This window comes from Hemitrygon akajei, chromosome 14 (assembly GCF_048418815.1).
Source record: "Hemitrygon akajei chromosome 14, sHemAka1.3, whole genome shotgun sequence".
Taxonomy (NCBI): domain Eukaryota; kingdom Metazoa; phylum Chordata; class Chondrichthyes; order Myliobatiformes; family Dasyatidae; genus Hemitrygon; species Hemitrygon akajei.
This window is the reverse complement of record NC_133137.1, coordinates 89,266,477-89,394,489: the sequence shown is the minus strand read 5'-3', so window position 1 is coordinate 89,394,489 and position 128,013 is coordinate 89,266,477. Positions and strand designations below refer to the sequence as shown.

Below are 128,013 nucleotides of genomic sequence, written 5' to 3'. Positions count from 1 at the left end.
GATGTCCCTTTATTCTGAGGCTGTGCCCTCTTGTCATAGACTCACCCGCTGTAGGAAACATCCACTCTATCTATTCAGTCAGTTCCAATGATTCAAATTCCCACCCCTTTCCCCAACTCTTCTAAACTGCAGTGAATACAGGCCCAGAGCCAGCAAATGCTCCTCAAATATTAACTCTTCCATTCCCAGAAACATCCTCGTCAATCTCCTCTGCACGTTCTCCAATACCAGCACTTCTTTTCTTGGATAAGGGGCCCAAAACTACTCACAATACTCCAAGTACAGTCTAACCATACGCCTTATAAACCCTCATATCTCATGCAACCTCCAGAACACATCCTCCACGGTCTGGAAAGTTCACCAACGTCAGAGACAGGAGAACAAGGTGAGACCTTACAGTGGCTTATAAAGCATGAAGGGCAGCAGTGAGTAGAATAGTCACAGTCATTTTTCCAAGTTACGAGAGTCTAAAACTATAAAGCAAGGGTTTAGGGTGAGAGGGGAAACTTTAAAAAGGGACTGAAGGGGCAAGTGAACTACACAGAAGGTGGTGGGTATATGGAATGAGCTGCCAGAGGAATCAGTACTGGCGGATGCAGTAACAACAGTTGAAAGACATTTATGCAGGTACCTAGATAGGAAAGGCTTAGAAGGATTTGGGATAAATGCAGGGGAACAGGACTGGCTCACACAGGTAAATTCCAGCTGCTATCTGTAAGGATTGTTTTATGTTCTCCCTGTGGCCACTTGAGTTTCCTCCGAGTGCTCTGGTTTCCTCCCACATTCCAAAAACGTACAGATTAGTAAGTTAATTGGTCATATGAATGTAATTGGGCAGTGAAAGCTCGTTGGGCCGTAAGGGCCTGTTACTGTGCTGTATCTCTAAATAAAAATAAACAGATAAATTTAGTCGGCATGAATGAATTGGGCTAAGGGACTGTATTCTTCGTTGGATCATTCTATAACACTTTGACCCTAACCATGTGAGTCACCATTTATACTACTGTTTTTGTCTTTTACTCATGTATTGTCTGACAGTGCCGGGCAATTTCATTCTGTTGTGACTGATTAACCTCTGGCATGCGTGTTTAGTCTTTCCTTTCGAATTGATAGAGGAGGGAGCAAAAGGTCAGATTCCACATGGGCCACATGGAACATATTGATGCAATCACAAGGAAGGCACACCAGTGCCTCTACTTTGTGAGGAGTTTGAGGCAATTAGGCATGTAAAATTTCTATAGACATACAGTAGAGAGCTAACTGACTGGTTGCATCACAGCCTGGTATAGAGGCTCCTATATGAAGAATCGCAAGAGACCGCAGAACGTTGTAGACTCAGCCTGCTCCGTCATGGGCACAACCCACCCCTCCATCGAGGACATCTTTGAGAGGCGGCATCCATCATAAAGGACCCTCACGATCCGGGACACCATTCTGCTTACTACCATTGAGGAGGACCCGTATTCAACAATTCGGAAACAGCTTCTTCCTCTCTGCATCAGATTTATGAACAGTCCATGAACATTAACACAACCTCATTATTTCTATTTATTTTGTAATTTATAGAAAATCCTTGTGCTGTACCGCTGCTGCAAAACAACAAATTTTGTGTTGTATGTCAGTGATCATAAATCTGATTCCAATAAGGTGTTATAAAATGAATTTATTTATTTACCCTGGGTAATTTCTAAGGACATGTTTGGCACAGCTTTGTGGGCCGAAAGGCCTGTGTTGTGCTGTAGGTTTTCTATATTCCTATGTTTTTCAGATATGACATTCCCACATTCTATAGAAAAACTGGCATTTTTGAAATTGGTTATTGTGTATATTGAAATGGTATTTTGGGAAATAGATTGTAACAATTGGGGAATAAATGGGTCAAAATGAAATTGGTCGATTGGTTTATTAAATAATGCTAATCTTATCTAATTTTATCCTGTTATTGCTATGGTACATGTACAAAGGTAGAGATAAAAACTTTTTTGCATGTGTCCATACAGATCATTCCATCCCATCAATACATTGAGGTACAGTAGTAAAAGGGAAAATAGTAACAGAATGCAGAATGAAGTGTTACAATTACAGAGAAAGTGCAGTGCAGGCAGACAGCAAGGTGAAAGGTCATAATGAAGTAGGTTCTGGAATCAAGAGTCCACCTTATCTGACTGGTATCTGAGAAAAGCAAAGTAATGTGCCCTGATGATTACCACCAGTGGCTCTGTCGTCTACCATCATGGATTTCTTCCAGAAGCTGATGACGGCACGTATTTACTCCAGCCTTCCAGAAAACCTCAACCCACTACAATCCACCTGCTGCCGATAGAGCCATGGTGGGTGCCACTCCCCTGGCCCTACACTTAACTCTGGTGTACCTGGATAGTGAAGACACTTACATCAGACTATTGTCTGCAGCTCTGCCTTCAATACAATTATTCCAAGCAAACTTTCACTCTGCAATTGAGTTTTTGATTTCCTATCCAATAAACCCCATTCAGCAAGGACAGGCAGTAACACATCCACCACAATTATTCTCGACACTGGTGCTCCACAAGAATGCAGCTTCAGCCTCCTACTTCACACTCTGCCTATGTGACTGGCTGTCAAGAAAAGTAGAGGAGACTTGACCCACAAGCAGAGCAGCGGAGATGATTCAGCAGTGAATGATAACTTTAATAATGGACTGTAGAATAACCAGCCACAAGGGGCCACAAAACTAAAGAGAACAGAAACTAAACAAAACAGGCAAGAAGATAAACTTTCGGCAGGGAGAAACTGGTTGAGACCAGCTGCCAATGATGAGTCTAGAACAGGAGGCAGGTGAATCTTGTTAGCTGGGTGGTGACTAGGGCGTGCATGCTGGGAGATGTCAGTGGGAGCAGGTCTGACAGTGGCCAGATTCTGCTGTAGCTCCAATTACAGACTTGCAGATAATACCAACTGTAGTGGGCTGTATCTCAAATAATGATGAGTCAGAGTACAGGAAGGGAAAATAGAGAACTTAATAACATTGTGTCATAACAATAAACTGTCACTCAATGTCAAAATTAGACATTGCAAATCAAACCAGCTAGTCATTGTCTTCATAAAGAGCAGGCACAGGCTCCTGTCTACATCAATGTTGCTGAGGTTGAAAATGCTAAGATCTTCAAGTTCCTAGGATTGAACATGACCAATAGCTTGACATGGTCCAACCACATGGTCACAATGGACAATACGGCTCACCAGTGCCTCTGCTTCCTCAGGAGGTGAAAGAAATTTGGTACATCCCTGTTGCCCCTATCAATCTGTATCGATGGCTTGGTCTGGCAAATGCTCTGTGTGTAACCACAAGAAACTGGAGAGAGTTGTGGACGCAGCTCAGCATATCATGGATACTAGACACTCCTTCATGGACTCTGTCAGTCTCCCACTGCCTCAGAATCAGAATCAGGTTTATAATCGCTGGCATATGTCGTGAAATTTATTAACTTAGCAGCAGCAGTTTAATGCAATACATTATATAGAAAAAAACAAAACAATAATAATAATAAATGAATACATAACAGTATATGTATATTAATTAAATAGATCAAAAATCATGCAAAAACAGAAATAATATATATTAAAAAGTTAGGTAGTGTCCAAGGGTTCAATGTCCATTTAGGAATCAGATGGCAGAGGGGAAGAAGCTGTTCCTGAATCGTTGAGTGTGTGCCTTCAGGCTTCTGTACCTCCTTCCTGATGGTAACAGTGAGAAAAGAGCATGCCCTGGGTGCTGGACACTACCTTTCTGAGACAACGCTCCCTAAAGATGTTCTGGGTACTTTGTAAGATAGTACTCAAGATGGAGCCGACTAAATTTACAACCTTCTGCAGCTTCTTTCGGTCCTGTGCAGTAGCCTCCCCCACCATACCAGACAGTGATGCAGCCTGTCAGAATGCTGTCCAAGGTACATCTATAGAAGCTTTTGAGTGTATTTGTTGACATACCAAATCTCTTCAAACTCCTAATAAAAGTATAGTTGCTGGCTTGCCTTCTTTATAACTGCATCGATATGTTGGGACCAGGTTAGGTCCTCAGAGATCTTCACACCCAGGAACTTGAAACTGCTCACTCTCTCCACTCCGATCCCTCTAAGAGGATCGGTACGTGTTCCTTCATCTTATCCTTCCGGAAGACCACAATCAGCTCTTTTGTATTACTGACGTTGAGTGCCAGATTGTTGTTGCAACACCGCTCCACTAGTTGGCATATCTCACTCCTGTACGCCTTCTCATCACCACCTGAGATTCTACCAACAATGGTTGTATCGGCAGAAAATTTATAGATGGTAATTGAGCTATGCCTAGCCACACAGTCATTAGTATAAAGAGAGTAGAGCAGTGGGCTAAGCACACACCCGAGGTGCACCAGTGTTGATCGTCAGCGAGGAGGATATGTTATTACCAATCCGCACAGATTGTGGTCTTCTAGTTAGGAAGTCGAGGATCCAGTTGCAGAGGGAGGTACAGAGGCCCAGCTTCTGCAACATTTCAATCAGGATTGTGGCAATGATGGTTTTAAATGCTGAACTATAGTCGATGAACAGCATCTTGATGTAGGTGTTTGTGTTGTCCAGATGATCTAAAGCCGTGTGGAGAGCCATTGAGATTGCGTCTGCCGTTGACCTATTGTGGTGATAGGCAAATTGCAATGGGTCCAGGTCCTTGCTGAGTTAGGAGTTCAGTCTAGTCATGACCAACCTCTGAAAGCATTTCTTCACTGTAGATGTGAGTGCTACCGGGCAATACTCATTAAGGCAGCTCACATTATTCTTCTTACACACTGGTATAATTGTTGCCTTTTTGAAGCAAGTGGGAATTTCTGTTCGTAGCAGTGAGAGGTTGAAGATGTCCTTGAATACTCCAGGCAGTTGGTTGGCACAGGTTTTCAGAGCCTTTCTAGGTACTCCAAGGTAGGTGGAGTCTTTAATTATGCTGGATGCTCGGTAAAGCATCCAGTATAATTAAAGACCCCACCTACCTTGGACATTCTGCCGTCTCTTCTCTGGCATCGGGAAGATACAAAAGCCAGAAAGCACTTCCACTGGGCTCAAGGACAGCTTCAACCCTGCTGTTAGAAGACAATTGAATGGTCTCCTAATACAACTACGCTCACAATCTACCTTGTTATGTTCTCTGATCTTCTTGTCTACAGCACTGCACTTTCTCTGTAGCTATTACACATTATTTTGTTCTCTGTTATTGTTTTACCTTGTACTTTTGAGTGTGTCAGGGGGTAGAAGTGAGTGTAGATGCTCAGGAGAAAGTGTTTACGAACCCAAGCCTAATCACCGGACAATTTGCAATGACCAATTGACCCACCAACTGATAACTTAATTGGTCATTTTAAATTGTTCTGTGATTAGGCTAATTTATTTGCCATTCACTTCCAACATAAGCATATTGCTTGTTTTTAGTTTTCACATTGTAACTCAAGGCTACTCGGTCCTGTGTCACTCTCATCGTTATCAGATTTTTTATCAACAGCATGGAGATTAGTACTCTTCTTGAAACTGCAACTTTACTTTTTTATCTTTTCCTCTTCCCTGTGCAGTCCACTTATTTTTGACTGTCCAAAATGCTCTTTGCATGTGTCCTATTTAGTTGCATTTTCTGCAAGTTCTGCCTTTAAACTTGCATTAGTCGGGTGTATGTAAGCACCTGCCACAACATTAACACAATTCGTTCAGCCAGGCAGGTCACTGTCTAGAAGCTGCAATTTTGCTCACTCTCACTTTCATTCCTGACTGCAACTCAATTGCATCTCTGTCTGCAGTTTCCATTGATACAGCAATTCCAATTTCTCTCTTAAATGGGATTTGTTCATGAGTTAGCGCAGTTGCAGTCAAGTAGCATCCATCATCAAGGACTCCCACATCCAGGCCATGCTCTCTTCTCAATGCTACCATCAAGGAGGAGGTACAGGAACCTCAGGACCCACTTGTAAGGTTCAGGAACAGTTGTTAGCAACAGGCTTGTGATCCAGAGAGGATTACTTCAGTCACCCCAACACTAAATTGATTCCACAACCTGTGGACTCTACATCTCATGTTCTCAATATTTATTGCTTATTTATTTGTTAATATTATAATTTATTTATTCTTTCTTTTTACATTTGCAGTCTATTGTCTTTTGCACATTGGTTGTTCTTCCATCCTGTCGGGTACGGTCTTTCATCAATTCTATTGAATTTTCTTATGATTACTATGAATGCCAGTCAAAAAAATGAATCTCAGGGTTGTATATGACGATATATATGAACTTTAATTATAAATTTGAACTTTGGATGTTTCCTTTCGTGGTTGAGTCTGGCATCAGAGGGCATAGCCTCAGAATAGAAGAATATCCCTTTAGAACAGAGATGAGGAGGTATTTCTTTAGCCCAAGGGTGGTGAATCTGTGGAATTCATTGTCATAGATGAGTGTTGAGGAAAAGTCATTGAGTATAGTTAAAGCGGAGGTTGATAGATTCTTAATTAGTCAGGGCATCAAAGGTTACGGGGAGAAGGCAAAAGAATGGAGTTGAGAGGGCTAACCTAGAGAGGGTTAAGATGGCACCGACTGGCTGCCTCTTTGAGTTCATCTGCAGAAACAGTGGAGTGGCACTGAAACTGTGGTTTCTTTTTTACGGTGGATGAGTTCCCATTTCTGGAGCTCACCAGCCGAACGTTTTTCAATATTCTCCAGGCGCGGCTTGGGAAGATGGCGCCTCCAGAGTACAGCTCCGTAGACGACCGATTTCAGGCCGGTGTTGCCATCCGAAGCATCGCGGGAGATGGAACATTTGAATTTTGCTGTGGCAGATATAGGAAATTGGCTGGCTGGTGGCGTAGTGGCATCAGCGCCGGACTTTGGAGCGAAGGCTCCATGGATGGAGTTCTGTAGTCAAGCGGTTGCCCTCTCTCTGTCTCCACGGTGGGAGAGTGGGGGAGTTGGCTGCTGATTCTCGAGTCGAAGAATCTAGGAATACGAAGTGAAGCGGCAGACTGCAACATTGTCACAGTGACTGTCAGTCTCCCCTTTCGCTGTGAAAACGTTGTGTTTGTGTTCCTTGTTAGTGAGAGAGAGCCTGTGTGTGGCATGTCAAACTGTCGGGTAAACAACTGTTTTTGACTGGAGATGATAGTCTCCCTTTGGGTGTTTTGCTTTTGCTTGGGGGTGGTGGGCACTGAGGATTTTTGCTGAAACAGGTAGGGAGGAAGGGGGTGAGAGAGTCGGCTGTGGGGTCCGAACCTGTTTCTGTCATTCATTCATTTGAGGTTCTTCTGTTTTTCATGGATGTCTGTAAAGCCAAGTATTTCAAGTTGTACATTCTGTGATAATAAATGGAACTAATTGAAAGTCATCCTGATGGAATAGCCTCATTCCATGTCTTAAAGTCCTCTGGTCTTACCTTAACGCACTGTGTAATGATTTGATCTGTTTGCAAGACAAGGTAACGATTATAATTGAAGTAGTGCGCAGTGAGTAATAGGTCGTCATGCTCGAACGCTATCTTCATAGAAGGTGTCCTCAGAACACATAAACATCGAACAATACAGCACATGAACAGGCCTTTCGGCAGGCCAGGTCTGTTTCACCATGATGCAGGTTTAAACTAATGCCATCTACCCGTAGCCTGACACCTCTGGCGCCACGCCAACCCCTGGCAACCCAGCTCTGACCCCAGACTGTCCTCCGGCAAAGTTTCCTCAGCCCCTGGCCAAAATACTCCATCTCCTTGACAACGCTAGGTCTGCGCGGGGACTTCGGGTCGGAGAGCCGTCCCGCTGAAGCCCCACCTTTCGCATATTGATTGGTTTCCGTCGCTGTCAATTCCATCTATGACAATACGGGTTGGCCAGACCAGACCCGCCCCTTAACCACACAACGGTGGCCACGCCCTTCCGCCCCTCCCCTGGCAACAAGGACTTGCGGCGTCATTTCAATGGCGGAAGTTGCCCTTGTCTCTTCCGGTTGCGGCTCGGCGGTACATACCACTATCGTTGCTGGTCTGCCCGTCGCGGTGCCGGTAGGATCAGTCAGGGAAGTCGTTGCTCTCCTATCCTTCCAGTTCTCCAACTCTGGCGTTAAAACGGGTGCGAGCATTCGCTCTATTGAAGGGGTTAATTTACGGAAGCATTGGTGGAGGGCTGTGTTTGACAGGCGTGGCGGGGCAAGCCGGGCGGAGGGGCCTTGGCGGTTGGCGCTGCGGTGTTTACCGGGAGCGGAGCTGGTCGTCGGTCAGCGGTCGGTACCGGGGCGACGAGTGACCGGAGTGCGGGGAGGGGTTCGAGGATCAGTTGCTGCCTGTCGGTCGTTACCTGGAGGAGGATCGGTAGTCGGAGTCGGGGATAATGAGGGAGGGAGTCGGTACCTTGGAGGGGGTGGGGGGGGGGTGGTAGTGGGAGGCCGGGTATCGGAGACCAGTTCGTCGGTCGGCGGTCAGTACCCGTTGGGGAAGGTAATGGGAGGAAGGGTGTTAATATTATGGGGATAGTGAGTGGAGGGGGGAGTGGTTCGGCGCTGGGTGATCAGTAATGGGAGAGGAGTACTTGGGATCGGTACCGAACAGAGTGACCGGTAATGGGGGTGGGGGGAGAAGAGGGTTCGATACTGCCATCGGGAATAGAATAGGGGTTCTGTACTGGGGTGTGGGGAGCATGAATATTGGTCAGCAGTTCTGTCCTGAGGGAGGGAATGAAGAATGGCGAAGGTCCGGTGGTTATTGGGGTAGGCGACGTTGGGGAGGGGGAGGGAGAGAATCCAGTAATCGCGGAGGGGTCGGTAAAGATGGAGAGAGCAGACAGTTCGGCAGGAGGCTGGAATAGGGAGAGGTAACGTTCTGTTACATGGGGAGGGTAGACCTGGGGCCCAGTGAGGAGATCGAGGGGAGAGGCAGGTGACGTTGGGGGGAGCGGGTAATGGAAGGGGTGGAGGGTGGAAGAGAGCCTTATAACGGGGATGGTCCGGTGACTGATTGGGACAATCCTGATACAGGGTGGTGGGTTTTTCAACCGAGATATAGCTGCAATAATGGCCTGAAGGTGTTTTAATGTTGTCATCTGTACTTCCTGCAGACACATTTCTCCCCTCGTCCTGTTACACTGACATTATCACTGTCTTCCATCTATTCGTCCACCCTACTGCAGACCTTTCTCTTCCTCTGCTCCTTTGTATCTCGGTGTTTCTAAGTTAATCTGTGTTACTGTAAAACGGCCTGTCCTTGGTTGTCGTTTATTGTTAACTCCTGGTTTTCAAGGGAAACCCCGCAGTAGTCCATTTGTCAGATCAGCAGAAGCACCCATTACATAGACTGCAGGGGTGTGGGGGGAGAGTATTGCTTGCTGATGCTGGAATGATGGTTGACAGTTGATTGTACTGTAAGTGGCCATTCAGCCCACTGTGTCCTCTCCTTCATGCACTTTGAATGTGGCCTTAGAGTCATAGCACAGAAACAGGCCTTTTCGCCCATCTTGTCTGTATCCAACTATTATTCTGCCTAGCCTCATTGACCAACACGTGGACCACAGCCCTCCATACCCCTCCCACCTTTGTATTTATTTAAATGTTAAAATCAAACCTGCATCCATCACTTCCACTGGCAGCTCGTTCTACACTAACATCACCCTCTGTGATTCAAGTGCTTGTCCAGAGACCATTTAGGTCTTGAGTGACTCTACTCCAAGTACTCTTGGTGGGGGAGAGGAAGGATCCCCTACCCCCTCACCCCTTTAACTTAAATCTGTAACCTCCCTGATTGAGGGAAAAGTTTCTTAGTATCTGCCCGATCTATATTCATAATTTAATATACCTCAGTTATGTTGTTTCACTGTCTCTGCTCCAGGGAAAACAAGCTCAGTCTATCCTCATAACTGAACAGCCCCATCCCAGGCAACATTCTGGTGAATCCCCTTTATACTCTCTCCACTGCTGGCTCATCTAATGGTAGTTAAGATGTGCTAGTTCAGATCTAATATTAGTCTAGGCATTCTAATTTTTTATTACTGATTACATTGTTTGTCATATGTACATCAAAACATACAGTGAAATGCATCATTTGCATCAACGACCAACGAAGTTGAAGTTTTATGCTCGGGGCAGCCCACAAGTGTTGCTACTCTTCTAACAGGAACATAGTGCGCTCACAACTCACTAATCTTAACTGGTACGTCTTAGGAAGGTGGGAGGAAACCCGAGCACCCAGAGGAAACCCTCATGGTTATGGTGAGAGTGTACAGTGGTGGGATTGAATCCTTAAGGGTGGTCACTGGCACTGTAAAGCATTGTGCTAATCAGTACGCTACTGTGGATAGCAGGAAATTGGAGAAGAACCCCCTCCTACTGTCTTAATGCCCCAACTAATGAAGGTCAGCTCATATATGCCCTCATAACCACATTGTTGACCTTCACTACCATTTTAAAAATTGAAGGCTTGTTTGATCGCTGAGCTTGGCAAAATGTTTGCAGACTCTTTGCCTCCAATCAGGAAACCGTCATCAGTGTGCAGCTGAAGGTCTTTGGACTTGTTAATCAAAGTTTCACTATTTGCCACTACTGTCCAGGACCCTTCCATTCAGGTGCATGCTGTATCTCCAAAGTGCATCATCTCCCATTTATCAGGATTAACATCCATTTCCAGCCATTTCTCAGCCCTCAATATCTCTCTCCACAAGGTGCCAGGCAGCTCACCAAATGAAGTGAGAGTGCGTGCAATGGGAATTGACACACTGGCACGGACGCAGGATTGATTAGTGGACAGAATAGGAATAAACAGGTAATGTGCAGGCGAGGGGCATGAGGAACTTGTGGTCGAAAGTCTGTAGCTCGCTGAAAGAGGCCATGTAGGTAGCTAGGACAGGAAAGAGAGCATATGGCATATTTGCATTCATTGGTCGGGTCTGTTAAATATAAAAGTCAGAAGTTATGTTGCAGCCATATAAAGCTTCAGTGAGACTGCTCTTTGAATATTGGGAGCAACTTTGGTTGTCTCATCACAGGAGGAATATGGAGCCTTGTGTGCAAGAGGTTTAGCAGGATGCTGCCTGGATTAGAGGGTATTTATTTATTTAGATATGCAACATGAAACAGCCCCTTCCTACCTAACAAGCAACTCACCTACTTAACACTAGCCAATCTAATAACCAAATGACCAAATAACCTCCTAGCTGGTACGTCTTGGGACTGAGAGGAAACGAGCACATAGAGGAAACTCATGCAGTTCTCAGGGAGAGCGTACAAACTCCTTACAGATGATGCCAGAGTTGAACTCTGGAACACCCTAAGATGTTATAGTGTCATGCAAACTGCTACACTACCATACTGGAAACGTGCTTTAAGAGGAGGTTGAGCAAGCGCGGGTTGTTTTCTCTGGAATGTTGGAGACCTGATAGAAGTTTACAAAATTTGAGAGGCATAGGCAGTCAGGAACTTTTTTTTAAACTAGGGCAGAAATGTGTGGAGCCAGCTTTTGTTTTACACAGTGTGATAGGTTCATGGGGAATATGGTACCTGAAATGGTGGTGGAAGCGGATAGGTTCGTAGTGTTTAAGAGGCTGTTTAGATTAGAGAAAGAAATATTCATAGAACAGAGGCATACTGTTCTATGTTTTAACTAATCATTTTCAGGAGGTTCTGATTATTGGGTACCGATATGGTCATTCTAACTGTTTCTGTTAGCGATATCTGTTGTTTCAATAATTAGATTAAGTGTAACCAAGTTTGAAATTGCAAGAAAGCTTTGAAACACGGGAGCTCCAGGAGGATAAAGACTGGGCAAGGACATGGCAAATAGAATATTTTGTGGAAAACTGAGTTTGCACAAAAATGAAAATCTGAATATTTTTGAAATGGTGTGATTTAGAAATGGTCATGGACTTCGGTAGAATTTTTCGAAACGAGGAAATGAATTTAGAAATCGGAGGTGCAAGGGGACTACAAAGAGTCCTAGAATGGGATTTCCTAAAGGTGAACTTGCAGTTTGAGATGGTATTAAGGAATGCAATTGCAAGATTAGCATTTGTTTCCATATGACTGGAATATAAAAACAAGGATGCAATGAAGAGTCTTTGTAAGGCATTGGTCAGACCACATTTGGAGTATTGTGAGCAGTTTTGGGCCCCTTGTCTAAGAAAGAAGGTGCTGGCATTGAAGAGGCTCCAGAGAAGGTTTACGAGAATGATCACAGGAGTGGAAGTAATAGCATTTGATAGCTCTGATATCAAATACAGGCTTTGATAGCCTGTATTCGCTGGAGTTTAGAAGAATGAAGGAGGGTGGTTTTGGTGGGGGAGATCTCATTGAATCTCACCAAATATTGAAGGGGCTAGGTAGAGTGGATATGGAATAGATGTTTCCAATAGCGGGAGAGTCTAGGACCAGAGGGCCCAGACTCAGAATGGAATAATGTCCCTTTAGAACGGAGATGAGGATCCAACTTTCCCCTCAGCTGGTCTCTCCTATCACCTGCCATTTTGTACTACTAACCCCCCCCCCCCCAACCACCTTGTTTTGGCTTCTACCACTTCCTTTCTAGTCCTCATGAAGGGTCATCAGCTTGAACTGTCAACTGTTAATTCATTTTCATAGATGCTGCCTACTTTGCTGAGTTCTTCCAGCATTGTGTGTGCGTTGCTCTGGGTTCCCACCCAGCATCTGCAAAATCTCTTGTGGTTTTTCTACTATCGTCTTCTCCAGCTTCAGAAGCCTCACCCTAACCTGGACCTGAGAGAGAAAGAAAAATCTTTTCACAATATTTAAACTTTGGAAGTAATAAAAACAAGTTTTGCTCCTTGGGTGACTTGGAAACAGGCCATTGCCATGAAGTGTTAATGTTGTCCTTGTGTTCTAAAGGCATCTTGAGTGGAAAGTCATTACTTATAGTAAATTGTATTTCTATCCAGTGATATAACTGATAGGTAATAACTTAAATATTTCTAACTTCTCAGAATAAATTTATTTTTTGGCGCACAAGTCACTGTAAATTAAATATATTTAATATTCCCTTTAATTCTGCTCTTACAGAATCTGTCTCAGTTATTCCTGAGGTTAATTTAGTGTCTTCCAGTTCGCACTTTATAAGGTAAGAGCTTGATGCTATGTTGGATGGATTGGGAAAATTGTAATTACTCCTTGACTTCAAATTGCATTAGTCTGACATGTGAATCTCTTCAGCTTTCCAGTTCAGTGGGAAAAAGACTTGAATTCTTTTAAGTTTGGAATCTTGGAGGCCATTTGCCTTTGTCTATGCTGGCTCTCACCATGAGCTGTCACCTGTTCTATTTCATCCCCAATCACTACTTCATCAAGACTCCTAATATTCCATTTCTGAAGTAAAATTTGAACTTATTGCCATATGCACAACTATATGTGTACGCAAGCGGAATGAAAAACTTACTTCCAGCAAGTTCACAGATACGTAGCATCATATAGTCAGCACTTAGAAAAAATGCACTTTTTTTAACAAGAAAAAACACAATTAGAACAAAAATGAAATTTGTTTTAGAACAAAGTGCTTGTAGTGCTGCTGTACTAAGGTAGTGATTAGGGTTGTTCTGGTTGGTTTGAGAACTGAATGGTTGATGGGAAGTAGCTGTTATTGAACCTGATGGTGTGGGACATTAGACTACTGTCCTTCCTGTCCAATTGTAACTGCAAGAGGGTGGCATAAGATCATGAGACGTAGCAGAATTAGGCCACTTGGCCCATCAAGAGTGCTCTGCCATGTGATACTGGCTGATTTATTATTCCTCTCAACACTGTTCTTCTTCCTTCTCCCTGTAACCCTTGATGCAATTGCTAATCAAGAACCTGCCAACTTCCGCTTTAAATTTACCCAATGACTTGGTCTCCACAGCTGTCCGTGACAATTAATTCCACAGAGTCACCATCCTCTGGCTGAAGAAATTCCTCCTCATCTCTGTTTTAAATGAACATCTCTCTACTCTGGGCTGTACCCTCGGATCCTATTTCTTTACACTCCGAATTGATAATCTTTAGTTGAACCAATTCTTGATTCTTAAACACTTATCAATTGATTAATTAGCATTTGTGCAAAACAAAGAAATAAAAAACAGTCAGCTTCTTTATCCAATACTTGAATGAAACTTACAGTCCTTGATTATTTCTTTCATGCAGCCCTAAGAATGTTTGCACTGTACCTAGAAATGATTTCTATTTAAATTAGTCCTCAAGAGCATTTTAACAATTTCATAATGTGTCTCTGTGATATTATTCATGTCCATGTACAATAATGATGATCTGTAGTAAATTTGAACATGGTCCCTAGTCAGAACTATCCAACTGTTGTTTATGAAGTGTAATTGTGGTCCCATGACTTTTTACAACAGGTAATGCAGCTGATGTGAGGCAACTTCACTGGAATGTAACACTGAGCATGTGAAGCTCTCTGCCTTTTGGTGAGTCATCCTCCAGATTTAAACAGTACGGTAATTAGACTGGGTAAATAGCCAGCAACAGTGGCATTGACCTGCACAAAACATTTAATTTTTAACCAGTTTCCTTTCATGGAACCATTTAAGTCTTGCACTATTGAAGCTGGTGCTTTTAACCATAAGACTGTATGACATAAAGAGCAGAATTAAGCCATTAGGCCTTTCGAGTCTGCTCCACCATTCTGTCATGGCTTTGGGTTTTTATTATGATCAGAGGACATGAAAAGACAGGCTATGCCAAGAAAATAGGTTACTTGGTAACTATTAAATTTGTCCATGGAACTGCAGTTAAGTGTTGCAGTCACTGAACTTAACATCATTCTGTCCTTTATAAATTTTCAGCTACCTGAATTCTAAGTCCCTCTTTATTCTTAAATCAAACTAAAGCCGTTCTCCCATACAATCTCCATTAGATTGGTTTGTATCCTGCTTTTCACCAGCGGCAGTTACCTGCTCAGTAAATATAATGATTCACCCCATTTGCCACTGACTTTGCAAGGTCACAGCTGCACCTTCTGTCACACCACATTAATATTTGTGGTTGAATTACACTCATATGGCCAATTACCTTACTAGCCCTTGCATCTTTGAAATTTGGGAGGAAACTGGAGCACCAGGAGGAAACCCATGCGTTCACGGGGAGAATGTACAACCTTTTTGCAGATAATTGGAATTGAATCCCTATCATTGGCAGTGTAATAAGGTTATTCCAACCATGGTTTGTTAGTCTTCTTCACGCATTGTGGTGCATTGGGCAGCAACCTTGCCACTTCTTTAGCATTTTGTCTGCTCGACACTCAACTGAGCATGGATGCAAAGCATGTAAGGAGCTGGCCGGATTTGAACCTGGGACCACTCGCCTCAAGGTCCGATCCTGATGCCACTACTCTACTGGCTAGCTACTGTGCTATGATGCCGTCCCATTTTTTTGCAGGCATTTATGTGGAAATAAGGAAATACAATGGAATTTAAAAATACATAATCAAAGACTGACAAACAATATGCAAAAGAAGACAAATTAGTTTGCAAATAAAAAAATATTGAGAACATGAGTTGTAGAGTCTTTGAATGTGAGTCTGAGTTACAGAAACAGCTCAGAGTTGAGGTGAGTGAAGACTGGAGAAGGAGCCTGATGGTTGTAGGGTAATAACTGTTTCTCAATCTGGTGGTGTTAGATCTAAGGCTTCATCTTTGTTCTAAAGGGACGTGCATTACTGTGCAAAAGTTTTATATATATATATATATATAGAGACCGATATCAGATTCAGGTTTATCATCACTCATGTGTGTTATGAAATTTGTTAATTGTTATGGCAGCTATACAGTGCAAAACAAAATTACGGAGCTTGATCTTGGATTAGGCGGTTAACGATTATTGTTATATCTGATAAACCCAGACAGTCCCTCCTTTATACTTAATGCAGTGAGAGGAATCCAATCTGTGCAACTGCACAAGGGGAAATCAATGTTTACTCTCCAACTGATGTGCTAATGTGGATCTCCGTCTTGTCAGCATCCAGCCTAGGAGTTCAACTGGGACTATAATCTACAGCTTCTTCCATGAATGAGAGCTTCCTTGCCTTGCAAATTTCTCTGGTCTTAAAAAGATTCACCACTTTGCCTTATTTTAATTTGTATTGTCTTGTGTTTATTCCTATCACACTGACACTCTTTCTATGCTTTTCGACATAAAATACATTGTTTATTCATCTTAATGTCACATGTGCGAGGGTACATCATTTAGCAGATGTGCAGTAGAGAGTATCCTAACAAGCTGCATCACTACACGGTACAGAAACTGGATGGTGGCGGACATGAAGGCTCTACAACAGGTAGTCAAAACTGCTGGCACCACTATCAAGGGCATATATGCAGAAAGGTGCTGGAAAAGGGTTAGTAACATCGTGAAGGATCCCATCCATTTCTGTTCATAGACTGTTTGTCCTACTCCCATTGGGGAGGAGGTTAAATGGCATTCACATTAGGACCATCAGACTCAAAAACAGTTGCATTCCCCAAGAAGTGAGGCTGATCAATACCTCCATACACTAATCCACCCCTCCACAACCCAAACACCACTATTTTATCATCTCCTGTCAGTTACCTTATGCACAGACACTCCTGTACCTAGCATTCCTTTATGGACATAGAATCAATCTATCTATATAAGCTATCTTGTGTATTTTATTTACATATTTATATATTTTTATTTTGTTGTTTTCATTATTTTACTGTGTTTATCTGTGCTGCTTCAGATACAGTAAGAATTACTTGGTTCTCTTTCTATACTAAAGCTTTGTTTTGCATGCTGTCTATATAGGTGTGTTGATGAGGAAAAGCAACACCAGAATTAAGAATAAAGTGAAAGTTACTCTGTAGTTTTACTCAGTGTGCTGATTGTTTGAACACTTTTTGTTCATATTACACAATTTCATTTTATTTTGGGGAATTTTTTTCCAGGACGTCAGGAGAGCACAAGAAGCCTGTGAACATGGATGAGAAAGACACGTTAATTTTTAGCACTGAAGGCAGAGGTGGTAAAGAAAAGGAAGGTAGTGAGAGGAGACCGATCTCGAGTCGGGAAAAACTGCGAGATGATTTGAAAACCAGCAGGAGGGAAGGAATGAAAACCACAGAGGAGAAAAAGAAGAGGCAAGAAGATGAGAAGCGCAAAAAGGAAGATGAAAAACGCAAGAAGAAAGAAGAAGAAAAGTTAAAAGCGGAGGAAGAACAGAAGAAGAAGGAAGAGGAAGAAAAGAAGAAAGTTGAAGAAGAGGAAAGGAAGAAGCAGGAGGAGGAGGAGAAGAGGCAGCGAGAAGAAGAAGCAACGAAACAGAGGTAGGATTGCTTACCTGACAGTTCAAAGATAGCTACCAATATACTTCATCTTAATTAACTAATTATTTTACTTTATGCTTTTTAGCATTTTTGTTGTGTCTGTGAAGTTTCCTGATAAGACCATAAGATAAACGAGCAGAATTCGGCAATTTGCACTGCTCCGCCATCAGATTATGGCTAATTTACTATCCTTCTCAACTCCATTCTCCTGCCTTCTTCCTGTAACCTTTGATGCCCTTATTAATCAAGAATGTGTCGACTTCCACTTTAAATAAGCTCATTTAATGCATCCTGCTCTGGGTTGCAAGTAATTTGAATTAACATGAGCTCACACACGGTGTGGACACACAAGCACGCACATGCACACACAGTCACACAAAACCCCATAACAATAATTTTAGAAAAATACTTCATTGTTGTGCATTCTCTTGCTTGTCAGTAGTCACATATAGTAATATAGGCAGTATGCCAACCAGTTTATGCATCAAGCTATCACTGTAATGGCCATATAACTGCTTTTGTGATATTAGTTGAAGGTGCAGGAGGGAATTCCCATCTGTTTGAATGGTACCATATGATCGCTCAAGAGTAGATACGGCATTGCTTTAACATCTCAACCAGGCAGGATCACAACAGTGTACCATTCTCGCAGTACTGCACTAGAACATCAATCCATGCTTTCCCATTGCTTATCTCCATTGCAACTTGAATCTGAAGTGTGCTGGCTCAGAGGCAAATTGCAACCAGAGAATCACAGCTGCTGTGATACTTTTTACAAAGCCTGTCTTTTGCAAGATCGACTGACTAATTCCTACATTCTCTTTGTTTCATTCCTACAGTTCCAGTATTGCTTTCCCTCTCTTCGCCACCCTTTGATTTACACTTCCTTCAGACAGATGAGCTGTGATTAGGAAGCCTTCATTTTCTCTGTTCTTCAGTCTCTTTTTCCACATATCATGATAAACTCTTTGCTCTCATCAATCTGTCTCCTTCTCTGAAACTTGTTTGATTTCTTGGCTTTTCCTCGTTTTAGTAAACATTCATCACCATGAAGCTTCAACTTTAAAGATTAAAGATTAGCTTTGTCACAGGTACATTTAAGGATATAGTGAAATGTGTCGGTTGTGTTAATGACCATCACCATCTGAGGGTATGCTGGGGACAAGCCCACAAGTGTCATCAAGCTTCCAGTGTCAACATAGCATGCCCATAACCTGCACGTCTTCAGAATGTGAGGAAACCAAAGCACCCGGAGGAAACTCACATGGTCACGTGACGAACGTACAAACTCTTACAGACAGTGGTGAATCTGCCACTCACCAAACTTGTTCAAATCACATTTGAGCTTCTCTGCATCCTCCTCAGATGTAACCCGCCCCTCTCCCCACCCTGTCCCATCCCCAAGCTTTGTGTCCCCTTCAAACCTGAATATATTGCCTTTAATTCCCGTATAGGGTCCTAGTACTAAACCTTGCAGTGCTCCACTGGTAGCTTTCTATGTCTAGGAAATCCTGCTCTGTTTCCTGACTGTCAGTCAGTTCTATATTCGTACCTTGCACCTAACCAACAGCTTTAATTCTAATCTGTAAAATGGCTCCTTACCTGAGAGTTCAAATACCTCTGATCCACAGGTTTTACTTAATTGAGTTGGCTAGTTGCAGCTTCAAAACAAAATTCTTGTAAAGCCATTGCAGTCGGCCCTCCTTATACGCTGATTCAACCAACCGCGGATCAGGAAAACCCAGAAGTTGTCTCTAGCACTTGTTGTTTGAGCATGTACAGGCTATTTTTTCTTGTCATTATTCTCTAAACAATACAGTATAGCAACTATTTACATAGCATTTACATTGTATTAGGTATTATAAGTAATCTAGAAATGACTTAAAAGTACAGGCAGTCCCCAGGTTATGAATGAGTTCCGTTCCTGAGTCCGTCTTTAAGTCAGATTTGAAGTAGGAACAGGTACATCCGGTATTATTTAGCATTAGTCAAATGTTTTTCTTGGTATATAGTACATATTTTACCTTTCTATGCATATAAAACACTTAAGAAACATACGTATTTCAATATTTAAACCACTGTGTTGCTTAGTAATAATTGTAGCTTTCATCGGGGCAGGGCCTTTCACATGCTCCATTAAAATTGTTCTGATCGTTGACTGACTGTAGCCTAACTCTTTTCCAATGACCAATGGCGTTTCACCTCTTTCCGATCACTTTATTACTTCCACCTTATTTTTAATCGTGATTATTTTTGTGAACAGAAACACTGCAGATTCAGAGGTGCACCACCGGGTCCTAATGTCCACTCACTGAGACATGTTGAGTAAAGTCCGGGGTTATGCTGCGTCGTAAAGACCACCGAACTCAGACAGGTTAAATAAAGGACCTGAGCATCCGCGTTTTTTGGTATCCGCGGGGGGGTCTCGGAACCAATCCCTGGCGGATAAGGAGGGCTGACTGTATTCCATTTTATAAAAAAACATGCTGACGTTTTTATAATCATTCAAGGGATGTGGGATTTACAGGCCGGGTCAGTATTTGATTTCTTCCCCATCCCCAGTTGCCCTTGAGAAAAGTGGTGGTGAGCTGCTTTCTGGAGCCACAGCAGTTGAGGTGTTGCTGTACACCCACGGTGTTGTTAGGGAGAGTGTTCCAGCGACAGTGAAGGAAAGGTGACATATTTACAAGTCAGTGTTCCACTGCTTTTGCTGCCCTTGTTCTTCTACCTTATGAGGTCATGAGTAGGTCTTGTCTCATGAGCCTTGGTGAATTAGATTTTGTCTGATTCTGTCATTGTTTTCTACTGCTCTACTGTTACATTTCCGATAATGGACTTTTGTATTTTACCACTACAGATGTCTGGATAACTGATCTAGAATTCCCTGCTCTCTTTTTCATTCTCATTTAAACAATGGCTGCATAGTTTTTTAATCCATGGAATTGTTCAAAGTTCACAGAGTATTTAAAAAAAAAACACCCTGACTATGCATCTGTTATTATTAGGATCATTTCCTTAATTTGGAATATAGATTAATACACCCAAAAAAGATTTATTTGCTTTCAATTCTTGCATTTCTTTAACTTTATTTCCTGTCTAATAACCAATAAATTCCCCTGACTCTGACTGCAGGGAAATTAAGTTTTTAATATGTTTTCTCTTCAAGTGCCTTTAAAAAAAATTTAAGCCATGTTTTATGTTCTCCAAGTTTACTTTTGTACTGTTTTCTACTTAATCACTTGGTCCTATCTACCAACCTACTAACAGTGTAGAATAGACCCTCTGGCCCTTTGAGCCATGTCATACAGCCTAAACCTAGCCTAGTCATGGGACAATTTACAATGACCAATTAACCTACTAACTGGCACATCTTTAGACTGTGAGAGGAAATCGGAGCACGTGGAGGAAACTCTCATAGTCACGGGGAGAACATACAAGCTCCTTACAGGCAACGGCGGGAAGCGAACACGGGTTGCTAGTACTGTGAAGTGTTGTGCTAACCACTGTCTTACCACAACACCTTCTAGATTCTATACTGCTTCCATTCCTTGGGTTTGCTGGCATCACAAGGCTAATTTACAGATTAAAGATTAGTTGTATTGGAAACATACAACGTAATATGCTATTTGCTTCAATGACACCACAGTCCAAGAATGTGCTGGGGACAGTCTGCAAATGTCGCCTTGCTTCCAGCATCATCGTAGCGTGCCTGTAGCTTACTAACCCTAACCTCTGCATCTTTGGAATGTGGGAGAAAACTAGAGCACCTGGAGGAAACCCATATGATCACAGGGAGAACATACAAACTTACAGACAGGGGTAGGAATTGAACCCAAATCAAAGTAAATTTCAAAATATGTTTATGTTACCATATACTACCTTGAGATGCATTTTCTTGCAGGCGTTTACAGGAAAATACAATAAAACTATACTTAGAAAAGTGTGACAAACAATAAATGTGCAAAATGATAAATAAAAAATGTAATAAATAATACTGAGAGCATGAGCTGTAGAGTTCTTGAAAGTGAGTCCATAAGCTGTGAAGTTATCCACGCTGGTTCTGGAGCCTGATGGTTGTAGGGTGATAACTGTTCCTGAAACTGGTAGAGTGGGACCTCAGGCTCCTGTACCTCCTACCCGATGGTAGTAGTAAGAAGTAAGCATGGTCTGGTTGATGGGGGTCCCTGATGAATAATGCTGCTTTCTTGTGGCTGTGCTCCTTGCAGATGTGCTCACTGATGGGGTGGCTTTGCCCGTGATGGATTGGGTTGTGACGTGTTGCTGTAACTGCTAAGTTACTGTGCTGCCCAGTTGTTTTTCCACCTAGAATTTAGGCGCTTTAGAATAAATGATCTATTTTTGAAATTCTGCATTCTGTTATACTCTAAACCTTTTGTATTTCCGCAGAGAAAAAGAAGAAGCTTATCAGTTGCACCAAGAGGCCTGGGAGCGTCATCAAACCCGACTAGAGCTCCGCAGTAAGAACCAGAATGCACCTGAGAGCCGGCCGGAGGAGAGTTTCTTCACTCGCTTGGATTCCAGCCTGAAGAAGAACACTGCCTTTGTCAAGAAGCTCCGAACTATCACGGAGCAGCAGAGGGACTCCCTCTCCAGTGATTTCAACGTCCTCAACCTGAGCAAGTACATAGCTGAAGCTGTCACCTCCGTTGTGGAAGCCAAGCTGAAACTTTCCGATGTGAACTGTGCCGTTCACCTGTGCTGCCTGTTCCACCAGCGATACGCTGACTTCTCCCCGTTGCTTCTGCAAGGCTGGCGGAAGCACTTTGAGGCGCGGAAGGAGGAGAAGACTCCAAACATCAGCAAGTTGAGAACGGATATGCGCTTCATTGCGGAACTGACCATTTGTGGGATTTTCACTGACAAAGAAGGCCTGTCGCTCATTTACGAGCAGCTAAAGAATATAATTTATTCAGATCGTGACACCCACTCGCACGTGTCTGTGATCATCAGCTTCTGCCGGCACTGTGGAGACGACGTTGCCAACCTGGTGACCAGAAAGATGAAGCTTGCCTCGGAGAAGTACAACCTTAGCTTCCCTCCCAGTGAGATCATTAGCGCTGAGAAGCAGCAGCCCTTCATGAACCTGCTGAGGGAGTATTTCACCTCGCTTACCAAACACCTAAAGAAGGACCACCGGGAATTGCAGAACCTGGAGAGGCAGAACAGGTGATTTTGTGTCATTGCTTTCAGAAGCTTGTGTTACTGGAGTTTAGAAAAATGATAAGTTAAGTTTATGTATTGTCACGTGAACAAATGTGTAATACCTGACACTAGGGATTCTGCAGGTGCTGGAAATCTTGAGCAACTCAAAAATTGCTGGAAAAACTCAGCAGGTCAGGCAGAATCTATGGAGGGAAATAAGCAGTCAACATTTCAGGCTGAGATCACGATGAAGGGATTTGGCCCAAAATGTTGACTGTTTATTCTCTTCTGTAGATGCTGCCCGACTTGCTGATTTTTTTGTGTGTGTGTATAATGAAAAACCTAACTTGAAACAGCATCATAGGCATATAGCATCGGATAAGCAGCATTCACAAAAAAAACATAAATTTATACAATTATACACAAGTTTTACAAGAAAGAACACAAGTAGAACAGAAGCAACATGAGTGAATCTGCAGATGCTGGAAATAAATAAAAGCACAAAATGCTAGCAGAACTCAGCAGGCCAGACAGCATCTATGGGAGGAGGTAGTGACGATGTTTCGGGCCGAAACCCTTCATCAGGAGTGAAGTAACATGGGATGGTCGAGGAGGGATAAGAAGTGGGGGGAGGGATGAAGTAGAGAGCTGGGAAGTGATAGGCTGAAGGGAAATGGGCTAGGGGGGAAGGTGGAGAATTATGGGAAATAAAAGAGAAAGAAAGGTAGGGCTGGGGGAGATTATAGTGAGGGGGGAGAAAGAGAGAGAAAGAACCAGACTAAAATTATAGATGGGGGGGTAAGGGGGGGGCAGGGGTATCAACGGAGGTCAGTGAGTTGTACATAGAACAGAAGTCTGTTTTAGTGAAAAATGGTCATCGTGTTGCTCTACTGAGGTATCAGTTAGGGTTATGCAAGTTTGTTCAAGAACCAAACTGGTGAAGGGTAGTACTTGATCTTAAACATAGTGATGTTGGACTTGAGGCTTCTGTACCTCCTGCCCTTTAGTATCTGTGAGAAGGTAGCATGGCCACCAGATGGTGGGGATCTTCGATGATAGAGGTAATGTATGCTTCTGGGGGCTCTGGAGATTGTAGTTGCTGATTTAATTGTTCTTGTTGTGTGGGGGATATCTTGATCAAGGCCATAGTGTCAGAAAAACAGTTCACCCATGAAAGAGAAATCTGTTCGAACGAAGAGCAGTACAGTGCAGCCTTTGTGTCAGTGCTGACTGTGATGCTGAATGAAACGGATCCCTCCTGCCTGTGTCATTGCTGATTAACTGGACTCTGACAACTTGCACTCGTTTCTCAATCCCACTTTATTTGCTTGTGCACAAGAACAGCCTGGCCTCTGTCACCACGTTGTTCTGAAGTACGATCAAAGAAATTACATTTTAATACAGAAATTGATGAGTTGTGTACAAGTATTGATCCAGTAGAAACTATGTGCACTATTATTTGCATATTTAAGTACTAATCATTATATATTACAGGTGTTAATAACCAGTTAAATCCACATATTAAAGTGAATTAGTAAAACAGCTGTACAATAGTAAGAGTTGCCCTAGAATCCTATGTTTGCATCTTTGTCTGCGAAAAGAAAGGCTGTACAAAGAGTTTGGGTTTCAAGCATGGCTGTGTTCTGCCTGGGTGTCTGCACACTGTCAGCTTATCATCTTGACCTGTCTTTATTTCCACACCTGTACATCATCCAAATGCCTCTATTCATTGTCTAACTGCTTCTTTAAATATCACTATCATGTCTGCTTCCACTGCCACCCCTGGCAGCTCTTTCCAGGCTCCTTGCAGAGTTTCTAAACATAAAACTTGACCTGCACAGCTCCCATAAACTTTTCCCTTCTCAACCTAAAGCTCGACCCTCTGATATTTGAAATTTCTCCAACAGGAAAGAGAATCTGATTTTCTGATTATATCTATGCCTCTCATACTTTTATAAAGCTATTAGGTCTTCCCTCAGCCTCCAACACTCCAGAGAAAAGAATCTATATTTGTCCAACCTCTGATGGCCTATAGCTGATGCCCTTTAATCCAGGCAACATCCTTGTGAATATCTCCAAAAGTCTTCACGTCTTTCCTGCATGGCACGGACATAATTGCACACAGTATTCCAAATGTGGCCCAACCAAAGCTTCATATAACTGCATAAGTGAATTCTGGAACTGTTGTAGAATTTACGAAAACAAGCAGCATATTATCACCTCCATAGCCACCTCTTTGGAATTTTGGATATAATTATATCGTGGTGATTTATCCAGTTTCAATTGCATTAATTTCTTTTTATTTTACCATTAATTTCTTTGAGGGCATTTATTCTGAATCTGTAATTCAGGTTTCCGTGTCTTCTGTGGTAGAACATGCTCACCACAGAACCCACTCTGCCAAGCTGTTTTGTTTCTGTATTCTTAGCCATGCTCCCCAATTTTGTAAAGTCAACACAATCTGGTATTCTTTGTGAATCCACATCATCTGTGCACCTTAAGATCAAGAGCCTCTCTCTGTCAGCAATTTCATTTGGTCTCTGTTCTAAAATCATTTCCGCAATGTCTTCAGTCTCCCAGGCTCCTTGGTCTTTCCACTGAAATCTTGTCATGTGATCACTCGATCAATATGGTGTTCTTCAAAGGGATTGCCTATTGGTGCATTGAGTTTTGAAAGCATCTGATAATTTACTTTGTACATTATCAAGTATGACTTGTCCAGAACAAATCATTGTTCCTGAACCTTTTCTTTCAGTTTTTCTAATAACATTATATTTATTTACTTATTTCTTTCCCTGCATAATGTAGAGTTGACTGGCTTTTCCACCTTTAGCTGTCATTGCTTTGTCATTACTCTTGACTCAAGAGAACTTGGATCATTAGTGTCAATATCTTTACCTTTAATTCATGATGTTTTTCACTGTTCTGGAATATTCATTATGTCCCTCTAGCCCTTCTTGCTGCAGATTTTAAAAATATTTACCAACTCTGCTTCCTTGGCTTAATTGCTCCAACATCCCTGCATTTAACTTCATTAATAAATGTGCCATGATATTGGGCCAACAATATTTGCTGTACAAAACAGGCACTGTAGTTAGACTTAAAATTTGATCCTGAGTCCGACTGAAATTTATCTCCAAAGATTATCAGGCTGTTTTGCACCCTTTTTACTCTGCCCAGAATTCCGTTTTTATTCAGAAAACTCAGTGGCAGTGTTGCTTCGCAGTCAATCTAACCCAGTCATCTCCTGGTGACTCCTAGCTGCTGTGAGGAATGGGACCAGTGAATGCAGGATCTTGCATTGAGGTGCTTAATACAGAATTGCTATGATTTTTATTAATGGATAAGACTGGAGCTCATGCAGTATGTGACGCAAGTCCCAGCCTCAGTTTGCATGCTGATGCTGAGATGCAATGAGTGTCATTCAAAATCAAAGTAATCTTCACAAGTCCATGTGTACACAGGTGCAATGAAAAACGTACTTGTAGCATCACAGGCACATTGCATCAGATAAGCAGCATTCATAAGAAAAGTATAAATTAAGCATAAATTGGATGCACTTTTTCCACAAGAGAATGCAATGCAAAAAGACAACAAAGTCCATTGCAGTGCACAGTAGCATAATGTTGTTAAGGTGTACTGATTAGAATTTTGCTGGTTGATTCAAGAGCGGATTGATTATGAGCACCTATGGTAATTGGCCATGTCTTTTCAATCGGACTTCTGTTGGAACTGCATAAACGACCAACAGGTGCGTTGATGACATTTCACCATGTACAGAATTTATGCAGTAAGGTTAAATTTCTTTCTTTTTCAATATTTTTATTAATTTCTTACATAAAAGAATCCAGGGTACAGTAAGATATGTAATATATATTGATTACAATATATTGAAATCACAGATGAAGTGTAATTACCCCATATCCATATAGATTAAATTTAAACATAAAATTGAAAAGAAATATTTCTATTATACAAAAAATCTGAACCCACTACCAGAAAAAAACCCAGCTGTTTCGTTAAAAAAATAGAAAAGGGAAAAAACCATAACATATAGTAAAACATATTATTAGCCAACATCTGTGCTTAATATCAAATCAAAGATTTTGAAAGTAGTTCAAAAAAAGGTCCTCACAATGTTAAAAATCTTGTCTAGGTCCAGAAATTGAACAGCGAATCTTCTCTAAATTTAATCAAGACATAACATGTAACCAGTGAGTATGAGTAGGCAGTGTGGCATCCTTCCACTTGAGCAATAATGCTCTCCTGGCTATAAGAAGTAAGGTTAAATTTCAAGTTCAAGTTTATTGTGATTCAACTGTACACATATATACAGTTAAATTAAACTATGTTCCACAGGGACCACGGTGCAAAAGAGTACATATATCACATACAGCACATAAAATAATATTGACAGATTAAAACGATCTGTAGAATTTCCTTTTCTCACCCTTAGTAGAACTTTCCTTTCTAACACTTCGTTTTTGCAATTCCTCTGGCAGTCAGCATTTATTTTCACATCATCATCCTTCTAGTTCTCTTTCCAATTTTTGCACACTCTCATTTTGTTTATATTAATATCCTTAATATTGAATGCCTCCTTGGAACAGACTCTAAGCTATTGTGTTCATCCAAGAATTGGGTTGTTGCTTAACAAAGACAAAGTATGTCATAATAAATTCCCAGACAAAACAGATAAACAAAAAGTGTTAGTGATGAGCCAAAAGTATCAGATTGCAGAAAGAGAAATTTCAGATTGATAGGTAAAATTAATAATATATGACTGTTTTATAAAGGGTTTTGCTTCTTGTCTGAGTTTCGCTATTCCACCGGCTTACTTCCTCTCTTTTTTTCCCTGTAAATTTACAGTACCGTGCAGAAGTCTTGGGCACATATTTATAGCTAGGGTACCTAAGACTTTTGCGCAGTACTGTATTTGTCAACATGGAGCAGAGAGCAAGTTTGTAAATCTAGCAAGAGCAAAGGATGTTGGGAATGGTGAGTATGGCGTGCTGAGGGAGGGGTGTGGTTCAGGTGACAGGAGATCCGGCGGTTGGGGGGGGAGTGGTGTGGTGCAGATGCAGACGCACCAGCCCTGAGATACCAGTTAATAATATAAATACTTTATTGATCCTGAGTGGGAATTCTTATGTTACTGCAGCAACATTTAAAAGTTAGGTGTGCAAACCTAACTAGCAATAAAGTACAAAGTAATAATATACACAATAATAATTTACCATGTACAAAATAATAAAACAAATTATTGTACTATGATATGTGTTCTCCTGTTGCACAGAGATGAACTGTTGTATACACTTAATGCATTTGGTAGGAAAGATTTTCTGTAATGATCCTTGTGACAGCACAGCTGAATGAGTCTGTTCGAAAGGGTGCTCTGCTGCTTATTCAGTAGGTCCTGGAGATGATGTGCCATTCTTCCTGCTCTCAGTCCACAGTAGGGAACCATATCAGAATCTGGCTAATCATCACTCATATATGTCATAAATTTAGTTTTTTATGACAACAGTACAGTGCATTGCATAAAGTTACTACAGTACTATGCTAGCTCTATATGCAAGTGTGTAAGACCTTAGTACTGAACTGTATAATAGCATATTCTTTATACTGTTAACTTAAGGTTATTACCTTGCCCAGATTAATTACCTGGATGTCTAGTACCGATTTCTTCAGTTTAGGAATTCTATCACCTTTAAAATGGTGTTTCCCCATATTTTGAAATCCTGGTGCTTCCTATCAGGGTGTTGATGTTGTGGATTGGTGCATCATTAAGGCAGTTTGTACTGTTAGTGGGGCTCAATGTAAATTTCAGCCTCCGAATACAAGAGTGTCCCTTTAGAATAGATGATGTGGAATTTCTTTAGCCAGAGAGTGGTGAATCTGTGGAATTCATTGTCACAGAAACCTGTGGAGACCAAGTCATTGGGTATATTAACAGTAGTGGTAGATAGGTTCTGGCTTAGGATGTCAAAGGTTAAGGGGAGTAGGCAGGAGAATGAGGTTGAGTGATAATAAATCAGCCATGAGTGTACTTGATGGCCGAGTGACCTAATTCTGCTACTATGTCAAAAAAAATCACTGGTAATGGATTTGTACTTGCTTTGGGTTCTTTCCAAGCATATCCTATGGTGGGGGTGAGGGAGAGCAGACCAGTAAGCGTAGGATCTTTGAATCAATGGGTTAATTCAGGGGAATACCTGCAGAGCAGTGAACATCTCTGAAGAATAATATGTTATTGCATTTGTTTTGTGAGGAATAACTTAAATCAATATCCCTTAAGTAGATTGGAAAACCCAAAGAAACGATCAGATCTGAACTGGCTCTATGCTGCCACATTGTGCCCAAAGTTTGCATCACATGCCAGTGAGAAATAATATCGCAATTGTTACTTCAGTTTTCATTACAATAATGTTAAGTAATTTACTGAATTGCTGTTCAAACACAATGTTGTGGTTATGTCATTGTTTTAATAACCGTTTTCAATTTGTCCTGAAGTTTGATTGGGAGTTTGTTCAGACTCTTTATTCGGGGAAGACTAGCAAGCCTATTCTGTGACTGCATTTATTGTAGTAATTGGATTTCACATTTTGCATGAACTCTTCTATCCCTGTGAAGGATAAATTGAGCTTGTATATCTGCAGTGAATCCCAAAAAATCTATACAGCATTAGGACAAAGGCAGCAAGTGAAATTTATTTAAATAGAGATAGAGCACAGTAACAGGCCCTTCTGGCCCAGTGAGTCCAATTACAGTCATGTGACCAATAAACCTGATGTCTTTGGACTGTGGGAGGGAAACAGAGTACCTGGAGGAAATCCACATGGTCATGGTAAAATTTATTGCAGACAGATGGAAATTAAACCTCGATCATCGGTGCTGAAATAGTGTTACATTAAACCACTACAGTACTGTGCCACCCATAAATCTGGCTTGGGCATCAGCAAAATCTTAGTGTTGTGTGAGTATTTGTAATGTTCCCATCTCCTTTTGTTTGCTGGCAATTTAGTAATCACTAGTAACCCATTGATGTTCTAGTAACATAAAGGCGAGGGTTTCTGTAGATGCTGGAAAATTGAGCAACACACAAAACGCTAGGCAGGAGCTATGGAGGGAAATGAACAGTTTGTGTTTCAGGTCAAGGCCTTTCATCTTCTTGCCTTAATAAAATTTGCATTTGAAGTCTAAAAGGATAGTAAAAACTGTTGAGAGAATCTCCAGGGTCCCCCCAGCCACCGCCTTATTTGTGACATTTATCAGGCATGTTGAATACAAAGAGCTTGAAGCATTGTTGAGGATCCCTACCACCCATCCTGCTTCTCTTTGACCCACTACCATCAGGTATAGTAGCATCGGGACTAGAACTGTCAGACTGGGTAGCAGCTTCTTCCCTTAGGCTCTGAGAATACCCTGCCACCACTGAGGTCACTGCACTAGCACAGCAATCTGTTTACTGTTTACCTGCACTGCACACTACATGCGTTTTGAATTATATTTTATTACCTTACTTATGGTAAGATCTTGGTTTTTATGTTGTGTGCGATATGTTTTGTGTGCGCAGCATGGTCAGGTGGAAAGTTTGACTAATGACAATTGGGGTAAGAGCTGTTCTTGAGTCTGCTTGTTTGGGTTTTCAGGATCCTCTATCTTCAAGGTTTAAGCCAAAGGGCGGATGGCCAAAGTCACAGGCATCCATGACAATATGATTAGCCTTCCGGGGGTGGGGGGGTGGGGGAGATATTGTCTAATTTATTTAATTGTGTGTAACAATTTCTTTGTTTTTAATACTAGGCGCATCTTGCATTCAAAAGGAGAGCTGAGTGAAGATCGTCACAAGCAGTACGAGGAATTTGCCACGTCCTACCAGAAGCTGTTAGCAAACACCCAGAGTCTGGCTGATTTACTGGATGAGAACATGCCTGAGCTTCCCCAAGATAAATCTGCACAGGAAGGTAAGAATGGTGCTCTCGTGCTTGTTCAGAAAGTTCAATGTAAATTTATTATCAAAATACATATATGTCACCATATACTACCCTGAGATCAAATTTTCTTGTGGGCTTTCACAGTAAATACCAAGAAACGCAATAGAATCAATGAAAAACTGCACACAGGCATATACTGACAAACAGCCAATGTTCAAAAGACAGCAAACCATCTAAATACAAAAAGAAAAACAAAATAATAACAGATCAATAAGTAATAAATAATATTGAGAACTTGAGTTGCAGAGTTGTTGAAAGTGAATCTCTGGGTTGTGCGTTCAGCTCAGCAGTATATAGAGGATGAAATGTAAGCTGTCATGACACTGCTACATTTCACATCACAACCTTGGTGAAAGTTTCTCATTTGTGCCATAAATCTGTGTCATCAAAAACATGCCCCCTGCAGCAATGTGGGTTTTGAATAGCCAGCCTAAAAAGATTCTGAATGCATTTGATAGAATTTTACAAACTTCCACAAGATGTCACTGAAAGATTGGATTGAGCTTTTAAATATCTATTCAAATGATAATCAAAGCAGTCACTTAAATCATTGACTTTAATTTTCTTGGAGAGTTCATCACAGCTACAGTGTATGCTGTTAAAATGTTATAATTTTATTTGGCATTTGCATAAACATGTCCAATTTGAGAATAATATTGTTTTGTGCCTTAGCATTCAATTATTGCTGTTTATGCTATTACTTTGCAGAACACGGCACTGGCATTGACATCTTCACACCTGGGAAGCCTGGAGAGTATGACCTTGACGGAGGGATTTGGGAGGACGAAGATGCACGCAATTTTTATGAAAACCTAATTGACCTGAAAGCATTTGTGCCTGCCATATTATTCAAAGATAATGACAAGAATTCGCAGAATAAAGATGGCAACAAAGAAGATTCAAGAGGTAAACACATATTTTGGTGCTATTGGTATTTGCTTATGATTGTTACATGTACCAAGATACAGTGGAAAAACTTGTCTTGCAAACTGCTCATACAGATCAAATCATTACACAGTGCGGTGAACTAGAATAAGTTAAAACAACAACAATGCAGAATATAATAGCTCCTGAAAAAGTGCAATACAGGTAAACGGTAGAGTGCAAGATCATAACAAGGTAGATTGTGAGGGCAAAATGTCTACTTGTATATCTGCTCTGCAAAGTCTGTAGGTAATATCATTGTCTTTAACTTCTTGCAGTTCATTTTTAGAATTCATTTTTAGAGTTCAAGAATCAAGGTTGTTCCAGTACATAAGTGTAAAGGAGAATGAAATCATTGTTAATCTGGATCCAAAACAGCCCAAAAAACACAACGGGCATAAACAAGCAAAAAGAAAACACTAAATATGAGAGCAGTCCTGTAAAACAGACCTGCCTGAGTGTGGCTGTATGGACATAAGATTAACTTAAAACATAGGTTGATTGTATGTACATAAACTCCTGCTAAGTGCAGGAGTACCTATACATAAGTTTAGCCACCCACTTGAGAAGGATGGGTGAAGTTGCAAAGCTGTTGATATCCGATATAACTAGTTTATACTGCCACATTTTACCCAAAGGGATAAATAATTGCTGCTATGTAAAATGTTGTCTGTTGTCAGGGAGGGGAGAGGAGAATAGGTTAACTATTAAATAGCAACAGCTTCTCATAAAGTCTGTGCTTGACTATTTGACCCACACTGTTAAGAAGCAGCTTCTTCCCCTCTACCATAAGATGATACACAAGATGTCTGAACTGTCTGTCTGTTCTGACTGCATGTACTGCTGTACCAAAGCAACAGATTTCATAAGACAAAGAAAACCTACAGCACAATACAGGCCCTTCGGCCCACAAAGCTGTGCTGAACATTTCACAGCATACTGTTTGTCAATGGCAATAAACCTAATTCTGATGCAACAGATAGTTTCAAAATAGAATGGCTATTTTGGATGACCTGTTTGGGGGGTAACACTGCAAATGTTTTATCTAAGTTCACCAAATTTCCCCCCGGATATTTATATACAAACTTTTTGTCAGATTCCAAAGATGGGAAAGATTCCAAAGACGGAAAAGATGCCAAAGAGTTGATTGGTACGGAAGAGCTGGAGCTGGAACTGGAGAATTTGGATATTAATGATGATGTCATAGGGGAAGAAGAAGTAACTGATGAAACAGAAGACCTCAGCCAAAAGCTTCTTGAGGAACACGGTAACATTCTACTTAACATATCCAGCTTGTTCTTCTACCACCGCGTGTTTGTATTTGATTTTTTTAAAAATATATCATTGTAGAATTAAAGAATCTTTCTAAACTAGGTATTGCCATTGGGTCCCACAAGCTTAGCACTTTTGAACTGCCTGCCTTGGTCACAGAAAGTGCCAGTTGTTGGCCTTTCACTGATAATACCCTACAAATCCCATCCACGTTAATACAACTTTTCGCTGGGTGTTTTCTTTCAGAGCACCAGATTCCTCTGACTTCTGTGAAGTAAGGACGATCTAAATGCAGGCATCAGGGGTTGAACCTATGCTGCTGGAGCTGATTGCTCTGTCAGCTGTGGCACTGTGCTCCACTATTGTGATAATTGGTTCTCCATAGTATCTGATGGTGACAGATTTATGCAGTTCTTCTGTTGTGCTGTTGGGTTAAGAAGACATGAAATGTACAAAGGAACCTGTGCAGAAGAGATCTTACAGCTAGCTAACCATGACACTTAGCATGCCGCCCCAATCTTCCTTAGCCTAATTCCTCTCTATCTCAGTATGAATACTTGCCCATGATTAATGGTTCATTAAGGAACTCTGCTAACCAAGTTGTGGTAAACAATGCACATCAATGTCTGACTAGCCTTGACTGGATTTAATTGGATTAGCTGGACTTGTCTATCTGGTTTTAAAGAATGCAGGAATACCTGCGGCCTCTCCTTTAGATGACAGCTATAACTTGTAGCCATGTAGCAGTTCAAGGCAGTTAAATGACTCAAGGCATTTTAATAGGAATGTTATGAAACAAAATTTACCACCAGTCTATGTAAGGGAACATTGGGGTAGATTATAAAAATTTAAAAAGAAGGGGTCATAGTAAGAAACCTCAAAAGCCGAAAGAGGAAGATTGGGAAAGAATCTCAAATGTATGGTCTTGGTAACTTAGACGGCCATAGAGTACTACATCACAGAAACCAACCCACTTGGTCACAAGGAGAACGTGCAAACTCCTTACAGGCAGCAGCAGGAATTGAAATTGGGTTGTTTGCACTGTAATGGAGTTATGCTAACTGCTGTGCCACCATGCCACCCATAAATTCTTTTTGATTCCTTTGCAGAACAAGACGAAGAGGAAGCCAGCACAGGGTCGCATCTGAAATTGATTGTGGATGCTTTCCTGCAACAGCTCCCCAACTGTGTCAACCGTGACCTGATTGACAAGGCAAGTACAGAGCCCATTGCGTTTGAGAAGTGTATGAATGTTATACGCCTAAACAAGATGCCTGATGCTATTTGAGATCACTGGACTGGAGCACAGTTTGCTCAAATGGTCACTGATTGAAGCACACAACATGAAAGGTTTCAGCTCGGACTGTTGACTGTTTATTCTCTTCCATAGATGCTGCCTGACATGTTGAGTTCTTCCAGCATCTTGTGTGTGTTGCTCTGGATATCCAGCATCTGCAGAATCTCTTATGTTTACAATATGCTTCTGTTAGCTTAACGTTGTTGCTAGATCAATATGGCATGTGATAAATGTACACCAGACGTTGCCTAGCAATGATACTTTATTAATCATAATGAATTCAAACACCTCAAGGATTCACCATGTGGTTTCAAAACAATCATTTAGCTCTCCAGTTACACAGCCTAATAAATTACTAGCACAGCCCTTTACTTTCACAACTTCCAAAACTCACTGGTATTCCCACCCTTGATGAACCTGCGTGGGGTTTGATCTTGGTGAATTCTTCTGAGTCCCTAACTCAGGGTCATCTTTATTGCTGGCGGTCATGTCCATAAGATCATAGGATACAGGATGAGAATTATGCTATTCAGCCCATTGACTCTGCCCTGCCATTTGATCATGGCTGATTTATTTTCCCACTCAACTCCATTCTCCTGCTTTCACCCCGTAACCTTTGTCCATACCAATCAAGAACCTTTCAACTCTGCTTTAAATATGCCAATGACTTGGCCTCTACAACCAAGTGTAGCAATGAATTCCACAGATTCATAACCCTATGGCTGAAGAAATTCCACTTCATCTCTGTTCTAAATGGATGATCCTATTACAGTATACTTCATTCTACTGTGAGTGGCTGCAAGAAAATGAATTTCTGTATCATATTTGGTGACATATTTGTACTTTGATAATAAAATTAATGTTGAACTTTGAACATCTTTGTACTCTGAGGCTGTGCCCTCTGGTCCTACACTCTCCCAGTACTGGAAACATCCTTTCCACATCCACTCTTATCTACACCTTTCAATATGTGATAGGTTTCAATGAGATCCCGCCTCACTCTTCTAAACTCCAGCGAGTACAGACCCAGAGACATCGAAGGCTCCTCATGTGTTAATTCTTTCATTCCCAGAATTATTCCTGTGAACCTCCTCTGGACCCTCTTCAATGCCAGCACATCTCTTCTTACATAAGGGGCCCAAAACTGGTCACAATTGGTGTGCTCTGACTAATGCCTTATAAGATTTCAGCATTACATCCTTTTATATTCTAGCCTTCATGAAATGAATGCTAACATTGTATTTGTGTCCCTTACTATCAACTCATCCTGCAAGTTATTCTTTGGGGAATCCTGCACTTGAACTTCCAAGTCCCTCTGTAAAACAACTCTTTATACATTCCCTCACGGACTTCCCAAACATTGTTTAGTTCTTTATTGCCTCTATTCATAAGAGTCTGTGTTATTTTAACTACTACAAATTGCTGTTGGCACTAAACTGTAATTACTGTAATCATTTGGTTCTTAAACTAGCAGGGTGTTTAATTGAGATTTGTTTTCTATTAGCGCTTTCCCGCACTCAATTCACAAAAATGAATGTAATATTAAAAAATATATAATCAATATAAATTATTATGGGCAATGCTCAAGTCTTTATATCATTTCACCTTTTTTTACTACACTATCACTTGATTCCTTAATATCTAAAATTCTGTGAATTTCTGTTAATGTTTATACTCTTAACACACAATTGTTTCTACATATTTGTACAACTTAACTTGATTTTTGACATTGGTGCTGAAGAACAGCTGTCTTGAAAATGATCATACAGACTCTAGGGTTAATGTTTCTCTTTCACTATCAGTGCCATCAGCAGATCACATTCAGAAGTCCAAGGCACGTTCTTTACAACTTTTTGTTCATCAAAATGGACTGAAAGTTATGATAACTGTGTCCAAGACTTCACAATAAGGAGATTGAGATGAGGGTTTGAAACTGAGAGAATGTTTCCCCAAGAGTGAGGATTTTGGAATCCCATGTAATTTTGGAATACTTGGGGGTGGCACAGTAATATAATGGTTAGCAAATCACTTTACAATGCCAACAATCACTAACCAGGGTTTAATTTCTGTCGTCGCCTGTAAAGAGTTTTTACTTTCTCTCCATAACCATGTGATTTCTTCTGGGTGCTTCCATTTCTTCTCACATTCCAGAGATGTACGGGTTAAGGCTAGTAAGTTGTGGGCATGCTATGTTGGTGCCAGAAATGTGGTGATACTTGCAGGCTCCCCCAGCACATCCTCATTCTGTATTGGTTGTTGAGAATGTAATTGTCACATGTACATCGAAATATGTAGCATTTCACTGTATAATTTGATGTACGTGCCAAATAAAACAAATCTTAATCTTTCTTGTTCAGTCCAAGTAGAAGTCAAATTTAGCCACATTTGCAGCTGAATTCAAAGCTCTAGAGTAGAATAACCAATAGCTTCTAATTCTTTCCCGTAGGCCGCAATGGATTTCTGCATGAACATGAACACAAAAGCGAATCGGAGGAAATTGGTCCGAGCACTGTTCACTGTACCCAGACAGAGGTTAGTACATTAATGTTGAAGCATTATTTCTGATCCTGGGATGCTGGCAGTAATCACAAGGAAATCTGCAGATGCTCGAAATTCAAACAACACACACAAAATGCTGGTGGAACACAGCAGGCCAGTCAGCATCTATAAGGCAAAGCACTGTCGACGTTTTGATGAAACGTCGACAGTGCTTCTCCTTATGGATGCTGCCTGACCTGCTGTGTTCCACCAGCATTTTGTGTGGGTTGCTGGCAGTAATGATAAGAACATATCTTGAGCTTAGCTGCCTTGAAAAGTGGGGCTTGGCTGCTCTTTTTCTCCTCTGATATAGTTCACTGGTGCACCTGTAAAGTCAGGAATTGCACCTGAATCACAGAACACCATGGCACAGAAACAGGCCCTTCAGCCCATCTAATCTGTGCTGACCTGGCTTTCTGCCCATCTACCTTCTCCTGGACCATTGGCCTAATTACTCCTGTCTATGTACCTATTCAAGCTTCTCTTAACTGGCATCCACATAAGCGAATAAATCAACAGCCTAGTAGTTGAGTTGTTTTAGTTGATATATAGATAATTAATAAGTTATAAAGGGTTATTACATTAGGAGATCCATTGATTGTGGATGTCAAAGGAAACTTGTGCACGGATCATCCAATGAGTAAAAAATAATGGATGGTCTAGAGTGTGGTTCGCACCCTTGTTCACACCTCATAAGTAGGTGACCCCTCGCATTCAACAAAAAATGTCCCAATGATGTAATGGACCACTTTGTTCCTTTAGAAACAGAGATAAGGAGGAATTTCTTTAGCCAGAGGGTGGTGAATCTGTGGAATTCATTGCCACAGATTGTTGTGGAGCCACAAAGCCATCAATTCCTTCAACCAAACCACTGACATTTAATATAAAAAGTTGCAGTGCCAACTCAGACCCCTGTGGAACACTACTAGTCACCAGCAGCCAACCAGAAAAGGCTCCTTTTATACCCACTATTTGCCTCCTGCAAATCAGTCAATACTCTATCCCTGCTAGTATCTTTCCTGTTATACCATGGGCTGTTTACTTGTAAAGCAGCCTCACGTGTTAAAGGCCTTCTGAAAATCTTAAGTACACAACATCTACTGATTCCCTTTTGTCTATCCTGCTTGCGATTTCTTCAAAGAATTCCAACAGATTTGTCAGGCAAGATTTCCCTCGAGGAAGCCATGCTGACTTTGCCGTACTTTATCATGTGCCTCCAAGTACCCTGAAACCACGTCCTTAAAATTCAACCCAACATCTTCCCAACCACTGAGGTCAGACTAACTGACCAATAACGACCTGTCTTTTGCTTCTCCCCCTTCTTAAAAGAACGGAATGAGATTTAAAAAGTATTTGGTTAGCCACTGTAGATACAACGGTAGGGGTTGGAGCGCTGTGCTTTGAATGCAGGAAATTGGAACTAGCTGTATGGACAGTGTTGTTGGCATGAACTGGTTGGGCCAAAAGGCCTGTACCTGTAATGTAACACTGCAGTGTGAAACTGCCAAACTCTGTTCATAATCATCAAACTCTGCTCATTAACATGAATAACATTTTACCAGCACAGAGGGGAAACCATTTTTTTTTAATTCACAAAACCCTCTGTAGGCTGTGTTTGAAAACACAATGATGCCTATTATTGTAAGTAATTTATTCCAGTAAGCTGCCTACATTGAATAACTTGTGATACTCACAATTAGCCGTATTAAGTAGACTCTCCTGTGCAGTTCAGAAGCTGTTTGGGGCCATTTGTGTGTCTCCTCCATTCACACTGTGGTGCTGGCAAACGTACATGAATCATCAAAAAAAACTGTGCCATTGACTGGGGAATTATAAAATTGGCCCATGGAGGTCGACATCGGTGGTTTTGAAAGACACGCTGACTGATTGGAATGGATCGGATGGGAAATAAAAGCAAAATCTTATCTAAAATTGTGCATATAGATTTTTGTTTCACAAGCACTTGGCAGCAGCTGTAATGTTTCTGAAAGGTGTTCTGCTCAGTGCTTACCAATGCCTCGTGTAATCTTTGCCACATGCTACCATAATGTTTGTGAAATGTTACGACAACCTTTATGCAGAGAGAGCAAATTATGTCTATAGAAAAGATAATTAAGTGCTGTAAATCTATTTAAATTATCTCTGGACATGGCACACATCAATAATGATAATCAAAAATAGCTCTGGCGTGGTCTTGCAATGCTGTTTACTGTAATGTTTATTATCAGTGACATGCATGCTGGCCACTTTATTATGTACACCTGTATACCAATGCAAATATCTAATCAGCCAATCACATGGCAGAAGCATAATGCATGAAAGCATGCAGACATGGTCAAGTTTAGTTGTTGGTCAGACCAAACATCACTTTCTGTGAAATGATTCTTGGTGCCAGATATATCTCAGAAACTGCTGATTTCCTGGGGTTTTCATGCACAACTGTCTACAGTTCACAGAAAATGGTGTGAAGAACAAAAAACATCCAGTGAGCAGCAGATCTGAGAGTTAAAATGCCTTGTTAATGAGAGGTCAGAAGAAAATGGCCAGACTGGTTCAAGCTGATAGGAAGGTGACAATAACTCGCACATTACAGTAGTGGTGTGCTGAAGAGTATCTCTGCATGCACAACATGTCAACCCTTGAAGTGGATTGGCTGCAGCAGCAGAAGACCATACTGGGTTCATTGGATGCAACTATTAAAGTGGCCACTGAGTGTATGTTGTGAAATTTGCAGCAAAACACCAAATTTCATAACATATGTCAGTGATAAGTCAGCTTTTGATTTTTTCCCCCAATGTTTTGAATGCTTTATTGCATCACTGTCAATATTCTAAAACAGCACAACTCCCAGAAAGGGCACAGACAATTAAGGCTATGAGAGGAAAGAACTAGATGGAATCTAAGGGGACTTAATTGGAAAAGGTTTTTGTTTAAATCTATTTTGGTCCCATTTATGGATGAGTCACTCCTTAAATTCCCCAGAATGAAAAGTTTATTAGTTTTATTTAAAGGCCAAGCTGGGCTAGCTTTGTTTGCGATGGGTGTTGCCTTGTTGGTTAACTCAGTAATTGTTATTTCAATACGTACAAATAACATTCTTTGTATGCAGTTGTGGTGTTAATGGAGTGATTAGGTTGTGTGGTTTAAATCTGCATGCAAGTTCTTATTCATATCATCACATTTCAATTCATGTTATCAAAATTACCTTTTTCTAGAAATGTGTTTAGAATGCCGTAAAGATAAGTCTCCAGGTAATGTTCTAAGTGCTTTGTGTGAGTTGATTCTTGAACACATTTTCTGCCTTCAGATTGGATCTGCTTCCATTTTACGCCCGTCTGGTTGGTACTCTGCATCCGTGCATGGGAGATGTGGCAGAGGATCTCTGTGCCATGTTAAAAGGGGATTTCCGATTCCATGTATGTGCACTTTTTTTATAGCAACACTGATGTCATTTGTTTTAAAATAAATTGTCTAAGAAACTACTTGTAAATCACTTTCTAATGTCAGTATGAATTAATTTTCTTTAATTGGATCTGATTTTTTAAAAATATAACTTTGAATAGGAGTCAATGCAAGTTTGAATCTGGCAGAGTAACCATTTAATTAACTTAGATGATAGTATCCATATATATTTCAATCTTCTGTTTTGCTTTTATGTTCAGGTCCGGAAGAAGGATCAGATCAATATTGAAACTAAGAACAAGACAGTGCGGTTCATTGGGGAACTAACAAAGTTTAAAATGTTCTCTAAGAATGATACCCTTCATTGTTTAAAGGTCAGTCAGCAACATCTTTTATCCATGCATGTGATAAATGGCCTGAGACCTGCAAGTATTCTTCAATTCGGCAGAAATGTAGCAGGATTATATAATAGCTTTTGAATATATCTACATAATTTATGTCTGCATGTCTCCTAAAATGTGTAATAAAGTTACACTGTCCTTGGAGAAATTCAAATAATATAAAGTGCTATCTTTGTAGTCAAAACTTGTAAAGAGCAAAAAAAAGGGCTTCTGTTACACATTTTCAAAAGCATATAGAATTTCTTGTGTCATTTCATAACCACAGTGTACATAGAACATAAAAAATCAGCATCAGGTTTAATATCTCTGACAATATGTCATGAAATTTGTTGTTTTGCAGCAGCAGTACAGTGCAATACATAGAAAAACCTACAAGTTACAACATGAAGTATATTAAATAAATAGTGTAAAAAAAGCAAAGATAGTAAGGCAGAATTCATCAGAATATGATGGCAGAGGGGAAGAAGCTGTTTCTAAAACTTTGTCTTCAAGCTCCTATACCACCTCTCTGATGCAAGAAATGAGCCCTGGGGGCCCTTAATGATGAATGCCATTCTTTTGAGGCATTGTCTTTTAAAGGTATCCTTGATGTTGGGGAGGCTAGTGCCCATGATGTAGCTGGCTGAGTTTGCAACGCTGTGCAGCTTTCCCAGTGCTGTGCAGTGGCCCCTCCGTACCAAACAGCAATGCAACCACTGAGAATGCTCTCCATGGTACATCTGTATCAATTTGCTAGAGTCTTTGGTGGCATAGCAAATTTCCTCAAACATATAACAATATAGGCCCTTTGGCCAATGATGTTAGTTTGCAGGGATAAGAAGCATTGATTTATGAACCTTGCGCTGCATTCGACTAATTAAGCTTTTTTTAAGAACATTAGAACATTACAGCACAATACAGGCCAACTTTTTAACCTATTTCAATGTCAATCTAACCCTTCACTCCAACATTGCTCTCTATTTCTCTTTTTCTTTTCTAATTTAGTTATGAGTAACAGCGCAATTATTGGGAAAACAGACTCTAGAAAGACAACTTATTTTCCTATCAGATGTACTACTTAAAAACCTTTTCGTAATCCTGTCATATACTTTACATCAATAAAAATGCTTTATTAGGTAATGAGAAACTTCTTTCTTTTTTTTATGTTCAGATGCTTTTGGCTGACTTCTCTCACCACCATATTGAAATGGCCTGCACGCTTCTGGAAACCGCCGGTCGCTTTCTGTTCCGATCACCTGAATCCCATTTGCGGACTAGTGTTCTTTTGGTAAGAGATGTAAAGATTTTTTTTTGCGTGTACTTAGTCCTTCAGTTTCAGATCTAACCGTGAGCTATTTTGCAACTGTATGTGGTTGAGTCACCCTTGGCCATCTTGAGCCAAATGCTTGATAACTGACTCTTCTGGAAGAGCAACAAACAGTAGTCTCTTTCCATTTTCTTTGTTTGTCATAAGTTATTTATGCTTCATGCTGGAACCCCAGGCAAGATTTATGCAAATTGGAAATTTGATAATGAGAGAAATATTATTTGAGTGTACTCTCATGTTAATAGTCGTAATTAAAATTATATTATTCTAAAATTATGAGAGCTTTCCATTGTGATTCCTGAGGTCTGATAGTCAATATGGAGGGTTCAAGGTATAGTTTAGATCCGGACCTTGGTTAAGGGGACCTGGGAATGCAAATACATGGTTCTCTGACAGTGTCATTAAAGGTAGACAGGTGGTGAAGGAGGCTGCCATGGAAGGTCATCATGTCTTATGAGGATAGTTTAAGTGAGCTAGGGCTCTTCTTTGAAGTGAAGGAGATTGAGAGGCAATATGATAGAGGTATGCATGATTTTTAGAGGCACAGGTCGAATGGATAGCTAGAGACTTTTTCCTAGCACAGAAATGGCTAAAATAAGAGGATATAATTTTAAGGAAAAATATTGCCGGGGTGGGGGGGGGGGGGGATGTCAGAGGTAAGTTTTTATATTAAAGAATGGTGGGTGCATGGAACATGCTGCAAGGAGTTGGGGAAGATACATTAGTGACATTTAAAAGTCTCTTTGATAAGCATATGGATGATAGAAGCGTGTAGTGCTGTGTGGGAAGGAAGGGCTAGATTGGGCTCTTTTTTAATTTTGAATTTTTTCTTTGCCTTGCTCAACCCAGCTTCAACCATTCACTACTTATTAATTTTGGGCAGTCAATTGAATTATTGATTAGGAAGTTAGATTGTTTCAAACATGAGCTGTTGCTCAGAATAAAATGTGACTTCATGATGTTGGTTGGTGGTCTCAATGACAAGAATCTAATCATTGAAATGAAGAATGATCTGATTCGTCTTTCATCTGTTAGGATGTGAACACAAGTATTATCTCAGGTATTGGTGCGGCTGAAACCAACAATTTTATTGAATAGAGCTTTCAAAAAATGATCTAGAATTCTGAAGAGTAAATATTCAAAGCCAGAACCTATTCCTGTGTTTTAGGTGTGGTAATTGTGAGTATAATGGAGTACTGTGATTTCTGGCATGCCTTGTGATGTGCTGCCTTTTCTGGCAATGGTAGCAACTTGCATAGTAATATTCTGATTTTTGTGGCATTTAGGGTGACTATCTTGAATGTCAGCTGTGTGCTCAAGGAAAAAAATGGTTTCCGTGTCTTTAAATGTCATTGCTGCATTTATTATACTCAGCATCCAGTATCCAGTATCCCGTTTGTACGTAGTAAGTGATCTTGCACTGCTTTGAATGTGGCAGTGGAGAGTCAGTATCAAAGTCAAGGTCAACTTTATTGTCATAAACACAAGTGCAATAAGATAATCAGGAAATCATTTTAAGGAATCATGCATCATCTGATCTTCGAAAGGACAGTAGCCATACTATCTTTTGAACCACACATTCCATTTCTGTGCTAAGTCAGTGTGATGATGCTCCTCAAGCTAGCATATACAAATGGATGGGAGCATTTGGGAGATCTGCTCACACCTTGTTAAAAAGGTATCTCTGTACATTAAAAGATGTAAATCAGGTTTATTGTCACTGATATTTGTCATGAAATTTGTTGTCGAAGTAGTGTAGTGTGATACGTAAATTAATGTAAGTTACAGTAAATGGTGCAAAAGAGAAATAGTGAGGTAGCATTTATAGGTTCATCAGTTCAGTCAGAAAAATGGTGGCAGGGAGGAAGAAGCTGTTCTTTAAATATTGAATGTGGGTCTTCAGCTGTATGAATTCAGTTTTGATCAGTAATATTACTTTGAATAAAACAATCACTAAGCTGTATCACTGTAAGGCATTGGTTAATTGTCACATGCATTGAGGTAGTGTTTATTTCAGAAAGATCAATCCATACATAACTAGGGCATGGTAGTAAAAAGAATGTGAATTCAAATAATGTACATTCGTAAACAAACATCTGGCCAATAGTAATTTCTCTCCATTGTATGCCAATAAAACTCAGAACATCCTCCTAAATCGTTGGCAGTGTATTTCTGTACTGTAACTAGTGTGGCACTAGGTAGAGTTAACGGATACCAGTCCTGATGAAGGGTCTTGGCCTGAAATGTCAACTGTTTATCCCTATCCATAGATGCTGACTGACCTGTTAAGTTCCTCCAGGTGTTTTGTGTTACTCTAAGATTTCCAGCATCTGCAGAATCTCTTGTGTTTATGTAGTATGACACTAACCTGTTTGCATCTCTGGTGTGACATGTAGCAGACCCACGCCTACAGAGGAAGGCTCTGATGAAGTATTTTGGATTTACACTTGAGCTTGAGTCATTTTCTGTTTTTATTTCAGATTACCAGCTTCTGCCCTATTTTGGTTTTCAATCCTTCTGAGCACTTTTCTGCTTTGTTTACTAGTAATTTCAATCATGCTACTTTAGCATTATCTAATAGGGTGTTTTTGTATCCTGCCGCTTTGAGATGCTTGATGTACATGTAGCAGCCACTTTATTAGGTACACCTGTACACCTCGTTAATGCAAATATCTAATCAGCCAATCATGTAGCAGCAACTCAGTGCATAAAAGCATGCAGTCTTGGTCAAGAGGTTATTTATTGTTCAGACCAAGCATCAGAATGGGGAAGAAATGCGATCTAAGCAACTTTGACCGTGGAATGAATGTTGGTGCCAGACGTGGTAATCTGAATATCTCAGAAGTTGCTGATCTCCTGGGATTTTTATGCACAACAGCCTAGAGTTTAGAGAGAATGCTTCAAGAAACAAAAAATAAATCGAGTGAGTGACAGTTCTGTGGTCAAAATTCCTTGTTAATGAGGAAGTTCAGAGGAGAATTGCCAGACTGGTTCAAGCTGACAGGAAGGCAGCAGTAACTCAGATAACTATGCTGTACAACAATGGTGTGCTGAAGAGCACAACACTTCGAACCTTGAAGTGGATGGGCTATAGCGGCAGAAGACCATGAGCGTACACTCAGTGGCCACTTTATTGGATACAGGAGATATCAAGCAAAGTGGCCCTGAGTATACATCAGCAATGTGTTATTTAAAAATGTGCAGTTAATTCATGTCAGGAATTGTACAGCATGATAATTATTATTATAATCAATCTATAGTACTAAATGAGACTCAATAAGCAAATTGAATACATGGGGCATGATCTTTATCATGTATACTTTACTCATTCTGACTTGCAGAATTTTGTTAAATGTTTTAGGTGTTCAAGTTTGCAATAGCTACTTTGTGCAAGAAGGTACTGGCTGACTATAAATGCAGTGCATTCTTCATGAGAGTTTAAGATACAGGAGTAGAATTAGGCCATTTGGCCCACAGAGTCTGCTACGCCATTTTATCATGACTGATATACCCTCCTCAACCCCATTCTCCCACTTTCTTCCCCTAACTTTTGACCTCACTAATCAAAACTTACAAAACGGTATAACTGACCTTTGATAAACTTCGATTGGGTTCAGTCTTGGTGATTTCCTTACTCAGGGTCATCTTCATGCTGACGATCATCTTCATAACACCAAGGAGCAGACTTGGGTCATTTGGCCCATCGAGTATATTGTTTGATTGTGTCTGATTTACTTTTCCCTCTCAAATCCATTGCCTTATCTTTTCCATGTAGCATTTAATGCATTTACAAATCAAAAGCTTACAACCTCTGCTTTAAATATACCCAATGACTTGGCCTCTGCAGCAGTCTGCGGCAATAAATTCCAGAGATTCACCACACTCTGGCTAAAGAAATTCCTCCTCAACTCTGTTCTGAAGGGATGTCCTTCTACTCTGAGGCTGAGCCCTTTGGTCCTAGACTCTCCCACTTTTAAAAATATCATCTCCACATCCACTTTATCTAGACCTTTCAACTTTCAGTGGGTTTCAGTGTTCTTTTATATGCTTGTCTAATTATTTGTGTTGCTTTGGTAATGGTTATAGTAATTATTTGCTCTTCAAACTGTTTTCTGATCTTTCTTTAATCCCCTAATACTGAATAGTTCAATGTCATCTCTATAGGAGCAAATGATGCGTAAGAAACAGGCAATGCACTTGGATGCTCGTTATGTTACAATGGTGGAAAATGCATATTACTACTGTAATCCTCCACCGGTTGAGAAAATGGTGCGAAAGAAGCGCCCTCCCCTTCAGGAATATATCCGTAAACTTCTCTACAAAGACTTGTCCAAGGTCACCACAGAGAAGGTAATTACTAGTTAATAAATGAATTATTCACTGTTCTTTTCCAGAAAGTGATTTCTAAAAAAATAAGATTAACATTTTGGTGTCTTTTATCTCGACCTTTTCAGTTCAAATAAAAGCAGTTAATCTTTACCAACAGAGCTCCTGCTGAAAGCTGAATTTACAGGTTTTAGTTTTGAGTCAGTTGATAGCATTTCCACTTTGAATTAGAAGATTGTGTGCCTCAGTCAAGAAATTCAAGTACTGTGTTTCAAGGAAATACTCTGTTTTAACCCTTTTAATAAGATATTAAATCAAGAGCAGCCTATCAGATCACTTTTTAAAAAAGTGGTACTATTTTGAAGGGGAGAGATCTTTTCCAGAAAACCATTCATCCCTTTATCAGCCTTATTACATCCACCAATAGTTGCTTTAACCTTGTGAAAATCCTGCTTTGAAATAGCTAGTGAGCTGTGTGGTGGAGGAATCAAGTCACTATTGAATCTGCTCATTAAAAGCAGCATAGTTTATCCTTAGGATTTTTTGTGCACTATATTGTTTCAGCTGATGTGGTCATGAATATGTTAATTAAGGTACCATAGTTTATCCTTGGCATTTTTGCACACTACATTATTTAAGCTGGTGTGCTTCTGGAACCACAAATAAAAACTCTGTGAATAAAAACACTTTATTCATTCTTATCATAATAGTTATCACCTCATGAGCTGCACACCTTTAAGACACCTTCACCTTTGCAGAAACATTTTACAACTTACTGTATGCCATTGATATTAAACCTGATTATAATTCTGACCCTCCAAAGTTTTCCACTGTATATGTGAAAATAAACTAATTGCCATTTGCGTGGGATGTGTTACCCTTATATTACATCTAATTGCTACAGGTAAAATCTAATAAAAAGCAAAATAAAAAAAATAACAAAAAATGCTCTTCACAACAATTTAACTGGGCGGGAGGGGGTACATAAAATCCGCAAGAAGACAATCATTCTTGATATATGTTGCCAGTAACTGATACAAATGAAGTGTGGACTGGGATATCTATATTAAATATGGGCCAAACAGAATTTTTATATCATAGGTGTTGAGACAGATGAGAAAATTGGCATGGCATGATCTGGAGGTGAAGGAATATGTTATTAACTGCATGATCAACATCTGGAATGTGAAATATAACAGCATTCACTGTGTCGCAAATCTGTTGGCGGGATTGGTGCCATACCAGGAAGATGTTGGAATACATGTTGTTGATGGAGTACTGGAAGATATTCGTCTTGGAATGGAGGTATGAAATTTTGTATAAATATTAAGCAATATCCTTCTTTGCTACTCTAGGCTTTTCATAGGGGCATCACAGTAAAGTAGCTGTTGCTGTAAAGCTTTGGAGCACTAGCAGTCCAGGTTCAATTCCCGCCATTGTCTGAAAGGAGTTTGTACATTTTCCCCGTGACCGCCTGGATTTCCTCTAGGTGCTCCGGTTTCCTCCCACATTCCAGAGATGTATGGGTTATTGTTAGTAAGTTGTGGGCAAGTTGTGTTGGCGACAGAAGTTTAGCCTCATGGAGGTTGCCTCAGACATGGATGCAAATGACACACTTCACTGTATGTTTTGATGTACATGTGATAAATAAAGCTGATCTTTAATCTTTAGAAACTGATGTTGATCTGCATGTTGTAAGAAGTAATAGCATTTTATGGCAATGAAATGAGATCATTTGTGTTTTTGAGGAATGCATCTGGTATCTTCTCTTTTCTCCCTGAAGGATGCCAATTAATACTGAGGCTTGATTCTAGCAATACCACTATTCCTCACACAATCCTGCAAGTTGTGTTTCTGTCTGTTGACTGCATTGATTGTTGAGGATGTTTGAACATTGTAAACATTGGCCATTTTTCCCAATGCCCTCCCCAGCCATTTATTCATAGAACACTACAGCATGGAATCAGGTCCTTCAGCCCATCTTCTCCATGCTGAGCTATTATTTTGCCTAGTCCTATCTACGTGCACCTGGACCATAGCCCTCTATATCCCTCCCAGCTATGTACTTATCCAAACTTCTCTTAAATGTTACAATCAAACCTGCATCTACCACTTCCACTGGCAGCTCTTGCCACTCTCAATCTGAGTGCAGAAGATCCCCCTCATGTTCTGCTTAAACAGTTCAATTTCACCCTTAACCCATGACCTCCAGTTTTAGTCTCACCCAGCCTCGATGGAAAAAGCCTGAACGCATTTACCCTATCTATATCACTCATAATTTTATATACACCTATCAAATCTCCCCTCATTTTCCTATGCTTCATGGAGTAAATTCCTAACATATTCAATCTTGCCCTATAACTCAGGTCTTCATTCAGGTCCTCATTATTCAACACGTTGGCAACCGTTTGTTGACTTCAAGGGTGGGAGATCTGTTTTTATGAGTAGTGGGATAGAAGTTCCCAGATTTTAATATAGGCTTCCACATTTTATGAGGGGAAATTTCAATTAGATGTAAAAGAGAAGCTTTGCAAATTTGTTACAGGGTGAACTGTAAGAGGGGCCACTAATAAATGCATCACATCCAGCCCTTTGGCAGAACATCTAGGTGTGAGAGAGTGGAGCCTCGGAATTTATAAGTGGAAACAACTGCTGATGAGGTACTTAAGGAAAATAAACAAGCACGATGAAGCGCATCTCATCAGTTCTTCTTTTCACTTTGTTTGTGGCATTTGGTTTGCGTCGTGATGCAAGTGTTCCGCTCGGTAAAGTTTCTGACGAAGTGTGTAATTGTTTCAGCAGAGGGTGGGGCTGACAGTGACTTGACACCACAATGGGAGAGAAATACCATCATCGCCCTCTTGTTCTTTTGGCTGCTGCCCAAATCACTGTCAGTTTTCCTATATTGGAAAAATGGCTGATGTGATATTTAAGAGTCAGGGGTTATGGTATAGCCTTATAAACACAAAAGCAACTTCAGTTTCTGCTTTCTTCCCAAAAGCTTTAATCAAATCCTTGCTCCATCCTGCTCCAATCCAGCACAATTCTTCCCACTCCTCCTTGTCTTTTTTCCATTCCCCCATCTAGTTCCCCTCTTAATGCTCTCTCCTCACCTGCCCATCACCTCTTTCTGGTGCCCCTACTTCCCTTTCTCCAATTGTCCACTGTCCTCTCCTCTTACAGCCCTACACCTCTTCCACCTGTCCTTTCCCAGCAACCTACTTCAACCGCCCCATTCACTGACCTCTCCCTCTCTTGGTCCCACTCCTCCACCTAATTCTGGCATATGTCCCCTTCCTTTCAGTCCTGATCTGAGCTTGAAGTGTCAACAATATATTCTTCTCCATAGATTCAGATTTATTTATCACATATACCTCCAGCACATAGTGCAATGTGTCATTTGTGTGAACAATTAACATATCCAAGGCTGTGCTGGGGTCATCCCGCAATTCCAGTGTCAGCCTAGCATGCCCACAATGCCCAGAAGAATGGTGAAACAAGCCCCATGCTTTTCTCTGTCCCACCCACGCACAAAGAGTACCTTAACCCCGGATAGGCAGTCTCCTTCAGCCTCCAGTCTCCAGTAGACTCATGGCCTCCTAGACACTGGGTCCTGACTGTTCCAGCATATTTGGCCTGCCTTTGGGTTTTGACCCAGTCCTCCAATGACTTAAATCCAATGCTGCCTGACCTGCTGAGTTCCTCCAGTACTTTGTGTGTGTTCTTCTGGCACCATAGAACAGTGGAAACAGTGAGTTTGAAAATGTTTCCATGTGAATTTTGCATGCATTGGCTCAAAATGGGGTATTCTTTCTGTTTAAGGTCAACCAGCCCAAGTTCAACCAAAGGCGAATCAGCAGTGTTAAGTTCCTTGGAGAGTTGTACAATTATAGAATGGTGGAGTCTGCAGTCATTTTCCGAATTCTGTATTCCTTCATTACGTTTGGTATAAGTACAGATGGCAGTGCCACCCCACTGGACCCCCCAGAGCATTTATTCCGAATTCGACTGGTCTGCACTTTGCTGGACACCTGCGGGCAATACTTCGACAGGGGCTCGAGCAAGCGAAAGCTGGACTGTTTCCTTGTATATTTTCAGGTGACTGTCAATTATATGATTCTTGTTCTTCCTTAAATTTTATTTACTCTGACTGTAAAATATCAAAATTCAAAGTAGTTAAAACACTACCTTTCTTCTTTCATTGTTGGAAGAAACTAAAGTTAATGTCCCAATCTGATAGAATAAATATCTAATTCATGCATGATGAATACCAAGACTTGGTAACTTCTTTCCAAAACACTGAAAATTATGTTCAAAATTAAGTAAATTTATTATCGAAGTACATGTATATCTCCATATACTACTGTCAGATTCATTTTCTTGCGGACATTCACAGTAGATATGAAGAAACACAGCAGAATCAATAAAAAAGTACACACAAACAAAGATGGACAAACAACCAATGTGCAAAAGAAAACAAACCCTGTGCAAATACAAAAAAGTAATAATAATAAATAAGCAATAAATAATATTGAGACAATAAGCTGTAAAGTCTTTAAGTTGTGGAATCGGTTCATTATGGAGGTGAATGAAGTTATCTGCGATGGTGCAGGAACCTGATGGTTGAAGGATAATAACTGTTCCTCAGCCCGGTGGTGTGGGATCTGAGGCTTCTGTACCTCTTTCCTGGTGGCAGCAGTGAAAAGGGAGCGTGGCTTGGATGGTGGGGGTCCTTGATGAATGCTGCATTCTCATGTCAGTGCTCTTTGTAGATGTGTTTAATGGTGGTGAGGCCTTTTCCTGTGATGGATTGGGCTGCATCCACTACTTTATGTAGGCTTCTTCGTTCAAGGGCATTGGTTTTTCCATATCAGGCTGTGATGTAATCAGTATTCTCTCCACTGTGCATTTATAGAAGTTTGTCAAAGTTGTAGGTGACGTGCCAAATCTATGCAAACTTCTAAGTAGAGGCGCTGCCATGCTGTTTTGCAATGGCACTTGTGTGCTGATCCTCTGAAATGATAACACCAAGCATATGTTTTTGAGTTAATGATACATTCCCAGTTAATGAAAGGCAATAGACAATGGTTTCATCCAGGACTGGTACATAATGACTCAGCTTATTCGAGCTAAGTGGCACACCACTTCCTTTAGAGAAAGTAAATTTATTATCAAAGTAAATGTATGTCACTGTATACTACCTTGAGATTCATTTTCCTGTCAGCTTTCACAGCAGGACAGAGAAATAGAGTAGAATCAATGAAAAGCTACACACAAAGACTGACAAGTAACCGATGTGCAAAAGAAGACAAACTACAAATAGAAAAAAAGTAAATAAATAATATAGATAACATGAATTGTAATCATTAGTAAAACAGAAGGAATTTTAACAGTAATTTTAATGGAGCCACGAGACTCCATGTAGCAGAGCTGGAGTAAAGCCACTGAGTTCACCTCAGTCCTTTGTGTGTTGTACAATTATTTTATGTCTGCAATGCTTGGAGACATGAGGAGGAAAATCACTACACTGAAACTGTCAGTGATGCTGTCATCTTTAAAGAGTTGTGTGTATCTTCATAGCATTAATCTGTTAGATGTTGGGTTAAAATTTTAAGTATTTGAAAATGATGGTATGAATTATAAGAGCTGTTTTATCTCCCGTATTTTTGAACAGCTAACAAAAATTTATTTTGTTGGGAAGTAAGATTGAAGATTCATGATTTATTGTCATTCTTCAGTACACAAGTATAAAGAAGAACAAAATGATTGTTATGGCGAATACAATGTAGTTTAAAAACACAAGCGTAAAGAACAAAATCTTTAAAATCTCAAAAATAAATATAAAAAGCATTCCTATAATTCATTTGCTCTGAGGTTTAAGAGGGACACAATAAAGAGTAATATGGCTTGGCATGAAAACATGTAATTTTAAATTTTAAAATCTGAGTTCCTCCAGCATTTTGTGTGTGCCGCTTAAGATTTTCAGTTTCTGCGGAATCTTTTGTGTTAAACAAAAACCTCTTTTAATTCTCTGAGGTGCTGAGTCATTGTAGTTGTTTGTGGGGCTGACTCTCTTTAGTGACTGTCAACAGACTGAACAATCTTTGAAAAATTAGCTCCAATTCAAATAAAATTAGAAGGAAGTCTCTGCCATCATATTTAACATTAAATCTTTCTACCTACTGAGTTAAGATGCTCAAACTGCCGAGAAAACAAGGATGCACATTATCATTGTTAATTTTTTAAAGGATTTATCGAGTTGACTGTAATTGAATGAATTAGGTGCATAAATAGAAGTCAACATATTATTGATGGCAAGATTCTGCATGGTGGTCTTTTATGACAATAAAACATTTTATTTTTTTATCTACATAATGCTGCATCTTATCCAGCTTTTCCCATCGCATTCATCTTGATCTATCTTATTACAGTTATCTTAGGTTTATTATTTATTTAAATATTTCTGAGTATATTGGATATAGTAATTTCTGGGGGTTTACATTGTATACACAGCTACTGTCAGATCTAGTTTTAAGTTAATCATCTGTATCATGGTATCTCTCATATTTACCCACTGTAGCGTTATATCTGGTGGAAGAAGAGTTTGGATGTGTGGACGAAAGATCACCCTTTCCCTATTGATGTGGACTACATGATCAGTGACATCCTTGAACTGCTTCGGCCAAAGATGAAATTCTGTGCTTCTCTTGAAGAGGCAATCAAGCAAATACAGGAACTCGAACGTGAATTCTTGATTAAACTAGGTAGGCAAAGCTTTTTTTATGTTGGGATGGTTTTCCAGTAAGACCGCAACATTTAAAAAAAATTATTGTTCTTAAACCAATTTTACTCTTGGTGTTAAATTGAAATGATCAACTCAAACCAAAAAACAATCAAGACTGTGATCATACTGATGAAGTATCTCATTGGCGTGAATTGCATTTTGAAATGCTCAGTAAGTACAAAAGACTTGCTTTGTTTGCTTACTTTCCTCCACCAATACCCAGGTAAGTATTGCTCAGGACACCAGAGACAACTTTTCTGTTGTTCTTTGGGGCAGTCTTGTGTTTTTTTTTAAATCTTCAATGTAAAAAGAAAGGGACCTCAGTTTAATGTCTCATTAACACCTCTGTCTATGAAACAGACCTTGAATGCTGGAATATTCATCTCTTAATAAAGGTGTGGTGTGATAGCATAGCAGTTAGGGTAGAGCAAGTGACCTGGTTTCAGTTCTGCTGATGTTGATAAGGAGTCTGTATGTTCTTCCCGTAACCATGTGGGTTTCATCCGGGTGCTCCAGTTCCCTCCCACATTCCATATTCATGACCTTTTACAGATGTGCAATAGAGAGCATCCTAACAATCTCTATCACTTTATGGTACGGAAACTGCACTGCGACGGACAGGAAGGCACTACAACAGGTGGTCAAAACTGCCCAACACATCACTGGCACTGGCCATCAAAGACAGGCATACAGAAAGGTGCCAGAAAAGGCCAACAACTTGAAGAAGGATCCCCACCTGATCTGCTCATGGATTGTTTATCCCACTCCTACCAAGGAGGAGGCTACAAAGCATCCACAACAGGACCACCAGACTCAAAACAATTGCTTTCCTCGAGTAGTAAAACTGAACAACACCTCCCCACCACTACTACTTTATGATTACCTGTCAGAGTCATCTTGTGCACAGATACTCTGCTGTCACTTTATGTACAGACAATCAAACTGTGTATAAGCTATCTTTTGCATTTATCTTTATTGTGTGTGTTTTTTAATTGTTCTGATTGTTTCTTTGTGTTGCATCAGATCCATAGTAACAATTATTTTGTTCTCCTTTCCACTTGTGTACTGTAAATGGCATGAAACGATCTTGAATCTTGAACAAAGGCATACAGATAGGAGATTAATTGGTCACATGAGTTTAATTGGGCAGTGCAGGTTTATTTTGTTTGGATGGGCCTATTACCATGCTGTTTCTCTAAAGAAATAAAGTGATTATTGACAAACCAGAGCATAACCAACATAATTTGGATTTTGCCTGGTAAACATTCTAAATATTCTCAGTCCACAAGAATGGTCTCGACCCAAAGCATTGACTGTCTATTACCCTCAACCCTCTGAGCTCTTCTATTGCTGCTTGTGTTGCGCCAAATTCTGGCATCTGCACCCTGGTGTCTAAAGATTGGCTTTATTTGTCACATGTTCATTGAAACATGCAGTGAAATGCGGCATTTGTGTCTATGACCAACACAGTCCAGGGAGCCACCCACAAGTCTCGCATGCTTCTGACACCAGTGTAACTTATTAACACTAATTCCTACATCATTGGAGTGCAGGAGGGAATGGGAGCACCTGCAGGAAACTCAGGCAGTCCTGGGGAGACTGTACATATTCCTCACAGACAACGTCAGGAATTGAACTCTGATTGCTGACAGCTGGCAATATAAAGCATTACACTAACTACTGTGCCACCACTTGCATTTATATGTTTAGGGTGGGTTGTGGGAAATATGATGAATGATTTGGCAGTGCTCTTGTTGGTCAGTGTTCATTTGAGTCATTGTAAATGGGGGTGGGGGGATTGCCATTGAAAGGGTTATTGTCCTTTATCTCATGGACTCAGTGAGGGTGGGGAAGGAATTTCTCAAAGGTCTTTTATTACAATTAGCTGGCAACCACATCACAGAATGTGCCAGGACATTGTTGCATTTATAATGTTGAAAGAGATATGTTAGCTACTTGGAATATTTATTTCTCAAATATTTTACTGAACATTTAATTGCTGAATATTTGCGCAGATCATCTGTCTTTTATTGTTCTTTGCTTGCAAATTACTTAAAGAATATCTGCTTGCCTTTTTTTAAAAAAATCCAGCGGTTTATCTCTGCATCAGTAGTTATCAGTACTAATACATAATATAAAAATGTCCTTGTTCCAGATGCTTCAGATCTAAGAAAAAATAGTTACACCAGCCAAACGTTTATAAACTGTATGAGCAGATTTTCAGAATGTGTTTAAAATAATTGTATATGGTCTTGGTATTTGGTTTGTTAAATAACATTCACAATAGTGAAACTTAGACTTTGACCCTATAACAATTTATAATTTAGTAACAGTGAATTGGAATAATATTGCAAGCAGTAAATGTTAAATTCAATTTAATCTCATAGTTAAGATAGTTTACTTGGAATTTTTTTACGCTTTTCATTTCAGATGCACTTTTTTCTGTATAACACAATTTAGATAATAGATTTTGCTGATTTTGTTACACTAGATTATCCAATGTACTTTACATATTCTAATACATCAAAGGGACAACTACCTGCTAAATTCAGTGAGTTTGGAACCATCTTAACAGAAACCACCAGCAGAAATTGCTTATATTGTTCACATGGAACGTAGAATAGCACAGTATAGGCCCTTCTACTCATGTTGTGCTAACCTTTTAATCTACTCTAAGGTTATTCAAGACATCTTGGCAGCACCCCTGATCTAAACAGTGGCTTCTGATTGCCTTAGCTAAGGACTGCCATGATGTGACTATCATAAGGGCCATGATTGGCACAGATTTCTGCTGGACAGATCATCACCTGATCCACTCCACCATGTCCATCAGACTCGTGAAAAAGTGGTGGGTTCATAAGAAGCAGACTAGGTGAAGACTAAAACTCAGGAGCCTACATAACACTGCCACCCAACAACACCTTCAGGCCTCGTTTAGGGAAAACCTCCCAATGGGAATATCTGGAGAATGCTAACAAACACTTTGGTCAACTTAAGTCCATCATCCTCAATGCCTGCAAACACATCCATGGGTGCAAGTCCAGAAAACATCAGGATTAGATTGTTGATGATGACATGGAGTTAGAACAACTTATTTTCATGAAAGTGTAAGTCTTTTGTGCCTGGCAGAATGACAGAAAACAAGGCCAAAAGAGAAGTTTGCTCCAAAGCCAAGACAAATGTCCAGACAAGGGTGAAGGAGTTAACGGGTGCCATGGTAACCTAGCTGTTAGTGTGGCGATAATACAGCTCAGGACATCAAGAGTTCAATCTTAGTGTTCTCTGTTAGTCTGTATATCCTTCCCGGGGAAGGCATGGGTTTTCTCCTGGTGCTTCAGTGTCCTTCCACAGTCCAAAGTTAGTGGGTTAATTGGTCTTTGTAAATAGTTCCATGATTAAGTTAGGGTTAGGCCAGTGGGTTGCTAGGCAGCTTGGTTTGAAGGGCCAGAGGGGCCTATTCTGAAATATGTCTCTAAGTAAGTATGATAAAGAATTCTTGGTGGACTAAGAAATCCCTGGAAATCAAGAGACTGACAAACTCTGGTGACACAAGAAGTTTCCTCAGTGCCACCAAAGCAGTCTGCGGATTAAACCCTCTGGGAAGAACTTCCTAAAGGATAGGAAAGGTATCAATGATCAATGGTGGGCACTTTCAAGAGCTTCTTAACTGTGACAGCACTGCTGAATCAGTTACCAATCAAAATCTCCAGAGACCTGTGACAGAAGTCAAGGAGGAACCTTCCAGTATGAAAGAGGTCCATGATGCCATCAGGAGCCTGAAAAGCAACGTAGTCACTGGTCCTGCCGGGATCCCAGCAGAGATTCTGAGAGATGGTGGACCAGCACTGCTGTGCCACTTACTTGCCTTGCTCCTGAGGGTATGCAAAAAGGAGCAATTGCCCTCAGAACTCAGGGGTGCTCTAATAGTAATCGAATATGATGAGACTCCTGGATAGGTACATGGAGCTTAAAAAATTAGAGGGCTATGGGTAATCCTAGGTCATTTCTAAGGTAAGAACATGTTTGACACAGCTTTGTGGGCTGAAGAGCCTGTATTGTGCTGTAGGTTTTCTATGTTTCTATATTCAAGAAGGGAGTCAAGGCAGATTGTGGCACTTACAGAGGCATCTCTCCCTCCAGTCAACAATAGGCAAAGTGTTTGCACATATCCTTAACAACTAACTATCTTCACTATCCGAGGAATTACTCCCTGAATCACAGTGTGGTTTCTGTCCGTCGAGACATGATCTTCACAACGTGCCAATTACAGAAAAATGCTGTGAACAAAGGCATTCCTTGTACTTGATTTTATAAAAGCTGGATGAACTCAGCAGGTTGGGCCGCATCCGTTGAAATGTGCAGTCAACGTTTCGGGCCGAGACCCTTCGTCAGGACTGAAGAAAGAGGGGGCAGAGGCCCCATAAAGAACGTGGGGGGGAGGGTGGAAAACCAATCAGGAGGAAAGATCAAGGGGTGGGGGAGGGGATAGGCAGGAGAGGTGAAGAAGGAATGTAAGGCGAAAGCACTATGGGTAGTAGAAGGCAGAATCATGAGAGAGGTGATAGGCAGCTAGAAGAGGAGATAGAGTGAAAGAGGGATGGTGGAAGGGAGAGGGCTTCATTCAGGGCCCCAAACAGTCCTTCCAGGTGAGGCAATACTTCACTTGTGAATCTGTTTGGGTAATCTATTGCATCCGGTGCTGCCTCCTCTACATTGGCGAGACCCGACACAGATTGGGGGACCGTTTCGTCGCGCACCTCTGCTTCACATTCCCATTCAGATATGTCCATACATGGCCTCCTCTACTGCCATGATGAGGCCAAACTCAGGTTGGAGGAGCAACACCTCATATATCGTCTGGGTAGTCTCCAGCCCCTTGGTATGAACATCGAATTCTTCAACTTCTGGTAATTCCCTCCCTCTCCCTTCCACCATCCCTCTTTCACTCTTATCTCCTCTTCTAGCTGCCTATCACCTCTCTCATGAATCTGCCTTCTTCTACTACCCATAGTGCTTTCCCCTTAGATTCCTTCTTCACCCCTCCTGCCTATCCCCTCCCTGCTTCCCCTCCCCCATCCCTTGATCTTTCCTCTGATTGGTTTTCCACCCTCCCCCCATGTTCTTTATGGGGCCCCTGCCCCCTTCTTCTTCAGTCCTGATGAAGGATCTCAACCCGAAACATTGACTGCTCCTTTCAACAGATGCTGACCGACCTGCTGAGTTCATCCAGCTTTTGTACGTGTTGATTTGACCACAGCATCTGCAGTGTACTTTGTGTTTACTTGGTTTTATAGATTTGAAAAAGGCATTTAATAGAGGTCTGTCAAGACATGGCTGCCCTGACAAGTACCTGTATTTACAAGTACTGAGATTACTGATGATGGCATGTCAGCCACAGTACTCGGCAATAGTGATGCTGAATCAGCCCCTTCACTGTGAAGACGGGGGTCAAACAGCTGTATCATTGTGCCCACCCTATTTGCCATCTTTACTGCTGCCATCCTTCACCTCATTGGTCAAAACCTGCCACAGGGGATCCCAGTTGTGTGTAGAATGGAAAACAGGCTTTTCACCCTCAACTGGTTCAAGGTCTGCACGATCAGTGTCAAGGAGCTTTAGTACGTGGATTAAAATGTCATCGCAACACTCTCAGGCAAAGACCTCCAATGTATTTTGAGGCAAGGCATATAGGGTTCTGAGTCTTGTTTTGAATATTAAAAAAAGACACTAATCCTATATCAGCCTCCGCCCAACTAGCCATTTATCTAGTCCTCCATAAAGTTGACAATATTGCTGTGAAAATGTAGACCACTTTCCCTACCTTGGCAACATTCTCTCCTCAAACACAGACATCGACTCAGAGATCAACTACTGCCTGAGGAGTGCTAGTGGTGCCTTTGCAAGATTAAGGAGCGGAGTCTTTGAAGACCACACCCTACAGGTCCAAACAGAACTTTTGGTCTATAGAACAGTCGTCCTTCCTGCATAATTGTATGGAGCTGATCATGGACCATTTATGATAGACACTTGAAAGATCTGGACCAGCGCCACCACAGAATCTTACAAAGGATTTTGAGGATCAGCTGGAAGGACAGACTCTCTCACACCAGCATACTGGAGAAGGCCAACATGAACAGCATTTCCACTACAATAAAGCAACCCCAACTCTGATTGATATGTCATGTCACTTAGGTGCCTAATTCACGTCTCCCCAAACAGATCCCTTACTCCCAGCTGAAGGAAGGTCAGCAAGCCCCTGGTGGGCAAAGGAAACGCTTCAAAGATCATATCAAAATCAGTCTACAAAAATTCAACATTACATTTAAAAACTGGGAAGCCATAGCACTCAGTAGATACACCTGGAGGAAATCTGTACAAAAGGGAGGTACACTACATGAGAGTGACCTCTGTTATGTTGCAGAGAACAAGCAGCAGCTGTGAAAGAAGAAATTGAATAACCAAAGAACCCAGCCATGAACAACGGCCACCATTTGTATGCGCCCACACTATGCCAGAATATGTGAATCCCAGATCGGCCACCGATAGATAACTGCATAGGAGAACATCTTACTCAATTCAAGTGATGGCACTCTACTACTCTAAGATCAATCTAACCCTTCACTCCCACATAGCACTTCATTTTTTAAATAATTATATGCCTATCTAAGAGTTTCTTAAATGTCCCTAATGAATCTCCTTCTACCACCACCCTAGCAGTGCATTCAAAGTTTAAAAATTCAGAAGTTATTGTCAAAGTCCATATATGTCACCATATACTACATTGATATTTTTTGCATGCATTCACAGAGCAGAGAAATACAATAGAATCAATGAAAAATTATATACTGACAAATAGCCAGTGTGCAAAAGAAGACACACTGTGTAAATAAAATAAGTAAGTAAATAAACTCACACGCCCAACACTCTGCTTCATTAATATTAGCGGTGGTTTGGTTCTTATCCATTGTTGTCTCTGTGCAAGTGCAAGAAAGTTCAGTACTGCAGTACAAAGTGCCGACATCCCAAACCTGCTGGCTATTCTTTGACAGAGAATCCCCACCTGAGCTCCATGAATGGATTTGTTTTTAAACTTTGCAGCAGAGCCTGTACCTGAAGTTCTACAGCTCTATTGTTGGGGAATCTGGCTGCTGAACCTGAGCCAGATTAGGTCTGGAACCGAAACGGATTCTGTATCCATGTCAGTGGAATGATATGAGGAAGAAACCATGTATTTGGCAATTGGCATTCTTTAAACTAATTAAATTTAATTGTGTTTTTATACAATCGACAATTGTATGCTGATTTATATTTTTATATGACTTAAAAAAGAATATCTTTTGAATGCTTCTGAGTAGGGGACATAGAAATATTTTTATTTTCGACAGTGGGCTAAGCCGAAGTATATAATTTAACTATGGTCAAAATTATACCCTCATAAGTCACCTGTTTAATGAGATATCTCAGATAATCTGTGTTTTAAAAAAAAATTGTATTAAAGGAGACACTGAGCGTGGAATAATTGCACTAAACTAATTATCCTTTTACATTTATGTTAATGCTCTTGGCCTTTTCAATACACAAAAACAACGCAAACTCCTGTTTTTAATAAATGTTTAAATGAGAATAATTTTCTTTGTAAGTTTAAAACATATATCTGAATTCTGTTCTGTTCTTTTGAATGTGTGGTAGGTGTAGGCTTCATCTGCTGCAGAATTAGAGAGCAACAGTAAGTTTATCAATGACTTTGTATTGTCACAGGGCGAGACAGCACAGAAATAGGCACTTCTGTCCTCTGAGTCCATGACAGCCATTAGTCCCTCATTTATACTAATCCTTTATTAATAACTTTTTATTCCCCTCACATTCTCAATCATCTGCAGAATGTCTTGTGTTTATGAATTGCTGGTCCTCTGCAAAGTCTCTTCAAGGCATATATCTACACTGGAGAGATTTAAATCTTCTCAGGTAGTTCAGTGAAACTCTTGTCTCATTGCTACCCCTCTGTGATCTCTGCTACTTTCTAACTCTTCGCCCATGTGCTAACCCAGGCCAGCTTGTACTCCTTTCCCTCTCACCACCACCACCTGGCTTCTCCAGCCTTGGCCCAAAATGTCACCGGTTTATCCTCTCCATAGGTGCTGCCTGACCTGCTGAGTTCCTCCATCATTTTGTGTGTGTTATTTTTAATTATCCCTCTGGTGCTACTCTTCATTTCCACATGTGATGCATTTCACAGTGGTCAGTTAAACCCAAGCTGTGTGTAGGACGGGGCACAGTCACAGGTAGGATGTGTAAAGCCCACACAGACAGTGCTCGTAGGCAGCAATGAACCTGAGTCACTGGTTCTGTGACCATGCAGCTCAACCCAGAGTTACTGTGCCATTTTATCTATGTGGTAAATAAAAGCTGGTCAGTTCCCATTATGTGAGGTGGCTTTGCCATCGGCTATACCAGGCAACCAATCAGAAAGCATCACTGTTGACCCATCCCACTCGTGTACTTGTTTGTCGATCATTGCTTTTCACACAGACCGCTCTGGAATAGAGACCATTGCTCAACAGGTCCACAGCAGATTGCATCTCATCAACTCTTCACCCAACCCTGGAACATTTGGACAGCAAAGATGCATATATCAAGATGCTCTTTGTCGACCATCATCAGCTTAAAATTAATCAATGAGCTTCAAGGCTGAGGCCTCATAACCTCCTTGTGCAATTGGATCCTTGATTTCCTCACTTGCAGACCCCAGTGAGTTCAGATTAGTAACAACATCTTCTCCATGATCTCTATCAACACAGTAGCCCCCTGCTCTGTTTGTTTTACACTTAGGACTGTGTGGCTAAGCACAGCTCCAATGCCATATTTAGTTTTGCTGATGACACCACTGCCATGGGCCAAATCAAAGGTGGTGACATTGTCACAGGAAAGCAGCATTCATCATCAGGGAACCCTGCCACCACGGTCATGCTCTCTTCACACTGCTGCCATCTGGAAGAAAGTACAGGAGCTTCAAGACTCACATCACCAGGTTCAGGAATAGTTACTACCCTTCAACCATCAGGCTTTTGAAACAAAGGGGATAACTTCATTCAGCTTCACTTGTCTTATCACTGAACTGTTCCCACAACCTATGGACACACTTTCAAGCGCTCTTCATATCATGTTCTGGATATTTATTGCTTGCTTATTTATTATTATTTTTTTCTTTCTGTTTGTATATGCAGATCGTTGTCTTCTGCACACTGCTTGAATCCCTAGTTGATACAGTACATAGAACATAGTACATAGAAATTTACAGCACATTACAGGCCCTTCAGTCCACAATGTTGTGCTGACCATCTAACCTACTCCAGAGACTGGCTAGAATTTCCCTAGCGCATAACCTTCTATTTTTCTAAGCTCTATGTATCTAAGAAGCTCTTAAATGACCTTATTATATCCGTTTCCACCGCTGCTGCTGGCAGTGCATTCCACCCACCCACCACTCTGTGTGGAGAAACTTACCCTGACATCCCCTCTTAAAACTATGCCCCCTCATATTAGCCATTTCAGCCCTGGGGAAAAAACGTCTGACTATCCACATGATGAAAGCCCCTCATCATCTTATACACCTTTATCTGATCACCTCTCATTTTCCGTCGCTCCAAGGAGAAAAGGCCAAGTACACTCAACCTACTCTCATAAGGTACGCCCTTATAATTTTATTGATTCTATTATAGTTGCTATTCTATTATGGATTTAATGAGCATGCCCTCAAGAAAATGAACCTCAGAGTTTTATATGATGGCATGTATGTACTTTGATAATAAGCTTACTTTGAACTTTGAGCTCTTTAGTATTGTCTCAGAATGCATCCTCTACAGTAAAGAAAGTTCACCAATGCCTCTACTTTCCGAGAAGACAAGAAAGTTGTATTATGCACATCAATACTGACATCTTTCTACCAATGCACAGCGGAGTAGCCTAACATGTTGCATTGTACAGAAACTGCACTGCAGCTGACAGGAAGACTCTACAACTGGTAGTCAAAACTGCCCAACAAATCATTGGCACCGGCCTACCCACCATCAAGAACATGTATACAGAAAGATGCTTGAAGCGGACCAGTAACATAAATGATTCCACCTACCCTGCTCATGGACTGTTTGTCCTCCTGCCATTAAGGAGGAGGCTAGGTAGCATCCACAACAGGACCACCAATTATATTTATTAGCAAAGAATGTATAAATGATACAACCTTGAGATCTGCTTTCTGACAGGTAGCCACAAAACAAGAAACCTGAAAGAACCTTAGTAAAGAAAAAAAATAAAAGGACCAACACTCGATGGCAAGAGAAAGAAAAAAAATCATGCAAACAATTGAAGCAAACAGCAGCATTCCAACCAAAGTTTAGTCCTCAGGTTCGAACCCCAGAGTAAGCCCAAAGCCTCGCTTATGGAGCACTGCAGCTGGGGCAGTCTTCATAACCTCAGCACCATAGAGACAACCATTGCAGAGAACGATCAAAATCAGCTTTCTTAACAGCCGTCACCTTGTATTTTAAATCCATCTGGGCCACTGTTTAAATTGACCAAACAATGGAACAGCAAAAGGTTCCAGCACCCTGGAGCAAGCAATGAAAATCGTGGAGGGTGAATGAAATCGGCTTTCATCTCCGATCTGGACCAGTGTTTAAATTATCTAAACAGTGCGTCATACCTCACACTAGGGCCTGGCTGCGGTGACTCGCTCCGGGCCCAGATTTTGTTGCCCCGCCCAAAGCTGTACTCAAGCTCAGTTTGGCACCTAGAATGATCCAACCTCTCACACGGGCCAGCAGTACAGGCACCAAATCTCCCCTGCTCAGGTCCCAACTTCTCCTTTTGGTCCCCAGAGTGATCCAGCTTTGCTCCTGGGCCAGCTGTATAGGCATCAGAATTTCATTTGCAACGATTCACACCATCTTGGCTCATCCCCCAAACTTGTCTCGCCATTGCTTGCCCTTTCACAGTTTGCAGCAATATTTTAACATAATTTACCTCAGAAAAGGTATTTTTAGTGATGTTTTTAGTCAGGTTTCTTAGCTTCTTGATTACCAGAGAGCTGACGCATATGTTCGGTACCGCTATCTTAACTGGAACTTTCCCCAAGCAGAAAGTATGATGGATACCTCACACACTAACCCACCCCACCACCTCTAACTCATTGTTATTTCCTATCAGAGTCACCTTGTATACTGATATTCATGCCTAGCATCACTTTATGGACGTACAATCAATGCTCATAAACTATCTTACATGTTTATATTTATTGTGTTTTTTATTACTATGGTGTCTTTATCTTGTTTTTTGTGCTGCATCAGATCCTGATTAACAATTACTTTGTTCTCATTTACACTTGTGTACTGGAATGACACTAATCAATCTTGAAGCTTCAACAAAGATTGAGGTGTTTCATTCCACTTCATAATTTGGAAAGGTCGTGTGGAAAGTCAGATTTATTAAATGGTAACTATTTCTCTTATTCCCTGATGAAGGGTGTCAGTCCGAAACATTGACTTTTTTTTCTCCTCCGTAAATGCTGTCTAACTTGCTGAGTTCCTCCTGCATTTTTCTGTTATTTCCCTGAATCCTTTTATCCTGCGTCAAGGTGTTAAAGTCAACAGGAAGTTATATTATACAACAGAGATTTAGAGAATGTGGATTGTTTTGATTGTTCAGATTTGATCTTACCTGTGGTCTACCTAAAATGAGAGTTTGGATGAAGACTACAATCTGTAAACTTACAATATTGCTCTGTATGCTGGCAGAATCTCGCTTCACCTCAACTGGAAATTAAGATGGCACTGACACAAGGAAATGTTGCTTTAGTTACACTGTCTCTCAAAGTGAAACTGAATTGCTGCTTTGGCTGTTCCAGCAAATGTACATCAAGCACATAAGTTCAGGTTTATTGGTATTTATCTATACACATGTATAGGGTTAACTGAAACATCGTTCCTTTGAGACCAGGGTACAAAGCACAGTACATATAGTCACAGATGGTGCTAGGCACAGCACAGCACCTTCTTTCCAGTATAGAAGTCAAATGTAATGTTAGCATTTGAGAGGGCTAGAATATAAGAGCAAAGATGAAATGCTGAGGCTTTATAAGGCATTGATCCAACTGTTCTTGGGCCCTTTAAGAAATGTGCTGCCATTGAGGCTTCACAAGAGTGATTCCTTGAATGAAAGGGTTAACGTATGAGGAGTGTTTGATGGTCCTATACTCGCTGGAGTTTAGAAGATTAGGGGGTGGGGAGAAGTTTTCATTGAAACCTATTAAATATTGAAAGGCCTTGATAGAATGGATAGGGTATTTCCTATAGTGCGTGAGTCTGGGACCAGAGGGCACAATCTCAGAATAGAGGAATGTCCAATTAAAATCAAGATGAGGAATTTTTTTTTAGCCAGAGGGTGTTGAATCTGTGGCATTCATTGTCACAGATGGCTGTGGAGATCAAGTCATTCATATGTTACTGATTAATCATGGCATTAGAGGTTATAGGGACAAGACAGGAGAACGGGATTGAGAGGGTTAATAAATCAGCCATGTTGGAATGGCGGGACAGACTCAGTGGGCCAAGTGGCATAATTCTGCACCTATGTTTTAGCTTCAAAAGCGCTTCAAATATATTTTTGAAACTGGGCTAAACCAAGCCAAAACCTACGCAACTGAGTAAAGAGGTAATAGCAGTGCTTAAGGAATGGGACGTAGGAAGGTCACGGAGAGATTTGGAAACCAGGATGAGAATTTCAAAATCAGCTTGCTTTACCTGGAGTTAGGAGTCTTGAGCACAGGTGATGGACAAGCAAGGCATGTTGGAGGTTAGGATATTGACAGCAAAGTTTTAGTGATTTACTTTGAATTGTCTGAGCTTGTATGTGTTAGAATTTTGAAGTTGAGGTTAACAGAGCAATTGTTGAGACTTTGAGCAATAGGTGAACTGAGGCAAAAGAGGAGGTAGGCAGTATTAGGGGGTTTAAAATACATTGTTATCTTAGTGATCAGAAGCTCTCCTCGTTGTTGGATATGACACTAAGCTCATAACAGCCTAGTTCTGATTCATCAGTTTTCTTGATAATTGAAAGAAATTGATGCTTGAGGATCAGAATGTGGTGGTATCTGATAATTCAGGTATTTTGAAGAGGAAGTGGGAGGTACCAAGAGAGGTGTTGAGGAAGAGCTGCGTGTTACCAGAAACTACTTTGCTTTTCAACTGTTGCTGAGGAACAACACAGGGGCAAGCAGTATTTGGGAGCTATTATATCCTGAAGAGTAATTATAAGAGCATAAGTAATTATAATCATAATCATAATTATAATCGATCCAAGATGGTGGCGCGACGCAGCTTGCAGCAGCCACTCTGGAGCTGATTATCTGTTATTTGTGAAGTGGGGTGCCGTACGCAATCATAATCGGTTGAAAACGGATGTGGGAGCACGGAGGAACATCTGGAAATCTCCAGGAAGACCTTCGTCGTTGCTGCTGCTGCTGTGAGGTCCGGGTCTCTGCTGGGAAGAACAGGCCCCCAGTCCTCGGGGTCGCGTTGCCTGTGGCCGTTGGCAGGGGCATCTTAATACGCTTGGCAGAGGATGGTGCTCGGAGAAGCTGTGCCAGAGGGGATGGTCAGAGGCTCAGAGGTTCGACCGACTCGGAGTCCGCTGCAGTCAGGTCGCTTTCACTGTGTGCTGCGTCTGCGAGGCTGGGTTCGACGGAGCTTTCACTGTGTGCTGTGTCTGTGAGACTGGGTTTGACGGAGCTTTCATTGTGTGCTGCGTCTGCGAGGCTGAGTCAGGTGGCGCCGTGGAAGTCCACAGTGGAGGTATTCCCTTCTGCCGCCGGCATGGGATGATGAGTCAAATCGGGACCCTGAGGACATGTGGAATCTATGTGGTGGTTTCTTTCAAACTTATAGTCTTTTAACATCTTTGGACTATTTTTACTGTGCCCATGGTCTCTTTTTTTTATCAATTATGCTATTGTTTGCACTGTTGTAACTATATGTTGTAACTGTGTGGTTTTGTGCAGGTCTTGTAGCTTTAGTTTTTGGTCTTGTTTTGTCTGGTGGATTTGGAGCTCCTTTCCAGGGAACGCGCTAAGATGGTAGCACGATATTAATACGCAGCAGCCTCTCCGGACTCTGGATTGGGGATTGCCAAACGTTTTGTGGATTTTCTGGTGTAGTCTGTTCTGTCATATGCTTTTGTGATATCATTCTGGAGGAACGTTGTCTCATTTTTTAACTGCATTGCATTTGTGGTTTCTAAATGACAATAAACTGAATCTGAATAAGATATAGGAGCAGAAGTAGGCCATTTGGCCCATTGAGTCTGCTCAACCATTCAATCATGGGCTGATCCAATTCTTCCAGTCATCCCCACTCCTCTGTCTTCTACCCATATCCTTTGATGCCCTGGCTAATCAAGAACCTATCTATCTCTACCTTAAATATAGCCAATGAGTTGGCATCCACAGCCGCTCGTGGCAACAAATTCTACAGCCCTCTGACTGAAGTAATTTCTCCGCATCCTGAAGTTCTTTAAATTAGGTATTTGCTGCCATAGAACAACATATGTCATGGTATAATCTAGTGATATTAAACCTGATTATGATTCTGAAATTTGTGTAAAAGTTCAGGGAATATACAATGCCACAATATGATTACTTGACCTGGAGTTCTATACATGACTATAGCTTGTTCTGAACAGAATGTGGGTCATTTGGCTGAACCTCCCTATTTGTACACTTGGTGTCCTTTACTTGTGAGTTTCACCAGGAGGGATTAGAACAGAAATCTGTTTAATAAAATGAAAAAGTACGAAATTTCCCAAAATAAATTTGTACCCCAGGAGGTGATTGTACCAGCTATTACTGTGCCTGTTTTAAGAAGCTTCGTGTAATTCCATATTGGGTGTATGAAATAGCAGTTACTTTATGTGAAGGAGTTTTAGTTGGATTGACTGTGGTGTATTTCTACAGGGCTTGTTATTGATGGGAAAAATTCCAAACTGTCTGGTTTGGGTGAAGGAGAAGAAAATCAGGATGATGATGAGGATGATGAGGAGGAAGAAGGTGGAGCGGAAACGGAGGAACAGTCCGGAAATGAAAGTGAAATGAACGAACATGAAGAGGAGGTATGATTGCTAGTGATATTAAATGTTTGTCCTCAATGAATGATTGATTTCAGTGGTTACAGTGGTGTGAATTTTGAAATCAAGTAGTACCTGTCAACATAGTTTTATTGTGATGTTGACATAGAAAAACCAGAAATAATTCAAATGGTAAATGTTATTTGCATTTCCCCTAAATACTAATTTTTATTTTAGTAAAACAGAACATTGGAAGGTTGCAAATCTTTTGCTACTTAAGGCTCTGAATTTTTCCCGTAGTAATTCATGTACAACTGGCCGAAATGAGGAGCAACAAGAAACCCTTGTCCTTTCATGTCATCAGATTATCTTCACTGGAGACTTCAGTTTTGCACACCTAGTTTCTTGACTTTGCCTTCTTGGGCCATTATTCCATTGCAGTTCTCTGTGATTGGATGTGCTAGCCCAGGGAATTTCCTCTAGGTGTTAAGGGTTTACAATGCATTAAAACTAGCAGGTGGAACTTGATCAAGCACATCAAAATCAGACTGACGTGCCTCATCACTTTGCTAAATACAGAACAGAATCTGCTGCAATTGTCAGTAGGCTTTGCTGTGCACAGAAGTGATTTTGGTCTGGTCCCTAAAAGCCCTGCCAAACAGTGACACAACCAAGTGAGCCACAGCATTCAGTGATTTCAAGTTGTGTCTCTGGGTCTTTGGAAATGTCACTTCAAAGAAAATTGCAACATAGCTTGTCTATGCACAAGTAGATATTTGCCCACGTGATAAGAACTCAAATATATTAAAAAGCATTATTGGTGTCAAGGAGAGTGCTTGTGTTTGTTTCCATGACTTCAAGATTCTTTCAAAAACTTATTGCTCATAATGCCAACTACTGTAGTTAATTCAGTAATTAGTATCATTTGTAATAACATCAGATAATGCCTGTATAAGAATAAGTTTCACTATTAATGCTAGTTGTAATTGTAAGAAGTAAAATACCTCTGGGATGGATGACTCTTGAACAACAACCATAAAAGTATCCTGTTAAGACCATAAGACATAGGAGAATTAGGCAATTTGGCTCACGGAGTCTACTCTGCCATTCATTCCATCATAGCTGATTTATTATCCCTCTCACCCTATTCACCTCCATCTCCCTGTAACCCTTGACATCCTTACTAATTCAAGAACATATCAACCTTCTCTTTAAATACACCCAATGACAGCCTTCATGGCCACCTGTGGCAATGAGTTTCACAGATTCACCACTCTCTGACTAAACTTGACATGTATGATCCGCAATTAGATATGAGCTCTGAAGCAAGCAATGCCAGAAGGAAAAAATCCCTGTAGTAATATTCCTGAGATTAAATTAGGGGCCTATTATTATTGAGCGGCTTGTACGTGGTGATAGAGGAGCCCTGACAAAGGGTCTCGGCCCGAAATGTCGACTGTACTTCTTCCTATAGCTGCTGCCTGGCCTGCTGTGCTCCACCAGCATTTTGTGTGTGTTGCTTGTATGTGGTACTTGGTCCCTTGTATAGTTCAAAAGCAGAGAAATCTGATTTTTTTTTTTTAATTTCTTCTTTTGTATCTGCCTGTTTGTTTATAGCAATCAAATAATGCCTTGGATCTTGGGGTTCATGTCCGTAGATTGCTCAAATTTGCCACTCAAGTTGATAGGGTGATTAAGAAGATGTATGTGGTGTTGGCCTTCATTAGTTAGTGGATTAAGTTCAAGAGCCATGAGGTAATGTTGCAGCTCTATAAAACTGTGGTTAAACCAGAGGAAGCTGTAAAGGGTGTAGAGGAGATTTAGCAGGACGCTGACTGAGAGAGCATTAGAAAGCATGTCTTAATGAGCAAAGCATGAATGAGCTAGAACTTTCCTCTTTGGAGCAAAGTGAGATGAGTGGTGCACACACAAAATGCTGCAGGAACTCAGCTGGTCAAGAGGTATAAAGGGTGGATGTTTCATGCTGAGGCCCTCAGTCGGGATTGGATCTCCAGCATCTGCAGTATCTCTCTTGGAGGATGAGAGTTGACTTGATAGAGGTATACAAAATGAAAGAGGGGTAGATAGTGTACATTCAGCGCCTTTGTTGATGTTAGCAATGGCTAATACACTAGGACAAAATTTTAAGGTGACTGAAGATCAGTATTGGGGGGGGGGATATCAGAGGTAGGTTTTTTAGAGTAGTGTGTGCAGGGAATGTGCTGCCAATGTGTTGCTTATGGTAGAGGCAGATATATTAGGGACATCCAAGAGACTCATATGTAGGTACATGGGTGATAGGAAAATGAAGGCTGTGTGGGAGGGAAGTATGTTCTTGAAGTAGGTTAAAAGGGTGGTACAACCTATAGGCCAAACAGCCTGAGCTGTGCTGTGCTGTTCTGTGTTCTATTTTGCATTAAATGCTAGGTGTAATTTTGTTTTAAATCCTTTTCATGTACTCACAAAAGAATCTCACTTCTCATTGCTTACAGCAGCTAATTGTGATTAATTTTTGCTTTAACAAAAGATTTTCTTTTGGGTGTAAATATTTTTTCTCTATTTTAGGATGCTTCTGAGAATGAGGACGATGATGAAGAGGAGGAGGAAAATACAGACTACCTGACTGACTCTAATAAAGAGAATGAGACTGATGAGGATAACAATGTAAGTGGGACCAGGTAGAGCATCTGTTAACATTTCTTCCCCTCCTCCCCACCCTCCACAGATGCTGCTTGGCCCACTGAGTTCCTTCAGCAGATTGTTGTAACAGATTCCAGTATCTGCAGTCTCTTATGTCTCTGTCTGAGCTACTGTCCCTTCTTTACTGAGATATGTGAACGTTGCACTGCGATCAAGAAGTATATTTTCTAAAAAGTATTACATCTGTTTGTCTCATTCTCATCAAGGAGGAGACTATGTAGCGTCCACACCAGCACTACCAGACTCAAAAGCAGTTACTTGCCCCAAGCAGTAAGGCTGATCAACACCTTATGCATAGATAGTCCTGTGCTTAGTGTCACTTTATGGATATACAGTGAATCAATGTACTATATGTAAAAGCTATGTTATGTTATTTATACTTACTGTGTTCGATGTTATTATTGCATTTTTCATCTTTTATTTTGGAGTAATAATAATTGATTCTGCTAAGTTTTTCCCCCCTAAAAGAATGTATTTGTTCTTGGCTGACAAAGTCCCCTTTTATTTTTATTCTTGCTACCCAGGAGGTAATGATCAAGGGTGGAGGCCTGAAGCACCTTCCTTGTGCAGAAGATGAAGAATTCATACAGGCTTTGGATAAAATGATGCTTGAGAATCTGCAGGTATTTCTAGATGTAATGTTTACACAACATTTTCTAAGTTTAACCAAAGCAAGCAAATCTCACTTTCTGAGGCTCTGTACTGAAAAATTTAAGCAGGGTTTAACTCACTTTCTTAAGCTGATTACATTAAATAAAGGAGGCATGGTAGCATAATACAATTACAGCATCGGGGACCCATGTTCAATTCCATCACTGTCTATGAGGAGTTTGTATGTTCTCCTTATGACCATCTGGGTGCTCTGGTTTCTGCCCACATTACAAATATATATAGGTTAATTGGTCATACTAGAAGCACCAATTACCATGCTGTATCTCTAAATAAAATGTAAATACAGTACTGAAATAATCCTGATGAAGTGCCTTGGCCCAAAATATTGACTGTTTCCCTTTAAAGATGCCGCTTGACCTGCTGAGTTCCTCCAGCATTTAGTGTATATGTTGCTCAAGATTTCTAGCATCTGCAGAACCTCTTCTCTTTGTGCTCTGAGCTCAACTGGTAAAGATTGAATATAATTGAATTCATAGCCCATTTTCAATTAACTGAACAGGATGCATGAATAGAGAAATTATTATTGATCCCAGGGTTACAAGGTTCTTAAGGTTATCCAGTAATTCCTAATGAAAGAAATGCTACACTGTATCAGATCTGTTGCTGACTTTGGCATGGAAGTTTTAAATTTGGTGGATTTGGATGGGCATAAAATTCTAAGGAAATATTTGCAAGAGTAGGGAGGTTCACTCCCTTGGCCAGGCAAATATTTATGACAAAATTTAGATCAGTAAAATGCACTTTTGTTGCAACATCATTTTGCAGCATCCATCTTCAGAGACTCACACAATCCAGGCCAGGATCTCTTCTCCCTGATGACGTCAATAAGAAGGTACAAGGGCTCAAATCCCACACCACCATATTCAGGAACAGTTATTACCCCTCAACCATCAGGCTTGCGAACCAGAGGGGATAACTTCACTCATCCCAACTGTTCCCACAACCTATGGATTTTTTCTCGTGTTTCCGATATTTATTATTATTTTGCCCACAAGAAAATGAATTTCAGGGTTGTATATGATGACGTATATGTACTTTGATAATAAATTTACTTTGAATTTTGCTGATCTTGGGAGTTTGCTGTGTTTGCATGGACAACTGCATTGCCAACAGTACAAAATATCCATGATTAAGAAAACTACACAGCATCAAACACTTTCAGGCGTTCTGGAATCACGGAAGGTGATTTATGAATGCAATCCTTTATTTAACCTATTTGAAAGAGCTGGGTTGTACTTAGTTTTGAAAGTACCATATTGAACCAGTAATTTAAATTTCTATTCATGAAGGAGAAATCTTGTTTGGTTTAGTCAAAAGAGACAGTGAAGTCAAAATTAATTTCCATAAGCTGTTGTAAAACATTTATCGTCACCATTGGAGATGCAAGAGACTGCAGATGCTGGAGTCTAGTTCAAGACAAAAGATGCTGAAGGAACACTAACACAAACAAAATGCTAATAATCTAATCACAAGACAACTTACAATGACCAATTAACCTACGCAGTACGTCTTGGACTGTGAGAGGAAACCGGAGCACCCAGGGAAAACTCAGATTCCATGAGGAGGATGTACAGACTCCTTACAGAGAATGTCAGGATTGAACTCTGTATTCTGATGCCCCGAGCTGCAATAGCATTGCAATAATTGCTAAGCCATGGAGCCCATTAACAGGCAAAAAAAAATGCATTCTTGTCTGAAATTGCTGTGTCCTGCCAGCATGTTTATGCAATAAAATTAAGTGTAATGTGCAGTCATTGGCAGGTAAATTCAGATTTGTCTTGCCAAGTTGTTATTGCACGTATTTTGTTTATGTAATGTCCTCGAAGTAGAATTCTGCTATTTTTAGCAGCATTCCAAATTGTGAGCAAGTTTCTGAATGAATGTTCTTATAATGTGATCTTTAACACTTATGTTTTTCCTGCTGTACACAATAAAACATTTTAACATTTTAAGAAAATCTAGAAACTGAGATTAGAAATGTCCTAACAACACACACAAAATGCTGGTGGAACACAGCAGGCCAGGCAGCATCTATAAGGAGAAGCACTGTCGACGTTTCAGGTCGAGACCCTTTGTCAGATTAGAAATGTCCTCATTTAACTCCAAACCCTCAAAGGAATTAAATGCCTGTAGTTGTAACTAACCAAGCATGATGAGATGACTTCTGAAAGATTTTACAGTTGAGTTGATCTGTACTGAATGACGACAGTTATTTGTGTGTTTTAGCGAGCTTAACGTAAAAAATAATACTCAAGGTTCATCAAAGGGGTAAATGTCTACCATTTTAGAAAAGTTAATAAGGTGACCCATGGCCAAATCAAAAATAATTGATTAGATTGCTAATGTTCAGTATTCAGTGAAAGAACATAAACTGGGAAAAAAGTTATCAGAGACAAGACTGCCTGAACACCATAGAGAGAGAGAGAGGGAGAATATAATGATCTTCAATATTTGCTGGAAAAGTAACGGTTTTTTTCTTTACAAAATATAAAATTCTTGATTTTTTAAAAAATTACAACTTTAAAAGGACAGGCAATGTCAATGATCTTTTATTCCTGATTGAGTAGATACTGGACTACCTTGGAGATCTGTGTTAAAGTTCATTTCATAAACATTGACAATAAGTGCATGTAGGGTGCAGAATTCTATGTCATCTGTTCCATTGTCAGATTCAGGCAGATACAACTGGGAAGTCCCTGTGTTTCAAGATACCATGACTAATGGGGAAAAAACTGTTATTAATTAGCCTATTTATCAAGGTTGACACCTTACAACAGGACTATCCCAGAAGGACCTTGTACATCCATCATTATGGATCCCCACCACCCAGGACATTACTAGCTCTTCTCATGACTCCCATCAGAAAGGAAAGAGAGGACTGAAGACGCACATGTAACATTTTATGAGCAACCTCTTCTCTGCCGTCAGTTTTCTGAACGGACAATGAACCCACAAACACTATCTCACTAGTTTTACTCTCATTTTGCACTAATTGCTTAAGTATTTTATATGTAGCGTTTTTATTGTAATTTATAGTATTTTCATGTATTGCACTGTACTGCGGCTACAAAACAACAAATTTCACAACATATATTAGTGATGATAAATCTGATTCTGAATAATAAAAAGTATGAAAGCCTTTACAGAATTGTTAATAAGAATATTTGGCACTGTTGCTCAGAAGGAAGTATTGGTAAAAAGGACCAAGGATTTGATCAAAGAAAAATTTTAAGGAACCTCCTGTCGAAAGATAGGATTGCGGAAGGGACCTGGAACTTTGCAACTAATTGCTGCAGCTTCTGCTGCCAGGGTGGTGAAAGCTGGGGGTGGGGGGGGGGGGTATAGTACAGGAAACTGGCTGAAGCAGTGCAGAGAGAGTTGGAGTTGATTACAGAAATGGGGAGTGGCAGGCCCATGGAGAGAATTGAAACAACATGAATTTTAAAAAGAACATGAGCCTGCAGGTCCTGGAATCTGGAGCAGCACACAAGCTGCTGGAGGGACAGGACCTAGTGCAGGGGCATGACCCAAAGCTTCAATCACCTCTATCCCTCCATGTGAGGCTTGACCCACTGAGATTTTAAAAATGATTTTCTGATCAGCTGGGATCCAGCGTAGATCAAGGCTGATTGATGAGCAGTACTTAATGTTATATGTAGGCAGTGGTTTGGGGTAACTTGAGTGATGGAGAACTGATGTCCAACCAGTATTTGAAATTGGCAAAGATTGGGACAATAAAAATGGGATTGGGTGTTTCCACACAGGTGGTCTGAAGAAATCAGTGTTAGAGGCAGAAATTGGTGTTTTTATTGATGATGCAGATGACCTCTTCTCTAGGTCAGTTAGAATAATCAAAAGTAGGACAAGAATGATGTGGTTTCAAGTAAAATAAAACAGTGCCTTCTGAGTAATTATCAAATATGTATTGTAGCGTACATTTCTCTTTGTATGTGTAAACACTTTTAAACTTAGAAAGATCCATGTTGTTCACTTGTGCCCCAGAAGGAAGAAATTTGGTCTCCTTACTCAGTCTGGCATTTCAACTTGTTCTGTTGTATAAGACAGTGGACTTGGAATGGAAAGGAGCTTGAGAATTCCAATAGAGGATTCATTGAGTTTGTTGAAAAATTATTAAATGTTTTCATTACAATGTTTTCATTCAATTTTAGTCAAGTCTGTGGTCAATCATCATTCTGAGGAACATAGTATCAGTTGGACTATATTTATGGGAAACACGAGGGGGATCATCTTCTGTCATATTGTAGTGAGAATGTGAAATGACCTGCCAGTGTGGACTTGATTTTAACCTTTAAGTGAAATTTGGATAAATGCATGGATGGGAGGGGTATGGAGGGCTAGGTCCAGGTGCATGTCAATGAGGCTAGGTAGAATAATAGTTTGGCACAGACAAGATGGGCTGAAGGGCGTGTTTCTGTGCTGTAGTGCTCTGACTGTGGGTTATTGCCTCCATCTCGAGGTGAATTAGTTATTGGCAGTAAATACTGGTTTTGCCTTTACATCCACTTCCCATGAAATGAATCAAACTAAAGTTGCCAGACCAGCCTGGCCATGTTGATACAGCAACATGTTTAGATCAAACCTGGGAAGCTATAGAATTTGAAGTAATTAAATTCGGAGTTAAAATGCTTGTACCAATGGTAACTCTGAAACTATCAGATTATTATATTAAATCAAAGTTTCTCATGTCCTTCTGGGAAGCAAACCTGCCCTTTTAATCTGATAGGGTCTGAATGCCAAGGGTGATGATAGAGGCAGGTACATTAGGGGCATTTAAGAAATTGTTAAATTAGCACATGGATGATAGAACAATAGTGGGCTACATGGGAGGGAAGGTTTAGATTTATCTTGGAGTAGGTTAATGGATTGGGACAACGTCGTAGGTCAAAGTGACTGTACTGCATCATTTCCATTGAATTATTTTACTCTTTCTTTTAAATTCCTTCAAATTTGCATTGCCTTTTCTTAACTATTTATTTAATTGTTAAAGATTGCTAAATAAAGATGATAAAGGTAGAGGAGCCTGAAGACACACACTCAACGTTTTAGGAACAGCTTCTTCCCCTCTGCCATCAGATTTCTGACTGGGTCAATGAACCTATGAATATTATCTCACTATTTTTGTTCTCTTTTTGTACTAATTTTAAAAAATTAAATATATAGTGCGTGCACGCGCACACACACACTTTTTGTAATTTATAGTATATTTTATTTATTGCACTGTACATGCAAAACATTGTATGCCGTTGGTACTAAATCTCATACTGATTCCAAAGTGGGATATCTAAGCTCTTTTGATTAGAACGAGGAGACTCTCTGTAGTAGGTACAGCAATACCAATTAAGTAATAATGAGTATAAACTGATATAAAATAGCCTGCTGCTAACAGGTGCCTTGACAAAAGAAATTTCAAATTAAACATGAAATGTTAGAACTACTTGCACTAAAATTATTCTGGTTCTTGGTGCAGCAACGAACTGGTGAGTCGGTCAAAGTTCACCAATTAGATGTGGCGATTCCACTCCAGCTGAAGAGCCAATTGAAAAAAGGACCCCCTCCCCAGGGAGGGGGAGAAGGGGACTCTGAGAGCTCGGAAACCATGCAGTTTGTAATGCTTACCAGAAGGGGCAACAAACAACAGGTACTGTGTATGTTAATAATGCTTGTGTAGCTGTGTGTTTGGGTGTGGTGTTATGTTGCAATCTGAACTGAACCGGGCTTGGTGTTTAGCTGTCCTTTTTAATCCTAGGGAACCCAATTTACCTAATGCACTGCACTCCAGTAATATTGATTGGATTATCCCTTGGATAAAGTTTTTCTTTATCTTTAATTTTACTGCTGCATTCTTGGCATTGCCAGCAGTTGCTTTTATTTTGCATGTTTTCATTTAATCTGTGGAAAAATAAATAAATCTTGTGTGTCCAATTAATTTTACAATATAAGCATCGCTCTTTAAATGGATATGTAAATTTATTTATTGTCATATGCACAATGAAAAGCTTTGTTTTACATCATCAATGCAAATCAGTTCATCACATCATTGTACAAAGGAAAACAGTAACAGAATGCTGAATATACTGTTAGAGTTGCAGAGAGAGTGCGCAGGTAGCCAATAAAGTACAAAGGCCATAATGAGGTAGATTGTGAGGTGAAGAATCCATCTTGTCGTACTGGGGATTGATCGTTTGTTTACAACAGAATGGAAGCTATCCCTGAGATTGGTGGCACTGAGGATCTAACAGTATGGAAATATATCAAAATTAATATTTCAAAAGCAAATGTAAAAATCACAAACTTGGAAGGAACATGTTTTGACTAACCATAGATCTTGCAACAGGCCCCTTCTTTGCTGGATTCAGTTTACGCTGAATAGAATTCATGCTTTTGATAGTCTATCTAGAGGTGAAGCACTTCCGTTGGAGTTATAGCATAATGCAACATGGAAGCAGATCCTTTGGCCCACTAGTCCATGCTGACCACAGCGTCCCCTCCCTGCTAGACCCAGTTGTCTTGTTCAACCCATAACCCTCTGTGTTTATCCAAATTTACCCATCTTAACCACTTCCTCTTTCTGCTCATTCCAGTACTCGCTACCCTCTGTGTGTTAACAGAAAAAGGTTACCTTTCCTATCTCTTTTAAATCTCTCCCCTCTTGTATCTTTGCCCTTCAGTTTTGGACTCCCCAACCCAGTAGAAATACTATGACCATCCACCTTATCCATACCTCTCATGATTTTGTAAATCTCTGAGGTTACCCCTCATTCTCCTACACTGCAGGGAATAAAGATTCAGCGTGGCCAACTTCTCCCTCTAACCTAGTCCAGACAGTATCTTTGTCAATCTCTTCTGCACCTTTCTAGTTTAATGATGGTTTTTTTTATAACAGAATGACCAGAACCCTACACAATTTCACTCACTCCATCTGACTTTCTACCAGTTCAAACTCTGAATCTACTGCTGCGCTAGCACAGTTTAAACTTTTTTTTTTCAGATTTCTCGTTCAGTGTTATTGCCAGTGCTTTATCCTCATATGAATCACCTCTCAAAAATCTTGATATGGTTGATATGCATATGCATGATATGGTTGATGTAGAGGAAGCAGTTGGGGCATATTAACAACATTTAAAAAGTACATAGATTGTAAAGGTGTTGTGGGACACAAGACCTTTAGACCACAGGAGCAGAATAAAGCCATTCTGCCCACAAGTCTGCACTGCCAAACAATCCCGGCTGTTTTATTTGCCCTCTCAGTTCCATTCTCCTGCCTTCTCCCCATAATCTTTTGAGACCCTGGCTGATCAAGAACTTATCAACCTTTACCTACCAACCACACCCAATATGGGTCTAACTAAGATAGGCATTTTGGCCCACAAGGAATGGTTGGGCTGAAGAGCCTGATTCCATGTTTTAAGATATTTTTCTCCTTTAACAGAGCTATATAAATGTAAGTCTCCCATCCAGGCTAAATAATCTAAGATGGTCTGCTTTTGCTGATAAATGAGACCCATAAGAGCGCAAGTTATCCTAGAATCTCTTCTACACTACTACCGCGTTATGCTACTTGTGTGCCTCAGTTACTGGAAGCATTTGTTATAATCTGTCCTGTGAACTGTACATAGACACCGTGACCTTCCCTCACTTTTATTCTACTGCTTTGGCTGTATATACAATTGTATTTCATTATGTTTCACTTATTGTAATAGGTAGACATCTTGTTTATGCAGCATTTTAGTAAGCTTCTTGTATTTGTGAATCTTCTTCACAAAGTAGATTATACAAAACCATTTTTAAAGGCTAAGTAATACACACAATATGTTTCACCCATCATCTGTCACCTTATGCTCCTTCCCTACCCCCAACTTATTTTGCCATCATATTTCAAAGGTTCAGTTTAATGTCAGAGAAATGTATGCAATATACATCCTGAAATGCTTTCTCTTTGCAACCATCCATGAAAACAGAGAAGTGCCCCAAAGAATGAATGACAGTTAAATGTTAGAACCCCAAAGTCCCCCCCCCCCCAGCTCCCCCCTCTCGCTCGTAAGTGGCAGCAAGCAACAATCCCCCCTCCCCCCACCGGCAAAAAAAAGCATCGGCACCCACCACCGAGCACTCAAGCGTGAGCAAAGACACAGGCTTGCAGTTACCCCAAAGACTTCGCGTTTCACCTGGTATTCGACATAACACAGGTTCTCTCTCTCCCCCTAATAAGGGAGAAAGAGGTGTCTCCATTTTCCCTGCAAGCGGGGAGACATAACAAACAACTTGCTGGTTGACGATGTTAAAAGTCTGCCATGTCACTTTTTTCAAACTCTGTGCCTAAAAAACTGGGCACACAATCGCAGATATCTCAACTTCCCAGACGACACACGGGTCTCCTGTCGTGACACCGACCCTTGATCCGCCATCTCCAGAGCCCTGAGATCCTAGGCTTCCAAATCCGACCCGGACTCTTAGGCCGAACCTTTGGCGTGCCGAACAACAACGGTTGGCTGTGAAACCCCGACAGCGGGTCCCATTCCTGCAAAGAACCGTAATCAGCATGTAACTCCAGGTCAGGGTCTTCAAAAGAATCCTGAAAGGGAAAAATATGGATGTTAAAGATGGAAATAGAGCTGTTTCCGAAGTTGTAAGCGAAGGAGTTGCCGTTAGGTGCTATTAACCCTCCTAAGCTCTGCCTATATATGACCTTTAGTGAATGATCTATGAACACTACCTCACAATTTTTGCTTTCTTTTCGCATTATATATTTTTAAATGTAATTTATAGTGTATTTTATGCATCACGTTCTAGCCTGGTTTTTGATTCTGGCTTCTGCCTCGTTTCTTTCCGATCCTTATGAATGATCAACTGTTTATTTCCCCTCCATAGATGCTACCTGACCTGGTAAGCTCCTCCAGTATTCTGTATGTGTCGCTCAAGATTTTCAGCACCTGCAGAATCACTTTGTGTTTTTGAAAGGCTTCAAAAAAGTATTGTAGTGGAGTCCCAATTCTCTGACCTTGTGTATCTGAAAGAGCTGTTAAAATGTTAAATTTTTTTTATGGTTATATAAATAGGAATGTAGTGTTTACCATAGGTTAAAAATTTACCCGTTTGCAAAATGTGTGTCCACTTTCAGCCTGATTTACAATGACTACCTTCCATAATTACCTGCAGCATAATTTGCAGCCCCAGTAAATGTCTTATAAACTGCACAGAAATTAATTCATAATAAACATGAGATTCTGCAGATGCTGGAAATCTAGAGAAACAAACACAAAATGCTGGAGGAACTCTGCAGGACAGGTACCTTCTATGGAGAGGAATAAACGGTCAACATTTGGGCCAAGACCCTTCATCAGCACTTAGTAAAATCAAAGTTAAAGTAAAATTTATTATCAAAGTACATATATATTACCAGATATGTCTTTGAGATTCAGTAAAGCAGCATTCATCATCGAGGACCTCCGCCCCCCCCCCCCCCCCCCCCCCACCATCCAGGCCATGCTGTCTTCTCGCTGCTGTCAGGAAGGAGATACAGAAACACACCACCTGGTTCAGGAGCAGTTGTTGCCCCTCAACCATTAGGCTCTTGGCCTAGAGGGGATGACTTCATTCACCCCATCACTGAACTGTTCCTGCAACCTATGGATTCACTTTCAAGCACTGTTCATCTCATGTTCCTGATATTATTTACTTATTTACTTTTTCCCTTTATTTTTGTATTTGCACAGTTTGTTGTGTTTTGCACACTGGTTGGTTGTCCTTTTGGGTGTGGTCTTTCATTGATTCTATTATGTTTCTTGTTCTTACTGTGAATGCCCACAAGATGATGCGTCTCAGGGTTGTGTATAGTGACATATGTACTTTGACAATAAATATACTTTGAACTTTGAATTTTCTTGCAGGCATTTACAGAAAAATAAAGAAATACAATAGAATTTATGAAGAACTGTGTATATAAAGACTGACAAATTTAGAATTGAGATACAGATTTTAAAAGCAAAACTAGTTATGGGTTGTCCAAAATTTGTGTTTTGTGTGTTGAAGCCTGTTAAGATTGTGCTTTAATAGTTGGGTTTGTGGGATCTGAGTGATGAAGCTATGCTTTGTTCTGAAGGACCTTTTTGGTGTTTTCTAAAAGGGCGGCTTCTTTTGGCACCTCTGAGTAAGTTTCTTTTAAATACAGATTCTTCTGGTTTGACGGATTCCAAAGTTTTGAGGCCATAGACTACTTATAATTTGTTTTAACACAAACAGAAAAAAACAAGGGTTCTTTTGAGAGCATTAGAGAGAGCTCTTCAGAAGGTACTTACAGTCAACTGCAGGAAAATATGGAGGTAGACTAATAAGGTAGAGCCAGTTCTTTGGTTTCACTGTGGAAACTTAAATAGCACTCATGATGCTAGAACATACAAATTGTTCACCTTGCACAGTTTTAGAGCTGTCGTCCCTATATACAACAACAGCAAAAGTTTGAGATCATTTAATGTTGGCCAGGCTAGATTTTTTTTCCTTGGAACGTAGGAGGATGATGGGGGGGGGAGGTGGGGGGCAATCTTATAGAAGTATTTATAATTGTGAGAGGCATAGATAATAGTGATGGTAACAGTCTTTTCCCCAGGGTAGGGAAGTCCAAACCAAAGAGGCATCATCATATTATGAGAGGAACGAGATTTACAAGAGACCCAAGGGGTGAATGTATGGAGCTAGTTTCCAGAGTTAGTATTTGAGGCAGATACATTCGTATGACTTAAGAAGCACTTGGATAGGTACATGGTGGGGCAAGGCTTGGAAGGATGTGGGCTGAACACAGGAAATTGGGACCAGCAATAAGCATTGTGGTTGGCATGGACTATTTGGGTCGAAGGGCCTGTGTCCTTGTTGTCTTGCTCTTTGACATAAATGTTTCTAGACATGTTATCAAACATAGTCAAAGCCAAGCCATTTAAAGGAACATTAGGAGGCGGGAACGGCAAGCTCAGTAGTAAAATCAAGAAAAAATTATATTGGGGGGGTGGGGAGGTGTGGGTAGAAAAATCTCAAGCAGATCTTTTGCCGTTGAAGACACTTGAGCTTGTAATGGTTTGACTTAAATTTGGATACAAGAAACAGGCCAGAATTGGCACGGCTTGTGGAGTCAGAAAACTTATGACACATAGAGGCCATTCTGCTCATAAAGGACTGCCCAGCTAGTCCTACCTCCAGTACGTACCTGGGTACTCTCTAAAAGTTGTGCAAGTTTCTGCCTCCAATAGTAAATCCCTTGGCCATTAAAGCAAATCTTAAATACCTTTCTCAGCCACCTTATCCAGCTTTCCTGCTACCTTCAAGGAGTTCTCTTCTACTAGACTTCATTAATCTTCTGTTTATTGTGCATTTTCTTGTTGAGCCTGTACATTGCCCCACTCTTCTTGTTTAAATTCCATTCAAAATATTTCTGCTCCATTTGTTTTCAGGCCACCTCCTTTCTCCTGAATTTCAGGTTCAGATTTATTTATTACACATATTTAAAAACAGAGTGAAATGTGTAATTTACGTTAACAGCCAACACACCCAAGGATGTGCTGGGAACAGCCCACAAGTATTGCCATGCATTCCAGCGCCAGCATAGCACGTCCACAATGTTCAGCAGACAGCAGAGCCAGCAAAACAAAAGCACAAGTGATCCTGCTGGAAATCTAGAGCAACACACACAAAATGCTGGAGCAACTCAGCAGGTCAGGCAGCGTCGATAGAAGTTAATAAAAGATTGACTTTTTGGGCTGAGACCCTTCGTCAAGCAGGACAACAAAACAAGCCCCTTTTCAAACCTTCCCACCCATTCACTCTCATACTCGCTCACTCGCAGACTGCCTCTGGGCCTCCAGTCCTTCAGTCCTTGTCCCTGGATTCTTAGATTCAGGAAAAATAGCTTTTCTCCTTGCTGTCAACCATGAACACATTTTGTATCATCACTACCTACCTAGACTGCCTACACTTGAGTCTAAATCAAGTTCACATAAGAAGCAAGGGGAAGTGTATCCCAGAGGGTTTTATGGCCGTTGATAATCAGAGGCAAAGAGGGATGAGGCCATGGGTGAGATTTGAATACACGGTTGAGCACCTTAAAATGAAGGCATTGCTTAATCTGATGCAAACACAGGAATGTGAATTGGCATGAATTTGGATAACGTTCAAACATTTCAATATCTCGATGAGCTGAATGATAGAATGTGATCAAGATACTAATAGAGCAATTTAGTATATGTCCACAGATCACACCCATTGAGAAATGGAGGAGCAGGGGGCCTCTCATCCCCTCTGTCAACTACCTCAGTCATGCACTTTAAATAATTTTTAATCTATTTGCATTTCATTTGCATGCTGGTATTTATGTACATTTATTCCGTATCTGTACCCTAACTTTTATATAATTTTTTATAATTGTTGAATATTATTGTTTTATTTTGCACATTACGCCAACACACCGGAGCAAATTCCTTGTAAACCTACAGTATATGGCAAATCAAGTTGAGCCATCATCCTTCACAGGAAACTTTCTTTTTTATACTTGAGGTGTTGATAGGATTTTTGTCAGCAGTGGGAGCAGTGATGTTGGAAATATGCAGTTCTAGTGATACTATACGTTTGAAATCCAAATTGTGGGATTAAATGCAGCGGCAAGGATGGATAGGATCTGGCTCAATTTTACAAAGTTGCAGGGGAGGATTGTCATGATGATCAAAAATGATTGTGCTAGTCTTATGAAGATGCGATAGACTGCAGATGCTGGAGGAACTCCAAGTCAGGCAGTATCTATGGAGGGAAATAGTTGATGTTTCAGGTTGAGAACTGTCATGTGCTCTGGATGTAGAGGGGAGAAAGCCAGTGGAAAAAAGTGGAGGAGAAGCGGGCTGGACCCAGCTCTTGCTCCTACCCTACCCCTCACCTTTTGATATTACTACTCTGATTTGTAGCCCAGATTAAGGGTCTTGACCCAAACCATCAACTGTCCATTTCCCCCCACGTTTGTGTCTGACCTAGTGAGTTGAAGCCTGCTAGCTGGAGGACTGTCCATGTGGGTGCGAGGGAGGAAAGGGGTTTGTTTTGCTGTTGTTTTTCTGTTTTTTTTTTGTTATGTTCTGCTAAGCATTGATATGTTGGCTCTAAAAATATGTGGCAACACTTGCGAGCTGCATTCAGCACATCACTAGATGTGTTGGTTGTTAATACAAACAACTCATTTCACTGTTATGTGATAAATCTGAATGTGAGTTCCCCCAGCAGATTGTTTGTGGTTTTGGTCTTGTGTTGAGTTGGAGGAAATTTCAGTCTTGGAAGAGTGGAGGAGCCGGCAAAATGGTTGAGCAGTAAACCTGGGTCATGTCAGTGTGCAAGTGCAAGCAGATGCTGTATTTTCAAATCAAAAGTCAAAGGAAAGTAGGGGAAGTCGAGGGGACGCACATAGCAGTCCTCATCGAGAGATCGGCAATGGAAACGAGCAGTTTCAAGTTTCAACATCTCTGAAGATTTGTCCTTATTGATTCAATTGCAACGAAGGTACGACAATGGCTATCTTTCATTGGGAGTTTGAAGAGATTTGGTACATCACCAAAGACCCTGGAAAATTTCTACAGATGTACTGTGGAGAGCATTCTAACTAGTTGCATCACTGACTGGTAGGAAGGATCGGAAAAAGCTGCAGAAAGTTGTAAACTCAGCCAACTCCATCGTGGGCACTAGTCTCCCTAGATTCCAGGACACCTTCAAAACATGGCATCTATTATCAAGGACCTCCATCACCCAGGTCATGCCCTCTTCTCATTGTTGCCATCAAGGAGGATGTACAGGAGCTTGAAGGCACATACTCAATGTTTCACAAATGGCTTCTACCCCTTTGCCATCAGATTTCTGAACGAACAATGAACCTATCTACACTTGCTCTCTATCTTTTGCTCTCTTTTTGCACTATTTAATTTTTTAAATATATATTTCTTATTGTAATTAATGGGTTTTATTATATGTATGACAATGTACTGCTGCCGCAAACCAGTTTCACAACGTAAACCAGTGATATTAAACCTGATTTTGAATATACAAAGTCAGGACCTGGGGTAGATCAGAGAGAGAAACAAATGCTGTGTTAGGCTTATACGGCAGAGCAGTGCTTATTTTCTGGCTACAACAAGATAAGCAAGACTCAAACTTTTATTTTTAAGGCAATGTAAGATTAAGATTAGCTTTGTTTGTCACATGTACATCAAAATATACAGTGAAATGTGTCATTTGTGTTGATGACCAACACAGTCTGAGGATGTGCTGGGGGCAGCCCACAAGTATCGCCATGCTTCCAGTGTCAACCCAGCATGCCCACAACTCATTAACCCTTACCTTTATGTTGTGGAATTGATGGCTTTGTGGCAAAGTTTGCAGATGATACGAAGATAGGTGGAGGGGTAAGTAGTGCTGAGGAAGCAAAGTGATTGCAGCAGGACTTGGACAAATTGGAAGAATGGGCAACAAAGTGGTAGATGGAATACAGTGTTGGGAAATGTATGATAGTGTATTTTGGTAAAAGGAACAATAGTGTGGACTGTTATATAAATAGGGAGAAGGTTGAAACATCAGAGGTGCAGAGGGACTTGGGAGTCCTCGTGCAAGATTCCCAGAAGGTTAATTTATAGATTGAGTCTGTGGTAAAGATAGCAAATGCAATGTTGACATTTATTTCAAGGGAAATAGAATATAAAAGTAAGGATATAATGCTGAGTCTTTATAAGACACTAGTCAGGCTGCACTTGGAGTATTGTAACAGTTTTGGACCACGTATCTCAGAAGGGATGTGTTGTCATTAGAGTGAGTCCAGAGGAGGTTCACAAGGATTATTCTGTGAACGAAGGGGTTAACATATGAGGAATGTTTGCCAGCTTTGGGCCTGTACTAGCTGGAACTTAGAAGAATGTGGAGGGATCTCATGAAACCTACCGAATGTTGAAAGGACTAGATAGGGTGGATGTGGAGAGGATGTTTATGGCGGGGGTGTCCAGAACTAGAGGGCACAGCCTCAAAATTGAGGGGAGACCTTTTAGAACAGAAGAAAGAAGGATTTTTTTTAGCTAGAGAGTAGTGAATCTGTGGAATGCTCTGCCTCAAATTGCAGTGGAGGCCAAGTCTGTGGGTATAATTAAGACAGAAGTTGATAATTTCCTGATCGGTCAGGGCATCAAAGTATATGATGAGAAGGCAGTTATATGGGGTTGAGTGGGATCTGGGATCAGCCATGATGGAATGGTGGAGTAGACTCGATGGGCCGAATGGCCTGATTCTGCTCCCATGTTTTGTGCTCTTATGGTCTTTGCAATGTGGAAGGAAACCCACATGATTATGGGGAGAACATGCATACTCCTTACAGCAAGCAGCAGGAGTTGAAACCCAATCATGATTGCTGGTACTATAAATTGTTATTTGACTTCAGAGCCATCTTCCTGACACACCCTTATTACTCTGCATCACCTTGCCTCTTAGCTCCTTATCTTCAAAGCCTTTGTTAAATTTTAACACAAACTGCAGTTTCACTTCTTATCATTCTACCATAAGCCTCGCCAGTTTCTGTTTGGTTCTACTGACCAGCAGTGGAGCAACATGATAAGCATTTTTCACACATTAAAGGAATTGTATAAGCACAGCTTGCCTCAAATGATAAGGCTGCAAACTGTCATTTCATCTTGCAAAATCATGGAGGCTATTAAGTTATGAAGCTGAATATTTTGGTTGTCCGTCATATCCAACAACGATAGGAGACCTGTGTGGGAGAGTTTTTTAAGCTGTTGCACTTGGGCAGTTCCACTCCCTTGACCTCGGAGGTCCGAGTCCAGTGGTATGAGTAGTCATCACAAACTGTGGTCTTCCTTGGTTGTAGTAGATGACCGTGACTGCTTCGTCACTCACCACGAAGCATTGCAGAACCACCTTCGTTGTTACTTTCATTCACCCAGTCCGCTGGAGATGACTTCACGTGCTAGGACAGGCATGTTCTTATCTCACCCGGGTATGAGGCCAGCTGACTTTTTCATCTGGTTTAGCCTGCCTGCTGAATCAATATACCGGGGTATGGCCACTGTTGCATGCAAACAGCTACTTGAGCAACAGGTGAGATTGGTGCATGGGGTGTCCAGGGAGGAGTAGCACCTTTGGTGAAGGGGCTTGTCGTTTCCATTCTAGGGCAGCTCACTCACTTTTGGGCACCCCCCCCCCCCCCCCCAGACACTCAGCTCTTCCTTGTGGAAGGTGAATATAGTAATAACTATATAGCTAACCAGAGAGGAGATGATTAGATAATCCTTCTGTCAAATATCTTTATTTGCATTGTTTATCCTTCTCACTGCACAGAGCATGTCTTAATGTAAAATAGCATTTTTTCTTTTTCTATTCTTTACTGTTTTCAATGTACTTTAGGTTAATGAGATTAATCTGAAATCCATTTGTAGTGAACTGGACCCAACTGCTAAAATACCTATAACGTTGTCAGACTGTTTCAGTTCATTACACAAAAGTGGGCTCACGAATGAGGTTACTCAGAAAACTTCTCCGAGGATCATCGGCTTGTGGTGAAGAGGCTTGTGAGTTCCTGAGATACCGAGAGCGACGCTGTATGAAGTTTGGCCATCTGACGTTTAGCTCCTGGTAGGGTCACCCATGGCACTAAGGTCAAGGGAAGGTTCCAGTCGAAGAGTAATCCAACACAGACCCCAACAGTGGAGCTGGCAAAAAATGATGACACATCACAACAGCAGTGAAGGGTCCCCAGTTGTTTTGCACTCCATGCCGCTGAACCCGGAGTCTGATCTGTTCAGAGACAGTGAGGTGGCTGCCCATACACCAGCCTCCTCACATTAAACAGGTCATGCATAGGAATTCTCCATTAAAAGCAATCCACCCTGCCATCCTGGATTTAGTCCTGTCATGGTTAACAAGTGGTGAGCCACCTGAAGATCCACCAATAGACAGCCACTTAAAAGAGCATCATAGTCAACTCGAGTGATTGCACTCTGCCACTTCTCAGTGCATTGCCATTTGTCTTTGTAAAGTGCAGAGGTGTTCAACCTGTGATGCAAAAGTTTATGGCAATGCTCCAATAGTTCCACCTAATGAGTCTTGCTTCTTCCTGTACTTTAACACATTAGTTTGTTGTATATTTTGTTTTCGCAATCTTTGCAAATCAGACTGGTGTTTGCAGATCAGAATCACTGCACAGGATGCTTGTCATGTGCTCTGCTGCTGCCGAAAGTTATTTGTCATGGCATTTGTTCCCTGTGTATGCGTACCTGTGACAGACAGACAGACATACTTTATTGATCCCGAGGGAAATTGGGTTTCGTTACAGCTGCACCAACCAAGAATGGGGAAGAAGTATAGCAATATAAAACCATAAATAATTAATTAATAAGTTAATCATACCAAGTGGAAGTAAGTCCAAGACCAGCCTATTGGCACAGGGTGTCTGACACTCCGAGGGAGGAGTTGTAAAGTTTGATGGCCACAGTTAGGAATGACGTCCTATGACGCTCAGTGTTACATCTCGGTGGAATGAGTCTCTGGCTGAATGTACTCCTGTGCCTAACCAGTACATTATGGAGTGGATGGGAGTCATTGTCCAAGATGGCATGCAACTTGGACAGCATCCTCTTTTCAGACACCACCGTCAGAGAGTCCAGTTCCACCCCCACAACATCACTTACCTTACGAATAAGTTTGTTGATTCTGTTGGTGTCTGCTACCCTCAGCCTGCTGGCCCAGCACACAACAGCAAACATGATGGCACTGGCCACCACAGCCTCGTAGAACATCCTCAGCATCGTCTGGCAGATGTTAAAGGACCTCAGTCTCCTCAGGAAATAGAGACAGCGCTGACCCTTCTTGTAGCCTCAGTGTTCTTTGACCAGTCCAGTTTATTGTCCATTCGTATCCCCAGGTGTTTGTAATCCTCCACCATGTCCACACTGACCCCTTGGATGGAAACAGTGAACTTGAGGATAATTATAAAGAGAAATGATTCTATAGATGCTGGACATACTGAGTAACACAACACAAAATATTGGAGGAACTCAGCAGGTTGGGCAGCATCTATGAAGGGGAATAAATATTATTGATGTTTGAGGCCGATCCCCTTCACCAGCACTGGAGAGGAAGGATGCAGAAGCCAGAGTAAGAAGGTGAGATGAGAGGGTGCAAGCTGGCAGGTGATAGGTGAGACCAGGCGAGAGGAGGGTGTGGAGTGGGGGGGGGGGGGGTGAAAGAGGTAAAGGGCTAAAGTATGAATACAGGTGAGCACATACTTGAAGAGTCTGAGAGCAGCAGAGATCACAGAGGAGGAGCAGTGAGAGAAGGGCTCACTGAACTCCCATTGAAGAGAAAATTTTCAACTTCACTATCGGCATACTTCTAAGAGACTTGGCAGTGCAGCAGCAAATCATAAACATGAGAATCTGCGGATACTGGAGATTGAACAAGATGTGGAAAATGCTGGAGAAAAAACAAAATGATTTTTTTGACTGGGTGTAGTGACCCTTCACCTACTGTTTTCAGTCTTTGGCAGCCTTGTTTGCCTTGTAGTTAAGCATGAATTTCAAACCAGAGAAAAGTTGTTGAACATGCCGAAAGGTAACACTGTGTCAGCTGTGTTTATCTTCTTGGAATAGCTCACTGGTTCCTGTTCGCAATACAATGTTTAGAAAGGACAATTGGCATTCATACAGCAGCTTAGCAAGGTTCAAACAGCAATGTGTTACCATTTGAAGTGCCCTTATTTATGTCTGAATGTGGCCATCGTGGAAATGTTGCAACTTGAATGTCTAACCAAATTATCCTTTATTGGTGTTAGTTCAAGGATGTTTGGTGTCCGTGGAGAAAATCTCCCCTCCTCTCTTTTAGCAGTCTCACAGATCATCTACACCTCCAGCAAGCTTGGGAGTTTTAGTTTCTGATCTCATCTAAAAGATAGCATCTTCAATACAGTTGGGTATATTTAATGCAGAGGTTGATAGGTTCTTGACTAGAACATGTGTCAGGAGAATGAGGTTGGAAGGGATTATAAATTGGCCATGATGGAATGACAGAGCAGACTGGACAGATTGCATGGTGTAATTCTGCTCCTATGTCTTATGGTCATCCAAAATGCTGGAAGAACTCAAAACATCAGGCAGCGTCTCTGGAGGGAAATGAAGAATCAACATTTCGGGCCAAGACCCTTCATCAGGACTAGAAAGGAAAGGGGCTGAAGCCAGAATAAGGTGGTGGTGGGGGTGGGGGGAGTACAAACTGGCAGGTCATAAGTTAACTTGCTGTCTCTAATAAAATCTATGAAGTAAAGAAGATTGATCATACAGTGCATCTACTCTGTGTAGATCAGACATTTCAAACGTTAATAACTAAGCTGCTAATTCTTAATCTCACTATTCATGCAATACACAGTTACCTAAGGTATGTGAATGAACTTAACCTTGGTAAAAGGGGGTGGAGAAAGACAGATTGCTTTTGCTTTATCACAAACCTGATTTTGTTTTTCCCCTTTGAATATGAGCCAAATAATCCATGTATCTATAATTTTACAAATGTGTATGTTGAATAGCAGCAGTTCAGAAAGAGATTTTGTGTGTGTGTGTATCTACTAATATCTCTGCAGCCAGTTGCTGTGGAATTCCTTGTCCCTATAGAAGGCAAGGTGATCTGGCATTACTACTGAGAGAGGTTTATTAAAATAAGCTTCAACTTTTGAGTTATTTTGGGAACTTGTATTGTTGAAGAGCTAGTTGGCTGCCTTATTTTAAACATCGTGGACATGCTTTGTTGGTGCCAGAATGTGTGGTGACACTTGTGGGCTGCCCCCAGCACATACTTTGATTGTGTTGGTTATTAATGCAAACGAAACATTTCACTGTATATTTCCATTAACATGATAAGTAAATCTGAATCTGATCTGAACGTAATAAATCACATTTAAAAATAAATGGGTATTCCATCCACATTGAAAAGAGAGGAAAGATTTTGGATGTATTTCTGAAAGGAAAATATTTGTTTTCTTTGAGGATGCTTTCTTTTGAGGATTTAACATGGTAGTGTCACAGCACCAGCCATCAGGGTTCTGTTCCCACCACTTTTTGGAAGAGGTTTGTATGTTCTCCCAAGGCTATGTGGATTTCTTCTGGGTGCTCCAGTTTCCCCCCCACATTCCAAAGAGGTACAGTGAGGATTAGAAGGTATATTGGTGTCGAAAGCATGGCAGCACTTGTAGGCTGTCCCCAGCATGTGTTGGTTGTTGAGGCAAACTAGTCTCACTGTGTATACTCAATGGCCATTTTGTTAGGTACAGGATTGGAACCCAGTGTGATCTTCTGCTGCTGTAGCCCATCCACTTCAAGATCCAACGTGTTGTGCGTTGAGAGATGTTCTTCTGCACACCACTGTAGTAATGCATAGTTATCTGCAGAAACAAGCAGGTGTACAGGCATACCTCACAAAGTTTTCACTAAATGTATTTAATCTTGAGTGTATAGATGTCATTGCAAGTCGTGCACCTGGCCATGACACACTTCAAAAGCAAGGACATGTGTCAGAATGCTGTTTCTTGAGTTCAGTTTGGTGTTCAGTACTATTGTCCCACAGATCTTGGGGAACAAACACTTACTCATTGGTGTAAATACACCGCTGTGCAACTGGGTGTCGGACTTTCTAACGAACAGACCTCAGATGGTCAGGATGTACAACATCATCCTCAACACAGATGCCAACCCCCCAACAGGCTGTGTGCTGAGCCCATTGCTTACACTCTGCTCACATGTGGCTGAATGGCCAAACACCCAAGCAATCAGTGGCACAGTTGCAGTCGAATTGGCAGAGGGGGCCTCACGCAGGTCCGGGAGCAAGAGATTTAAAAAGAGAGCTTTTGTAGGATATAATTTCTTTTTCTGTGGCATGGTCACGATTCGTTAGCAAGGGCGAATAAAAATGGGGCCGGGGCAAGTGGAATAGCCATTGTGTGGGTGGACCAGAGTTAGAGTGGAGAGGCTTTGCTTATTAGACTTGGATGAGGTAAATATCTAGTGAACCGCTTTATTCTTCATCTGTTTGTGCTTAGTTAGAGCAGTGACAATAGCTCCAGCAGCTGTTTTGTGCTCTTTGTGAGAGATTTTGAAATTCTGGGAGACCTTTAGCCCAATCATCCCATGTGTTGTGTGTTCAGAGATGCCTTTCTACACACCGCTGTAGTAATGTTTAGTTATTTGCAGTAACAAGCAGGTGTACAGATAGCCACATCTGCACCAAGTGCAACGACATGCATCTTCTCAGGCAATGTGTTAAGGAACTGGAGCTGTAGCTCAGTGACTTACACGGGACACTGAGAAGCTGATAGATAGGAGCTACAGAGCGGTAGGTACCCCTACGTTGCAGGAGACAGATAAACGTGTGGCTGTCAGAAGTATGGGAAGTGGGCAGCCAGTACAGAGTACCCCCATGGCCATTCCCCTGAATAATAAGTATACAGTTTTGAATGCTGTTGAAGGGAATGACCTACCAGGGATGAGGGGGAACCACAGCAACTGAGTCTTTGACACTGTGGCTCAGAAGGGAAGGGGGAAAGAAGAGGACTGCATAGTGAATGGAGATTCCAGTTTAGAGGATTAGACACAAGATTCTGTGGATGCGATAGAGACATCCAGGTGGTATGTTGTCTCCCAGGTGCCAGGGTCAGGGGCGTATAACATTCTAAAGGGGGAGGATGAGCAGCCAGAAATCTTGTTATGTATTGGCACCAATGAAATACAGTTGCAAGAAAAAGTTTGTGAAACCTTTGCAATTACCTGGCTTTCTGCATTAATTACTCATAAACTGTGGCCTGATCTTGACATTTTTAGACAAACACAATCTGTCTAAACTAATAACACACAAGCAATTGTACCTTTCATGTCTTTATTGAACACATTGTTTAATCATTCACAGTGTAGGCTAGAAAAAGTACGTGAACCCTTGTATTTAATAACTGGTAGAACCTCCTTTAGTACAATAACCACAACCAATCGTTTCCTGTAGCTGCTGATCAGACTTGCACAATGACAAGGAGGAATTTTAGATGATGCCTCCATACAAAACTGTTTCAATTCATCAGTATTTCTGGGATACCTTGCATGAACAGCCCCCTTCAGGTCGTGCCACAACATCTCAATTGGATTGATGTCTGGACTCTGACTTGGCCATTCCAAAACATGAATTTTCTTCTTTTTAAACCTCTCTGTAGTTGATTTACTCTTGTGTTTCGAATCATTTTCGTGTTGCATCATGCAACTTCTATTAAGCTTCAGATGATGGACCACTACTCTGACATTCTTCTGTAAGATGTCTTGATACAATTTTGAGTTCATTGTTTCCTCAACGATTGTAAGCTGTCCAGGTTTTGAGGCAGAAAAGCAGGATCAGAATCAGGTTTATTATCACTGGCATATGTCATGATAACCCCAAACCATGATGCTCCTTCCACCATGCTTCACGAGGGATGAGGTTTTGGTGTTAGTGTGCAGTGCCCTTTTTCCTCCAATCATACTGACATTCATTTCTGCCAAAAGGTTCAACTTTTGTCTCATCTGTCCACAGAACATTGTCCCAGAAGCGATGTGGAACATCCAGGGCGTCTTTTGCAAACTGGAAATGTGCAGCAATTTTGTTTTTTTTTTGGAGAGCAGTGGTTTCCTCTATGGTGTCCTTCCATGAGCATCATTCTTGTTCAGTGTTTTTTTTAAGGTGGACACATGAACAGAGATGTTTTCAAGTTCTGGTGATTTCTGCAGTTGTTTTGTTAACGATGGGTTCTTTTTCACCTCCTTCAGCATTGCACATTGTGCTTTTGATGTGATCTTTGCAGGACACCCACTCCTTGGGAGATTAGCAACAGTACTGAATTTCCTCCATTTGTAGACAATTTCTCTTACTGTGGACTGATGAACACTCAGGTCTTTAGAAATGCTTTTGTAGCCTTTTCCAGCTTCATGCATTTCTATAATTCTTCTTCTAAGGTCCTCTGAAAGTTGTTTTGATCGAGGCATGAGGCATGATCTTTCTTGAGAAGAGCAGGCTCTCTCAGTAACATGACTTGGTGTGTCTTTTTTATAGGGCAGGGCGCCTCTACAACCCACACGTCCAATCTCATCTCATTGATTGGAGCACGTGGCTCCAAATAGCGTTTGTGGAAGGCACGATGCCAGAGGTTCACATACTTTTTGAACCTAGACTGAATGATTAAACAATGTGTTTAATAAAGACATGAAAAGTACAATTGTTTGTGTGTTGGTTTAGGCAGATTGGTTGTCTATTATTGTGACTTGGATGAACATCAGCCTACATTTTAAGAGTAAGTAATGTAGAAAACCAGGTAATTGCAAAGGGTTCGCAAACTTTTCCTTGCAACTGTAGGTAGGAAAAGTGAGGAGATCCTGAAGAGAGAAGCTCTCAGGGAGCTAGGTAGAAAGCTGAAAAGCAGGATCTCCAGGGTAGCAATCTCTGGATTGCTCCCTGTGCCAGTGAGAGTAGAATAAGATTAGGATGATTTGGCAGATGAATGCATAGCTGAGAAACTGGTACAGGGGCAGGGTTTCAGTTTTCTGGATCATTGGGATCTCTTCAGGGGAAGTATGACCTGTGCAAAAGGGACAGGTTACATCTGAACCCAAAGGTGATGAATATGCTTGCGGGCAGGTTTTCTAGAGCTGTTTGGGGAGGGTTTAACTAATTTGGCAGGGGAATGTGAAGCAGAGTGATAGGACCTGAGGGTAGGATTGCTGGTTTACAGGTAGAGGCCGTGTGTAGTTCGATCGGGTAAAATTGGAGTCCGTGGGATCAGTTGCAGTGTAAAAGGGGGACAAAATCAGAAAGGGTGACGGATACAGGACTGAAGTTGTTATACTTGAATGCATGCAATATATGGAATAAGATTATCTTGTTGTGCAATTAAAGATTGGCAGGTATGACGTTGTGGGCTTCATTGAGTTGTGGCTGAAACAAGATTATAGTTGAGAGTTTTATGTTCAAGGATACACGTTGTATTGAAAGGATCGGCAGATAAGCAGAGGGGATAGAGAAGAGGAGGAATTTCTTTAGCTAGAGGGTGATGAATCTGTGGAATTTGTTGCCACGAGTAACTGGAGGCCAGTTCATTGGCTGTATTTAAGGTGGAGGTTGATAGGATCTTGGTAAGTCAAGGTGTGAAAATTTATTGGGAGAAGGCAAGAGAATATGATTGAGATGGCATGATGAAATGGTGGAGCAGACTCGATGGGCTGAATGGCCTAACTCTGCTCCTATGTTTTATGGCTTTAATCTCTTTGTCATGTTCACTGATAAGGGGTAGGCTCATTACCAACAATAATGAGACTGCCTACAGAGAGGATGTAGAAGAGGTTGAGGCCTGGTGCCGGGCAGATAACTTCTGGTCAACAAGACAAAGGAGATGGCCATAGACTTTAAGGGGACTTGCACCACTCACACCCCTCCCAATTTACAATGGCAGCACAGCAGTGGAAACTGCAATTAGCTTCAATCTCCAGGAACTGCACATCACACACAACTTCTCATGGTCCCAGAACACATCCTACACAATCAGGAAAGCTCACAAATGCCTCTACTTTCTGAGGAGTCTGAAGAGAGCTGGACTTTACACATCCATACTCATGTCATTCTATGGATGCACAGCATGGAGCATCCTGACCAGCTTGGTATGGTGTCACCAGCTTGGCGTCACTACTTGGTATGGAAACCACACTGTGGCGGACGGGAGGCCTCTAGGATGAGTTGTCAAAGCTGCCCAATGCATCACTGACACCAGCCTACCCACCATCAAGGACTTGTATCCGGAAAGATGCCAGAAAATGGCCAATAACATCACGAAGGATCCCAGCCATGCTACTTATGAACTGTTTGTCCCACTCCCATCAGGATACATAGCATCCTACTAGGACCACCAGACTCAAAAGTAGTTATTTTCCCCAAGACCTCCACCCACTAACACACCCCTTCACCACCCCTAATCACCACTACTTTATCATTTCCTGTCCGTTATGTACAGGCACTTTTATGCCCTGCGTCACTTTATGGACATAAGATGGCTATATACCTAGAAATTATCCATTTATATTTATTATTTTTTCTATCTTTTTTTTATGCTGCATCAGATCCAGGATAACAATATTCAAAGGTTTCAAAGCTACATTTAATGTCAGAGAAATGTATACAATATACATTCTGAAATGCTTTTTCTTCGCAACCATCCACAAAAACAGAGGAGTGCCCCCAAAGAATGGATGACAGTTAAATGTTAGAACCCCAACGTCTTTCCCAGCTCCCCCCTCCCTCCAGCGCGTAAGCGGCAGTGAGCAACAATCCCCCCCCACTGGCAAAAAACATCGACACCCGCCACCAAGCATTCAAGCGTGAGCAAAGCAACAGTGAAGACACACGCGCGGTTACCCCAAAGCTGTTTCCAAAGATGCAAGCAAAGGAGTCGCTGTTTAGTGCCATCGTCACTCCGCTCCTTTACACATGTATAGAAAATGACATTGAATAATCATGTATCTTGAATCTTTATTTGACAAATAAAGCTTATCTTTATCTTTTCCAAGTGTTACAGCTTTCACGATGTTTGTTTCCCCACTGCTAAGACCTGCTGCAGAGAGAGCCTTTATTCCGATCATGGTTGCATTGGGTTGTGATTTTACACCAGTCTGAAAAGTTATTTTATTTTATGAAACCACATGACCATCAGGAAAAACAAGAAAAAAACAGCTGAGTTTGGTTTGCTCTGGATGTCTGTTCTGTGAAGCGGCGCTTAATCTAGTTCAAGGTGCATCAATCTGTTTGGGAAACTATTCTGTTGACAAAATCACAAACAGCTAATGCGGAGATGGAAGTCAGTGCTCACACCAATGAACAAATACAGAAGTTTTCATGCTTTTCCTGCGCCATTTATAATCAGTGACTTGAAAGATGTCATTATCACAGCCGTGAACTTTCACCTACCCATACCGTATAAAGCTTCTGTTCCAAATGTACACTTCTCTCTGTAATACAGGTATAACAACCTTCATTGTAAACAATGGTCAGATCATAGTACTGGAAATTCATTAATTTTTAAACTATCTTTGCTGGAGGTATCCCATTAATTCATTAGGAAAGAAGATCATTGTTGGCTAAACTGCCACTCATTCTAATGGGAAGACACATTTCCTTTTGAGCTGAGTGTATGTTGCTAAGTGTCTAAATCGTGCGTATTAGTCAAGCCACTGCATTAGATCTGACCATACATTTACATCCTACTTTTGTGATAATTTTTGAATTTTCCTGCTAGCCAAATACAATTGGTTGACAAGAGGAGATTGACAATTGGCTTATTTCAAGGATAATATGCTACATTCTCATAGTTTTCTGGAAATCATCTGTCCCGTGGTCCACTCTCCTCCTCTAGGAGGTTTTTTTCTTCTATAGCCTCCCCTTTCCCACCCACTTGGCTTGTGTTCCTTCCTCTTCCCCCACCTTTTACACTGGCTTCTTACCCCTTCCTTTCCAGTCCTGATGAAGGGTCTCGGCCTGAAATCTCGACTCTTTTATCCACTCCACTGATACTGCCTGAAGCTTCTGAATTCCTCCAGCTTTTTGAGGGTGTTATATTCAATTAAATGGAATTCTGCAGGGAGAATTTAGGTTAGATATGTGTACGTCACAAAACACTTTGACTCTTCATCGGTTCCCACACAGCCTAATAAAATTAATTAAACTTTGCACTGAGCCATGTCAATTTTTCAATGGCAGCCTCCCATGGCTTTCTGTAACTCAACTGGTCCACCAATGTAAACCTCTCTCTGTTGCTTGCTGGCCAGCTCTGTTGCTTTTTTTTAAGTTGACTAATTATTAAATGTGGGTATTTTTATTGCTTTGTTCTGAGGCCTTAAGGGAAATAGATTTATTTGAATTTATTTTGAAAACCCTGGCAGAGAACAAAGCAAATTAGACCATAAGACATGAGAGCAGAATTTTTAGCCCATGGAGTCTGCTCCAATAATTCCATCTAGGCAGGTTTGTTATTCCTCTCAACCCTATTCTGCCTTCAGTCATCAAAAAACGATTATTTGAAGGATGTCAGGAGCTGGTTCATTTCACTCTTCGAGAATATGTTAAATTATTTTTAAATGAGCTAAAGCTTTGTTACCTCATTAACAGCACCAGATGTACTTCTCATGATTTGCTTTCTTTTCATGTAGTTTAAGATACTGAATGTGCCGATGAATTCGCAACTTGCTGCCAATCACTGGAGTCAGCAGCAGGCAGAGCAGGAGGAACGAATGCGCATGAAGAAGTTGACCCTTGATATTAATGAGCGTCAGGAACAGGAAGACTACCAGGGTAAGCAATAGGAGAACCAAATTATGCAGTAATTGCAATAAGACCATAACTCATAAGAGCTGAAAAAGGCCATTCGGCCCATTGAGTCTGCTCTGTTATTTTATCCTGACTTATTTATCAGCCCTCTCAACCCCGTTCTCCTGCCTTCTCTTCATAACTTGATTTCCTTACTAATCAAGAACTTGTCAACCTCTACTTTGAATATAGCCAGTGAGGTAGCCTCCATGGCTATCTGTGGCAATGAATTCCACAGATTCCTCACCCTCTGTCTAAAGAAATTCCTCCTCATCTCTATTCCGAAGTGTGGCAGCAATTCAATTGCGGGCTGACCCCGGCACATCGTCAGACTGTTGTCGTTGGCTCAAGCAATGCAATTCACTATATTTTTCAATGTGTATGTGACAAGTAAAGCTAATCTTTAAATCTTAATCTTGATCTTTAGCATAGACTCAGTAGGCCAAATAATGACTTCCCTCATCATTAGAAAATACAAGTTAATGGGATGAGGGTTGACCTTGTCAGTTTTAGTACTGGTCAAATGGGTGAAGCTTTCTCAATTTATGGAGAGTTCATCCGGTTTTTTCCATTAGAGAAAAGCTGCGCGGTGTGAGAGCTTCGCATGGAATGATGCAAGTGGTCACGAGAATAAGGTACCTACCAAAAGCTGGTGACTACCATATCAAGAAGCTAAATCAAGTTTGATACCAGACCTAACACACATGAAGTGATTGGAAATTAGTTGATTATTGAGATAAAGTAAAAGCCTTTTGTTTGCATGCCATCTAGACAGGTGATTTCATACATATGTACATTGCGTTCATTCAAAAGGGATAAAAAATATGCAGAATAGAGTGCAACAGTTAGAGAAAATGCAGTGCAGGTTAGACAAATAAATTACAAGAGATTTAGCATTCATCTTTATCATACAAGTCTGTTTGAAAGTTTGATAACAATGGGGTTGAACCTGTCCTTCCACCTGGTGATACATGTTCAAAGGTCCAATTTAATGTCAGAGAAATGTATACAATGTGCATCTTGAAATGCTTTTTCTTCACAAAACATCCACATAAACAGAGAAGTGGCCCAAAGAATGAAAGACAGTTAAACATGAGAACCCCAAAGTCCCCCCCACCCCCGGCAAAGCAAAAAGCGCACCTGCTACTGAGCACAAGCGTGAGCTAAGTGATAACTAAAACACAGACCTTACAGTTACCCTTAAAGACTATCGCAATTCATCCGGGATTCAGCAACCCACAGGTTCTCTCTCTCTGGAATAAGGTAGAGGCAGGTGTCCCCCATTTTCATAGCGAGTGGGAGACATAACAATAACCTGCTGGTTTACAATGTTAAAAAGTACGTTTTGTCACTTTTTACAAGCTCTGTGCCAGAAGATCGCAAAGGCCTCGGGTCTTCGGGCCCCACAGCGAAAGATTTTCCGGCCCCGACGACACACGAGTCTCCTGCCGGGACACCGACCCTCGATCTGCCCATCTTCAGAGCCCCGAGATCTTATGCTTCCAAACACTAGGCCGCCTCTCAGGCCTAACCCTTGTCATGCCGAACATCAGCCTGTCCCTGAAACCCTGAGAACGGGACCCATTCCTGCAAAGAACCGAAAACAGCGTGTAACTCCAGGTCAGGGTCTTCAAAAGTACCCTGAAAGTGAAAAATAAAGCTATTAAAGATGGAAATAGAGCTGTTTCCTAAGATGCAAGCAAAGAAGTTGCAGTTTAGCGCCATCTTAACTTCACTCCACTTCCGTCTCACAAGAACTGAAGAGGGAATAAAAAATTTACCAAAAAGTAATGTATTAAAGCATTGACCACAAGTAAATATTGAAATAAAAACAGAAATGTGATTTTGAGAATGTGGTGTTTGAAGTTAAAGAAATTAAGATACTCATTCTGATTTAATTTTGAAGGCTTTCAGCCAGAACTGTATATTCAACATAGATGCTGACTGACCTGCTGAGTTCCTCCAACACTTGTGTTGTTCAAGATTTCCAGCATCTTCAGAATCTCTGTCTTTAAAATACTAATTATGTAGCTTGTCATCCAGTTATGTTAAACTATTGTTGCAGAGATGTTGCAGTCCCTGGCACAGCGACCGGCCCCTGCAAACACCAATCGGGAGCGGCGGCCTCGATACCAGCACCCCAAAGGAGCACCGAATGCTGATCTGATCTTCAAGACTGGGGGGAGGTAAGGGTTTTGCAACCCTCCGAGAACTCTACAACTCTGGCATCTGTGCACCTCTGTGTCCCTTCACTCCATTAATGGCTGCCATGCCTTCAGACAGCCAGGCATTGCACTCCAGAGTTTCTTCCCCAATCCCAAATCCCCCTCTCCCTTTAGAAACAGAAACAAATTTATCAGCACTACTGTGTATGATGTGAACTTTGTTGTTTTGTGGCAGCTTTAAGATCCTTCTTGAAACCCACTTTGTTGACCAGGCTTTTACTTTATCATACAAATACCTCTGCCTTTTGGCAAATCATTGGTTTGTGTCTACAGCTTTGGGGCATTTTTACCTAGGGCAAGTTTTGCTTCATTGGATATATTTGCACCAGCAGGTTATAGAGCATGATATTCTGCATACTTTCATCATACACAGCTCAATAAAGGATCCCTTTCTTAAAAGTAGAAGCAAAGTTGTCTAAAGGAGTGTTGACCTGTCCAGTCTGATTACTGTAAAGGCCAATTAATCCCTAATAATTGTAACTCAGGTCACTAATTGTGTGTGTATAAACTATCTAAAACTCCACTTATTCTTCTCGTTGAAGGCAAAATCTCTCTCTCTCATCTATTTACACTAACAGCAGTGAATATGGAACTAGATTTGTCAAATTATAATTGTGAATCACTCTGTTATAAATCAGCTTCACTTATTTTAGATTTTAAATCTTATTTCATCACTGAAGATAGTAATTTAAATTGCTGATGAATTAGATCATTATTATAATTATATCTCTGTATCAAAATGCAGAGGCAATTGCACAGTTAAGACACGTAAAGTAGGCAATTCTTTTGTATTATTTAACCATCAAGAATCATATGACGTGGCTAAGTTGAGGGTTCTGTTTTCCAAGTCTGCTCCAAGATGAGTGTGTTTGATTTCCTCTGGAGTGTCGTCATGTCTGTGTTCTTGTGGCCAAATAGGGCCGCTGGGACAGAGTGATTGACGGAGTTGGGAACTTGATTCGCCAGGTCCACAGGGAGTTGCTGACCTTGCTAATCCCTAAGATTGCTTCAGAAACAGAATGCTGGAAAGCAAGCCAAAATGAAAGAGTTATTCCTTCTTGTTTCTGTCTAGGAAAGCATAATTATGAAAGAAAGTAACAAAAACAAATACTGACAAATCGTAGCAATGGCTTGGAGGTTAAAGAACATGATAGGCAAAAATGTGAACTATGAATCAGAATCAGGTTTATTATCAATGACATGTCGTGAAATTTTATTGTTTTGCGACAGTAGTACAGTGTGATACATAAAATATATAAATTACAATAAGAAATACAGATTTTTTAAAAATTACATTAAATATCTAGTGCAATAGGAGAGCAAAAATAGGTAGTGCTCATTGGTAGTTCACTTCCCATTCAGAAAACTGATGGCAAAGGGAAAGAAGCTATTCCTAAAACATTGAGTGGGTGTCTCCATGCTCCTGTACCTCTTCTCTCTCAGTAGTAATGAGACAAGGGAATGTTCTGGGTGATGGGGGTCCTTAATGTATGCCACCTTTTTTAAGGCATCGCCGTTTTGAAGATATTCTCGATGGTGGGGAGGCTAGTGCCCATGACTGAGCTTATGATATGCCAGGCATTTTACAAAGTCAACAACAATAATGTCTGTTTTCAGAGCCTAACGCAATGTGAACTGGGCAAAGTGCCAGGAGGCTGTCAGCCATGCATTTACTTCATAAAGGAAAGTTTGGTCAAATACTGGAGAGTGTTGGGCATTGGGAATAAGACTCCAACGTGAAGGACAATACTTCTGGCACAAAGAGATGTATTTTGATAAGAAATATTGTGCTGTGTGTAGTTTAAAATAAAAGGAAGAATGCAGATGCTGGAAATCTGAAATCAAAACAGGAGATGCCGGAATAAGGCAGTCATTTCTGTGGAAAGAGAAACAGTTAACATCTCGGGTCAAATACTCTTTATCAGTGTGGTTTGTAAGATAGCGCTGGTAGTCTGAACAAGATGATGGGTATTAGAAAGTGACTGCACCATTCTTTTCTGCAACCAGCCCACGGAGAGAGTTATTTACCAAATCTTTTGGCCTGAGTTTGCAATATATCATAGAAGGGTTACAGAGGCTTTCAAATTATCATTGCAGTGTTAAAGGAATAATGTGCAGCCTGACCAACACCTGGTATGAGTATTCCAGATGAAGGATCTCAAGCCAAAATGTTAACTACCATTTCCCTCCATTGATGCTGCCTGACCCACTGAGTTCCTCCAGCATTTTGTGTGTGGCATGAGTGTATCTGTTTAAGGATCTGCAAAATGCCGTAGAAGCTGATGAAACAATACAAACTTGTAGTTGCTTATATCAGGAGGGTAAAAGTCATTTCACGACAAAGATTTCTGTTCATGAGATTAGTGCAGAATGCAGACTGTAGTTTTTAAACAAATGCAAGCACTTGAACATTGCATTAAAATCAATTCAAATGTCAGTCAAAAATTAAAATTGTGTATGTTTATTAGCTGTTTTAAATTTCATTGTGTTGAGGCCCATTTTCAGATTGAGTTTCAGCTAATGGCATGATAGTATGGACATTATGGGAGAAGTATTATGCCAACGTATTGGACCATAGAAAATGTTTCAATTTTAATTTTTGAAGAATAGGGAAAGGATAAGACTTTGTGTATTAGTTGCTCTTTGCTTAATTAGGAAAAGCTTCTGTGGTACAGAACAAGATGAAAATTGTAAAAAAAAAACTGTCTCCCCAGCCCATTTTCCTAATAGATCAGTAATTTAATTGCCACCAGGATTTTTAGTAAATAGAAAAAAATGCAAAATTCTGTATTCTGTGGTGAAATTCCGCACATTTCTTGCTTTTGAGATTAAATGTCACTGTCATAAACAAGAAACTTAAGTATTTGACCTGCCTAGCACTCCTTCTACACTCTTCCCACACCAAATCCCGCCTCCCCTCCTGGTTTGAGCAAGGCAGTGTTTTACTTCTCATGTTTCATAAAATTTTTCAAAGTCATAATTTGGAATTACATTCCTGACTAAACACAGTTACAAGAGTTATGTTAAGTCACTTCAGGTGTGACAATAGTTCATTCAGTACTTTCAAAATGGAGAGCAACACAAGTGAACAACTTAAAAACTTTAAAATTTCAAAGCAAATGCTTTCTGTTCTTAAAAGAAGCTAAGCCCATGTCACGTGTAAAGACATCATCATAGTAATCTGTTTTTCTTAAAATGTGAAAATGAAGTTCAATAGTTCCAATTAATATCAGAGAAACATATACCATATACATCCTGAAATTCTTGTTCTTTGCAGACATCCATGAAAACAGAAGAGTGTCCCAGAGAACAAGTTACAGTTAAAATGTTAGAACCCCGAAGCCCCTACTCCCCATCCCACACACAAGCAGCAACAAAGCAATGACCCTCCACACCCCCACCCACTTCTGCAAAAAGCAACAACACCAACCAAGCATGCAATACCAAAGCCCTCAATAAAAACTGAACTGCAGTACAATAAAAGCTAATCGTTCACCGGACTATTCGATATGCCGGAGGCACTCTCTCCCAAAGGGGACAAAGAGATGTCTCCTTTCACAGTGAGCTGATTGACAGTGTTCAATGTCTGTCATGCTGCTTTTTCGGCAACAAGAGGGGGAGAGAGAGAGAGAGAGAGCACGATTCACTGAGTACAGAACCTCCGACAGCTGATCCACTGCCCCCGGTGTTCCATTTTCTCCCGCAGCACTTAAGTTGGTGGCACCAGCTTAGAATCAGCCCGTCCACCGGGCTGCAAAACCTCAGGACCCCAAAGACACGCTCATCTTCTAGGCTGTGTCCTTGGGATATGAAGCTTCCTTTTTCCTGCAGTATTTCAGTTATGTACATTACTACATTCATAAGCCTCTCCATCCCTCACTTGCAGTTTGTACATCCACAGAGACTTTTCTACCAATCCCGATAACACTGGCCATCAGTAGGTTAACTGGTCACGTGCATGCAATTGGTCAGAACAGGCATTTGGATCGAAGTGCCATTTACCATGCTGTATCTCTAAATAAAAATAAAAATTTAAAAATACCTTATTTTGCAGCTGCCTACGCAGTCACTTAATCTTGGGTTCATTTAGTCAGTATGTGTAAGAAGTATTGATTTATGAAATTTGAATTGCATTTGACTAGTTCAGTCTTTTAAGAGCGTACAATATTACTATACAGTACATACCATTTGGCCAAACCTTTTAACCTACTATAAGATAAATCTAAACCTTCTCTGCTACACAGCTCTCCATTTTTCTTTCATCTATGTTCCTATCTACGAGATTCTTAAATGTCTCTAATTAATCTGCCTCTACTACCATCCCTAGCATTGTGTTCCACGCACCTACCACTCTGTAACACAATAACTGCCTCCGACATGCCGCCAGTGCTTTCCTCCAATCAACAATTTCTTTTAAGAGAATCAGCATGTAGTCTCTCCTCCTATTAGATTCCTTCTTCAGCTCTTTACCCTTCTGCCTGTCATCTCCCAGCTTCTATCTTCACCCCCCTCCCCCACCCACCTGGTCTCACCTTCCAGTTTGGGCTCCTTCCACTCTCTCCACCTTCTTATTGTGGCTTGTTCTCCCGTCCTTTCCAGTCCTGATGAAGGGTCCTTGCCTGAAATATCAACTGTTTATACCTTTCCATAGATGCTGCCAGACCTGCTGAGTTCCTCCAGCATTGTGTACCTGTACATGTATGTTTAAGATCTTTTGTAAGAGAATTGTGAAATTAAGTACATATTAGAGGGATTGTAGCTAAAATTTTATTTTAGCTATGATTCCCCCAAATATCTACTAAAATAAAATTCAATGGGAAGTAACACTAAAGCAACTTGAAGTACTTAAGTTGATGAAATGAGTGAAGTTTTTATGACAATCTACTCCAGAATGCTGGTTCAAAAAAAGAATAATGCTGGAATTCGAGAATTTGAAGTAGAATACGTTGTGGAGTGAGAGATGCAGAAGAATGTTTTATTTTAAGAGGGAGTGTTAGAAATATTCTGAATAGAGACAAATCATGTAACAGAGAAAAGAGATTTAAGATTTGTTGATGAAGAACTCAGCAGGACATTTGGGATATTTAAGAGACTCTGGGGCACATGAATGAAAGAATAATGGTGGGCTATGTAGGAATGAGAGGTTGGATTGATCTTGGGCTAGTTTAAAGGCTCAGCACAACATTAAATAGCCTGTACTGTACTGTTCTTTGTCCTTTAAAGACTGAACTAGTCAAATGTAGCACCTGTTTCATAAGTCAGTGCTTCTTACCGCTACTGTTCTGTGTTCTAGGTCAGGCAACATCTATGAAGAAAATGGAGTGTTTCAGTCCAAATGAGGGTCTCAACCCAAAACATCGACTGCCCATTTCCCTTCACAGATACTGCCTGACCCACTGAGTTCCTCCAGTACTTTGTGTGTCACTCCAGATTCCAGCACCTGCAGTCTCTTGTGTCTTCCAGGACTTTGTCTTCATGAACCTCTGGTTAGAATTCTAACATTGATAAATTTTTAGATGCTAGGGGATTGAAGGCTATGAGGATCTGACAGAAAAGTGGGTTTGATACACAGCATTAAGTGCAAACTCTTGAATGAGAGTGAAGCTTGGCGAGGCTGACTAACTTGTACTCCCATTTATTTCCTCGTAGTTTTATGATGCCACGGTATGAGAGTTGTAAATAGCTTACTTATCCTAAGATTGCTTCTCCCAGTACTAACTTCTCCATCCAGAAGCAACGCTTTCTCAGAATTTACCCTGTAAACCTTTCTCAGAATTTTCAGTCGTAATGAGATCAGTTCTCCATCCAGGCAGCATACACCAGTCACGTATCACAGAATTTAAATGAGCTTAAGTGGTGAGATAAGCCCCCTATAACTCACATGTTCTTGAGACTTTGCTAGTGGCAGACTAACAGATTTCCCACAGTGTTGGCTGTTAATCTTATTACTACCCATACACTAACATGCTTCATACCAGTCATAATAAATTTGACAGTAAACTTACTGAGGTAAAATGAAGTGGAGAAATACACAACCAGTCTCTTCCAACTTGATGGCATGAACATCAATGTCTCTAACTTAAAATAACTTCTCCCTCCCCCTCTTTCTTTTTCACTCCTGTTTTGGTTCCCTTCTCTTCTCACCTATCATCACCTCCCTCTGGTGCCTCTCCTCTTTCCCTTTCTACCACAGTCCACTGTCCTCTCCTACCAAATCCCAGCTTCTCACTTCATCCCCACTCCCTCACCTGATTTCACCTGTCACCTGCCAACTTGTACATCTCCCATCCCCCACATTCTTAATTCTTGCTTCTTTCCCCTTTGTTTCCAATCCTGATGAAAGGTCTTGACCCAAAACTTCGACTGTTTATACTCTTTCATTAATGCTGTCTGACCTGATAATTTCCTCCAGCGTTTTGTGTGTTGCTCAAGATTTCCAACAACTGCAGAATCTCCTGTGTTTAAAATACAGAATCTCGCTGGTCTTGCATTTTGGACCCCAACCCCATCTCGGGCCACCAAGTTGGTCCACACTCTGGACCCCACATTTGCCCATGCTAACTACTTCACTATGAACCCCCTTGAGTGAGCCAGGTTCCAAATCATTAAACCCAAAGCATGATTCCTAAACCATCAGCGGCTGGATGACAAGAATATTTTTTGACTGCATCTTCATGTCAAGGAGACCATGTTCAGAAGATTTGCTGTCATAATTAAACAAGCTTACTGTGTAGAAATGGTGTTATCATAGTTTCATATCTGAACCATTAACTAGAGCTTTCCCTTGCCATTAACTGGTGGATGTACTGTGTATGTCCTGTGGTTTCTATTTATGTTTTAATTGTGAGGTTGGTGGGATTCTAATCTTTCCCAAACTGGTTCAGGATTTGGTGGTACTGTTATATAAGTTTAGTCAAATTATCTCAACTCAGACCTGTGCAACCTGATCTATCAATTGACTTTGCTGTATTTTTAATCTATGGCATTTTATTTATTGCCATTTTAAAAGTGTCCTTTCAGCCTTAATTCAGATTATGGATTAAATTTGGTTCACACGAGCTGTTTCAGTTAGATTAAATTATTTCATATTCCCCCTTAAAAATGAGAACCATCTAGGTTCTAAAATTAAGCAGTCATGAGTTGAAAGGTGATTTCCCATTCTAAATGCCCACCTAGAGATTTGGGATTTAATTTATAAATATATTTACTCTATATTAGAAATGTTCCTAAATCCAAACCCTTCCTATTCAGTGCAGTTCATGTAATAAAATACTTTGACACAATGCTTTTAATGAAGAATATTGTCTCCAATCATTTTCATTAGTTGGTTCATTAAAATTATCCTGGGGTAGATTAATTTTTTTCATGCAATGAGTGAGTGCTGGCACAGGCAGAGATTGTGTTGTCTTGCATCAGACTCTGACTATAGTATAAAGCCTTGCCATGAAGTTTACAGTGTTTTAATCAACTTCCAATCTAAACCGATGCATGTATTAGCACCTCGGTGTTTTGATTCTAGAAATACTAGACAATACAAGTCGCTGTGTATCTGGTTTGAAATTTCGTAATACCTCTTTTTATGGATTTAGATTATAATAAAAGCAAGAGATATTATTTCCCACCACCCTTGCCTATCTTCCATGGAAAAGTCTTCACTTAATCCTGTTTAATTTCACTTTATTTTTAAGCTCTACCTGATAAGTAAATCTATTCTTGGTCAGCATCTGAAAGCAGTTTCTTGCTGTGTGCTGAAAATGTAAATCTTTGTAACTTTGGAAATGCTAAAGAGTTAAGTAAGTGAATACAATCATGCAGACAATGTCTGTATTTATTTAACTCCTTTTGCACTATTTTTCTGTCGCATTCACTGGTTAGTATAATAGAAGGAAGCTGCTATTATAAAGTGGTGTAGAATTTGTTTTTTTCATGTTCCTGTTTAAACCTAACTAGATTAAAAGGTTGGCTTGTATTGGCTGCTGAAATGGACTTTGTGTAGTTTCTCTTCAAATTGTGCATGTATCAAGTTGCTGCTCAGATCTTAATACATTTGGAAATATGTAGAAGCAGGGCTGAGTTTAATGTGTTTAAAATTAAAAAGAAAAGCTTGCAAAATGTCCAATTTTTGAAAAAAAACTCATGATGAATTCCACTGCCATCATTTTTTTCTTAAATTGAATACTTTTTTGAGTTGCATCTGATCTGTGTGATAAAATGGGAATCTAGCTAGTCTATTGTAGTAAATTTTGCAAAGACAATAATTTTTGTTTGCTTTCTGGATGCTGTAAATGGTGCCAAAATGGCAAGAATGTCTGTGCTTCAGAATGAGAAACGTAAAAATTACCAACTTTAACAATCCAGTGAAAAGCATGAGGTAAAAGATTCAGTAGTTACAAATAAAATTTTGATTAGATCTGTGCTGCTTGTTGGAATTCTTCCCTTCCTTACAAAGGTTATATTTTAATATTTGCACACTTTAACCATGATTATTTTGTGAACTGCTATTTTAAAGTCAGCTGAGGTTTATGTTTCTTCAATAAATCATTTTTACACAGCTTTTTACTAAACCTAGTTCAGTTATTTTAACAAGTTAACACAGTCTCATTAATGCTGTATATTACCCATAATCACTCAGCAAATCTTATCGTTGTGCAAATCTCAATGAACAAGCTAAAGGATAACGATATATGTCAACCATCACAATGAACTATAATGTAGGTGTTCCCAAGTAGCATTTGAATATTTTGACATGTACACTCAGTGGCCACTTTATTCGGCAGAGGAGTGGAGCATGGTGTGGTCTTCTGCCGTTGTAGCCCATCTACTTCAAGGTTTCACGTGTTGTGCATTCAGAGATGCTTTTCAGCACGCCACTGTTGTAACATGTGGTTGAGTTACTGTCGCCTTCCTGTCAGCTTGAACAAGTCTGGCTGTTTTCCTCTGACATCTCTCATTAACAAAGTATTTCCACCCACTGGATTTGTTTTTTTTTGTTTTCTCACCTGTCTTTGTAAACTCTAGAGACTGTTGTGCATGAAGATCCCAGGAGGTCAGCAGTTTCTGAGGTACCCAAGCCGCCCCATCTGACACCAACAATCATTCCATGGTCAAAGTCACTGAGATCACATTTCTTCTCCCGTTCTGATGTTTTGTCTGAACGACAACTCTCGACCATGTCTACATGCTTTTCTGTATTAGATATTTGCATTAATGAGTGATGTACACATGTACCTAATAAAGTGGTCACTTAGTGTAGATGCTTCTTGTGCTAACCATTCTTTGATCACACAATATATTTTAGCTTCAGTTTCAGGAAGAACATTACTTGAGATCCCAGCACAGACTCTTATTCTGTTTCAGTGTAATAGCCATCATTTCCACTCACCTCATCCATTATGATTCTGGAGGCTTTATTATTTTGCATTTTCTTGGACTTAATTTTTTGCATTTGCTTGACCTTGCTTCAGGAGCAGGTGATGGAATTGAAGGTTACAGATCATTTAATTTCTGCTTAAAAAAAATAATATTGACAATGGTGCAACATTCTATGTTTAGCTTGGGGACGAGATGGTCTAGATTGGTCAATACTGGGGGAGACAATCTTTGCGGTCAGTGTTCAGTCCTAATTTTGCCTTTACAATGTCATTCAGCCCAAACAAGTGTTCAAGATGCAAGAAAACAAATTGATGGATTATTCATGGGTGTCCAAATTGAAAAAAAAAAAAGTTCATTATCATTTCTAAAAATGTTAAATGAAATATTGCTATTGAATTACAAACTTTTATTTGAACATTTAAGATGCACTGTAGAGTGAGGAGAATGTATATTGGGTGCTATAAATGACAAACTGCTGGCCAAATCCGCGGCTATGTGAGAATCTTTCAACGGTTTCTCATACATTAGCTCATCCCTCTACAAGCTCTGTTTAACTTGAGTATTTCCCTTTTTTTTAAGTCGGTTCTGGCGACAAGCAATATATTCATATGTATTCAGACAAATATTGATGGTCTGTACTTAAAAGCATGATGAGGCCATTCTCTGGTTGGAGGAGCAACACCCCCTCGTGTTCTGTCTAGGTAGCCCCCAATCTGATGGCATGAACATCAGTTTCCCCATTTTTCCCCTCCCTTTCCTCTTCAGTTCCCTACTCTGGCCTCTTACCACCTCTCATCTCCCCTGGTGCCTTCTCCTCCTTCCCTTTCTTCCATGGTCCACTCTGCTCTCCTACCAGATTCCCTCTTTTCCAGCCATTTATCTTTTTCACCGATCACCTCCCAGCTTCTTACTTCATTCCCACATCTCCCATTTACCTGACTTCAAGTTCAGGTTTAATTGTCATTCCTTCTGTACCCTCTATACCCAGGAATGCAATCAAATGAAACAGCATGACTCTGGGGCCAAGCTTTAAAGCACAGTACTTACAGTCTACACAGCACAAGGCAAAAAAAAAAGCATGCATACAGTGAGACAGCAGTAAAATACAGTCACACAAAAAATGTAAGTCTAAGTTCCTGAGTCATTGAATGTTGCAGCAGTGTGCAGTCGAACTCAATGCATCTAGCTTTCTGCCAAGTGAACACAGGAAGACAGCCCTGGCTTCAGCCCGCATGCCACACCACACCACCTCCAGCACTCCAGTGGAGTGTACCGACTCCACCTCTCTCCTGGGCGGCTGCAAACAGGTTACACCACAGCAAAGGCCACGCAACCTTCCTGCTGTCTACCCCCACATTCACCAGTAAGCCAGTGAATCAGGCTTGCAGCGTTCCATTATCAACGGCGTACGCCAGAATCTTGCGATCACAGGAAAACTGACCAAGATGATCACTCGCCAGTAGACTGCACACCTCCTTCACGCACCGACTCTGATGCAAGCAGCAGCACAATCCACAGTAAAGTCCAGCTCCTTCAGTTTCTCCACCAATGAGCAGCTCGCTGATGGGTAGACCTGCAGTACTTTAAGTTCTTAGTATCTAGCAGAGTATTGCAATCATAAAAAAAGACAATACCACCTTTGGTTTGTTCTGTCGAAGCTGCTGCGTCGGAGCACGTCACCATCTTACCAGAAGTAACCTATCACCTAGCTTTTTTGCCTTTCCCTCCTTTCTCACGCTGAAACATCGACTGTTTATTCATTTCCGTAGATGCTGTCTGGCCTGCTGAATTCCTCCAGCATTTTGTGTGTGTGTTGATCTGGAGGATTCCGACTTGCTGAGTCACTCCCTCGAGGAGAAAGTCTGTGACTTTTGCTTTCTTGTCAATCCCGTCCCTTCACTTGGCTACCATTGCAGCTGGCAAAGCAAAGCTGTTAACTCACTTGGTTCAATCCTAACCTCCAGCACTGCCTAAGTGAAGTGTGCACGCTCCCTCTGTGACCGTGTGGGTTCCTCCCACTTCCCAAGGTTTGAGTTGGTAAGTGAATTGGCTGCTTTAAATTGCCCCTAGGCCTAGTGTGTTGGTTGAATCTAGAATCTGGGAGGAGGCAAGGGGAAGGAGTGATTATTGGAATATGGGGAGAACAAAAAATGGACTTTGTATAGGATTAGTAATCAAGTGAACATCAACAACGCTGACTCTGTGGACCAAATTGTCCTACTGTCCACCAAAAGTCAGAGATTCCCAATATTACGGTTAACATAAACATAAGCAGGACAGTATAGGCCCTTGGACCACAATGTTGTGTTGACCTTTTAACCTGCTCCAAGATCCATCTAACCTTTCCCGTCCACATAGCCCTGTAATTTTCTTTCATCCATGTGCCTTTCTTAGTCTCTTAAATGTCTTTAATGTATCTGCCTCTACCCCTGTTCCCGGCAGTGTGTTCCACGCACCCACTACTCCCTATGTATATAAAAAAAAAACCCACCTCTGATATCTCCTTAAACTTTCCTCCTAGCACCTTCAAATTATGCTGTCTCATTTTAGCCACTTCTAACCTGGAAAATGTCGCTGGCTGTCCACTCTATGCCATTTATCATGTTGTACACTTCTATCAGTCACCTCTCCTTTGCTCCAAAGAGGAAAGCACTAGCTCGCTCAACCTATCAGTTGTGGCATGCATTTTGGTCACATTCTACAGTGGTTGAGACATGGGAACAAACTCGTGGTTCATCCGTCAATAAAGTTTTATGGTTATAGTTATCCTTGCAGTAGGAGTCTCCCATTGCTGAGAAGATCACATGCAACATTAGGAAGTGGAGTTTTGTTCATTTTTATTTAAAGATACAGTACAGAACAGGTCCTCCAGGCCCTACAAGCCACACTGCCCAGTAACCCAACAATTTAACCATAGCCTAACCACAGGACAATTTACAATTGCCAATTCACTTACTAACAGTTATGTCTTAAGACTGGGGGAGGAAAGCGAAGAACCTGGAGGATACCCTCGCGCTCATGGAAAACATACTAACTTTCTTGCAGAGGAAGTTGGAATTTAAGTCTGAATTCTGATGTCCGAGCTGCAGTAACTACTACGCTACCGTGGTGCCCCATGGTATAAACCTGAATGAAAAGTGATAATGGAACTTTGCGGCTGTTGCAATTTATTGCAGAGTTTCCGGATGTTAGAGAGAAGCTGCGTTGTGGATTGGCTTTAGGGCCATGATTGTCTAGATTGTTCATAAATCCTTTCGATCCAGTCTGTTTGACCAGTGCCCAGTAATAATTTTGCCTTTACATATACATTCAGCCCAAGCATGTGTTCAAGGCGTGCAACGAAACACATCAATAGATTAATCACTACACTGGAAAACTTTAAAGGGTTGCACAAGCAAATACATTATCTTCTTTTTAAAAGTTAAATGAAATACTACAATTGAACTACAAACATTTATTAGAAGATTTAAGCTGCACTATAGTATGAGAAGAATGTATATTGGGTGCTATAACTAACTACTGCTGATCATGTCTAAGGCTATGTTGTATAGCAGGGTGTGCATCTTTCAACAGATTCTCATACATTAATTTATTCTTCTAAAAGCTCTGTTTGACTTGAGCATTGCCCATTTCTTTTTAATCTGGTCTGGAGTAGGATCGATTGTTTTTACTTAAAAAGCATTCTGGAGGGTTCTGACTTCTCAAATAATGCCAACAAGAGGCTGCAGATGCTGAAGTCCATAGATCATAAGATATAGGAGCAGAATTAGACCCTTCTGCCCATTCCACTGTTAGTTTTTCCAATTCCCATTTTGCTGCCTTCTCCCTGTAACCTTTAATTGCTTTACCAATTAAATCTTAGAGTGAAATACTATCTGCTGGAGGAACTTGGCAACTTGAGCAGCATCTGTAGGGGCAGGATGTGGTGAGGGATTGTCAATGTTTGAGGGCTGGGAGTGGAGAGGGAAGGTGGCCAGTGTAGAGGACAAGGCATAAGGTAGGTGCCCGTAGTGACAGTTGGACTAAGAAAGGTGAAGAAAGAGGGGGGCAGAAGGAGCCAGGGGGAGGTAGAGTTGGGAGGCTGAGGCAAGTATGTGATAAGTAAAAGTAGACAGGATTTATTTGTAAGAAAAACTTAATATCCTTGTTTTTCATGCAAAATATTTCCCAGACAATGATGCTGTAATATAGATACTTCTTGACTATTCTCCTCTGAGTGCCCCATCTGTGGAGTTCAAGACCTGCTTTAAAAAAAAACTGACTCCTGGTTCTTTGAGGGCAGGAATCCAGTGCTGATTTTCAGGGTAATTGTTGGGATTAATTTCCCAGTAGAAAATTCTTTCTCCTGGCAGTGACACTTATTGTGGGTGTCGATGCTGGGTGGGGCAAAGAACAGCCTTCACTAGGCTGTGTGGTGGATAGTCTGTCCTTTTGAGTGTTCTCACAATAATGTGTGCTTGATTGTTTTAAGGGAGTGGATTGGTTAGTTCTATAGAAACATAGAAAATAGGAGCAGGAGTAGGCCATTCGGCCCTTCGAGCCTGCACCACCATTCAGTATGATCATGGCTGATCATCCAACTCAGAACCTATAGTCTGCATAAATGTCATACATTCTCTATAAAACAAATAGCACATTGGCAGAGTAGTTTGAGTCTCTGCTTCACAACACCAGAGACCCGTAGGAGCAGAATTGGGTCGTTCAGCCCATCAAGTGTATTCTGACGTTCAATCATGGATGATTCATTTTCCCTCTGAACCCTATCCTCCTGCCTTCTCTCTTCCCTATCAGTCTTAGCTTTAAATATACTCAATGACTTGACCACCACCACCATCTGTGACAATGGATTCCATGGATTCACCTCCCTCTGTCTGTAGAAATCCCTCCTCATCTCTGTTCTAAAGAGACATCCTTCTATTCCAAAGCTATGTCCTCTCTCTCTATTGAAAGCATCCTCTACATCTCCACTCTGTTGAGGCCTTTCAGTGTTCAATAGGTGGCCTCAGGTGCTGTCTTAGTGGAGTTTGCATGTTCTCCCTGTAAATGCATGTTTCCACTGTGAGTTCCTGCTTCCTCCCACGTCTTAAAGATGTGCAGGTTGATAATTTAACAGCCTCAGTACGTAGGTGAATATGTGGGGAGGGGGCAGCTTTTGTTGGTGAGAATTTTTTTTAAAATTGATTGTAGGGTTAGTGCAAATAGATGGTTGATAGTTAGCACAGAGCCAGATGGCAGAAAGGCCCATCTCCGTGCGATTATAACTCCAGAGATAAGTGTTTCATCATCCCCCTTGACTTTTCCAGGACAGGTTCCAATTGCAAAAGAGAAGAATATTGTTCCCACCGTTTGCAGAATCTCACCCAATGGTACACAGTTATTAAAATGTGTCGATAGATGCAGACTGATGTAGTTCACAGTTGCTTAGTGTGTAGATTTGTGTAGTAAATATGATCATTATTCTCACATGTACCAAGCTACGGTAAAACAAAACTTGTCTTGCGTACTGTTTATGCAGTCCGACAGTGCGTTGAGGTAGTACAGGGTAAAGCAGTAACAGAGTGCAGAATAAGGTGTTAACAGTTACAGAGGAAGTGTAGCACAGGTTGACAATCGTGCAAGGTCACAGAGGTAGATTGAGGTCAAGAGTACATTTTATCATTCTAGGGGCCCATTCAATAGCCTGATAACAGTGGGATGAAGCTGTCTTTGTGCCTGGTTGTATGTGCTTTCAGGCTTTTGTACCTTATGACAATTGGGAGAGGGAAGAAAAGAAAATGTCTGAGGTGGGTGGGGTTGTGGAGTATGCTGGCTGCTTCACTGAGGCAGTGAGAAGTGCGGACAGTAAGAAATAACAGCTTGATGTCTATGTAATGTCCTGAAATGTCTTTATTTAAGAGAGGCAGTGCTGGGAGGGGGTAAGTGGATGTTGGAAGAGCAAGCCAATTAATTATTTGTAATTGTTTCAAGGAATACATTTTTTTAAACTTTGTCAAATCAGTAGTTTATTGATCTTTTTTATCATTTACAGGCGACGTTGATGTTAGTGACAGGTGGCACTTTGACTTGCCCTCATTGTCTCTGATATCAAAGGTATCTGAGTCCTCCCATCGAGAGCAGTGGACACACCTCACCATGGCTGTCTAGAGATCAACACGTGCCTGGTACGAGCCAGGCCTTGAGCAGACATTGCCGCCTCCGACTATAGCGCAGAGTGGCTGGCAGGCTAAACAAAACAAGAATTGATAATGCGTCTACGGGAGCACTCCTCAGTGTTAATTCTTATACACCTTTGGCACCTTTTTTTTTTAGAATGAGAGTGGAGATTGTGAGGTGGCCTATGTCAGTAAGTAGTAAAAACAGCAAAAACAATCCATTTAATTAAGAACGGGACTAATTTCTCAAGTCAAAAATGTTTTGACTTTGTTCATCCAAATCTTACGAATCTAATTTTTGTGTGATTGTTAACATTCTTCAAGACATTGAAATCTGATTTAAAACTGGCCAAAGAAAGAGAGGAGTTTATTCCTGGTGTTGAATAGAGTGCAAATCGATAAAATAAAGGCCAGCAGCAATCTTTTTCCGAAGTGGGAGGGTGGGATTAAGGTAACGCATACCAGGAGAATTAAATTGTTTGGAAGTTTTAGTGTGAGCTTGGCTGTACCTCTGGATTATGAGGTAACAGTAACTGAACTGAAGTGCCCAGATTCTCTCTCCTTCTGGGCTCTTTCCAACTTCTCAACATGAAGTCATTTTTGTGCCCGCTTAGGTTTGAGTTTTAAAGGTTTTTTTAAAAATTAAAATCAAAGACTTGCAGAACGCCAAGTGCATCTTAACAGTTGCTATGAGCCAGAACACTTGGCAGCGGAAAACTGTTGTTAGGGGGCAAGGGAAATGACTACTTCTGGTTTTGCATTCAGTCATTCAATTAAACCTTTTTTTTGTTTCTTTTGCCGGTTTTCTGGCAACACAGATGAAGTAAATGAAGGCTTACTGGGTTCTGGAATTTCTTGCACCAAAATTGTCATTTTGGTTGGTAGCACGTGCAGCATTGTCAGCGAAAACCATTTGCTTAAATGTGTTATTGAAGGTGTGGATATGTGCATCATACATAAATGTCATTCTTTTAGCAAATTACTTGCGATAATTCTGTCATTTCCATCTAAAGCACATCATTGTTTGTTTCTTCTGTTCGAGGTACCTGCTTGTACAATTCTTTGCAGAAGCTAAGTGTAGAAGTGTATGTTTTGGCTTGACAAGACTGCATGGTCTAATTCATAAGTTGCTACACCTTTTTGGCTGTTGCCATTCTTGCAGTAAAAAACAAAGTTGTTGACCTCATTGAGTTTCTGCTCAGACTCTTTGTGCACATGTGCACTCTAAATATTTAAGAACACAACCAGGAGAATGAAAAGTCATTATTAACAAACCAGGAGACTGAAAAGTTACCGTTAAAGTCTCAAATCCTGGAGAAAATTTTAGTCTGATCTCAATTCTGAATTGTCCTCAATTATAAATATAGGCTTCATATTCCGGGTGGATTTGATTTGTATCCCCCTCTAAATAAAATAGCTCACACTCAGAATGCACACAAGTCATTTGCAGTCATCTGCTTAATGCTGATGCCAGGTCTTCACTGCCTGACTGCTTCAGCAGTTTACAGCAGAGTGCAGGTTAGCACTAATGTACAGCCCCGACCATGGAAAACTACAATGAAGGGTTTGTTCAAGACTAAGGTCAGTACAGACCTTTCTGCTTGAACCATGGGCTTCAGAGAGTCTCAGGAGCCTGTGGAACCACACACATCCTAAACCCCATGGGTGTGAAATAAATTACCAGAGAATTTGTTATTGAGGTTGAACAAAGAACAGTACTGGCCCTTCAGCCCATGATTTTGTGCTGACCTTTTATCCTACTCCAAGATCAAGCTAACCCTTCCCTCCCACATGGTCCCTTGTTTTTCTAAGGGTGTTTATTCTTGAAAAATAACCTATTCCAGGCCAGTTAAGAAAGAACCCCATGGTGGATCTGGAGTGGCATACATAGAATAGTGCAACGCAGTACAGGCCCTTCACCCCACAGTGTTGTGCCAGCCTTTTAACCTACTCTAACATCAATCCAATCCTTCCTTCCCATGTGGCCCTCCATTTTCCTCTCATCCATGTGCCTATCAAAGAGTTTCTCATATATCAGCCACCACCACTCTGCATATTAAAATACATCTACTTCTGACATCTCCCCAGTACTTCCCTCCAATTACCAAATTACTTCCTTTAAGAGAATAGTTTCTTAAAATCAACCTGTAGTGGAAGGCAGACATATGTTTAAGATCATATAAAATTAAGTAGATATTACGGGAACTATGTGTCTATCTAAGAGTCTCTTAAATGCCTCTAATAGATCTGCCTGTGCCCACTGCCAGGGGTGGTAGTACAGGGAGATGTATTAGAGGCATAAAAATAAACCTATACTTTATATAGGTTAAAACCTATATAAAGTTAAAGTATAGGTTAAACCTATACTTTACTCCAAACACCTTAAAATTATGCCCTCTGGTATTATCCATTCCTGCCCTGGGGAAAAATACTGGCTGTCCACACTATCAATTGCACACTAATATTTCACTTACGGAACCAACTTCTGCCCACACAATGGAGATGAAAGGCTCCTTTGTCAGTCCTTGGCTCACCTAAAGTCTGCGTATGGAAAACCTTCAATTATGAGCAACCAAGCAACCAAGAGAGAGTCAGACAGGTGAAGTTGAGTTGTTACATTCAGCATCACATTTATTATCACTGACATTAGTCGTGGAATTTGTTGTTTAGTAGCAGCAGTGTAGTGAAAGGCATGAAAAAAATTACTACAAGTTACGGTGGTAAATAAATAGTGCAAAAGAGGAGTAGTGAGGTAGTGTTTATGGGTTCAAGGATACAGAGTGCAAGCACTTTGACTCCCATTACACACAACCTAAAGTGCAAGCTGGCAATGGTGTAGAACCTGTGATCCTCAAAAATCAAAGGAGTGTTACAGGACTACTGCGGTTACATCTTGCTTCTGGGATGTTTCTTCCTACATTCCAATTTAAAATCAAATCTGTCTGCAGTTATCATCAAAGGTCCATCAAATGAACCGGCCATCAACAGTACTGCTGGCCTTGACTTGAGCTTCCAGTAGCTGAATATGCTAGATAAAGTTTGTGAAATTCTAGTTTTGCGTCACACAAAACTGAGGTAACTGGCACTTCACAAGCAAAGTAAATTTCTCGGTTGGGATTTGTAGATTTGATATCTGTGTGTTTGAGTTTTTGAGCTCACACATTGTGATGAATGTGAGGAACCCGGAGCTATGTGGTGAACAGGCCAAGCTGGTACAAAATGGTGGCAGAGTGGTGCAGCCATGAAACCTGTTTCTTCAGCTCTCGTGACCCAAGTTCGCTCCTGCCCTCTGGAATCCTGTACACATGCTCTATGCAACTCCGGTTTCCTCCCACATCCCAAAGACGTGCTGGTGGTTGGTGGTTCGTTGGTCAATGTAAATTGTCCCTAGTATATAAATGAGTGGTGGAATCTGGGGCTGAGGGAGTGTGGGCAGAATAAAATAGAATCATTTAGGGAACAACACACACAAAATGCTGGTGGAACACAGCAGGCCAGGCAGCATCTATAGGAATCATTTAGGGGTTGGTGGAAATCGATCAGTGGTGCAGATTCATGAGTCTGTTTCTATGCCAAATGACTGAAAAAAGATCATCCTGTTTAATGATTTCATAAAGTGGATTTCAGCTTGTTAGTTGGAAATACCAACTGATTTGAACAAGGAACAGTTGATGCAGGATATGTCATCTGAAGGGATCGGGTGACTGTATGAGGAGCATTGGGTGGCACTGGGCCTGTACTCACTGAAATTTAGAAAAATGGGGGGGTGGGGTAGGGTGGATCTCATTGAAAGCTGTCAAATTATGAAAGGCCTACATAGAAGGAATGTGGAGAGGATGTTTCCCATCATGGTGGAGACTCCAGAATACAAGGGCATCCTTTTATAGATGAAGTGGCATTTCTTTAGCCAAGGGGTGATTAATTGCCACAGACGTCTGAGGAAGCCAAGTCATTATTTTTGTTTAAAGTGGAGGTCAATAGGTTCTTGATGAGTAACAACATCAAAAGTTATCGGGAGAAGGTAGGAGAATGGGGTTGAGGAAGATAATAAATTGAATATTTCGGAACAGACTTGATGGGCTGAATGGCCTAATTCTCCTCCTTTGTCTTATGGTTTTTATGGTTCTTGGGCCAGGAACTTGGCTGATTTAGAGTGGAAAGGTTTTTGTCTTACCTACATATTATGTACTTGTTCCCGAACGGTGCCTGTGGCTTGTAAATAATTTACCTTCACTTACTCAGCCAATGATTCTTGACCTGCAAGCTGATAAATTTCTGTGGCCTGTGTGGAACTCACTCCACCTCCTAGTTCTATCCAGTCACTCCACATGCACATGTTTTTCCCCTGCCCTTATCAGTGTGCACTGGTAGCCCATTGTGTTCCTGCTCATTTCCCTCCAGTAGCTGTCTCCATCTCCACACCTTGCTCCATCTCCTCCTCACCTCGTTCTGTCTACCTCTCATTTCTCTTCTGCCTTCATCTGTCACTCACCTACCACTGTCTCACAACTCCAACCCCTCTCCGCTCCCCTACCTGCCCATCATCTTACACCCCTCCTTAATTAACCAATCACTTGCTTCCTGTCTAACCCTTCTCCTTCCCCTTTTTGTGACAGCCATACCTCCTCTCTGCCCTCAGCCATGATGCAGGGTTTCAACCTGAAACGTTAACAGTTCCTCCCTCTCCTCCCCACCCCAACAGATGCCGCTTGACCCACCGAGTTCCTCCAACAGATTGCTTGTTGCTCCAGATTCCAGCATCTGCAGCCTCTTGTGTCTCCAAAAACAGTTTTAAATGAATGCGCTAAGATGTATGGATGCAGATAAGACATCCGCAAGTGTGACCAATCACTTGAGATCTACTGTTCCCTCTGCAGGGATTTCACTCCCCCAAATTTCTACTGGTTAATATCTGCTGAAAGGTGCTGTGTTTGGGTGTCGGGTAGGTACTGGTCTCTTTGAGCTGTCATACTGCTCGGAACACCTTACTGGCACCCAACGCTGCTGTTAGGTTGTGGTGAAGGCTCATTGCAGCCCATAGTACATGAATATGAACAGGCAGGGATGGAAGAGGAGAAAAATCTGCTTTGACTATCCAAAAGGAAAGGATTTGGGTGGATAAGTCTGGTAATTCTTCATAGTTATTCATTTCATCCCTCATGTGGAAGCTACAAATGCTCTTCAGATGTAATTGGATGTGAATTAGTTTAGGATGGATTGAAGTTATGAAAGATCCTACATAAAATCTAGTCTTTAACTGAATAAAATTGACTCACTCCCTTTCCCATTTTGTAAAAAATTTTGGCTGCATATTTAATTTACTAAAACTCAAAACCCACAAAGCACGTATAAAATATTTGAGCTGTAGTTTACTCAGGGTTAGGCTTGATGCACCCTCCCTCCAGCATTCTGCGACTCGTTTTAAAAACATTGATAGTCATCATTTTAAAATCCTGAATGACATTTGCAGGTTACTGCTGAGTTTGTGCATCTGGCTGTGTTTAAGTTTGACGCTGCTTGCCATAGACTCATATTGCAGGTTTAAATTCCGCACTGTAAACTTGCTCACGACGCTCATGGCCGGCTCCAGGTGCTACTTAGTGCATGCATGGTAAGTTTGCAGGTGACATGAAAACAGGGGCAGTGAAGAAGGTTCTCGAAAATCAGGGGAAACCTTGTTTAGCTGTGTAAGAGGGCCAAGGAATGGGAAATGGATTTTAATTTGAATAAGGGTGCAGTTATGGTCAAACCAAGGTAGGACTTCCAGAATGAATGGATGGGCCCTGAGGAGCGCTGTGGAACAGAGGGACCCTGGTGTATAAGTACACGGTTCACTGAAATTAGAGTCACAGGTAGACAGGCCAGTGATGAAAGCTTTTGCCATGCCTTTATCAGTCATAAGGTATTAAGGTTGCACAGGGCACTGGTGAGACTGCCTTTGGAGTATTCTGTTCATTTCTGGTCACCCTGCTGTAGGAAAGGTGCAACGAAACTGGAATGTCTGCAGAAAAGATCTACAAGGATGTTGCCTGTACTTGAGGGACTGAGTGGTTGGACAAGCTAGGACTTTATCCTGTGGAGTGTAGGAGACTAATTAGTGATCTTGTAGAGGTGAATAAAATTAAGAGCCAGTTTGCACAGTTTCTTTCCCAGGTCTGTGGAATCAAGAACCTGAGGAAATAGGTTTAAGGTGAGAGGGAAAAGATTTATAGGAATTCAAGGGGCAATTTTTTTTTTAAATACACAGAAAATGGTATGTATCCCGAGTGAGCTGCCAGAGAAAATAATAACTTAAAAAAAAAGCTTTTGGGCAGAATTCCACCGATTCACCACCCTCTGGATAAATGGGTCAAATGCTGGCAAATGAGACTAGCTCAAATAGGGCAGCCTGGTCGGCCCGGACCATTTGGACCGAAGGACCTCTTCTGCAAAGAAGGCAGCCGCTTGTCGAATCAGGTTCATGCCTTCTCCCAGCAGGTCATTCCCCTCATTGCTCTCTGTCACTGTGTCACTTCCCCTCTCAGCTGTCCTCCAATTGCCTTAACATCCACCTACAGGAGGGCTCATTTACTGCATCAGATCATCTACCAGCGTTGGTTTGGGATGTGGAAGGAGGAATCGGGGAGTTACTTACACACACGCGCACGCACACACACACACACACAACCCGTACCTGTAAGCCTGACATCTAAAGAGCATCCAGCCAGTCACGTGAATCACCAAGGCACTAGAAGACTGTGGATCAGATGCAGGTAAGTGATCGAGGATTATCTTTATTTGCCATGTACAGTACATTTACATGTATTGGGAATCTGCTGATGCAACATGCAACAAAAAAAAATACATTTAACAATTATAAATAAAAAATTATATAAGTTAAAGTGTGGATATGGAATAAAATATGCATAAATATCAACATATATTTACAAAGTAAACAGTATTATAAAAGTGGTTTAATGCCAGTCACTACATACACAATAGCCTGACTGATGGAGATATCCTAAATTTTGCAGGGAATAAAAACATTCAAAATCAATGTTCCAAAATATCTTAATGAACTTTTAACAGAAAATTCACACGGTTCCCATTAGAGTCATGAGAAAGTTGCTTGGGCTGCAGGGTTCTGTTGATTTGTGTCAGAAAAGCCAAATTAAATCCACGGTGATTCAATGTTGTAAAACAAAACATGAAAACTTTCAAGGTGGGGGGGTGAATGCATTTTATAGGCACTGTATGTTTTTGTTTGTAAATTCTATTGTATTGCTTTACTTTTCCTGTAAACGTCAGCAAGAAAATGAATCTCAAGGAAGATCAAGGATCAACTTTATTCACATTTTCCATTTACTGTATTACGAATTTGCTATGGTGTGTTGGTCAGGACATGACATACTGTACAACAAACACCAACATTCAACAATTATAAAAATCATTATATATAAAATAAGGGAAAAAGTTGATAAAGATAGAGGTTAAAGTATGGTTATGCAATAAAATGTGTATGAATACAAGCATGTATTTACAATATAAACAGCGTTATGGTTGGTAGTACGATCACTCAAGTCAAGTATGGTGTTCTCAGGGGTTTCCAAGATGTTAGGATGGATTCCCTTAATGGAGAATGCCAGTGTTTGGATTTGTTTGACGCGGGGAGGCTGATGCACGGCAGCCACCACGTGGTCCTTGACACGTTGGGGTCCAGTGGCATGGAGTGCAGGACAAGTGGAGATCCTTCCCTGCTGCAGCCTTCTGCTTTCATTGACTTTGTTATTTATATTTAGAGATACAGAGAGGAATAGGCCCTTTGAGCCACACCATCCAGCAAACCCCTTACAACCTTGACTTAATCTCAGGACAATTTACAATGACTGATTCACCTACCCGCTATGTCTTTGGCTTGTGAGAGGAAACCGGAGGACCTAGAGAAAACACACACATCCCATGGGCAGAACGTACAGCGACTCCTTCCAGAGAACGCCAGAATCGAACTCTGAACTCCAAAGGCCCAAGCTGCAATAGTGTCACGTTAACCATTAGACTACAGTAGTGCCAATTTGATACACAGTTCTGTGCAAAAGGCACATATAGATAGCTAGGGTGTGGGTGCCTAAGACTTTTGCCCAGCACTGTAGTAATTTTATGTATTGCACTCTACTGCTGCCACAAAAAAAAACATGACATATATGAGTGATGATAAACCTGATTCTGACATGAGTCTCTATTGTGGGCTGGGAGTGGGAAGGGAACAGGGAGAGGGGAATCATGGTTGGGAAAAGGGGAAGGGAGTGAGAAGCACATCTGTAATGTTTAATAAAGCAATTGATTGGAATCAAATGACCTTGCCTGGTGTCTCAGGGTTATATATGGGCAACCCTCAGTACTGGATGGCTAAACTTCAGGCAGCATCATTCTCGGGCTCTCAGGAACTCACTCTTCACCATGACATGGTTGCAATCCTTGGAGAAGATGGTAACACAAATATTTTGGTAATAAGTTTACTTTGAACTCTTGGATGGATGAAATGATCTCACGTAACTATTCTGGGAAATACTTATCTTCTCTATCAACCTACAGTGATGAGGTAACCTGTTTTTAATTAAAATCAGCTGCAGTAACTGCCTGTTTACCATTGCATTGCCAGCATTAGAGTAAATGCAACACTTTAAGTGTAAACATAAATTAAAAAAATGTTTTTGAAAGGGTCATGAAAAATTTTATTATTTAAATTAAAATTTCACAATTGCCAAAAATATTTTACTGCGTGCTTCTGTATGTGAACCTGTGTTTGACCTCTGTACTCTGCTGCAGCCCCAATCATTTTCTTCCTGTTGACATAAGATGTATATAGGAACAGAATTAGATCATTCAGATTATCAGGTCATCTCCTTAATTCAGTCGTAGCTGATTTATTTTATTCAACTCCATTCTGCTGGCTTCTCCCTGTAACCATTAACCCCTTAACAATCTCTGCCTTAAGTACACCCAAAGACTTGGTCTTCACAGCTGTCTGTGGCAACGATTTCCTTAGATTCACCCCCCTCTGGCTGAAGAAACCCTTCCCCCCCCCCCCCCCCATCTCTGTTCTAAATGGATGTCCCTTTATTCTGAGGGTGTACCCTTGGATTCTCAACTAATTGAAACATCCTCTCCATGTCCACTCTATCCAGACTTTTCAATATCCAGTAATATCAATGGAATTACCTCCTCATCCTTTGGAACTCCATTGAATACAGGCCCAAGGACAACAAACACTCCTCATATGATGAACCTTTAATTCCAGGGATAATTCCTGTGAACCTCCTCTGGACCGTCTTCAGGGCAATCAGTTGTTTCCTTAGATATGGACTGCAAAATTGTGTGCAATATTCCAAATGTGATCTGATCAGTGCCTTATAAATCCTCAGCTGCTCATCCTTGCTTTCATATTCTAGTCTTCTCTGTCCTTGCTCCAATTTAACTTTAACCAGTCAGCCTTTAATTCTCCTTATTGAATAGCATCTTTCTATTCTGAGTGTCATCTGGTCCTAGACTTTCCCACTATTGAAACTGGCCTATCAATATTTTATAGGTTTCAATTAAGGTCCCCCCTCATTCTTCTAAACTCCTGTGAAAATAGGACAAATACAGAAGAAGAACAGAAGGTTCTTAGTGTTGTTTTGGTCTATACATTCAACGTTTCTGGTTCTATGCACAGTGTTGGCATTTTTTGTTTGTTTTATACATATTACCTTTGCCCCTATCGTAATGTACCTTTGTTTTACTTCCCCACTGGACTCGGCCCTTCAGCTTACAGAGGTGGAAAGAGTCTAGGTTGCGATTTTCTCTCAGTGAGCCTTTACCTTGGCTACACTGAGCTTCAGTGAATTCACTACTGAGCATTGACGTTGAAACTGCTTGCTTAGTGGGGAACCTTTAGTTCCAAGGAAAGCGTTCCAACTCTGGTCAGTATTGAACACACAGGAGACCGGAGGAACTCAGCAGGTCAGGCAGCATTATGGAGGGGAAATGGACAGCCAACAATTTCAGCTGAGACCCTTTAATTGGACTGAAAGAGAAGGGAGCAAGCCAGTATAAGTGAATTTTATGCGGAGGGCCGGCGGAGGCGGAGGGTTTGGGGGTGCTGCCTCACCCATTGAATTCCTCCAACATCCAGAATGGCACAGTACTGTAGTGGTTTTCATAATGCTTTACAGTGCCATCAATCACCAGTTGGGGTTTAATTCCACCTGCTGTCTGTAAGGAGTTTGTACATACTCCCCATGATCACACAAGTTTCCTCCTGGTGCTCTGGTTTCCTCCCACATTCCAAAGACGTGGGTTAAGGTTAGTAAGTTGAGGACATACTACGTTGGTGCCGGAAGCATAACGACACTTGTGGGCTGCCCTCAGCATATCCTCAATGCAAACCAAGCATTTCACTGCATACTTTAATGTACATGTGATAAATAAAGCTAACCTTCAATCTGCAGTCCCCCATACAAACTGAAGAGTTATTCATGCAAGTAACAAATTATTCTTAGAGATATCTAAAGTTTTTAATTCAGAGTAGTTTCTTACCTTCCACGCCAACCACCTCCGCCAACCCTTTCTGTTGTTTGATTTTACCTCAGCTTTGCTCCATTTCTTATGATACATTCCCCCTGTCTAGTCCTTTAATCTTATTGGTTAAGGAAATGCAGAGGATCATCACCTTGTCGTGGTGGAGAGACTTGTGAGTTCCTGAGATCCCAAGAGTGATGCATCTGGAGTTTAACCATTTGGTGCTGAGCTCCTGGTAGGGTCATCCATGGTGGTAAGGTCAAAGGGGAGATTGCAGACAAAAAGCGATCCAAACCAAGACCTCAGTGGTGAAGGTGGAAGAAAGCTGCAGCGGTGAAGAATCCCCGGTCATCTTGCATTCTACGCCACTAAACCCTGACCCCGATCTGTCAATGACCATGTAGTTGCTTTCTGTCCATCAGCCTCCCCATGTTAAACAAAGTCATGCATAGGCATCCCAGCTCGGGCTCTGCAGCCACCCGATGACCCACCAACTGAGTGATCTCGCTACTACTACTTGCTGAGGAGGAAGATTCACCACTAGCTTCCTGGATTGTTATGATTCGTGAACTGGTATCAGTTTCCAAAAGGTACCTTAACAAATTTTTTTTAATTAATTGAAGTTCCACTGAATCCATTTGAAAATTTGACAGGCACGTGGGACTAACTTAGATGGAGCATCTTGGTCAGCACCGAGCACTTGGGCTGAGAGGTCTTTTTCCTGGTCTATATAACTTGATGATGGAATGCCTTGAATGAAAATGTGACATCAATCAGTGGTCTAGGTTTGTATCTTGAGACATCAGACCTTTCTTTTACTTTCCTGTTCCAAACAGCACATTATTCTCCAATTAAACATCAGGCCTGAGATAGCTTTTCTCAGCCATCTTTATGAGTAATGGGGAGATGTAGAATTTCATTGTACATAAAAAGCACGAGTCCAATAAGAGGCTGCCTTAGCAAACAAATTAATTGAGAAGTATGAATTTTTTTAGATTATGCAGTTATTCTGAGGGAAATGCTTCCTTTTGACACTATCAATTAATCTGTTTGCTAGACCAGTCTCTATATTGGATTTGTCCTTTTTATACTGTGGGCCATACAGATGC

General features: G+C 40.9%; 1 protein-coding gene across 8 annotated transcripts; it reads left to right on the top strand.

Moving 5' to 3' along the window:
• The first annotated feature begins 7,948 nt into the window (after positions 1 to 7,948).
• Positions 7,949 to 125,067, top strand: upf2 (UPF2 regulator of nonsense mediated mRNA decay). 8 transcript variants are annotated; one of them, XM_073066544.1, is made up of 24 exons: positions 7,949 to 8,099; positions 13,024 to 13,081; positions 14,349 to 14,417; positions 16,914 to 17,291; positions 21,699 to 22,478; positions 30,261 to 30,421; positions 31,160 to 31,357; positions 32,472 to 32,642; positions 33,757 to 33,860; positions 36,391 to 36,476; positions 39,790 to 39,898; positions 40,145 to 40,258; positions 41,436 to 41,552; positions 45,756 to 45,941; positions 47,019 to 47,222; positions 49,740 to 50,015; positions 52,498 to 52,681; positions 67,703 to 67,857; positions 70,378 to 70,476; positions 71,037 to 71,135; positions 76,673 to 76,843; positions 98,463 to 98,604; positions 100,685 to 100,805; positions 124,147 to 125,067. In XM_073066544.1, the coding sequence occupies exons 4-24, from the start codon at positions 16,945 to 16,947 to the stop codon at positions 124,205 to 124,207; spliced, it is 3,885 nt and encodes a 1,294-aa protein (XP_072922645.1). In that variant the 5' UTR covers positions 7,949 to 8,099; positions 13,024 to 13,081; positions 14,349 to 14,417; positions 16,914 to 16,944; the 3' UTR covers positions 124,208 to 125,067. The 8 variants fall into 8 exon arrangements, with proteins under 8 accessions (XP_072922645.1, XP_072922650.1, XP_072922649.1 ...); XM_073066549.1 differs by lacking the exon at positions 124,147 to 125,067 and adding an exon at positions 116,245 to 117,554; XM_073066548.1 differs by lacking the exon at positions 124,147 to 125,067 and adding an exon at positions 109,863 to 112,662.
• The last annotated feature ends 2,946 nt before the right edge of the window (positions 125,068 to 128,013 follow it).

Bases quoted from the DNA above. Each gene is read 5' to 3' on its own strand.
- upf2 (XM_073066544.1), top strand. From the start codon at position 16,945: ATGGATGAGAAAGACACGTTAATTTTTAGCACTGAAGGCAGAGGTGGT. The intron at 41,553-45,755 runs GTAAGAGATGTA...TCATCTCTATAG, and splicing joins TGCGGACTAGTGTTCTTTTG to GAGCAAATGATGCGTAAGAA. The intron at 52,682-67,702 runs GTAGGCAAAGCT...GTATTTCTACAG, and splicing joins TGAATTCTTGATTAAACTAG to GGCTTGTTATTGATGGGAAA.